This window comes from Poromitra crassiceps (genome assembly GCF_964638095.1).
Source record: "Poromitra crassiceps genome assembly, chromosome: 20".
NCBI classification, from domain to species: Eukaryota; Metazoa; Chordata; class Actinopteri; order Beryciformes; family Melamphaidae; genus Poromitra; species Poromitra crassiceps.
Window position 1 is genome coordinate 15520463 of NC_139637.1, and position 144179 is coordinate 15664641.

The 144179-nt window shown below is 44.2% G+C and overlaps 3 protein-coding genes across 3 annotated transcripts in view; 1 reads left to right on the forward strand and 2 right to left on the reverse strand.

The window, feature by feature from the left end:
* Positions 1-995, reverse strand: part of LOC310794896 (SRSF protein kinase 3) — a gene marked incomplete at both ends in the record, with an annotated part of 23829 nt that extends 22834 nt beyond the window's left edge. Inside the window, one exon of the mRNA XM_083656936.1 lies at positions 913-995. Within this exon, the coding sequence (XP_083513062.1) occupies positions 913-995 (83 nt within the window). The remainder of the gene's footprint in view (positions 1-912) is intronic.
* A 7656-nt stretch (positions 996-8651) lies between these two features.
* On the reverse strand, positions 8652-68474 carry plxnb1a (plexin b1a; the record flags this gene model as incomplete). Its single annotated transcript, XM_083656758.1, has 36 exons — positions 8652-8782; positions 10415-10489; positions 10719-10794; positions 14529-14593; positions 16396-16543; positions 17799-17959; positions 18320-18492; positions 19918-20002; positions 22100-22203; positions 22437-22611; positions 24898-25044; positions 25363-25429; positions 25518-25696; positions 27865-28082; positions 28849-28949; positions 29414-29562; positions 32054-32230; positions 33864-34109; positions 35554-35764; positions 36440-36613; positions 37322-37458; positions 38973-39078; positions 39199-39350; positions 40045-40214; positions 41266-41359; positions 43364-43486; positions 44118-44216; positions 46143-46251; positions 50111-50219; positions 50721-50877; positions 51810-51942; positions 52983-53083; positions 55869-55997; positions 61403-61585; positions 64707-64949; positions 67602-68474. 36 exons carry the CDS (start codon positions 68472-68474, stop codon positions 8678-8680), a joined length of 5754 nt encoding a protein of 1917 aa, XP_083512884.1. The 3' UTR covers positions 8652-8677.
* A 54797-nt stretch (positions 68475-123271) lies between these two features.
* Positions 123272-137796, forward strand: LOC310794762 (mitogen-activated protein kinase 14A). The gene is made up of 12 exons (XM_083656798.1): positions 123272-123476; positions 125268-125397; positions 127491-127549; positions 128772-128883; positions 130913-130942; positions 131585-131632; positions 132081-132195; positions 132647-132718; positions 134523-134602; positions 135654-135732; positions 136281-136454; positions 136825-137796. The coding sequence occupies exons 1-12, from the start codon at positions 123343-123345 to the stop codon at positions 136884-136886; spliced, it is 1095 nt and encodes a 364-aa protein (XP_083512924.1). The 5' UTR covers positions 123272-123342; the 3' UTR covers positions 136887-137796.
* The last annotated feature ends 6383 nt before the right edge of the window (positions 137797-144179 follow it).

A 144179-nucleotide genomic window follows, 5' to 3' on the forward strand; every position in this document is an offset into this window, starting at 1 on the left:
TGAAAGTAACTAGTAATATGTAGTATATTACATTTTGAAAGTAACTTTGCCCAACACTGCTGCAAACCAGGGCTACAATGAAGGGCCATCCGATGTGTGCTCCATCCAGCCCGACCACAACGTCCTTACTGGCCACCGCGCTATTTCAATGGCAGACTGTATGACGTTGTACTGTATATTACCATACGTTTGATATATTATGATTATTTTTGCTACAGAAACGTGATATTCTACGTATCCGTGGATTGTATAAAAGTACAATGCCTGCCAAGGTTTTCTCTGGCTGGATATAGGCCCCTCTTCACCTTCATAATGTATGTGTCCTCTGAATGGTTGAACCGCAAATGACCCCCCCCTCCTGTGTGTGTGTGTGTGTGTGTGTGTGTGTGTGTGTGTGTGCGCGTGTGTGTGCGCGCACGCTGTACATGTTCGGAAAACTTTCCACGTGTGACTTTCTACTGTTGCCAACACAGCGGTGTTAACACTCCCATAGTGAGACGCACCCGATGACAAGGCCGATACTGGCCAGCCAAGGGGGAGGACAAAAGAGGAGAAATGAGGTGTGTGTGTGTGTGTGTGTGTGTGTGTGTGTGTGTGTGTGTGTGTGCGCGCGCACACACGCGTGCGCTTGGCCTTTCAGATCAAGGGCCTGTCAGCTTCACGTGACGCGACTGTTCATATCTTCATCAGTCCTATCTGGGCCCCTTAACTATTCTAACTGTCATAATATGAACTATGCGTTGCCAGCGTAGCTTGCAGTGTGGCTACACATGTCACACAGTCAGGTGATCATGGGGAACGGAAAGGACGGAAAGGCGATGCGCTTCGTCACACGGGCTCTAGATGGCGGATTTTAACCAAGAGTCTTAACTGAGACTCCGTCCATGCCTCTGTACCCTGGCTGAAACACACCAGTCAGAGGTTCCAACAAATGCCATGGCGCAATGAAAGTGAGGGCCGGCGCGGGCCGGCTGAGGTGCGATCCCGGTGGGCATCGTGGGAAGTACAGCATCTGTGCTTTTTCTGTATTTTTCTCCCCAGTTGTACTTGGCCATTTCCCCCCAGCTGTCCCCGCTCCACCCCCTCTGTCGTCAATCTACTAGCTGTCTCTCATGTTGATGAGGCATGCTTTTGATTGTACTGTTTTATTGCATTGGTCTTTTAGATCATTTCTATTTGTCTTAAATTTTCTCCATTTTGAGTTGATGGTGGTCAAATGACAGAAATTTTTGTTTATGTATTTGTACTTGTGTATTTTGTACGACGTGAAACGTGCTTTTGCCTTCTTGGCCAGATCACCTTTGAAAAAGAGACCTCGGGCTCAATGGGTTTTTATTTTCTGGTTAAATAAAGGTTTGATTGATTGATTGATTGAATCTGGGGAGAGCCGTTACGATTGGCACATTCTTCCTCTGATACATGTGCAGTTGCCAGCTGCTTCTTTTCACCTGACAGTGGGAAGGTTCACCGGCAGGACGTAGCGTGCGGGAGGATCCAGCTACCCACCCCCCTCCCACACACACACACACACACACACACACACACACACACACACTGACCAGAGGAGGCGCTAGTGCAGTGACCTGGACTCATACCATAGCCCACCGGCTTCCCACCCGCAGACACGGCCAATTGCGCCAGTAGGAACCTCAGACCAAGACGGAAGCAGGGCCGCGGGAAGTACGGGTGCTGCAGCACCCCCTAGTGGCGAGCTGATTTTTTTTTTTTTTTTTTTACAAATGTAATTACAAATATTTTGCAGTGCACTATGTTCCTTTCTTGTTTGGGAATGTTTCGGGAAATTATTGCATTATTGATATACTGAAAATTGAGTCTAAATAGAATGATCAACAATAACAATCAAGGAAGTTACATGCTTGTAGGCTAGAGAAGAAGAAGAAGCATGCATGCGCGCACATGTTGTGTTGAACCAACCAACAACCAATACGAATTGTTTAATCTGGCAATAAAGAAACGTGAACTTGACATGCTATTTTAATAGCCTACTCAAAAATGCACCTCCCACTATACAGCAAAGAGAGGAGTCAATGTTTCTTGATATAATCATTGCCATTCACATCAGAATAATTAGTCTAGTCATTAAGTTTGCTGATAATATTTCTATCATGTTAACTCTGTGTCATGTTAACTGGTGTATTCAGAGCAAATAGGGAGATATAATGTAGAGCATTATCATCATTCTATATATCTCCCTCTTTGCTCTGAATGAGTGAGAAAAGGAGAAAATACTGAATAATTACATCACAACAGTATAATCCTAATGTTAATTTAAAATGAGATATTCCTCTAAATATGTCTAAAAAACGTAAAAAAACACGAATTTTCTCCCTTCCACCCAGCACCCCCTGCTTAAAGTGACTTCCAGCGGCCCTGGACGGATGTGCCGCTACCGCGAATTGGACCCAGGTGCCCCTAGCCTATATTAGCTTCTAAGCGACACATAATAGGTACACACAAAACTAGCAACACATAAATCTCTCTTTCTTAATGCAGACATGCCTTTATTAGGCAGTACGCCTTAGGCAGTTAGCCTACGGTGACATTGCAGTACATCTATTTTTTGGAATGAAACATTTATTATTGGTCTCTATCCAGATTTCCCTCTTCCCTGGGAGTGGGCACAGGTGTCTCTATCATCAGACCTTCTAATCCTGGTCCAGCCTTGAGCGCTGAAGCTGCTGCCAGTTGTTACTATTTTCCCCTTCCAGTGGGCTGTAATGAGATACTTCCCACAGGAGCAATAAGCATGTGTGTGTGTGTGTACGTGTGTGTGTGTGTGTGTGTGTGCACACTCTTGTGTTAAGTGACATCAATTGTACTGCACCTGCTTAGGAAAAACTGGAATAGTGGGTCAGTAGGGGATGAATAGCAGGCCGTCCTCACGAGCCAAACAACAACATTGGTTGATTTTCAAGGTGGTTTCAAAACGACCGATGAGAAGGAACGTGACCTCTTGCGGTCGTGTAAGTGCATGCGTGGCAGTGCATACGCCAGTGTGGAGACCTGTAGCCAGGAAGTAGCGGCGACCCCCGGTGGTCTTTAACGTAAGCGCAGTCTGATATTGAAATAGCTCGCTGACATGTATTATGGGTGAAGGGGGGGTTTAAAGTGTAATCAGGGACAGTGCACATTAATCAACATCAATATCAATGTAAATGTGCCAGGGTTAGCTATAATTTGCCCTTTTGTTTTTATTGTGATGTGCGTTGATCAATTTTGCCTCTGAAAATTCATATTCATTATTGGTGATATTACTTGAGAGATTTCTTAGAAAAAGACAGTATTTATTCATTCTCTTGGTTCCTTCTGTAGGCTCACACGTGCACACTGTCCCTCTGCCTGACCTTCAGTTCGGCCTGTCTGAACCCCCCCCCTCCTCCGCCCCCCTCTGCCCCTCCCCCACCGCACGTCCATCCAGGGTCTCTGAAGGTCTCCACTTACGTGACCTGCATTCGTCTGCTGTGACGCAGCTGCTAATTTAACACTCAAACACTAGTGACCCCGTGGGACTTCCTTTTAGCGACCACACATATAACTCTCAAGGTTGTTGACGGGTTTAACGAGATCCATTTTATCCCCCCTTCGGTCACCACTGACACACACGCGCGCGGACGCGCACACACGCACGTGCACGCGCACACACGCACGTGCACACACCTACGTCTCTCGTGCCAGATGGAGAGGAATGTGGTGGTGTTGAACTGTTTCTGTGGACAGAAGGATGCTGACCGTGCTTAATTATGTAACTTCATCCATGCATGTTATACTAGTCTCTTCCCAGACTCACATATTAGGTTGAATCGCTGCGCTCCGCATACTACATAAGTGAGTCTGTGCCCACTTCACGGCCACTGCTGGTTTTTGAAGGCGGGTTGAAATTAAATGAGTGACAGGTCGTAGCACCGATGAGAGAGCGGTTCGATGAGAGGCTGCGCCTCCCGTGTCGTCTGATCGCAAAGTCGTTACTGATTGGGGAAGACTGAATCCACCACTGGCCAATCACTGGCCAAGTGAACGGTTCCCTCCCATAACCAGCCGGCTCCAAGACCAAGGAGATCATTGTAGACTACAGGAGGGGGGGCACACACCCCCCAATCACCATCAACGGCACAGTGGTGGAAAGGGTGGACAGCTTCAAGTACCTGGGAGTCAACATCCACCAGGACCTGACTTGGGCCGGCCACACCGCCACTGTTGTCAAAAAGGCCCAACAGCGAATACATGGACTCAGGCGCCTGAAGAAATTTGGGCTAAGGCCAGAAATCCTCACGGACTTCTACAGAGGCACCATTGAAAGCCTGCTGACTGGCTGCTTCACCACCTGGTACGGGAACTGTACCACCATGGACCGCAGGGCGCTACGGAGAGTGAGACGCGCGGCCCAGCACGTAACAGGATGTGAGTTGCCAGATCTGCATGAACTGTATAAACAGCGGTGCCTCAGGAGGTCCCTGAAGATCATCAAAGACACAAACCATCCCCACAACAGCCTGTTCTCCCTGTTACCCTCAGGGAGAAGATACAGGGTTCCAAAAGCACGCACAAATCGCTTGAGGAACAGTTTCTTCCCACATTAGCTCATTACAGTGAACAATAATCATGTTAAAATGATATGAGAGTCATGATAAAATATACCGACATTTGGGCCACTTTATTGGTGATATTAAGTTGCTGTTAGGTTCATCCTATCAATTGGTTAGAGAGCGATACGGTCGATTTTACTTAAAGGTCCCAATTCGTGCAGCTGTAACCTCTTAAAAACGTGTGTCTCTGGTCCATAAAACATGATTCTGGATTAATTTGTCGAAAATATAGCAACCCCATTTGTTGTGACGGAGTTGTCCCTTCCTCATCTCGTTGCGTCCCAAGAATGGTCTGTTTCTATAATATATTCAGAACTAACAGTTCCCATTGGCCGCTGAGGGAGAGCCCGCCCCAGGCTCCCAGCGGCCAATCAGATTAGCGTCTGTGGACCAGCATGCTCGGTTGTGTCCACAACTAACGCTATCGCTAACTTAACGTTGCTACGCTAAAGAGGACATCTCAAAATGCCTAGACTTACCGAATGCACCTCCGCAGTTGCTGGATCACGTACAGTTGGCGTCGCTCCAGCTAGAAGTGTTAATTTTGTGGCTATAGACAAAATGGTGCAGGTAGCTTGTGTGAGAGAGACGCGCGCAGTATGCTTGAGGACCATCGTGACGTCCCGATACCCCGTCTGGGGGAACAGAGCATTTGGGGGTGTGGCTTGAAGGAGACTGCAGGGGGAAGCTGGATAGGGACAAATCCAACTGTGGCAGTTCTGAGCTTGTGACCACTCATTACAGGGAGGGATGACAGCAGTATATATGCATTTACAAGTAAAAACAGCTTTTGCACGGAATGGGACCTTTAAAGGGATATTTCCGATTTTGTGACGTGGGGCTGTATATGAGATACTCCTCGATGGCAGCTGCTGTGGGTAGGCCACTGACTGACTATCGATAAGTACCTCATACAGTACAACCCCACATAAAAAAAAAATCTGAAATATCTCTTTAAGAACAGCATGTATCTACAAGGAAATGGCAAACTAAACACTGGAACTCAGCTCTGCATACACAAGTAAGCGACACAAATGGCAAACAGCGGTGATGACATTTGTTTTTTTGAAACTGTACAAGGTCGTTTGCTTGCAACGTTGCAAATTACGTTCCCTTCTCATGACTTCACTTCTATAATGGATGCAAAATAAGTTGAAATAACAGTGAGAGTACCAGAGTCCTCAAGCAGTTCAGTTGAACTCTTCTCAACCCACAAACTTAAAAGGAGCAAAGGGGATTTTTTTTTTTTTTTTTGCTTGTTACATTTACCAAAAACAACATTGATTCTTTCTTTTTTCTCAACCAGGATAATAGGCATTGCATGACACCGGAACTATAACATTTGATTTGCGGGTCTAAGGGTATGTAACCAGTGATATTTGATATCGTTGCAAATAACATAACCCACAAGTTATGCAAGAAAATAAATAAATAAATAAAATTGGAAAAACCTAAACAAAAGACTTCCGTGGCATTATATAAAAAAAGCAAATGCAACAGGGGCGCACAGATACTCTATGACGACTGGTTAAATATGAGATGTGAGATTGTAAGTGTTGAGATACGTCCGAAAAAGGTGGGTGAGTTCAACAAGACCGGACACAGGTTTGCTCTGCTATTGGCAGCAGGTTTCTAACACCTTGCAAAGTCTGTCCTTAAAGCCCCGCCTCCAGTCAGTTTTGTAATTTTTAAGCTATTTCATATGTAGCCATGTTTTTTCCTGCTCTGCTAATTAGCCAAAGTGTTCGCCACTGTATTTTGTTGACAAATAACCTTATTTTGGGCTAAAACTCTTAAATCGGCTCACGTGCGAGAAAAGGGTGCTGACGTCAGATTTTATGGTTGTCAACGCTCACGTATCACCTGTCATATTAATAATATAGAATATTACAGTGAATACAATCTGCCGTTAGCTTGGCTTAGCTACGTTTGCTAACGTAGATCGTTCTGGCTCAAAACGCCACGATAGTCACTTTTAACCAGTTCAAGTTACGCTCTTTCAATTTATTTCGCTTATGCCCACCAGCTTTGATATCTGTTGGCTGGTTATGCTGATATTTATAACAATATGTGGCTTCTGGGTGAACGTTTAGCGGAGTGGAGGCAGCCATACTGTTTCCGGTCTGACCGGCTAGAAGGGAGACGAAGATCGTATTGAAGGTAGGAGTGAGGCTCGAGCCAAAACACACAGGATGCGGAAGCGCAGCGCAGAAGCAGCAGAGCGAGTTATCCTTTTTGGACAACAGTGCTCCAGCCATGTGGAACATCTTACCAATAGACAGACTTTGGTGCAAAAGATGAGACTGGTGACGTAGTTGATGATGGCGCGTGCAGTGTTTCATTTCCACTGTACAGCAGGACTGTACACAAGTGTAAACCTGACTGGAGGGGAGCTTTAAGCCTGGAGAGAGATGACTTTGCATCAATAACATTAAACGGGTCTTAAGGTGCGTTCACACCGACCTATTCAAGTTTTTCGCTGGCATCGAGTTTACATACAAAGTCAATGCAAACGAGCGATTGAGCGTATATTTGAAAAATCGCTGGGCGTCCGAGCGACAGAGACAGAGCGATAGGGCGAAAAATCTCGTCGCCCGAGATGAAATATCCCAACTCGAGCGAAATTTCGCAGGCCTCAGTCGCTCGCTGTTCAACGCTGATTGGCTGCCGTGTGAGAGTGAGTCAAGGATCACACTGGCTTGGAACAAACCGCTGGTTTATTGTGTGGCAACAAACCGCATTGACAGCTGATTGACAGGCTGACAGCTGACATGAAGTGAAGTCTGTACTACCGGTATTATAGAGCTCGCGTTAGGAGCACGCTGATAGGCTTAGCTTGTAAACAACTACGGTGGCTCCTAGTGGACAAACATCACGACATTGCGTAACGTTATAGCCCCCAGATGTTCGTCAATTGTTGTGCCTGTTGACGAGCGATTTAAACACAGTCAGCGACAGAGCGATTCCAAAGGGTTGAATCGAGCGACAGGGAGAAAAATAAATATCTCGGTGTGAACACAGCTTTAGCGCTAACATCATCTTTTTCCATTGGGTTACGACTGTTACAGTAATTAGCAGTGCTAGGCTGGCTTTTGTCTGGTTCAATGTATTTGGAGAATTGTCGTTGGTCATGGTTTGTGTCATTAGGACGGATCTTAGGTTTTACCCGCAGCTTTGTCAAACTGGCTTAGGTCATACTATATTTCACTCTGCTTTGCAAACTAGATCTCAACATCTGCGAGACATCATCTTGAAAACGGGACATTCACATCAACAATAGGTCACCATGAAAAAAGATCGCCGGGTTGAGAGTATTGGCTGCACTACATCCTCAACAATAAAATCATTACATAGAACACGTTTACAATACACTGCTTTTCAGTTTAAAACTACATGACGCAGCGGCTATTCATTAGAATGAAGCTAAAGACCGGGAGAACTCTACTGGGAAATAGAAAACATCACATATTGTCCAGCACAAGCTACTTTAAACTCTCGTAAGAGTAAGACTTGGAAGAGCGACTCAAGGGAGCAGAAGGGCAGAATGGACACCTCCGTCTCCGATGGAAGTCTATTCGGGTGTCCACAGCGCTTCTGTCTCCGTCGTCCCGGTAAGACTTTGACACACGCGGGTAGAAAAACTCCGTCTCGCATTAGAGTTCCAGTGCTTCTCCCTTTTCCTCTCTCGTCACCGTTTCTCCACCCAGCAAACGCAGACAATACTCCAGACGGTATCTATCCCTCGGCCCGAAGACTAGTAAGCATGGTTGTAAACTCGGCACTGGAATGTCCTGTGCGATCGAGATACAGCCGGAAGAAAAGCAAAGTTATCTCAATTCTGTTCGAGATGAGACAAGGGAAGACCCAACGACCCAAAGCTAGAGAAACGTCCTTCCTCTTAATGTGCTCGAACTCGCACAAAGTACAGCAGTGTCCCTTGCTATCCTTTCGCTTCACGGTCAAACATCCCTTTTTCCTTCAAGAAAATGTTCTCTTCTTTCGCCAAGAGTCAGGCTCTACCCCCGTAAAGTCCTTACTTCAAGGCCAGCGTTTGGACATATCCGTCCTCGGGGTCATAGGTCAGTGACCTTGTTCTCCACAGCAGCGGCGATCTGTTGGAGCCGGTAGCCCAGCTGCATCTTCTGGGCCGTGGGGTCTTCTTCCAGGGCTGTGATGATCTGTTGAGACAGAGAACGGAGTTGGATGGAGACTCGCATGGCAAAATGTACAACTAGAAATCAGAGATGCTCACAAGTAATTTTTTGCAAGTCCAAGTCAAGTCTCAAGTCTTTGGTCACAAGTCCAAGTCAAGCCTCAAGTCTTTGGTCACAAGTCCAAGTCAAGTCTCAAGTCCCTATGGATGAGCGTTCTATTATCTGCTGCATGTCATCTGGTCTGCTTAGAACACCTGTAAAACTAAGGAATTCAAAGCATGTACTGTATTATCCTCACTCCTTATCTATTAAAATACAGTAGCAGCAATAATTAGATATTACATTTAGTAGACATTTCCATAATGTTAACGCACCAAAAAAATTCAAAATAAAATAAAGAAAAATAAAGATTGTTCACAAGTCCCAAACCTTCAAGTCCAAGTTAAGTCTCAAGTCTTTGAGGACGAGTCTCAAGTCAAGTCTCAAGTCACTGTGTGTGTGACTTAAATCCGACTCAAGTCCAAGTCTCAAGTCCAAATCTCTGCTAGAAATACCGCATTGCGGTTGTATGCCTGCGCCAACAAGCAGTCTACACCCATGTCTGTCCAACCCACCCCTCGAATCCCGACTCTACGACCTTCGTATCCCTACCTACAGCCGCTTTTCCCCAGCCCCTCCCCCTTCCTTGGCCTCCACACCCCCTCCCAACAGCCACATCCCCCTAGCCACTCTCTCTAGCCACCCCACGAACTCCGACCCTCTACAACCTTCCAATCAATAGCTATGGCCCCTTTCCCTCACCACGCCCCTTTCCACCACCCACACCCCCTATCCACTCCCCCTACACACCCATTGAATCCCGACTCTACGACCTTCCTATCCCTAGCTATGGACCCTTTTACCTAGCCCCCCCCCCCCCCCCAAGTGACCTTGAACTTTGACCTTTGTCCACCAAAATCGAATCAGTTCATCCTTGAGTCCAAGTCGATAAGTTAAAATTTGAAGCAATTCCGTCAAGGTGTCCTTGGGACATTGTGTTAACGAGCGTGAAAATGGCGTTCATGAGGTCACGGTGACCTTGAACTTTGACCAGCAAAATCTAATCGGTTCATCCTTGAGTCCTAGTGGACGTTTGAGCCAAATTTGAAGCAATTCCATCAAGGCGTTCCTGAGATATCGCGTTAACGAGAATCGGACGGACAGACGACAACCCGAAAACATAATGCCTCTGGCCACGGCTTATGCCGGGCGGAGGCATAAACATGTGCGATCAGACATGACAGATTCAGATTTACAAAATGTAATACCATATGTACAGTATGGAGGTCCAGGTATGACATTAGATTGAAATCATTCAATCTTAATTCCCATATTGTATTGTGTTCACATTTTTTTTGCATAAAATTAAAATTAAATCTCAATGTATTAACGTTTTCTGTGATGATTTCAATTGGATAATGCCCAATCTGGACGTCCATACATATGTGCAGTTTTTTATTTTATCTTATTTTTAAAAGTAATATAGAGGGATTGAACAGTACGCCATGTCTCATGGATTTGATAGATTTTCTAAGCATGGTGAAGCATAATTTCCAGCACAGCACAACATATGATGCCAAATCATACTGCACGTTTATGAATTTGAATGATGCTTACCTGATCGTAGTATTTGTTGATGTACTTGTACAGCTCATGCAGGGCCACCAGATAGTTGACCTCTCCAGCATAATTCTATATAGGGAGAGTGGGATAGAGACAGAGAGCGGTGAGGGGTGGGTAACTGTTAAAAACCACATTAGTCTGCATTATTTTTTTCTTTCACCGGATTTAGTGTTCAACCCATTGACTGTATATAATATCGTTCAACCTCAAGTTTCTGCCCTTTTTTAAATCTTCTTCTTCTTCGTCTTTTTTTTTTTTTTTTGTGAACACAGGAAAAAAAGAAAAGTGGGCAACGTACACGGGAGAGTTCCGCCAGAGCCGAGTTCATCTCCTGGTCACTGGCGGAGATGGTCTGCCGGATGTCTGCATAGTACCTGGAGGGAGAGGAGAAGAGGAGAGGGAGAGGATGGGAGAGAGGAGAGAGAGGAGGAGAGGGAGGGAGAAACAAGGCAGACAGAGAGAGGCACAGAGAAAGCTGTCAATGTCGACATGGACATGGACAGTGAAATCTTTCCATTCTATTCAACCGTTTTATTATTTGAATACACAAAGCTACTGTAGGCAACTTTGTAGATTGGCGGCTCAAAATGGCAGCAAGGTGAGGTCAGGTCAACTGTTTACCAACCTGGCCGGTCTGTGATGCTTTATACTCGCGTGATAGGATGCGATACGTCCTGCTATTCCCATCAGTTCCTCTCCCCCCCAGAGCAGGTGTCCCGACCAACCAGAGGAGGCGCTAGTGCAGCGACCAGGACATAATACCCCTAATTCGGCTTCCTACCTGCGGACACAGCCAATCGTGCCTGTATGGACGCCCGACCAAGCCGGAGGTAACACGGGGGCTCGAACCTGCGACCCTCGTGTTGGTAGGCAGGGAATCTACCGCTGCTGCACTACCCGGACGCTTAAACACTTTGAGAATTGTCCTTTCACCAGAATTTAGGGTAAATTTGGGAAAATAAGTAGAATCTACAGCCTCTCAGTTAGTGTGGAGGGGACACTCCTCTGTCTTTAGTGTGGAGGGGACACTCCTCTCTCTTTAGTGTGGAGGGGACACTCCTCTTTCTTTAGTGTGGAGGGGACACTCCTCTGTCTTTAGTGTGGAGGGGACACTCCTCTCTTTAGTGTGGAGGGGACACTCCTCTCTCTTTAGTGTGGAGGGGACACTCCTCTCTCTTTAGTGTGGAGGGGACACTCCTCTCTCTTTAGTGTGGAGGGGACACTCCTCTGTCTTTAGTGTGGAGGGGACACTCCTCTCTCTTTAGTGTGGAGGGGACACTCCTCTGTCTTTAGTGTGGAGGGGACACTCCTCTAGTGTGGAGGGGACACTCCTCTCTCTTTAGTGTGGAGGGGACACTCCTCTGTCTTTAGTGTGGAGGGGACACTCCTCTCTCTTTAGTGTGGAGGGGACACGCCTCCCTCTTTAGTGTGGAGGGGACACGCCTCTCTCTTTAGTGTGGAGGGGACACTCCTCTGTCTTTAGTGTGGAGGGGACACTCCTCTCTCTTTAGTGTGGAGGGGACACTCCTCTCTCTTTAGTGTGGAGGGGACACTCCTCTGTCTTTAGTGTGGAGGGGACACTCCTCTCTCTTTAGTGTGGAGGGGACACGCCTCTCTCTTTAGTGTGGAGGGGACACGCCTCTCTCTTTAGTGTGGAGGGGACACTCCTCTGTCTTTAGTGTGGAGGGGACACTCCTCTCTCTTTAGTGTGGAGGGGACACGCCTCTCTTTTTAGTGTGGAGGGGACACTCCTCTCTCTTTAGTGTGGAGGGGACACTCCTCTCTCTTTAGTGTGGAGGGGACACTCCTCTCTCTTTAGTGTGGAGGGGACACTCCTCTCTCTTGCAGCTCAACTTTGTGACAGACTGATAAGACGGCTGCATTTTTACATTCAAAGCCAGTGTCATCTACAGTACAGTAGGGCTGGGTATTGGCAAGGACCTCACGATACGTATCACGTAGGGATGTCAACGGTTAACCGTTAATCGATTAACCGTCGCTAACGTCGTTGTTCGGTTATTGCTGTCGGTCTATCAGTTAATATTTAAAAAAAAAAAAAATTTTTTTTTTTTTTTTTTGGTCTATTTACTCAATGAGCTCATGCCCAAACAAGGCGTGTCTATTTAGATGCTGAAATGTTAATGCTTTTTGTGTTAGAAATTCTAACACAAAAAGAATTTGTGTTGAAATGTTGATGCTTTTTGTTAATGCTTGTTAATGGTTTTTGTGTTAGAAATTCTAACACAAAAAGCATTAACATTTCAGCATCTAAATAGACACGCCTTGTTTGGGCATGAGTTCATTGAGTAAATAGACAAAAAAATTTTTTTTTTTTTTTTTTTTTTTTTTTTAATATTAAAAAATTATGAATTAACCGATAGGTTAATCGATTATTAGCGTCGGTTAATCGAAAGTGAAATTAACCGAAAATTGACATCCCTAGTATCACGATACATGGGTCACGATACGATTGTATCACGATACATTGCGATACAATACATATTGCGATATATTGCAATACTTGACTGAAAAAAATAATAATTGTACTGAAAATTAAAGAATAGAGCTGAAAATACAACTCGCTGTGTACCACCCAGGTAGTTTAAGAATATATCATTTTATATTGATAACTTAATGCACAAATTGAGTCTAAACTACTGAATGTTGAGTGTGTTACTGAACGCACTGAAATAAAAGGTATTCTTATTGTGTCACTGAACAGATGGTTGTGCAAAAAATCGATATGGCGATATATCACGATATTTTTCTGAAATATCGATACAGTATTGCAGAAAAATATATTGCGATATATTGCTGTATCGATTTTATTGCACAGCCCTACAGTACAGGCACCACGTGCAGCAGCACTGTAAAGCGAGTGTCATCTACAGTACAGGCACCACGTGCAGCAGCACTGTAAAGCCAGTGTCATCTACAGTACAGGCACCATGTGCAGCAGCACTGTAAAGCCAGTGTCATCTACAGTACAGGCACCACGTGCAGCAGCACTGTAAAGCCAGTGTCATCTACAGTACAGGCACCACGTGCAGCAGCACTGTAAAGCCAGTGTCATCTACAGTACAGGCACCATGTGCAGCAGCACCGTAAAGCCAGTGCCATCTACAGTACAGGCACCACGTGCAGCAGCACTGTAAAGCCAGTGCCATCTACATTACAGGCACCACGCGTAGCAGCACTGTAAAGCCAGTGTCATCTACATTACAGGCACCACGTGCAGCAGCACTGTAAAGCCAGTGTCATCTACAGTAAAGGCACCACGTGCAGCAGCACTGTAAAGCCAGTGTCATCTACATTACAGGCACCACGTGCAGCAGCACTGTAAAGCCAGTGTAATCTACAGTACAGGCAGCACGTGCAGCCAGTGTTGGGCAAGTTACTTTCAAAATGTAATATACTACATATTACTGGTTACTTTCATTTGAAAGTAATAAGTTACTTTACAATATTACTTTCTGTGTAGAGTAACTCGTTACTTATTACACTACTTTTGCATTACTTTCACCAAAACAACAGCAGCAGCAGAATGACATCGCCACCCCGGAACCATCCCGAAAAATAATTTCAACCGCCTTGAAGTCAGTGTAAACAATCCAAAATTCTAAAATGTTATCCTTTTCTTTTGTTATTGTTATCTATAGTGGTTATTTGCATAAAATCACACAGTTTGATTAGGAAATGATTGTATCTTTTTTAAATATGTGCTTTGATTTAATAAAATGTAAGTCAATTTGTAACTTACTTGACAAAGTAACTGGCATAATATTACTGAAATCCTATAAGTAATAAGTTATATTACTGGGTTACTGCTAAAAGTAATATATTACATGTAATATGTTACTTTTGTAATGAGTTACCCCCAACACTGCGTGCAGCAGCACTGTTTAAAGCCAGTGTCATCTACAGTACAGGCACCACGTGCAGCAGCACCGTCTGCTCTCAGACCATCCATGCATGGAAGGCTTGCAGGCTTCGTCTGCCCTCTGTCTGGCACTAACAGATTGTCCCAGGCCTCAGCCTCTCCGTGCCCCTCGCTCTGCTTTGCCAGAATGTGTTTTATGCCCGGAGTCAGTGGCTGCCATATTCTCACCTCTCCACCATCTGTTTGTAGCGCGGGATATCTCTGGCGTACAGCAACTTGTTGATAGGAGAGTCCTGCGGACGGAGGACAGATGGAACAGTGCGTCCTCAGAAGGACATAAACCAGGTAGACATAAAGCAGGTGGACATAAACCAGGTGGACATAAACCAGGTGGACATAAACCAGGTGGACCATAAACCAGGTGGACCATAAACCATGGTGGGTCAGCACATGGTGAAAGTAGGAATGGGATCCTGCTATGGGAGGATTTAGCTTTCATTTGGGTTCACAAAGTCTCAAATACAGATTTGCAGATGAACGTCGATCAATGTCCAGGCAATAACTTTGTGGAGACTAACAGCATAGATGTTATATTACTATCGATGGGTCACCGCAGGCTCCACCAATTCTAACAAGTGGTAGCAGCAAGCCTCCTATATGGTCACCTCTCCCCTGAAGTGTTGTGAGAGGACTGTGCCTGGTGACGCAGGGTTAGTGCTGACCTAGCAAGCTAACTTGAAATAGAGATTGTGAGTTCCAAAACAAACTCCACACAAACCACACATATAAACACACGGCTGCCCCTTGTTAGCTCAATATAGCTGAAACTAAGATATTCTATTTAAAAAAAAAAAATTCTAACCACAGATTTAGCTAATACTGTACATCAACGAACTTCACATGTCGCTTTAGCTAATCGCTCCCTGCTAACATGAGTTCCTGTTGCCAAATCTTGCGAGAGTGTGTTGCTGAGATAGAGACAGGTCTTGAACAAGTTAAATTTTCTCCTGATCTGTTTGTCTGAAAAATGCCATTTTAGCGTCAGAATATCCTGAAGATATGTGGCTTCGGAGAATGGGCCGGACATTCTGTGACATTGTCACTGTTAGATCATGTTAATCCTTTCACTAAACAATACACTCTCATTGTCATCCTCTTACCTAGCCCCATAACGTGACGCCGCTTACTGTACTCCGAGATAATTCTCGTACAGCAGTCGGCGCCACACAGCGTTAGAATCCTCAATAGGTGGGCAAGGCTGTTCAAAAAGCTCTCCTACCCGTATCCAATCTCCGATTGCAGATCCGAAGATATGATCGTCCGCCTAGTGAAGCCAGTAAGTTCGTCGGGGCGGTTAAATGATACTGCTGCGTGAAACAACCGTTTAGAAGCAGTCTTTGCACAGCCTGCACTGAATTTACAGCAGGGTGTGTTTGATCTCACTATCATGGTGCACCATGATATATATGCGATATATAGTGCCAACATATGCGGCTGTCAGTGATCAACGCAAATCCAGCGCACCTGGGAAGCAAAACATGTCATGAAATACTCAAACTCCCAAGGTTCCTGTCGGCACTAGGAAGCTTCTCCTGTCCTCAATACGGCACAGGCTGTGCAAAGACTGCTTCTAAACGGTTGTTTCACGCAGCAGTATCATTTTAACAGCGCCGGCTAAATTACTGGCTTCACTAGGCGGACGATCATATCTTCGGATCTGCAATCGGAGGTGGGATACGGGTAGGAGAGCTTTTTGAACAGCCTTGCCCACCTATTGAGGATTCTAACGCTGTGTGGCGCCGACTGCTGTACAGTAAGTACAGTAAGTGGCGTCACATTATGGGGCTACCTCTTACCCAAACCACTTCCTTACAGTAGCCTACATTCCACCTTGTATTCCTATATTGAATTTAAACAATATTATAAGCAGGGTCATGTTACTGTACTGTAGACTGCATGCAATTTAATACTATAGAGCCAGAGTAGAACTCTTGGTTTGTTTTGTTTGATCATAGTGTAGCCTAAGAGTAGTCTGGTACTCCTATAATATAGTATGTGGTGTAAAGTGTAAAGTGTCCTGGTGCGATCAGCTCACCCGTCCCAGTTTGTGGTCAGCGATGGTGCAGGAATCCATGAAGGTCTGGGCAATGACGGACAGCACGGCGTCCACGTGGTCCGAGGCCTGGACGTCGAAGATGAACTGCGGGTTCTTCAGGATGTTGATCCAGAAGCGCAGTGGTAAACTGGTGGGGAAGACAAGGGAACCGATAAACAGGCAAGCCAGTCACTTCCTGGTTATATATTGAGAGCGCAAAAACAGAACCAGTGTCACACTCTGGTGGTACTTCCAGGTATTTTTGCGAGGAAAAGAGCCTCTGGTGAACCTCTTGTCTTTAGAGTGCACAGTATAAGGTTTCCACGGGTCCTTTGTGAATTTGAGAGGAAAAAAGTCAAAGCTTTGAAAGTTTTTAAAAACATTATTACAGTAGACCTGGGTCATTGAATAGCTTGAATGCATATGTTTTGTGCAAGAATAGAAATTATTTCTTTTAACTTAACGACACGTTAGTAAATAGTAGGGCTGTCCTAAAAACGATTTTTTCAAATTTGAAAATTCTATTGATGTTTCCCCACGAATATTCAAATATCTGCTGTGATGTCATCATGACTAAAAAAAAATCCACCAAAAATGTAATAAAGTCATTCACCAGAATACATATGAGTCTTTTCTGTATTTTCTTTTAATTGCAGTGAAAATTGCAGACTAATTACTAATTGCACTACTAGACAGTGACTTAAGTGTTGCATTACCGCCAACTACTGGATTGCTATATGATTGATTGATTGATTGATTGGTGATATTAAAGCTACATAGTAATCCTGATAATGCCGTATAGTCAATGGATTAATTCCTTATATATCCATGAATGAATCGATCTGTGGGACATGAGGAGTGATGATTAGTTTAGGTTAGGTTCATTCTAGGAAATATAAATATTGAACATTAATTTTTTTAATTTGAATGTCAGCATTATGAATGAATATTCGAATATCCGAGGACAGCCCTAGTAAATAGGCTACATTTTGCTGTCTGCAAACTATGCTGTGTTGAGTCCTTGAATGTCAGGGAAGTGGATAGATAGATTGATAGATAGATAGATAGATAGATAGATAGATAGATAGATAGATAGATAGATAGAGAGATAGATAGATAGTCCTTGAAAAGTCCTTCAATTGGATGTTTAAGAAGGTGTGAGAACCCTGGTGTAGCCTTTTTATGATTTTCTGAAACAAAACCCTGCCATGGACAGTCATCCAAATGTTCCGTACGGTCACGTTTGCGGTCGACACCGGAGGTTCTTCATCCTTGGGACCGAATCTCATATAAACTGCTGTCATATAGGCGGCCCAACGGTTGTTACCCTGCGACCCATTTCGTCTTCCAGCCCATAGTAGAGCAAACACTGTGCCCGGTGGTGCTGCTGGTGTGCCAGATACCTGTTGGTCTTCCAGATGTGAATGGTCTCCGGGTCTGTGATGTTGTGCTGCAGAGCTTGCTCGTCCAACATGTCAAAGAAGTACTTGACAGCCAGGGGGACGGGGCGGCTGGTGCTGAGGATCGCTGTGAACAGATCGTCCACAAACTTCTGCAGCGTGCCCTAAGACGGGGAAAAAACACACAGCCAGACTTTCACATCATTTGTCTATTTTGCAAATGCCAAGAACGGCTGTAGCCTGCCAACACCCCCCATACGCAATGTGTGCTTCTGTGTGTATGAGTGGATGATGCTGGGAGTTTGTTTTTCCTGCGTGCGCAGTGCATGTGATTTTGTTCAAAGGAGCGGCAGCCAAGGCAGGGAAGATCTTGGTTGGCTGAATCCGTCAGTCTGTGTAGCACATGCTTGAGATTACTTTGAATTTCCCGGCTTAGTGTTCACTGTCGAATGACTTAGATGCCGTGTGTTTAGAATGGAGAATGCCATGGTTTAGAGTAGTACCGTCCACATCCTCTCTGTTACCTTCATGGAGAGCAGTCGTGTGAGGTAGATCTCGGGGATGGCCTTGGCCCTCTCCCCCCCTCTCTCCCTCATACTGCCCCTCCTGTGCTTGGGCAGCTCGGCCTCCTCGCCGGCTTTCACCAGATGCCAAAGCCTCACGCCTCCCTCCTCCCCGTCGTCCAGCATAGGCGTCTCTGGTGGGGGCAGACCAGGGGCAGACACACAGTCAGATCAATCTCATATGAAGGTAAAACGAGTAGATATCCGCATAGTGGAACACCGCCCGATATATTTGTTTTTATAAATGTGACTTTTTTAATCACATTTTTATCCCCTATTACGGCATTACACCGGTTTTTTTGAAGGCGGGGGTAATCATTACACCCCCATTAGTGCTAATTTTAATTTATTTATCCTGGTTGCTGCTCCACCCTCTGCCGATCTGGGGAGAGCCGAAACTGGCTCCATGCTTCCTCCGAGACATGGGCAGTTAGCCAGCCGCTTCTTTTCGCCTGACAGGGGGAAGCTTCACCGGTAGGACATAGCACGTGGGAGGATCACGCTATTCCAACGAGTTCCCCTCCCTCCGAACAGGCGCCCCGAATGATCAGAGGAGGCACCACTTCAGCGACCAGGATATTGCATGTTTTGGTGAGGGGTTCCTATATGAAGGAAACCCCCACGGGGAGAACATGCAAACTCCACACAGAAAGGCCCTTTTGACCTCCCAATATTTATTGACTATAAGATGCATCTTGTAGTCAATATTGGGAGCTGTATGTATTTGTATGCGGCACCTAGCCTAAAAACAGGTTGGATGTGCAAACAACTGAACTTATCATAAAATCTCAACAGCTGTGAGGAGTATCAGCAAGCTAGTTGAGCTATTTCACTCATGTCCAGGTCATTTCAGTGCTTTGGAAATCTGATTTCTTTTTTGACTGCCAGCAAAAATTCTCAAAGTTAAACACTTAATAGTAGATTAGTAGATGTTGCATGAATTGTGTTTACATTCAATAGTGTTGCACATCTCCTCATCCAGTGTAAGCGATATACACAGTGCAACAGTGACATCTCCTGGTGAGTTAGGCTCTGTTCAACATCAATCTGGATGGGCCAACATTGGTTAATGGTTACATTTAGACATGCATCTGCAATATGCGCACGCATATATAGAGAGGCAAAGTGACCGCCTACTTCCTGCTTCAGCACTGTACCAGAGATTTTCATCCGCCATTTATTTTCCCATACACATTTCGTAAAATGCGTATAACAATAGTTTTACTGGTTCAAACCAAAGGGTACAGATATATTTAGAAACAGGAGAGATCGCATAACATTTCACTGGGACCAAAACGTAAAGAAACGGGTTTAAAGAAAATAATTTTCTCGATGTTTTTTTTTTAAAGTTTTGGTCCGAGTGAAATGTTCTATGGTCTCTCCCGATTATACCATTAGCTGAACCGTTTGGTTCAACGAAGTACAACTATTTTATAAGCATTTTACGAAATGTCTATGGGAAAATAAATGGCGGATGAAAATCTCTGGTACAGTGCTGAAGCAGGAAGTAGGCGGTCACTTTGCCTCTCTATAAGCCACATGAAGTGTATGAGACTCACTCTCTCCGGGCATGTAATCGTGGCTGTCGTGGAGGTGATGTTTGATGTTCCTGGGAACCAGGGCGACTGTGGCACCATCAGGGACCTGCACAGCAAGAATGTGTTACTGTGGCACCATCAGGGACCTGCACAGCAAGAATGTGTTACTGTGGCACCATCAGGGACCTGCACAGCAAGAATGTGTTACTGTGGCACCATCAGGGACCTGCACAGCAAGAATGTGTTACTGTGGCACCATCAGGGACCTGCACAGCAAGAATGTGTTACTGTGGCACCATCAGGGACCTGCACAGCAAGAATGTGTTACAACCGTCGACATATATAGCTCAATGGTCACAACCTCCACGAGAGAACTTCTGCTTTAACACATTCACTGCCAGCCGTTTTTTTTTTACTGTAGGTAGGTTCTGCCAGAGGGTTTTTTTGAGGATTCTGGCTCATCTTTCAAGACCCGAGGATTCTTTTCTGCTAAGATTTTGTGAACACACAATATCTCAAAAGAACTAATAGAATGTGTGCTTTCTCTGTCTAAAAGAGTTAGTTTGTAGAGTTAGTAGTTATGTAAGCATTAGCAGTTGAATACAGCATGGTTTCAGCGTCAGAAAAATTATTCTGAGATAAACGGCTTTTTGTGAAATTCGATAGAACAGTCACTTTAACCATTCATTTTTGGCATCAGTAAGACGTCAGACATGTAAACAATAGTTTTGAACAGTAATTTCCTCCATAACAGCAGGAAACCCCCCTCTGCTTCCAACTCCTCCCTCCGTGGGCGTTCTTCTTGGCTGCAGCGGCCATGTCACAAGCTTGTCACCAGTCTCACTGCTTTGCTGCTGCTGTCCTGTACCTGTCTGCGCGGCCGCTCTTTGAGGAAGTCTGGATGGACTCGCTCGCTTCTTGGAGTTTTGGTTGAGAGCTTTGATGAAGCTTTTGCGATTCTGGTCATATTTATGCTGCGTGTTTCAAAGTGTGTTCCACCCGTAATCTATTATGCAAATGTACAATCCCGCACCGCCAGCAATCAGCGCGAAAACGAAAGCGTTTTCGCCAATCCATTTTCATGAGAATGGCTTCGTCACACTGCTTTTTGCTTGCCTTCCTCTAGTCAGGAAAGCACTGTCGCCACTTAGTGGGTCGGTGGAATGGGTTGTACACCTTGTACACGTCCAATACTTATATAAGAGATGTAAAAGGGTTAGATCAACGTCCCACCGTCAAAAAAAAAAAATTGATTTTTTTGACGTATTAATACGTCATTGGCAGTGAACCGTTGGATTTTTTTTGACGGATTAATACGTCATTGGCAGTGAACGTGTTAAAAGCATTTAGTGCCGCAGAATTGCTTGGACTATTCTAAGCCTTAGCCTGATCTTACATTCTCAGGTTGGACTCGGCTCATTTAGACTGTCACTTAAACATTACGCCTGACTTGATTTTGACTTGATTTTTTATTTGCACTTTGTTTTTTTACAGAAACAGACAAAACGAGAACAACAAAACAATGTGGAGGTAGAGACATGAAACCCTAAATGGGCTTATGCTGGGTCTCTACCTCAGAAAATAATAAAATACTAATATTATATAATATAATTATATGTATATATATATATATATATATATATATATATATATATATATATATATATATATATATATATATATATGTATTGTAATAAAATCAGTAATATAATAATAACGAGAATACAAAGTACATAAGAGAAACAAGAGAGAGGAAACAAAATAAGAGTAGAACAAGAAAAAAGAAGAAAAAAGAAAACCTGAGAGCAAGCCAAATTAAAAATGGTGATGTGAGGTGTAAGTGTGATTTATTATTTTATTGTCATGGCAACGAGTCAGCCTAACTGCCAGAGCGAGAGGTTTAAATACTGTAGCTACCGGTATTTCATAGAGGATGAGGCAGATTTTGAAATGATAATATAAATATTGTATCGTTATCTCTATCAGCTCGTTTTCGAGGGGGGTCCCAAATCTTTGGTTTTTGGAAAGAACCCGAAGAAGAGAGTCTTTAGAGACAGAAACAAGAAGTACAACAACCAAGAAGTAGTAGAATCAGAAATATAAAAGTGTCTACAGCAAGTTTGACTTGGGGTCATATTTAAGTCTAAGACTGGGTCTATCTTTATGCAACTGGCCCCAGGATGTGTGTGTGTGATGCACGCACCTTGTAGTGTTGTAGTGTATTGAGGCGCTTCCAGGAACCTTGTACTACTGATGTCAGGTCCTCATCTGATAGGATGAGGTGACCTGCAACACCCGCACGCCACTCTGGAGGTCAAACAAACAAACATTATCATCCATTATCTTTCCTGGATACATATTTAGTGTCAGTATTAGCATTTTGCAGATAAGTGTTGCCATTATAATAGACCTCATACTTTTTCCTTTTGTAGTCCAAATGCAGGTAGTCCAGCTGCAGGATTAGTGCATGAAGATACTGTAGTGTCTTCTCTGGCTACCATTGTGGGAAATACACTCTATGCGTGAACTTGAAAACGTACCGAGGTGTAACGAGTCAATGTGCGGCCTCTGGGAGAAGGAGGTTCCCTTCCAGGTTTGTTCCAGAAGTTTCTCCTTCACCTGGGTGATGGTGTCACAGTCCAGGACCTTGGCTGGCACCGTCTGGGTGGTGGCAGCGCCGCTGCCCCCTACAGCCGGCGTCAGGACATTCAGGGTCTGGGTGGATGCATAGAAGAAGGGCTGGTTACTGGTACTAAATGTTTCAGTACTCACACACTGTGCCGAAGGGGAGTCTGTGTGCATGAATTGCACTTGAAGTAACCTGACGCTGCCAGATGGTTTGTTTTCACAAAACGTGTCATCGTGATCTCGTGATCTTGCGCGAATCCAGCTGCCTTGTCGCAAGGTTCAACTTAATGAAGCCTGCGTTAGTTCATTCAAGACATGATGTCATAGCTACGCCCCAGCTGTACCAGCTGACAGCCTCTGTTTGGTTCACCGTTCGTTTAACCAATTCTCCAATCACAGTCATTCTTACAACAAGGCGGTCCGTTTAAATAGGGCAGCCTCTCACTCACTGATCTGTTCCCCACCTTGCTGATCGTTGCGGCTGCTGGCAACGCTTGCCCCCTCCACCCCAGCCTCCACCTTTTAGATCAAATGCTATCATGTATTGTAGCTCTGGAGTTTGCATGGCTCAAAAAATGAACATGTTTCCATGTCTTGCTTTTAGGCTCCCTCTTTTACTTTCTATGGTTTAAATGTATCTGGAATATTTATTCCCATGGGGGATTCTGCTTGCTCTCCCTGCTCGGCGTAGCATGCTGCTGAGCCGAGTTCAGGGAGAATTAAATTAATTAAATATTAAATTAAATATTAAATTAATTCTAAGAGCGGAGCCTTCAACGCCAAACATAATTGTATGCATTATATTCATTTATGCAATAAATGGTTAATTCTATGACTTGAGTGTTCTTGAATGAAAAGAGCATTATACAAAATAGCGTCATGGTAATATATAGCGTCAGTTTCACTTTCTAATTCAAAATTCAAAACAGAACAACGGAACATTTTGTATAACATGTCCGTCTCAATTTGTTGCCTCAATTGTTTTCTCAATTCTCAAGGAGAAAAAATACAAGAAAAGAAAGGTCTGGTTGTTAGGGGCGCCTGTTCGGAGGGAGGGGAACTCGTTGGAATAGCGTGATCCTCCCACGTGCTATGTCCTACCGGTGAAGCCTACCCTGTCAGGTGAAAAGAAGCGGCTTGCTAACTGCCCATGTCTCGGAGGAAGCATGGAGCCAGTTTCGGCTCTCCCCAGATCGGCAGAGGGTGGAGCAGCAACCAGGATAAACAAATGAAAATTTTGCACTAACGGGATAAAAAAATCGGGGGAGGGGGGGAGAAAAGAAAGGAAAAAAGTGAAAGAAAAGAAAAGGTAAGCTTTGTTGTTGTTGAGAAAATCAGCATCCTTTTCAATCTGTACACTGTCTGGGATATTTCAGATTAGCGTCCTGGATCCTACAATCGTGACACATAATAGTCTCCTCTCAGTTTACGTCAAAACAAGGGAAACAAGCAGGAGATACGTGATTTTTCCTGACAGTGACACCAAACTGTATGCGTGTACAGTATGCAGCCTTGTCATACCACATCAGTGTGCGTTCTAACCAGTGTGCGGTACTCCACGTCCTCTCGTAGCGGCCGGGTGTCATTCAGAGTGTACTAACCAGTGTGCGGTACTCCACGTCCTCTCGTAGCAGCCGGGTGTCATTCAGAGTGTTCTAACCAGTGTGCGGTACTCCACGTCCTCTCCTAGCGGCCAAGTGTCGTTCAGAGTGTACTAACCAGTGTGCGGTACTCCACGTCCTCTCGTAGCTGCCGGGTGTCATTCAGAGTGTTCTAACCAGTGTGCGGTACTCCACGTCCTCTCCTAGCGGCCAAGTGTCGTTCAGAGTGTACTAACCAGTGTGCGGTACTCCACGTCCTCTCGTAGCGGCCAAGTGTCATTCAGAGTGTACTAACCAGTGTGCGGTACTCCACGTCCTCTCGTAGCTGCCGGGTGTCATTCAGAGTGTTCTAACCAGTGTGCGCTACTCCACGTCCTCTCGTAGCGGCCAAGTGTCATTCAGAGTGTACTAACCAGTGTGCGGTACTCCACGTCCTCTCGTAGCTGCCGGGTGTCGTTCAGAGTGTACTAACCAGTGTGCGATACTCCACGTCCTCTCGTAGCTGCCGGTTGTCGTTCAGAGTGTACTAACCAGTGTGCGGTACTCCACGTCCTCTTGTAGCTGCCGGTTGTCGTTCAGAGTGTACTAACCAGTGTGCGGTACTCCACGTCCTCTCGTAGCAGCCGGGTGTCATTCAGAGTGTACTGTACTAACCAGTGTGCGGTACTCCACGTCCTCTCGTAGCGGCTGGTTGTCGTTCAGAGTGTACTAACCAGTGTGCGGTACTCCACGTCCTCTCCTAGCGGCCGGGTGTCATTCAGAGTGTACTAACCAGTGTGCGGTACTCCACGTCCTCTCGTAGCAGCCGGTTGTCGTTCAGAGTGTACTTGGCTTTTCCTGTCACAGCGTCCACAGGTCCCTTGTCCACCTGGTGCTTTATGGCTCTGAACAGCATGTAGAAGGACTCCCCTGCTGATTCCTACCCAAGGAGAAATATGGCGGGTCAATCAACATGACTATCATTAGTGTGTATTACAATGATGCAAGCGAAATAATGAAATCAGTAAAACAATAACGCAGTAATATGATGCTGTCAATTTCAAGGTCAATGTCAAGGTCAAGGTGCACTTTATTTGTCTCCGGTGGGAGAAATTGATTTTGGAGTAGAAGACTAAAATGCTGCACTACATACATACAGACTAGTGATGCGCGGGCCGCAGTTATAACCGTGCTGACCGCGGATATCCCGCCCCGCGGGCGGGTGGGATCATAAAAATAAACATTCCGATCTACGTACCCTCAGAAAGGTGAACAGACAGATGGACATCCAGTTGGTCAGGAGCTTCTCAACCACTGACTCAGTTCTGAAAAAACAAGCAAACAAACATAATCAATGGATGAAGAAAGGCCCTTTCTGTTCAGCCAATACCCTGTACCAAAAAGACAGCTCACCTCCTGAGCATGAGTTTGGGGTTCTTGGCCACATACTGCTCAACCAGATGGTTGAGCAGCGTCTTCAGGATATCTGTGAAGTACTCCAGTTTGCCATGCAGAGCCACAGTCAGCAGGGAGGCCACGTAGGCCCGGTCCCTGGGGGAAAATGTCCGCTGGACCTCCAGGGTGTGAATAAACTGGAGGGACGACACAGACAAGATGTTGTGGGTCAAAAGTGTCAGAGGCAGCATCCGTATGTGTATATTTGGTGACAGACAACATAAGGCAGGGGTTCCCAACCTTTTTTGACCCTACTTTGACATCACAAAATTCAAAACATTCAAATTCAAATTCAAATTCAAATGTGACACCATCGACAATATCATCAGTGACATCGTCAGTGATGTCACATAGTATGCAAAAACAAGGAAATAATCCAAGTACATTGCTCTGTGACCACCGCACTCGTAAATAAATCCACAAATGCTAGAAACGGACAGTCCTTTAAGTCAGTTCTGGTGCAGCACGAAGTCCTTCATCACTTTTGTTAGTGGTAGGGAGTCGACTTGGTTCAGGCGATGTGTGCCCAGCGCTTGGCGGATCCGGATCCGACACACATGGGCCAGACTGCGAGGACATCTCTTGGCCTCCATAAAGACCCTGAACATCTCTGGATCTGCCCTCTCCTTCAGCTGTGCATGCTCCAAGGTCCCCAGGGCCATGTCGGCGCCGTGGTCCAGGAGCACCTGGACGAAGGCTGTGTCGCACCTGAGGCCCAGCACCACATCCAGCAGGCGTGAAGCCACGTCACAGGTCAGAATGCTGGCCTGGAGCAGCAGGCGGAAGCAGTCCAGGTTACCGTAGCCCGCGGCCAAGGAGAGAGGTGTGCAGCGTCTGGCATCAGCGAGGTCGACCTGGGCTCCCTGGGTGATCAGGTAGGCCACACAGGTAGCGTGACCCTGCCTGGCCGCAAGCCCCAGAGGGGTGCCCTGGGTGTTGTACGACGCAAACCTCGACTCATTGACACACCTTCTGAAGCGGTCTTCCTGCAGCAGGGTCCTCAGTCTGTCCAGGTCTCCTGTGTAGGCGGCATAGTGGAGCTCCCCGTAGTCATGCCATAAGCTCACGTAGTCACACCATAACAAAGCAGCCATTCCTTCAGGTCTATTACTGTACCACAGCGACGATGTGCGTGTACCCGGAACCGGGCCTTGTTATAGTAGCCATCATAGACTATGTCATGAGTGACAATCATAGACTATGTCATCAGTGATGTCACTCGATAATTGTGATGTCATCAGTGATTTATGACAGACACTGATGATGTAATAATTCCAACACACAAGAACACAATCAACTTCTGACACACATGAACACAATCAACATCCACAATACTATGACATCATCAGTAATGTCATAGACACACACGAACACAATCAACATCCACAATCCTATGACATCATCAGTGATGTCATAGATAGACATTGTGAAAAAACTGTTAAATTGCAATCAAATTTGTTTTAATGTGACGTTTCGGTCACCGACCTTTTTTCAAACCCGAAACGTCACATTAAAACAAATTTGATTGCAATTTAACAGTGTGCGGGACTCTTTTTTCAACTAATTGGAGTTTTTCTTCAATAGACATTGTGACGTCATCACTGATGTCATAGACATTGTGACGTCATCGAACACAGTCAACATCCACAATCCTATGACATCATCAGTGATCTCATAGATGTTATGATGTCCTCAGTGATGTCATAAATCCTTCCCTGCTGTGAGGAGATCAGGATCGCAGCCTTCAACAAGGCTTGGGAGGGGAAGAGGAGGATCGGGGTTTACAGAATGTGTGGAAACAGAGGATGGATAAATCCAGAAGGAGGCGGTAATGCAACGTAAAGGATGCCAACTGCCATAAAACACCACAGAGGAAGAAGAAGATGCCTTCAACAAGGGGATGGACAAGTGGAGCAAGGCAAGGTGTACTACATCAGTAAGGCCACGCTGAAGCTGGCCAACAAGGAGTACACGATGCAAGTACATGAATACAAGATTACGCGATGGCGCTCCATGCTAATAGCGCCATCGTGCCCTGCGGTGACAGCTAGAGCATCCCTCCATGCAGTGCAACTTCGTCCCCATCACCGAGCTGGAGAACAGAGACAAGGATGCCATCATTGATGTGATTGGAGTGTGTCAGAGTGGAGAGGAGGTTTCCCGTATCACCACTAAGACCAGCAGAGAAGCCCACATAAGATTACGCTTAGGGCACCCAAATGGCCAGCACTTTTCTCACTGTTGGTGAGAAAAGAGTTTACTACCCTGCTCCATTGAACAACCATAAATAACCCTGTTGCCTAACCTTGGTGAGAAAGAGTTTACTGTTGAGCAGGTTGGACAGCTGAACCAGCCCCTGCTCCACCGTCTGCCTTCGGCTCTCCGGCACATCCAAATCGCGTCTCAGCGGCGACTCCTGGTGGCCGGGGAAGAAGATGCGCTCGGCGTACGCCCGGTACTCCAGGAAGGGGATCCCTGAACCCCCCAGATCACTGGACATGTCCATCATCTCCGTCATCAGGTCTGGGGGAGGGAGAGGGGAGAGGCACCAAGTGTATTAGGATGAGTAGTAGTGAAGTAGCACACTCACTGGGCGAAAAGGGTCAAAATCCAGAAATATTACAATTGGATATCTCCGAGATTCTCTAGACCAGTGTTTCCCAAACTTTTTTTCTGATGATCAAGCTGAGCAAGTATCCGAAAGGCACGTTCATTTGTGCCCTAGTCCAGTAGGGTTCCCAAACTTTTCAACCCGCAACCCCCAAAATAACGGTGCCAGAGGCTCGCGACCCCCACTATCCCCCCGAGGTGGTTGAAGCATACTAACGTTAGTGCACAACATTTCGTAAAACAAAACAAACAATTACGGTTCAAATGTGCTCTTTTTCATCGTTTTTCAATTGTATTTCACACATTTTGTAGTAGTATTTTGTAGTCTTGAGGCCAATTTCACACGTTCTGGAAATCATCTCGCGACCCACCCAGTGGTGTCCCGCGACCCCCCTGGGGGTCCCGACCCCCACTTTGGGAACCACTGCCCTAGTCTACGGCTCTCCTCAGATCGGCAGAAGGGGTGGAGCAACAAACGGGGACAGCAGGGGCAATTGGCCGAGTACAATTGGAGGGGGACATCAGGGGGAAAAATGGGGGGGGGGGGGGGGGATCTCTAACCTCGTTTGCCCTGCAGCGCAATCTGTAAATGTATTTGTGTGCATTGGTAAGAGAGATTGGACTTATTTTGGGGCAGTGTGTGTGGGTGTCTCTTGACTGAAAAGCTGCGGTGCTGTACCTGTGAACTCCTTCTTACAGCGGTCTCTCACACTGGTCTCCAGGTTCTCCAGCTGGATCTGGACCTTCTTGTAGTCCCTCATGGCCTGTTTGCTCTTCCTCCTGAAAAAGACAGATGGGTAGAAACACAATTTGAGGTAAATCAGTGCAATCACTGGTACTGTATGCTTACTATTGCTCTTCACATGTTACTGGGAAATATAGTAAGATAGACAGTACTTAAAATTGTATCCCCAGGTACCCAACTTGTATTTGAATACCACACACAACAATGGGGGGGGGGGGGAGGAGACCAATTTAGTCTCAATTTAGTCAAAATTGGAACCAGAACCGAAATGTGTTTGAGTGGGGGAGGTGTGGCTGCAAAAACGGTTGTGACATCTTTTGTTATTGTTACTCTACTCATGGCATCTCGTTTCAACATCCGTCAGTTCATATTGGTATCAGATATGAGTTACGAGTTATGAGAAGAGATAGGAGTAGTCATCTAAAAATATGAAAATATTAATGTCTCCATATCTTTCGATGGTCATGCACTGCATGTGTATCGATCAGCACGTATTCACCTGTATATGAGCACTATGATGAGCACAATGAGAGCCACTATGGAGGCCCCCACCCCGACGCCCACCTGGGCCTCCAGAGGAAATGTGGACTGGTCCTGGCTGTCGTACTGCACTCTGCCCAGGGAGAAGTTCAGGTTCCCCATCTGAACCTGGATGGGACAAAGATGGACAGTTTAGGTGATCAGGGTTCCCAGAACTTCCCACACCTTCTCAAACATCAAATTCAAGGTCTTTTCAGCGGGAGACACACATGCAGATAGCGGAACATAGCCTAATTACTAACGTTAAGTAAAAAACAATACGAAAACAACTTCAATTTCTATTCTTGCACTAAATATATAAATCCAAGCATTTTCAATTACCCTTTCTATCTATTTTCAAACTAGAGTGACCGCACCACGGATTTATGCCTCCGCCATTAGTTCATTCTTGAGCCCAAATTGCCATTTGAGACAAATTGGAAGAAATTCCGTCAAGGCGCTCTTGAGATGTTGCGTTACAGAGCTTGGAAATTGGGTGTGTGAGATCACAGTGACCTTGAAATTTGACCTTTAACGATCAAAGTCTAATCAGTTTATCCTTGAATGCAAGTTAATGTTTGAGGCAAATTTGATGAAATTCCGTCAAGGCATTCCTGAGATATGGCGTTAACAAGCTTGAAAATGGCATTGGAGAGGTCACAGTGACCTTGACGTTTAATCACCAAAATGTAATCCGTTCATACTTGTGCCCAAGTTGACGTTTGAGCCAAATTGGAAGAAATTCCATCAAGCCGTTCTTGAGATATCGCTTTAATGAACTTGGGAATGGCATTTGTGAGGTCACAGTGACCTTGACCTTTGACCACGAAAATCTAATCAGTTCATCCTTGAGTCCAAGTCGATGTTTGAGGCAAATTTGATGAAACTCCGTCAAGGCATTCCTGAGATATCACGTTAACAAGCTTGAAAATAATATATCGCTTTAACAAACTTGGGAATGGCATTCGTGAGGTCACAGTGACCTTGACCTTTGACCTTTGGCCACCAACATCTAATCAGATCATCCTTGAGTCTAAGTCGATGTTTGAGGCAAATTTGATGAAATTCCGTCAAGGTGTTCCTCAGATATCGTGTTAACGAACATCGGACGGACGTACGGACGGACAACCCGGATCCATAATATCTCCGGCCTGGCTATCGCCAAATTGTTTTTCATTTATTCCATTAATACACAAGTTTAGGTTTTTAACTATCCATTCCACATAAAATTGAGCCGTTTTAGAATCAGTAAATAAGGGTATCTTGTTAAATAAAAGTCCTTGTTCTCCACTCCCCCCTTACCTGGCTGCCTAGGTGTGAAAAGCTTCTCCAACTTTGAGGGCCGTTATCTATGAATGTGGGTTTTAGGAGTGTGAACATTCAAATAAGCATGTCTCCCTTCCAGTGTTGGGCAAGTTACTTTTAATTAGTAACTTAGTTACAGTTACTAGTTACTGCTCTGAAAAGTAACTCAGTTACTTTAAGTTACTCGTTACTTTCCAGGTAACTTAGTTACTAGGAAAGTAACTTTTGAGTTACTTTTTTTTAAACTCTCAATTCTCTTATTAATGCACACACATTATTTTGGGGTTGCTGTAGCACAGTGTGGGACAAGACAACATTGAGGCATATTTATTATTGCCTTCAAAAAATAGCCAGTACACTTTTGGCACTGTATAATTAACAACTGTATCAGTAGTCTATAATATCCTGGCTGAACAACATAAACAGTGTGGTTACCGTTTGTAAAAGCGGAGTGACAGTGAGCAGTAGAGCCCAGCGCTGCCTGCAGATAGGGAGAGAGCAGAGCCTCAAAGCAGCCGCTCGTCGCGGCTGCCTTTAATTGCAGTTCATCTCCAAAAGGCAGCAGACTTGCAGGCATTTTTTCCCCATTTCATGACCAAACAACACGAAACACACCGTGAACACCCTCCAACGCGAGGGGAATCTGTGAGTGAGAGACGAGTGCTGTGCTTGCCTGGGTGCAGCAGGGCACTGGTGACAGACAGCCTGAGAGAAGCGAGGAGGAGAGGGCTCCATGCTGCTGACTCGCCGAGCGGTGTGAAGTGAACACCGCTACCGTACACAACACAGCTCGCGCAAAATGACCCGTTTCACTATCAGAATTTGGTCCAGTAACATTAGAAAGTATAGAAGTGCCGCACGATTAGCCTACTTCCTCATCAGACCGCCGTCAGACTCGCATTTTCCTCTCTACCCTCGCTGCTGTAGGTCCCGCACAGAATCGTGGAGTAACGAGTAACGAGCCTGTTTAAACCGCAATAATTGTAAGTACGTTACGTTACTGATGAAGTAATTCGTTACAGTACTCGTTACCGCAAAAAGTAACTTAGTTACTGTAACGCGTTACTTAATAACGCGTTAGTCCCAACACTGCTCCCTTCATTCTTTTTCAGATTACAATGGGACACATCATTTGAAAGTTTACAATCTGCACTTTCATAATCTGTAAAAAAACTGAAAAATTACCTCCGCCTAGAGGAGTGAGTATGGTATGCTTATCCCAATGCGATTCAATCAATGATCCGATTCGACACAACCACAATACAATGTAAAATCAAGTAATTTCAATGACAGCTTCTCAGTCACACTGACTCACTGTGAACTCAGGCAGGCTGTCCACACCCTCCTGCCTCCTGGTGGCCGTGACAGAGGGCTGCAGGGCGGGCGGCTCACAGTACAGGTGGTTGTGGGTCAGGGTCTTCACCGCACACACCCCCTCCCCGATCAGAGCCACCACCTCCTCCTTGTAGATGGCCAGGTCCAGGTTCTCTCCCTGGACACGAAACAGACAACATGACACGCAGTATTATTTGTCTTGAGTCAGGCTCTGAGTCAGGGATTTAAGTGTTGATTATTAACAATAATACAAATCCATATAGAGGCACTGCATGAAATAGGCCACGCCCATCACGGGGGAAAGTTCTCCATTCACTCCCATACACCAGCGTCATTTTTCTAGAATTAAACATAGCTAAAAGCTGTTGTGTGGTGGGCTGCGCAGACAACAAATGTAAAAAAATCGGCAATTAAAGTTTTTTTGTACTCCGAGCAAAATTGTTTTGGCGGTGGGCATCGCGCCAAAAACCCATTCAAAAATCCCATAGGCGAAAACAGTGAAGAACCGGGAGTGTTAGCATCAATGTTTTCTGGACTCATTCCTGCGGCTCTCTATTTAGCGTCTATATTACTGATAATATCATGCAGCATTTCTATTGGTTGTTATCCGACGTCGTCGTAGCTGTCATGCTAAATTTCTGACACTGTCAGAATTCGTCCAAGACTATCTTTGGTCACAAGACTGTGACAACGGCCATCTTTCAACCTCTCTCACTGCCTGACACAGGAACGATGCAGGACGTCTTCCACAGCTGCACTGTGCCTTTAAAGTCGAGCTGAACCCAAAAATGACTTTTGTTTTCTTTTAGTTCAAATACCTGGGTATGCAGTGCACCTATTTAATAATGTATGCAAAAAAATCACAAACATCTAATTTCTTTAGTTTTTCACACTTTTTCACATAAAAAGTTCATTTTTCAAGATTTCATTGATAACAGTAATGTACAGTTTGCTGACGTCACCTAGTACTATCAAATTTCTACCCCATTTCAACCAATCATATCACGACATGCAGCTGTCAATCAAATCTTCATTTCAGGATAATTTTCTCTTCCAAATGAAGTAGAAAATGGCGCCTAGTGCCTGTCATCTGGCAGAATTCCTATCCCATAAACTAACTACTAACTTGGCCAATTGTATGAAACATTAACAAAAAACAAAAACTATAATCTCTAAGAATGCAAAGAAATGTAACTGGCTCGTTAAAACGCGCATTCCAGGAATATCGTATTTACAGAAATAGCGATAATGGCGCGCGCTTGAGAGCGTGGTTGTCAGGGGTCGCCCCTCGGAGATTCCAGGCGGGCGGGAAGCACCCATGCATCGGATTGTCCGCTCGCTCCGCACGAAGCAGGTGGCTGCCTGGTACTCCGCGGATCTCACTTGCGTAGCATGACAACACGCTGAATCCCACTCGATTTGGGGGTGGAACACGCCATGATTGACCAATGCCAAAGCCAGTCGACAGAATTGTCAAATCAAATCATCGACACCGCATATGGTCTGCCTCTCAATTTGTTTTCAGTCTCCGACGCTTGTGCTAGTGCATTCCGTTCCGGTTCACCTCGACTTTAAGAAGTGATTAGCTCCTAAGGGCCCTGATGGCAAAAGTCCAGTCACCTAACCTTTACTCTTAAGCCGGGGCTTTGGATCAAGAATGTGAAGCTGTACACCAGCCCAGCGGCGGGTAAAAGGCCAACAGTTCAGCTCGGAGCAGAGGGAATAAAGAGCAGTCTTTGTAAAAACAGAAAAGTATAACTTATAGCAGACATTATATCCCCACCACCCACCTCGACGGAGATGATGCTGCCAGGTTTGTGGTGGTAGGGCTTGCCGGGGTGGTTCTGGTTCAGCGGGTAGAGCACAGGGTTGGGCTCGTAGCTGAAGGCCTCGCGGTGGCCCACGGTGCCAAAGTCAAAGTGGAGGCTGTCCAGCAGGAAGTGGACTTTGACCCGGGCCCTCCTGGCCTCTGGACCCACCGCCGGGGTCGGGCACAAGATCAGGGAGGAGCTGCTCACCGTGCAGCCAGACTCCACCTGGGCAAAGTGGATTTGTCAGCTGATATTTTCTTAAATAGGTGCAGAAAGCTGATCTGTGAAGCAAATATTGCACATTATGACAGGATTAAATAAAATAGAGAAGAAACATGTTGGAGAGTTTGAAGAATTTCCTCCTACGTAAACTGCAGTTAAAACGGCAGGGGATCTCTCTCCAAATTTGATCCAAATCCAAACTCATTTTATTGACCAAACTATGTGCTCTACATGCTGAGTTTCATTTAAGTCATTGTCACAAAGAAAACAGCTTGAAATACTTTTCTTTCAATTAAGGGTGGAAATAATGGCTAAGAGAGGTTACACGCTAAATTTGTAATATAATTTACTGTGTTTTCATTTGAGATGGCAGAGGGAAATTAGTATGCTGTTTTTCCAATGGGAAAACAAAGAATGTTATTACATGTATTTAAAAAAATATATACAGGTAAATTGACAAGGAATAAACTAACGATCTTTAATTCTTCAATAATTTTCACACACCGCTTGTGTTAATCGCTCAAAAAATGCATAGGTTGAAAAATTACAAACTAAATCCCAAATGGGCGGCTTTAGCTCAGGAGGTAGAGCGGGTCGGCCAATGACGCAAGGGTTGGCGGTTCGATCCCCGCTCCCTCCCAGCTGCTGTCGTTGTGTCCTTGGGCAAGACACTTAACCCTCCTTGCTCCCGATGGTGTGTAGGCACCCTGCGTGGCAGCCTGCCGCCATCGGTGTATGAATGGGTGAATGTAGACTATCTACTGATTGTAAAGCGCTTTGGATAAAAGCGCTATATAAATGCAGGCCATTTACCAAATGCATATTTCTATTCACCTTATGTTGCCCCGCCCACTTTTTCTCTTCCGTGTAAGACGCAATTGTATTACATCGATAAACTGTAAACTAGTTTACAGTATGAAAAGTTCATAGTTTCGATAAAATGAAACTATGAACATTCAGCAGCTGTACTGTGGCCAACTTCAGTTACATGCTCATATACTGTGTTACTGATGGCTGTACCCGGTCGGCATTTAACATTAGTTACAAAAGCACGTCGACAGTGTTTTCTCACTGCCAGGCAGTAGCCTACTGTAGGGGTTGAGAGATACTAGCTAGTCCGACCGGTCACACAGCCAGCGCTCCTCGCTGCTCATTAAAAATGTCCAAATAGGCGTTATTCTGATAAACATATTTGGAATGTTACGTTCTCATCCGAAAAAATATTAAAACTTTATAACAGTTTGTTTTTTTTTGCTTGAAAACAGCTTTTTGGCAAGTCTAAAAATGATAAAGGTAGGAGTAATCTACTTCCGGGTCTAAAACGGAAGAACGATTACAAAATGACGCAATGCAGAAGCGTCCTGATATGGGCAAATGATAAGGTGAATAAGAAAGTGCATTTCCCTCTACAGTATCTGTGCCGGAGAGGACATGCACACATACGTACCTGTTTAACGTCGCAGAGCGTGCCCTCGGGGCAGTCGGGCTCCGGGACCCTCCTCCGTCTCTTGGGCGGAGCCAGGGTTCCTCCACTCCTCCGCCCGGAGCTCCGTCTCTTCCTGGGAGGCAGAGTGTCGGGAGGACTGAGGGTGACTCGGATCCTTGGCTCCTGGACCACATCCAGGTTCTGACCGGACACTCTGATGGTCCTGCCTCCCCTGGGGAGAAGAGTGGAGGAGTGCAGAGAATACATTGGCATGATGGAATCAATACAACGAGATATGTGCAACATGAATAAAGTGTAGCAGGAACATCACTTCTCTATCTGTCTGGCTATCTGTCAGTTTCACAACTCACTTTAAGGAATACACTTAAGTTGTTGGTAGACTGGCCAGTTGGTCAGCTCTTCTAGAAAAGTGTTATACAGTACAAAAGGTGCCTTGTTGTTGTTGTTGTTGTTGTTACTAAGATTTCAATGGTAGCACACATTGCAATCACAATGCATGAGATTTTTTAGAAAAGCCATACAAATAAGGTTGCACTGTGATGTTCTTGTAAAGGAGGAGTGTAGTAATTAGGGCTGGGCGATATGGAGCAAAAATCATATCTTGGTATTTTTAGGCTGAATGCCAAGACACGATAGCCTACAGTATATGTGTGGTGGCCTGCAAAAACAGTCTCATATCACGAAATCCATAATCTTGATACAGGATATTGGCCAGCCATAGTAGGAATTGCTTTTTTAAACATTTTGTTGTCCTTTCTTACTTTATTAGACACCCAGTAACCATAGGAATATATCATAATTAATATATACATATAAAATACACATATAAAATAAATGAAAATCTATTTGAGCAACTTCAGATGACTCTCATGTGATTGACACACACCTGAGGAAGCTTTTGGACGGAGCAGCCGCAGTGATGTTGGGGTTGGGGGTGTAATGATACACCACCCCCTGCAGGTGGCGCTCTGCCCCACCAAACCGCACAGTGATGCCATGTTCCCCTGTCCTGTTGCTGCCTCCGGTCAGACAGCTGATCTGATCCTCCTGGATGTTTCGTCTGGAGGTGGGGGGGGGGAAATAACTTTAAACCACACAACAGTGAGAAGAAGGATCTTTATGGGAAAAGAGTAAAAAGATAAGCTTTTTTTTTTTAATGAGGATAGAGAAAATTTGGTTTATTGTCTTTCGTTTCTCTATTTTTGACAATTTTTTCCTACACATTTTCAATTACAAAACTCCATACTTTTCCAGTCCAAGATTTTGTCTGGTGTTCAATATGATTTACACAGACAGACATCTTACACCTACTAACTAGGTCATATCACTGTAGAATGAAGATTGTTCTTCACAGCGACAAATATCAGAATATGTGAGATGATTGGCAGGGTTCCTACATGCTTTCTATTTAAAAATTCCATATTTTCCCCAGACCCTATGTTCTTGACTGGATGTGATTTTGGTGGGCTTTTGATATAATTCATGCTGACAGCAGCTGGGAAATAATAGCATCCCTCTGTCTGAACATTATTCTTCACATCAACAAAAACCGTGGACTCAAAGTGGGTCTACAACAGCATAAAAGCTATAATTATGTGTATATCGGACCTGAACCACTACATTTTCATACTTTTCCAAATGATGGAAATGATTAAATTGATTTTAAATCATTTTCCAGACATTCCAGACCTGCATACTGGAGGAACCCTGTGATACTGAAGAGGTGTAAATCAGGAACATAACTCATGGTCATTTTGGAGATACCTACACAAGACATGGCACTCCTCCGATCAGGACACTGACTTCACTGGGGTGTCCCGTTCTCAGGCTCCGGCCTCTGATGCTGAGCGCCGAGCCCCCCGCCTTGGGCCCTCTCTGGGGGAAGATGCTGCTCAGGACGGGGTCCTGGGGATGGAGAGACATGGGGGAGGAGGGGAAAGAGGGTGGAAAAGATGGATAATCAATAATGCTATAGCGAGCCAGTGATAAATTGAGGAGATAAAGGAGCTTCGCTGACGCCAGCGCACTCTGGGACACACTGGACTGCTCACTGATAGCTGGCCTGCAGAATTCATTTAATTAATTTGTCTTTCACTTACGACAACTGGGCCAATTAATTAAGGTCCTTATCAAGCCTATAGACCTTTTGCTTTGATGTGAACCAGGGGACAAGTTGCTGCTTTATTGTATTGCATTGGTTCAGTTATGTTTCACTCAGCAACATTCCAAGCGGACCGTCACTTATCAACAGACGCGATGTGGGAGTTGTCAGTTCCTTCATTGGTCAGAAATGTGCTGTTGGAAAAAATACTTTCTGCTGGAGGAAACAGACAGGGACATTTCGGCATCAGCTGCATTTGTGGACTGTTTAACACAGATACTCAACCCAAGGCTCTAGAGCCACATGCGGCTCCTTTATGGGTAGTTGTGGCTCTTTTAAGTCCTATGCTTAAAATACATATATATAAATAAATAAATAAATAAATAAATAAATAAATACATACATACATACATACATACATACATACATACATACATACATACATACATACATACATAAATAAATAAATAAATACAAAAGATAAAGGGACGAAAGATGCAAAGATTATCTTTTTTGTCAATGTGGCTCCTGAGTAGGGCAAGGTTGCACTGGTTTAACCCATAATTCACAGCGCCTCCTGAGGCCGTGTCAGATGGCGGTGGATCGCCAATTTTCAAGAATGGAGCTATCCCCTTGGTTGTCAGCAGTGTTTGTAACTCATTACAAAAGTTACATATTACATGTGATATATTACTTTTAGCAGTAACTCAATAATATAACTTATTACCAATAGGATTTCAGTAATATTATACCAGTTACTTTGTCAAGTAACAGAAGTTACAAATTGAGTTACTTTTTTTAATCAAAGCATATAAATAAAGATACAATCGTTTCCTAATCAAATTATGTGTTTTTATGCAAATAACTACTATAGATGATAATAAGGGAAAATCATAACATTTAGACATTTGGACGGTTTACACTGACTTCAAGAGGTTGACATTATTTTTCAGGATGGTTCTGGGGCGGTGATGTCATTGTGCTACTGCCGTTATTTTGGTGAAAGTAATGCAAACATAGTGTAATAAGTAACAAGTTACTCTACACAGACAGTGATATTGTAAAGTAACATTACTTTCAAATGAGAGTAACTAGTATTATGTAGTATATTACATTTTGAAATTAACTTGCCCAACACTGGTTGTCAGAGACCTTAGCTTAGCTAAGGTGGAAACAACCCAGGGTTGGAAATAACTGGCTGCTCTACACAAAAGCCCTGGAGATGTCCCACTTTGGCTTGTTTCAGTGCCTCTGCAGTTGTAAGCTCCTGCAGTATCGAGGGTTGTTGACAGTTTGTCGTCGCCGTTGCTGCATTTACCTGGAAGCTGAAGGTCTGAGCTGACAGACCAAGTCCTCCTCCCCTCACTTTGACCGAGGCCTGGCCGCTCTTCTCTCCTCCACTGCGTGTGGTCTCACACACTATCCTAGAAGAGGAGGACACAGAATTGACACAATTGTAAAGAGATGGAAAAAAGGATGGAAAAGCATGAGTTACTTGCAGTCACACTCTTGCAGTTCGGGTGTATCGGGTGCCTTGCACTTGCCTTGAGGAGACTTCATATCTGCTGTGGATGACACTGCAGGGAACCCCGGCAACGGTGACCGAGTTGTGGATGTCTTCAGCTCTCTGGCCGAGGTTAGAGCCTGAGATGGTCACTACTGTCCCCCCCTCTACAGGACCGGATACCGGGTCCAACTGAAGCAGAGGACATTGATTTAAAAAATGGGCACCAGACTCAGGTCATTCTCCTCATTCCCTTTTTCCTCATTCAACGAAACCACAAAAAATCTCTCATAAAGTTTATATATATATATATATATACATATATTTCCCCCCCGATTATTTTATCCCATTTTTATCCCCCATTAGTGCTTTTTTTATTTTTTATCCTGGTTGCTGCTCCACCCTCTGCCGATCTGGGGAGAGCCGAAACTGGCTCCATGCCTCCCCCCGAGACATGGGCAGTAGCCAGCCGCTTCTTTTCACCTGACAGGTGAAGCTTCACCGGTAGGACATAGCAAGTGGGAAATCACGCTATTCCAACGAGTTCCCCTCCCTCCCAACAGGCGCCCCTAACGACCAGAGGAGGCACCACTTCAGCGACCAGGATATTGCATGTTTTGGTGTGGGGTCCCTTCCTATATAAGGAAACCCCCAGGGGGCACGGGGAGAACATGCAAACTCCACACAGAAAGGCCCTTTTTGACGACCCCACCCGGGCGGTGGGCACTCAAGGATATGCGGACGGGCAAACACTCCTTCAGCGCTCACAGCGTCCGAGGTGGGAATCGAACCCAGGACCTTCAAGCTGTGAGGCGACAGCGTTTACCACTGCGCCACCGTGCCCCCCCCTATCTCTCATAAAGTATAAAAAAAGAAGAGGTCTTACAAAGTGAATGACGGGTGCAGGGCAGGTGTGTTTGATCTCGTCGCCGCACGAGTCCTGATAGACGCAGCGAGAGCTGGCGCCGCCGTCACACCACACGCAGCCGTACTTGGGGTCGGCCGTGCGACAGCGGCTGCAGTCGGACCGCCCCACCGAACAGCTGAACAGAGTCACTGCAGCCAGGGGAGAGGAGGGGCGAGGGAGTCAGTGAGGAGAGCCACACTGGTGGACTGCAGCATACTAGTGTACCATTCGCTCCGCTGAGAAGGTGAATGGCTGCGATGAGTCTTCTCTCCAGGAAGCTCCCCAAGGTGAGCAGGAAAGATGGTGGCCATCCGTCGGGACAAAAACCTCACGCCACAAGAACGCTTTCTTCCCATCTGCAGCTTGGCCTCATCAGGCCCAGGACCCCCCTGGCCTCCGACACAGGCTCATGTCCCGCCCCCACAACCACTACACATTGCATTAACGTAAAGCCTCTAACATCGGACTCAATGTGTTACATTAACACACTTTCTTCTGGAGTATTATCTTATATATGAAGAGTTCATTTGCAAAAACAGGTATCTCCGTTTGGATTTTCCATCGTTTTATTTTATATATTGATGTATTTATACTGTAAATAATTTATTTTTGGGACTTTTTTATTATCAATCATAACTAAAACATATTAATCTGATCATTTTCACATAAATCACCTCAATAATGTTTTCTATGTGCACTCCAGGGAGTATCAATCATATTCATTTTAAGAATGGCATTTACCTGTTTTTGCAAATGAACTCTTCATATATATATATATATATATATATATATATATATATGTAAGAATATTTAAAGGATGTCTGTACTTTTTTTTAAGAGCAGGAATGTGTAAAATATGAACCACGGAATGTGCAAATGCTCACATTATGAGGTATAAGAATGTGTGCAATGTGCAAAGATAATACTCCAGAAGAAAGTGTGTTAATGTAACACATTGAGTATATATATATATATATACTTGCTCTTTTTCTTTCTTATTTTATCTTACTATGTTCTTCAGTGTTGTTATGCACCAACATACCAAAGTAAATTATTTCTATGTGTCAACATACTTGGCAATAAAGACAACTCTGATTCTGATCTGATTCGGGTCTCTAATAGTCAAAGAGACACACACACACACACACACACACACACACACACACACACGCACACACGCACACTAATAAGCATCCCCACCATACAGATCCTCAGCGCTGTCAATGAGGAAGTAGTTTTTCCGCCTCACGTTGATCATGGCTTGGTATTCCTCCATCGAGGCAGAATAGGCATACTGAAAGCAAAAACAGTAACAACAGCATAAACCACTTTGCTATTTTCAAAGATTCTACTCGACTACATGTGATGAGAAAAGATGATGCAAAGCCATGTTCAGAGCAGTCGTTATCTGTCATATTATCTGAGAGGCAATGAAACGCACTCGTGCAAACACATTATTGAGAAACAGCTGTTCATTGATTTTGAAATAGCATGTGCCGCTGGTTTACTGGTGTTGGTTTGTGGCTCTTCTTTTTCTCTTGATAGATTTTTTTTTGCGTCATTGTTAATCAGACCCGTGTCAAATGGTGTTTATTTAACAAATTTACCACGAGAGGGAGGGGGTTGTGGGCACATTTACCACTGGTACAGGGTTGTGGCACGAGGCGAAGCCGAGTGCTATAAACCCTCTACCAGTGGTAAATGTGCCAACAACCCCCGACCTCGAGTGGTAAATTTGTTTTCTACAACAGCTACCAAATAATATAAAAAATACACAATTGTAACATCCAATTCATTTATTTACAATCATTACTGGTTTCAGAATACATTTATCCTTCCGCCACAGAATATAGTTCCATACACAAGATCAATGATTGCACTAAACATTTAGTTGCCTTTGAGCCAAAAAACAACTAACCTATTCCTTAACGGGATTCACAGTTATTGATACATTGCCTGTAAAAGTACAGTTATTTAAACAGTTATCTAAAGCAGCCCGTTTTGGTGGTGGTGTGTTGATATCTGGTGACGGCAGAGGGCGTTTGTTTGTTTGACAGTCCCAGGTTCTGGGTCCGGGCGCTAGTCCGACCTCCCGCTAGTCGGACCTCCCGCTAGTCCGAACTCGTGACAACTCAAGCTCAGCCAGTTCTCTCTCCCCAATTTCACCATGTCGTTCTTTGTTCACTTCACCTTCATCTTCATCTAACCACTGCTCAAAACTCAATCCACCCAGTAAATCAAACGTTACTACGAAATCGGACATTTCCTTGTTACAGATCGGCCATTTCCTTGTTAAGAGATTTGTCGACTGACAGGCTAACAGTGGGCGGAGTCAGCACAGGGAGCGGAGTCAGCATCAGGGAGCGGAGTGATACTGCGGTTGGAGCCGAACTGTAGGTTGTTGTCCTATTTACCACTGTTGCTAGCCAATCAGAATCCAGTATTCACTCATGCTGTTGTAGAATAAGCATTTTGCTCTAACTGTGCGTTGCTTTATCGCAAAATAACTGGGATGTGGAGGCTAAATGACGTTACATCCGTTTTGTTAGCGTTCCATTTGCAGAAAACTGGAGCTGGTATTCTGGGAAGTTCACTGTTGCGAGTCACAGCTCTTGATCAGATTCAGTCACTAGCCAGGCTAGCCATTTTTAGCAATAACAGTTGATAACAAGGCATTTCGCGGCATTTTGCGCATACAAACACTGCAGCAACATGTCCACACAGATAGAAGTTAGGCATTGCTGTGTGTACCGCTGATTTAATGAGACACAAACAAGACAGAAGTGCCAAATAGCATTTACTACGATTATAACTACTGTTGTTGTGCGGAGCAGCCATCTTGGATTTTTGAGGTCGGGGCTGCTGAGGCTCCTACGAGTTTGGAATGGGAAATACCAGCTGTGGTGACGTCACCGTCCCAGCTCATGACCTTTGAACCGTAAGATTACCAGTTCCCAGTTATAAAGGAATGCACGATAATCCCCTTAGAGTACAAGATGGGTGGGGTTAAACTGCATCAGGATGACTCAGGTAAGTTGTCAATCATGGCAAATTAATACTAAGAGGTATCACTATCATATAAATAAATGACAATCCAAGTAAAAAAAAAAAGTCACACATACTTTACAGTAATGTCCTCTCCTATGTGGAAAACACCACCCACTCTAGGCAGAATAAACCAAATGCTACGAATTCTTTGAATACTATTCGACTCAGGTATGTAGGTAGAATTATTGCCAGATTTGAAACGTACATCCATCCTGGAGATATTACAGCAGCACATTGAGATATGTCTGACCTGGTGCAGCTGGCAGGTGATGAGGAAAGCCGACGGCTGGGCGGCGTGCGCCTCCACGACGGCGTCCACCACTACTGAGTGGTTCTCCACGTCCAACACACACTCATAGTCGAAATCCTTATCCTGAATGTGCACACACGTAGACACACACAGACATACACATAACATTAAGAACTGTATTTCAGTCATGTCATAGCTATCTACTAGTTTCATCATCAAAACCTCTTCACCTAATGATTCTCTTTCGGATATGACATTTGAAACTGCAGTAAGCTCTAGTAAGATAGAACATGCTTCTGATATTCCTATGATAGTCCTATAATCTTAAAGGGACAGCTCACCCTAAAATCCAAAACACATATATTCCCTCTCACCTGTAGTGCTATTTATCCATCTACGGTATATCGTTTTGTGTTGTAGTTGCCTGAGTTTTAGAGATATCGGCCGCAGAGTTTCTGCCTTCTCTCCTCTATCTCCAAAACTCAGGCAACTATCCCAAAACGATATAGATGGATAAATAGCACTACAGGTGAGAGGAAAAATATGTATTTTGGATTTTAGGGTGAGCTGTCCCTTTAAGGAGTTGAATTTGAGCTTTTACACCCTAGTAAAGTGGGGAAGAAAATAGTTTTGGTACCAATCCTCTCATCACATACTGTAGCTATCGGGTGACCAATTCAAACCAAAAAATCCCAAATCCAAAAAGTCGATGTAGTTCTTGTGGTACATTGAGCTTGTGGAGCAGTTACGTTACCTGAAAAAGGTTTAGGTGTTGTCCCACCAGAGTGATCTTCCTCTCCACATTGACTGGGAGGAGAGAGGTACCCTGAATTTTCTCCACACACGGACACTCCTGCTGACATATTATCACGCATTATGAGAAACATTACAAAATGTCAATACATACATAAAAAGGCAAAGGAAATAGGACCATCCTACATACACCCGCAGCCTGCATCGGAAACAGCTGTCACAGCTAACATCACCTTTAAGCAACAGCATAACAAAGCTACCAAAGAAATGACAGAAACTAGAGATCCTGAATATACAAGGGAAAAGTAAATAAAATGCAAAATGACAGAGGAAAAAAACAAAGACTAAGCAAAAAGTAGAGTGAAAAAATCCTGAGAGCTCACTGTAATAAAGACAAAAACACAATACTATAATGCAACATTTAACAAGTCATACATAAGGAGGGACATTGGCTTCGGAAATAAAGTGCGAGCAGGGATGGATTTTGTTTACTAGCTCATTCTGGGTTAGTGCAATATTATTTTCCCCAGCTGGAATCTGAATGTGGCTCATGGAATGATATGGAGAGGGTCATCGATAAGATCTGCCAGGTTAGAGCCCTAAAGTTCTTCCATCAATGCATAATGAGGGATTCGATATTGATTTTGTGTTGATCATTTGGCCTTTCTTGCTGACTGGAGAGAGATAACGTGCAACAGAGAGTACTGTATGCAATATCTCCACTGGGACAATACATCAGCAGTCTATGATGTATCTCACATCATCACCCTGTCAAGTATGAAGTGGTAGTAGAAGTCCCATCACCATTCACCTATTTCTACAACGGCTGCACCCGCAGTAGCTTCTCCACTCACCGGAAGTTTTGAGTCAGTCGACGAATCTGATTGGTAGCTTGCTGCAGAGTCACGGTTAGGGTCAATATCGGCGTCGGGAGAGCGCGTATGGGAGATAGACCTCTCGGTGCCACCTGCGATAGATGGGCCTGTCGCGGAGAGAGGCGGTGTCTCCATCTCTACCTCCGTCTCTCCCTCTGCCTTGTCCCACTCCTTCATCCAGACCACCGAGTCGCTCTCTTCGGTGCGAGCCAGAGGGATTCCCTCCTTATCGCCGGCTAAATCCGCCGACGTGGCCGACTCGCTGGAGGTGGTCGAGCTCACGCCAGAGGAGGAGCTCGCCGCTTCGCCGGACGGCCCTAGAAGACCGAGGTCGGAGTCGGCCTGGCCGCCGGGTAACGTGGTCAGGGGGAATTCCTCAAAGACGTCCAACGATTTATTCCCGGTTACCGGGTCATCCCCGCCTCTGGCATCTCCCCCACCGCCGCCATCGGCGGTCACCTCCACGTGCGCGGTGGTGCCCTGGGTGGAGACACTGACGGAGGAGGTGGTCCGGGGCAAAGGAGGGCGCGAGGTGGATGCAGCGGTGGGCTCTGGGGTGGTGAGGGGTGTCACCGAGAACGTCACTACAGAGACTGTGGAGGGCACAGCTGCTACGGTGGGGGCAGGAGGCTCTGTGGGTGGTGGCTGGGTGGTTGTTGTTGGTGTCACTGTTGTTGTTGTTGTTGTTGTTGTAACAGGCGGGGGGGCAGTGGGAGGTAAAGGGGTCAGTTTTCTGGTGGGTGGTGAGGTGGTGGGCGCTGGCGGTTTGAACTTGAGGATGGAATAGCAGCCAATGAGAGGGGAGGAGAGGGTGAGAGAGAGGCAGGGGGAGGACAAGGGGAGGGGCGAAAAGAAAATCAGGGTAAAACGGAAGGGTACGCAAATACATTAAAGTGACAGCAGCGCAAAACAGATTCATGCTCAAAACAATACTGAATAAAGAGGGGAAAACAGAAAAAACACAGCAAACAGAGAGCACAGACTAATATGCACGACATGGCACACGGTACAGTACAGTATGATCAATGTTCTTCAATGTTGTTCTTTAACCATATCCATACTCCAAACCTGCTGATCTGTCTGCATCTAAAGAACATATCTCACAACAACACGTCTGCTTCCCTCTATGTGGACTATGTTGGTGGACTCACATTCTGGTTGTAGATGGTGACCCCCCGCTCGCAGGTGTGCTTGTGTGTGCAGACGTGCTGGTGGACACACCAGTTACACCCCCAGCGGCTGCTAACACAGCCTTGGCACCTGGCAGAGCACAGAGCACACATCACCAACTGGCACCAGGCCAGACTACTGGTCTTTATTTAGAAACGGTTGGATATATTAACTTAAGGAAGAATGATTAAAATAGGTTATAATGAGGTCCTAATAAGAAAGCAAGAAAACCCTCACCAAAACTCACTGCAACATTCCTGTCTGTGTACCTAATAATAAGCTACAGTAATAGTGACCATATCATACTCCTATCATATCGGTTCAGGATTTTCTGTGGTATAATTTTTTTTAACCTATAGTAGTTGTATGATGTTAAAACGTTTTGTTGTAATATGTATATAGTATCCTTAATGTGTTATGTTCAAACTGTTTAAACTGTTCAACTATATTGAAAGTATAGCGTGATCCTCCCACGTGCTATGTCGTACCGGTGAAGCTTCCCCTGTCAGGTGAAAAGAAGCGGCTGGCTACTGCCCATGTCTCGGAGGAAGCATGGAGCCAGTTTCGGCTCTCCCCAGATTGGCAGAGGGTGGAGCAGCAACCAGGATAAATACATTTAAATTAGCACTAATGGGGGATAAAAATCGGGGGGAAATATATATATAAAAAAATATATATATATTGAAAGTATTTACAGTTCTAATATGATTTAACTGTTAAATGTTCATTAGGCTTCAGACAAACAATGACAGCTGTAAATTGATGAAGAAAAATTCTGTATGTGGTGGTTCTTATTTAGCATATTTTAACATTTTAAACCACTTAACTTTTTTATTTATTTATTTATTTCGGTCATGGGAAATTAAAACATTTCATAAAATAAAACGAAAAAGTACAAACAAGCAGCACAAGGCTGATAGACCGAAAAGGTGTAGGCTGAAGCTATAGCTTATAGCGCCTACCCTTCTTACTTAAACAAGCTATACAACAGAAAAATGATTAACGAATAATCAATTATAAACAAAAACAGAGACAATAATTCTCAAATTCAAATAATTACACAATTGACAATTACACTGCATATACATTGCATTACCCGAATATGCACATATACCGGTACACATATATATATATACATATATATACATAGGATATCTTAATAATTATTATCATTATAATCATTATTATAACCACAATAATCACTTTCATAATTATATTTCATTACAATATACAATACAATACAATATATACAATATACAACCGTCCAGAAATTAATATACACCATACACAGATTATATATAACTCAATATTGTTACTATAACTCTTCCTCCCTATACCTCATAATAATGCATTTTTTATATTTCTTTTTGAACTGGATCACACTTGAACATTGCTGTAGCTCCACATCCATACCGTTCCATAGCTTTACTCCACATACTGAGATACAGTATGATTTTAATGTCGTCCGAGCTCTTTGGGTTTTTAAATTTAACTCCCTCCTGAGGCAATAACCCCCCTCTCTATCAGAGAACATCGCCTGGATATTTCCAGGAAGTTGATTATTCCTGGCTTTATACATTATAATCGCAGTTTTATATTCTATAATTTCCATTAATTTTAAAAGATTTGAATCTAGAAAAAGTATGTTAGTATGATCACGATATCCAGCATAGTTTATTATCCTTATAGCTCTTTTTTGAAGGATGGTTATTGCATGAAGTGAAGTTTTATAGGTATTTCCCCAAATCTCTGAGCAATAATTTAAGTATGGTAAGACCAGGGAACAGTAGAGCATGCGGAGTGATTTCATGTCTAAAACCTGCTTTGCTTTGCTCAAAACTGAAATACTTCTAGATAGTTTACTATGTATATATTTAATATGTGATTTCCAGTTAATTTTATCATCTATTATCACCCCAAGAAATTTGTTTTCAAACACTCTTTCAATATCAACACCATCTATCTGTATATTTACTTGATTATCTATTTTATAATTACTAAATATCATAAATTTGGTCTTAGCTAAATTTAATGACAATTTATTTATATCAAACCACCTTTTTAATTTATACAATTCACAAGTGACCTGGTCCAATAGCTCCTGTAAATTTGCTCCAGAACAAAAAATATTTGTATCATCTGCAAATACCACCATTTTCAATATTTTAGATACCTCACACATATCATTTATATACAAAATGAACAGTTTAGGACCCAATACTGACCCCTGGGGGACTCCACAAGCAATGTTCAAGCATGATGATACAGACTCCCCCAACTTCACAAATTGTTTCCTGCTACTCAAATAACTTCTCACCCATTGTAATACTATTCCCCTAATCCCATATCTCTCCATTTTATTAATTAATATGTCATGATTAATAGTATCAAACGCTTTCCTAAGATCTATAAATATTCCAGCTACATACTTGTGTTCATCTATAGAATTTGTGATTCCCTCAACTGATTCCATTAATGCCATCACTGTTGATCTATTTGCTCTAAATCCATATTGGCTATCATTGAGTAGACTGTGCTTTTCAATAAATTTGTCTAATCTACTATTGAATAGTTTTTCTAAAATTTTGGAGAATTGTGGAAGTAAAGAAACAGGTCTATAATTTGTGAAGTTGTGTTTGTCCCCAGATTTAAACAATGGTATGACTTTGGCTATTTTCATATTGCTCGGAAATTTACCAGTTTGGAATGATAAGTTACAGATGTATGTAAGTGGTTTAGAAATCCCTCCAATTACCCTTTTGACTAATTTCATGTCAATATCATTACAGTCAGTGGACGTTTTATTATTACATTTATCAACAATTTCTATAATTTCCCTCTCCTCCACTGCTGTAAGAAACATTGAACATGAATTCATTCCAATGATGTTCTGGTTGCATTCCTTAGATGTCACAGGATCGGAAATATTTTTAGCCAAGTTTGGCCCCACATTTACAAAGAAATCATTAAAACTATTAACAACATCCTCCATATTATAATTATTAATATCCTTATCAATAAAATATTGAGGATAATTTGTATTTCCTGAATCATTTCTAATAATACCATTTAATATATTCCATATTCCTTTAATATTATTTTTACTGTTATCTAATAATTTACTATAATAATCCTTCCTACATCTCCTCATTATATTTGTTAGTTTATTTTTATATTTTTTATATTTATTTTCTGCTTCATTCGTTCTTTGTTTAATAAATTCTCTGTACAAGGTATTTTTCTTTTTACATGCATTTTGCAGTCCCTTAGTGATCCAACTTCACTCTTAGTTACCTATTGCATTTAAATAAATTGTGTAAAAAAAAAGGATACACGCGAGACAGAAAGATTGTCTTGCTCTTCTCATTAAAGACTAGAGAAGGATATTATACTCACTAAATTGCTCATTTAAAAGGCTACTTTCAAGTCAGGAATTCGCACTCCTCTGTTACACTTATTTCAAAGAGGTTCTGGACAACAGCTTCAGCTACTGTAAGTACATTTTCCTATGAGTAACTTTTTATTTTCTTTTTCCAAAGAATTTGGGAATCCTGAGTTTGTCAGAACAACAGATGGCACAGTAAATCTGTTGATGTAAGGCACAGAATTGTTGCGTTAATGACATTATTTAGAGGTTAAGAGTCCATTGCTAATAACAAAGAAACTGCTTTATTTCAGTAGATCAATTTAGAGTAATGTGTAATCCAAATTTATACTAAATACTAAATATGTTAAATACACTATTTTGTATTTGTATCTGTATGATGATGTAATGTTTACTCCTGTGCACCCCAGGAAGAGTAGTCGCTACCTTGGTAGTGGCTACTGTATATTAGTGTGTGTCTGTGTGTGTGTGTGTGTGTGTGTGTGTGTGTGTGTGTGTGTGTGTGTGTGTGTGTGTGTGTGTGTGTGTGCGCGCGCGCGCGCGCGCGTGCGTGCGTGTACTAACGGCCTGCGCCCAGAGAGCTGCTGGACCAAGCTGCAGTCGTAGAAGGTGAACTCTGTCTCTGCAACCGTCACGTTCAGGAACCTCAGGGACAGCGTCACCATCACAAAGTCTGCATCAAGACAAAGCATGATATGATAATGGTTAATCAGAATCTGAATCAGAATCAGAATCAGAATTATTTTATTTGCCAAGGTATGCTTTCACATGCTAGGAATTTGTCTTGGTGTGGTTGGTGCTCGTTAACATTGATAAGAACAAATATACAAGACATAAACAAATAAAATCTAAAGGATCTAAAGAGATTATAAAATATTATAAATGGATTCAGATTTTAACAGATATTGATCATATTATTGTATTATATTATAATGAATATGAATATGAAAATGAATAGTATTATGAATGACATGCCCTGCAGTAGAGAGATATAAAAAGCAATAGACAGGCATTAACCTTGCAACCTATTCTCTTGTCCAACTCACTTACCACTGAACACACACAAAAACACACTCAGGTATGGTTATTGTGATAGTGTGGACTTTGGACATTATAACCTAGTGATGGTTTGGACAGTAATCATTTTTTACTGGCCACATGGCCCGTCACTCACCATCTCCCTGGCCAATGGGAGGCAGGCTGCTGGCATCAGGTGTGGAGCATGTCACACCGGTGTTGGTGACCGAGGCGGGAGTTTCTGTGTCCTGGAAGAAGCAAGAGTAGGCCTCTGCTTCTCCTAGACTGGGGAGGCCTGCGACCGACACTGTGATCTGAGAGAGAGAGACAGAGAGAGAGAGGGAGAAAGAGAGAGAGATGGAGAGAGAGAGACAGAGAGATAGATGAAGAGAGAGAGAGAGGGAGAGATGAAGAGGGAGAGAGAGAGAGAGAGAGAGAGGGAGACAGAGAGACAGATGAAGAGAGAGAGAGAGAGAGAGAGAGGGAGACAGTGAGATAGATGAAGAGAGAGAGAGGGAGAGATGAAGAGAGAGAGAGAGGGAGACAGAGAGAGAGATGAAGAGAGAGAGAGAGAGAGAGAGAGAGAGGGAGAGATGAAGAGAGAGAGAGAGATGAAGAGAGAGAGGGAGACAGTGAGATAGATGAAGAGAGAGAGGGAGAGATGAAGAGAGAGAGGGAGACAGAGAGAGAGAGAGGGAGACAGAGAGATAGATGAAGAGAGAGAGAGAGGGAGACAGAGAGATAGATGAAGAGAGAGAGAGGGAGAGATGAAGAGAGAGAGGGAGACAGACAGAGAGAGAGAGAGAGGGAGACAGAGAGATAGATGAAGAGAGAGAGAGAGGGAGACAGAGAGATAGATGAAGAGAGAGAGAGAGAGAGAGAGGGAGATATGAAGAGAGAGAGAGAGAGAGAGAGAGAGAGGGAGAGATGAAGAGAGAGAGAGAGAGAGAGGGAGAGATGAAGAGAGAGAGTGAGAGGGAGAGATGAAGAGAGAGAGAGATGAAGAGAGAGAGAGAGAGAGAGAGAGAGAGAGAGAGAGAGAGAGAGAGAGAGAGAGAGAGAATGGAAGTGAAGAGACGGGCAGAAACGGATTGCAGTTTAAGTTCTACAAACAATTCCCAGCAGAACTTAAGCCTCCGGAAAGTCCAGGACGGAGTGGAGAAAGTCCAGATGGAAATCCTTCCGGTCTATTGATTCATACACACAGTTCTAATTCATCACAGCCATGCATCCTTCTTCACATTACATCAGTGCTCTCTCCTCGGCTGATGTTGTAGAGGCTGAGGTGCTGCACACCGAGGCACTGCTGCTTCGGCTCGAAGCTCCACAGCCAGTGGTCCTGCAGAGAGCCTCGCTGGCACTCCCAGCGCTGGCCACACCTGAGCGGACGAAAAGGCGAGAGACCCCGAATCAGAATCAGAATGATTTTATTTTGCCACGGTGTGTTTTTTCACATACTAGGAATTTGTCTTTGTGTGTGGTTGGTGCTGCTCATTAACATTGATAAGAACAAATATACAAGACATAAACAGATCAAATATAAAGGATCTAAAGAGATGATAAAATATTATAAAGGGATTCCGATTTGAACAGATCTAGAGAGTATTAACAGATATAAACAGTATTAACAGAGTATAAACAGATTTGTAAAAATATTGCGTGAGTGGAAACATACCAAACTTATAAAATATTATAAAAGGATTCAGATCTTAACAGATATAAACAGTATTAACAGAGTATAAACAGACTTGTCAGCTAGGTGAGGTGGCTTAAGTTTGCTGTTAATTAGAATATGTACAGGGTCAGGCCAGGCGTGCATCAGAGGTAGCAGCAGTAAGTGAGCTTTGTGGTGACATGGTTTGCAGATAAGTGACAGTCAGAGTAATAACATATGTACAGTGATAAGGTGCATGATATCACAGCAGTAATGAGATAACAGAGTAACACAATATGTACAGTGGAAAGGTGCCCACTAGTAGCAGCAGAGTAATGAGACTGAAACACAATCAATGTCCAGTTTTCCTGGTCTAATTTTAACGTTTCTCCAAGCGGGTTTTTGTGACAGGTTATGACCAAGAAATAGGCTACACTTAGACTGCTGGAACAAGTAGATTTGTTTTATAAGACAAACCCTGAAATGTACTGTATCAATGCTGTGTGTCTGTCAGGGCAACCAACGTTCAACTGATATGTTGCTACCTGGAAATTTTCCATAACCATTTAGCAACAATGTGATCATTTTGGATTGCATAATGTATTATAGTTATCTATTGGTTCTCCAGAAATATGTGTAAAGAGATAGACGACACACATGATGATGCATGAGAGCGTTGACACTAACACACACACACACACACCGTCACAGACACACACACACACACACACACACACACACACACACACACACACACAGACTCACCGTCCCTCCAGGACACACCAGCCACAGTAGGGGTCTCTAGCAGACAGACATGACTGGCAGTCGAGGTGATCTCCACACTCTGCCACGGGACGCTTCTCCACCTGAACACCACAAGAAATAAGCGAGTCACATACAAGACTGAGAGGTGGATTTGTTTGGCGACTTTTGTCTGGAACTGCTTGAGACAGGTTGGAGATGGTTGTGCAAACGTTTTTTTTTGGGTAGCGGTTGAGTTAAACCTCAGTGGGCTGAGCCCCAGTTTTTCCAGGTTCTTTTCAGAGCGGAAGATGCTAACTAGCTAGTAAAGAAGGAACTGAAGAAATAGCATCATCATATGGAGTAAGCGGGCTCTGTTTGTCTGATTCAATTTTTGTCCCACATTGGATGACGTCATCAGCGAGTGACACCACTGATGATGTCATAGGCATTGTGACATCATTATATCTTATGACATCACTGATGATGTCATAGAGTTTTACATGAGGCTAGAGCACTTACATTATATTTGGATGACCGTGTTGGCTTTCCATTGATCAGCTTCCAGCATCCCACACACAGACACTCTCTGTAGGGAGTGTGCCAACACAATGGAGGCCACTTTCTCTGATCAATACCATTGTTATTGTCTGACCTCACACCTCCTGCTGACTGTTGTACCACTCACAGCGGAGGGGCTCGTGACCTCCAACCCCCACGGCCAGCTGGCTCCTCTGTTCCCTTTCATAGCCTTTGCCTCTCTTTGGCTTTTATTATCCCCGTTCTCAGTAAGAGAGACACAGCTTGAGGAAGTAGCAAAAGCCTGACAAGTCTGACAAAACGATGAATGGCAAGACGATGAATTACAACTCGTGTTCCGTCGTCGTGTGTATGGAGACATCTGGGCGAGTGGCTGCGTTTGCAGAGTCACCAAAAGGGCTATGGGCCTTTATGTCCCGTGTGCATATGTGTGTATTGTGTAGGGACGGGGCCGATCCGATCCGATATCGGTAGCCGATATTGGCACCAATTCACGGATCAGATCGGATCGGAATCGTAAAAATGTTTGCAATTCCAGCGCGGGCCCCACAGAGGGCGGGCGCTGGCCGTAATTTGCCCACGTATAATAGTATCCTTCTTTGCCTTGTATTATTTTCCTAATTTTGTCTGCTTTTTGCAAGGTATATTTAAATTTTTTTTTTTAATTGGCCAGATCTTTGCCTATACTCTATATCAGTGATTCCCAACCTGTGGGCCGCGGCCCCCTGGTGGGCCGCGAAGGTATTGCAAGTGGGTCGCCAAATCATTTCCAAAAAAGTATGATTTTTGAAAAAAAAATTTTTTTTTTTTTTTTCAATTTTTTTTGTGAAAGATTTGGAAAAATCATACTTGAAAAAGTATGATTTTTGTTTCTTTGATGTTATTGCTTTTGCTTGAATTGAAGTTTCATCTTTACATCATCTTTATATTGGGTTTGTGTTTATTTGTAACCCTATCGATTTAATGGGCTTTCTTCTGATATTTGGATTTTGTTTGGATCTGATATTGGATGTCAAATTGTTATGAGAATGCATTTTTCCATTGTTGAAGGATACCGTTATTTATTAATAATTTGTTAATTAGCCTGTTACAGACAGCCCCTTGCTTGTCATTTCTGACATCTGTGTGGTGCTGATGGACAGCTCCTTGAATGATTGGTGTGTGTGTGTGTGTGTGTGTGTGTGTGTGTGTGTGTGTGTGTGTGTGTGTGTCTGTGTGTGTGTGTGTGTGTGTGCGTGCGTGTGTGTGTGTGTATGTGTGTGTGTGTGTGTGTGGACAGCTCCTTGAAAACTGTAATACTGAAGGTGTTGCAACATGTTACAGGTGCTGTGTTAGTGACTGTGGAGCTTCAAACATGTTTCTCCTGTATTCAGTTCAGTCCTTTATGTTCAATTTTCAATAAAAAAGTGCTCTGAGAATGCATTATATGGCCTTTGTATTTATGGGGTCGGAGGTGGGCCGCGAACATTTTTGAGACATAAAAGTGGGCCCTGAGTTGGAAAAGGTTGGGAACCACTGCTCTATATTCAAGAAAAATATTGGTATCGGCATAATATCGGTATCGGCAGATATCCAAATTCAGGTATCGGAATCGGATCGGAAGTGAAAAAAGTGGATCGGTGCATCCCTAGTATTGTGTGCTGCATGCTCATTCAGAACACGTGTGTCACATGACATGTGGCTTTCAACTTAGAACTGAACATTTAGGCCACTTCATAGAAAATACCAAGATATATATTAAAATACCAAGATATATATCGTGTATCGCCAATCAGCCTAACAAGACAGAGATATGATTTTTGTCCATATCACCCAGCGCTACATGTCACCCAGCGCTACATGGTACTATGTCATTTTATAACATTATCACACTTTAAATGTGACACTTGCACTACGTTTTTTTTATCCCAGATTTATTTCTTTTTATTCTACCATGGCCCTCGTGTAATTTATTTATTTATTTATTTATTTGTTTATTTGGACGGGACAGTGCAAAATCAATGAACACAAAAACCATGAAGCAGATACAGTCACCTGGAACATAATAAGAGTGTAAAAATTGCCGGATTTAGCACAAGGCTAATTTCCATCCGTTGTCCCCGAAAGACACAAAAAACAGAATATATAAAACGTAAAACATAAGTAACATAAGTAATCTGTTCATCTAGAATCGTTTTATCCCTTTAGGTAGTAGCCTTTTACATAGAATGTGTTTTTCTCACCTAAAGTTCCTTGTATTTACTTTAGTCTCGTCTGTCTAACTAAGTTGGCACTGCTTATTCTAGTGAGGTACAATTTTCGTCTTTGTTGTATGCAAGTACGACAAAAATGACAATAAATGAATCTTGAATCTTGAATCTTGTAACTTACAGCAGTGTCGGTCATGATGTAGATGTGTGCTCCAGTCTGGTCCAGCAGAAGGTCACTGTTGATGGGGGAGTTGGGCTGGATGGTTGTGGTAGCGTACATCTCCACCTGGCCATCTGGACCCAGAAACACCTGAAGACATAGAAAAACATCAGAGACTTCAGAGAACAAACACGCTGACAACAACAAACAATTCCAAATGTTCTGGCCGGGTGAAGTGAACTTTCTCCTCCATCATTTTGTCCTGATGGCCCTGAAGCCTCAACTCCGTCCAGTGGTAAGAGTAGATTTACAGAACAATTCCTAGGTCGGAATGTGTACTGTATATAGAGTATTTATTTTTTATTTTTTTGTTTCTGATGCTGCTTAATCAAAATGGGGGTTTATGACTCACTCACTCACTCATTCACTCACTCACTCACTCACTCACTCACTCACATAAACTTCTCATTCTTATTCTTCATCATCTTGTGGCTTTCCGGCAGACTGGTCAATAATGACACTGATGACATCACTGATGATGTCATAGTGGCAGGGGTGCTCTTTCTGTTGCAGCCCGATCGCACGCACGTACAATGGCGCATGGCTGTGGCCGAACATAATTCTGCTCACTCACTCTACTCAAACACACACACACACACACACACACACACACACACACACACACACACACACACACACACACACACACACACATGATGATGATGATGATGATGATGATGATGACGATTCACGATGACACATATACAAAGAAACAGTGACAGGGATACGTAGTGCTACTGGGCATCTTCTGTGTTACGGGTCTACTACAGAACAGAAAATAAATCAGTGTTGCGAGAGCTGGAGAAGAGAGCTGGAGGGGAAAAAAAAAGGGGGCATATCTTCTCCGGCATGCAACTCGATCGCAAATCAAATCAAGCCCCGCGCGCAGCATCACAGTGAAAGTGGCCACGAATGTGATTACCGCCCAGTCAAATCTAATATGACGGACAGGAAGACACCTCCGGCTTAAAGTGATTCCCAGGCCCTCAAACTCTCATGTTACCTCTTGCCAATGAGATTAGCAGAGGAGTTCCACGCCTCTTTTCCATAAGCTGCTCACTTGATCACTGTGTGTGCAGAGAGCGGACAATCGCTTTGGCCTGTTAAGAGGGAGCCACTCAGCAGCAGCCCATCAGAATACAGGAAGTTGCTCCGTAAAGGCTCGGCCGCTCGGAATCACGTGTTTGTGATTTTGCGCGTCATGGTTACAGAAGGAGATGTCATGCTGTAAGGGCTGGGTATAGAGACACTGCGTAGCGCGTCATCATTCAGAAGCCACGCCCAAGACGTGGGGAAAACGGAAACCCCCCCTCCAATCCTGGCGTTCTCCGGCTATGTCACGTGCATGGTCGGTTCTCGCACAAAAATATTGTATATACGGAAGATGAACACTCCAACTTACTTCATTGACAGCAACATCCACATTTTTCTTCTCGCCAATTCTCAAATGGCTTCCTTGTTTTCCTCGGGAGTACAAAAAAACTTGAACTGGCTGGTGTGTGGTGTGGAAATGAACGGAGCTTTCCCCCTGTGATGGGCGTGGCCTATTTCATAGAGACACTGCAAAACGCGTCATCATTCAGAAGCCACGCCCAAGACGGGGGAAAATACAAGGAAGCACTGCCTGAAGACTGCAGCTAGCAAAATAAACCGCGGCTAACCGGGGCGAACGGAGGAACTCTCATCAGATATAAATAGTTTTGTGGGGTTTTACAGGGATTCGGACAGTTTTCTTTTTAGATAATGTCAAAAGATTATTTCAGTACACTTCCTCCAACGGAGAGGGAAAGGTACATCGAGAAAATGAACTCAGTTGACCTGGAGCAGTGTCCCTTTTCATTGCCCAAACAACGCTGGATAAACGATCCCACACAGTGGCCTGAAGTGAAATACTATGACATGAGCTTTTAGGCATGTTTAAATGAATGAAAATAACGCTGGTGTAACATCAGACAGATGGCATCAGACGCGCTGGCGTTCTCCTACAGTATGTCACGTAGTTGCACACAAAGATCATATATATGGAAGATGAACACTCCAACTTACTTCCTTGACAGCTAAATCCACATTTTCTTCTCGCGAATGCTCAATGGCTTCCTTGTTTTGCTCGGGAGTACAAAAAAACTTGAATTGGCGATTTTTTTTACATTTGTTGTGTGCGCAGCCCCACAACACAACAGCTTTTAGCTATGTTTAATTCAAGGAAAATGACTCTGGTGAATGGGACTGAACAGAGCGATTTCCCCCGTGATGGGCATGGCCTATTTCATGCAGTGTCTCTATGCAGTGTCTCTATGGTTTAACAAATTGCGATACCAGTAATACCACACTACCCTTAAAGTGATACCGATACATTATTCAACACCTTTTTTTTCTACTTTTTTCTACTTTCTTTTTTTCTACTACCCATGATATGAATTGAACATTTCCGTGGCATCTGGGCCCGCTGAACTGCCAACTCCGCTCCACTTCAGCACCACAGACTGAATGAGTTGTAGTTGCTGCTGCGGTAGTGGGCCAATCACACGTCGCATTAAATCAAAGCTGCTGCGGTAGTGGTAGTGTCCTCTAGAGAGAGAGTGGCGTCAGCGGAGGACCAAAATGCGTGACTCATTAGCCAATGAACAGCCAGGAAGGGGAAAATAAAGCTGATAATGTACAATTTGATTACAAAAAAAAAAAAAAACTTACCAAAAAAAAAAAACTTTCAAGATACAAGATACAAGATGTTTACAAATCATCATCATCGTCATCAACATCGTCATCATCATTGTCATCAACATCATTCAAAGTGTCATTCAAAGTACAACACAAACCATTTTGTCCATTTTGCTGCAACTCGACAGTGCTGCTTAATCCAGGACCTTACTTCCTTGAACTCTTGAGAGTAAAAAAAACTGGTCCATTGGAGTGAACACTTGCAGTGATGGGAAAACCATCTAGATTTGTGTACAAAAAGGATCAAATGCAGGTATGGTTTGGCTGGACTGGATGTCACATTGTGACATCTGATGGATACAAGAGCTGTGCAGAGTTAGGAGGCAATGAAGTCCAAAGTGAGGTTTCCATGTGTGTCACCCACGTATAAGCCCTGAAACAATGAGGTCTGTCCCACGGGTGTGTGGGAGAGTGAGGGAGAGAAACACAGATGCACGCGTGCGCACACACACACACACACACACACAGACACACACACACACACACACACACACACACGCACGCACAGAAACACATGCGCACACATGCGCTCACGCACGCACACACACACACACACACACACACGAACGCACAGAAACACACGTGCGCGCACGCACGCACACACACACACACACGCACAGAAACACACGCGCACACACACGAACGCACGCACAGAAACACACGCGCACGCACGCATGCAAACACACACACACAAAAGCACGCACAGAAACACACGCGCACACACACACACCCACACACAGAAACGGAGTCCTGTATCTGGACACAGTGGAATGTGTCCTGCGGTGAAGTGATAATCCTGTTATAATAGTTTTCTTCAGCTGGCTGCACGGAGCGCCACTTTGATCTGCTACCTAAACGTTCTGTGTCTGGGGCACGCACTACCAGACGATGACCAACTCTACAGACACCTCACAACAGAGGTACGTTCTGTGCCTGGGGCACGCACTACCAGACGATGACCAACTCTACACACACCTCACAGCAGAGGTACGTTCTGTGTCTGGGGCACGCACTACCAGACGATGACCAACTCTACACACACCTCACAGCAGAGGTACGTTCTGTGTCTGGGGCACGCACTACCAGACGATGACCAACTCTACAGACACCTCACAGCAGAGGTACGTTCTGTGTCTGGGGCACGCACTGCCAGACGACGACCAACTCTACAGACACCTCACAGCAGAGGTACATTCTGTGTCTGGGGCACGCACTACCAGACGACGACCAACTCTACAAACACCTCACAGCAGAGGTATGTCTACAATCCCCTTATCTGCATGCCTTCATGAAACTACAAGCTATTCCTGCTACAGTATCTAGCTTGTGGGATTTTGGGCAGTTTATATATACAGTAGTACTAGGCAGCCCTCCCCTCCCACCAATCAAAACAAGGTGAGATGGTTCAAAAATCTACCCTGACATCTCTTAGCAACAGGATATGTCCATGTGATTAAAGACAAATAGTGAAGGACCTCCACTATTGCCCACAAAGCCGGCCAGGTTATCGCTGCCTTAAGGTATTTGCTCAGAAATGCATCGAGTCCTGGCCTCCAACAACCACACGCTGTAGACATGGAGCCATGGAGATCTGCTCGTCGACTGTGTATGTTGGACCAGACACCAGACAGGAGGCTGGAATGACTGGAATACTCCAAGTTCCAGGCATAACAATGTAGTAATATATGGGTGCTGGCAATGGCCCTGGCCAAAATATCCTTGAAATTGGTAACAAATGTTGAAACTGGTGCGAGGAGTGTTTGGTTTGCTTGCAATTGTCTCTTAGCAGGGGCAAACAGCACCGTCAACCTTTATGAGGCACTGACCTGCAGTGTGGGTTAGCATACTTTCTGGGGGATGAAGTTTATTTTGGAGTTGTGTGTTTCGTCTCGTTGTGTGTTTCGTCTACTACCCATTTTGTAAAACGACTCACTTAATATCACTGAAAGTAGTGAATCCTGACAGTATTCTATTTATTTTTAATCTACCAACTATCCTTTAAAAAGTTCCATCATTTGCTATTTGTTTGCTGTTTTGCTACCAAAACAGTTTGTATGAGCAGGTATTTCAGTTTTCAAATGGTCCTATCTCATTGTAGAACAACAGAAAAGGTACCAAAAGTTAAAATTGGGACAGTGGCTCAGTCAAAATGGGCACCTATAACAGCAAGAAGGAATTTGCAGGTTTGATTCCTGGCTCTGGTTGAATCGGAGGCTCTGAAGCCCCCAGTGAGCCTAAAGCTGAATAAGCGTAGTGTTTCCCCTACAGGCCAACAGCGCCTCCGCCAGGCCAGAAGAAAAAATGATTTTTTTGTTTGTTTTGAATATTTTTCCTGCTCTCCCCAAAATTATATAAACTTTTATGGCATATTATTACAATACAACAATACTGGTGTTTACAGTGTTTGACAGTAATAGAAGATGCCAAATCATTCAAAACAATAAGCATTTTGCTTTTAGGAGCATCGTGCCAGCGCTGTTCCAAACGTGTGTGTGTCGTTGCCTGGGAAACGCACATCCCATAATACTAATAATAAATAATAACTGTTCACATCGCATCGCATCCCATAATAGTATGATGATACTTGGGATGCCGTTGCCAACATAGATGCGAACAGGTTAGCTAAAAGTTCAGCGTCTCCAGCGAGGGCCCCAGCCGTTGTGGTCGGGGTACGTTTCGAAATCCCTCCAGGCCTGAAAATGTTTCTAGGGGAAAAAACACTGAAGCGATTAAAAAAAAAAACCTGGAATGAATGAAAAGCATTGTGTGACGTGTACCTTGTGAAGTCTGCCCCTGGAGTCTCCGAGGAAGGCGATGCTGTGTCCGTCTCTGACGCTGACGGCCACGGCGGTGAGGCGGGCGGCCGGGCTGTGCAGCACTGCCTCCGCCTGCAGCACCGCCCGGCTGGCCATGGGGCTGGGGGTGTGGTCGGAGCCGCACGGGTACGCCTTCAGGGTGTTCTGCGACACATGGCACCCAGCATGAGAGCTCAATAGGTGACTTGTCCTCTGATCAATGTCCTTACATGCCATTGGTTGATTTTTTTTTTTAATTGATTTGTTAATTCATTGCATGAGTAATTGCCAGCCGCGACAGCGTGTGGCTGGTATTGTTGTCACCTTGCGAGAGTGTGTGTGTGAGTGTGTGTGTGTGTGTGTGTGTGTGTTTTATATGCCAGATTTTGTCAACGCATGTCTATAGTTCACATCACAATGAAGGCCGAAGATGTGTGTGTGTGGTCCAAGCAAGAGCCTAATATCAACTAACTTTCTCTTTACCTGATCTTACTACTGACACGTCCAACACTAATGCTTCTGATTGCCGATTTAATAATTGAATATTCACGTCTGTCGAAGCAGAGGTCCGCTCTTTCCGGCCATTGACTGAGGGCCGCCATCAAATCCTCATAGTAATTCCTCATAAGAGGATTGCACCACAGATTAAAAAGTGGTCTCATACTGAGACTGCAGACTCGCTGTTTTGGTTCGGCCAAAACAACCACTCCAGATCCCCCCCTTTTCCATTAAGTCAAGCGGTAGGTCCAGATAATTGGCCCTGGAGGAGGAAAGAGAGTGGGACGTCGTTTTGATTCCGCTCAGAGCGTATTTGTTTTCATAAAGAAAGGCTTATTGTCTTTCGAGGGGGAACTCTCTGCGCTGTTACATATCTTTCTTCTCCTCACTTACACGCTCCACTCTGTCTCAGCTCCTCTCTCTCTCTCTGTCTCTCTGTCTCTCTCTGTCTCTCTCTCTCTCTATGTCTCTCTATGTCTCTGTCTCTCTCTCTCTCTCTGTCTCAGCTCCTCTCTCTCTTTCTCTGTCTCTCTGTCTCTCTCTCTCTCTCTGTCTCTCTCTCTCTCTGTCTCTCTCTCTCTCTCTGTGTCTCTCTGTCTCTCTCTCTCTCTGTGTCTCTCTGTCTCAGCTCCTCTCTCTCTCTCTGTGTCTCTCTCTGTCTCTCTCTCTCTCTGTGTCTCTCTCTGTCTCTCTCTCTGTGTCTCTGTGTCTCTCTGTCTCTCTCTCTCTCTGTCTCTCTGTCTCAGCTCCTCTCTCTCTTTCTGTGTCTCTCTGTCTCTCTGTCTCTCTCTCTCTCTCTCTCTCTCTGTGTCTCTCTGTCTCTCTGTGTCTCTCTCTCTCTCTCTGTCTCTCTCTCTCTCTCTCTCTCTCTCTCTCTGTCTCCCTCTCTCTCTGTCCTCTTCAAACGAGCCCCTATCCTTCCTTGTCAGAGCTCATTAAGTGTCAGCGGCGCTGATTCCGGGGTCAGTTTGTTTTATTGATCCCTAACGATCCCATTAAAAGGTGGTGAGGGCGGGGCCCTGGCGGCACCGGGGGGGGGAGGAGTTCACTGGAGGGCTGCAGCTGGGCAGAACCGCTCCCGGGGCATCTGGGAGCGCCCGGGCAGCTCACCAAGGGCCTCATTAAAAACGCTCTGTCTCACTATCTCCCCGTTTCTCTACACAACCACTCTGCCCTTCACTCTGACCAATCGAGCCACGCAAGCCATTAGAGTCAATAAGGTTGAGGTAAAGGACGACCTCACTAGCTTCCCTCAAACATGGAGTTTGTCTGCCAGCAAAATACATACTGCTGTGTATACTGTAGATCTACTGTGTAAGGGCAGGACCCATACGGTACGCCATTCACCTTATGTAGAAGAGACCGTCTGGCTTGAGAGAGACTAACAGGAAGTGTAAATACAGTGGGAAGTCCCGATTGTATTTACACTTCCTGTGACTCATAAACCTAGTCTGACTCATGATGTGAGTCAAACTAAGTTTGACCAGGTGAGTCAGACTAGTTTGAGCAGGTAAAACAGCCGGCGTTTTGAACAGGAAGTCGTGATACAATGATGGGCGGGGCTACATACGGTGAATACATAAAGCAGAAGAAATACAAGCAGAAGTGTTACAATATGTATTGTAGGGTGCAAGCATGTGTGTGCACGCCATTATGCAATTATCATCTTAAATTCTTTCTTTCTTTCATTCTTTCTTTCTTATTTTTTTTACATCCCAGCCCCCCTTTTCTCCCCAACTGTACTGCTGTCCTGGTCGTTGCTCCACCCCCTCTGACGATCTGGGGAGAGTTGTAGACTAGCACATGCTTCCTCCGACACATGTGCAGTCGCAAGCCGCTTCTTTTCACCTGACAGCGAGGAGTTTCACCGGCAGGACGTATAGCGAGTGGGAGGCTCATGCTATTCCACCCAGTTCACCCCCCCCCCCCCCCCCCGAACACGCGCCCCCGACCAGAGGAGGCGCTAGTGCAGCGACAAGGACTCATACCCAACTGGCTTCCCACCCACAGACACGGCCAATTGTGTCTGTAGGAACGTCTGACGAAGCCAGAACTACTGCTGCCAGGAATTGAACCTCGGTATCTCGACACTATCCAGACGCCCCAAACATTCCGCTTTCCATCAAGCAGATACAATGTTCATCTTCAATGTTTACAATGTTTCTGTTGAGTGATTTAGTCACATGCAGAACAATAGAGAGGCAAAGTGAACGTCACTTCCTGGTTCAGCACTGTACCAGAGATTTTCATCCATCATTTATTTTCCCATAGACATTTCGTAAAATGCTTATAAAAATAGTTGTATTCGTCAAACCAAGCAGTTCAGCTAACGCTATAATCGGGAGAGACCATAGCACATTTCACTTGGACCAAAACTAAAAAACAACAACATAGAAAAAACCTGCATTTTTTCCAACGTTTTGGTCCGAGTGAAATGTTAAGCGATCGCTCCTGTTTCTAAATATATCTGAACCGTTTGGTTTGAACCCAAGTCAAACTATTTTTACAAGCATTTGACGAAATGTCTATGGGAAAATAAATGGCGGTTGAAAATCTCTGGTACAGCGCTGAAGCAGGAAGCGACGTTCCACTTTGGCTCTCTGTAAGCTGTCACGAGCTGCTACCACAGTGTCAATGTGGCATTCCTCCGGCAGGCGATATGATTACAGTACGCCTCAACATCAAGGTCGCAGGATAACACAATGTTCTACCCAACAGAAGAACCCCTACGCAAAGCCTGAGATTTGGACCACAACAGCTTCTTCTGCGCGAGCCGTCCATTCCTTACCGTGGGCAGGTTGGCACAGCTGGACTTGACCTCGTACTCGATGTACGCCGCCTCTCCCCCTCCCTCCACCCGCCCGTCCTGGGTGTAGCAGAGGTCACGGGTGGAGTCGATGCGCCTGTCCAGCTCGTCCAGCGGGTAGACGCACAGAGCCGAGGCCTCCGACGGGTTGTTGTTTGTGGAGCTGATGCGGGCGGAGAAGACCCCCAGCAGAGCCTCGCCCTGCCGGCCGCCGCCCTGCCCCACCTGTCACAACACAGACAGAAGAACAAGACAAGAAAGGAAAGCAAACGGAGACGTAAGCCTTGATGTGAACTCATTCCTGGAAACAAGATGTTTTGCTCAGGTTAGAGAGAGGCAAAGTGGAACGTCACTTCCTGCTTCAGCACTGTACCGGAGATTTTCATCCGCCATTTATTTTCCCATAGACATTTTGTGAAATGCTTATAAAATGAGTTTTACTGGTTCAAACCAAACGGTACAGATATATTTAGAAACAGGAGATATCGCATAACATTTCACTCGGACCAAAATGTAAAAAGATGCGGGTTTGAAGAAAATATTTTTTCTGTGTTGTTTTTTGAAGTTTGGGTCCGAGTGAAATGTTCTACAATATGGTCTCTCCCGATTATAGCGTTAGCTGAACCGTTTGGTTTGAACCAGTAGAACTCTTGTTATAAGCATTTTACAAAATGTCTATGGGAAAATAAATGGCGGATGAAGATCTCTGGTACAGTGCTGAAGCAGGAAGTAGGCGGTCACTTTGCCTCTCTATTCCTGAAATGGTGACTAATTCAAGTATAAGCTCAGCTACTAAATCAGTCAACTTGATTGTGAATTGTGATTCAGGCAAGTATTTCTACGCGGATGCTTCAGGCTAAAACATATACATCACGTCTCTCAAGCGATGTGTCATGGATGCAGGTTTTTGACCAAAGACTAAATCCAACCAAAGACTACACCAGGTGCTTTCAGTACACAAGGGTTCCCACACCTTCTTCAACATCAACTTCAAGGACTTTTCAACGACCGATTCCCTCAAATCCAAGGGCCCAACACACTAGTTTGAGACATGGATCAAGGTTCATTAACTCATTGAGTGCCAGCCACTTTTGGAAAACGGATGCTCCCAGTGCCAGAGTTTCAGAGCATTTTCAGTGATTTCTCAAGGCCCACAGAATATTGTGTGATATTACTATGTAAACACCAAACATGCCCAAAGAACGATGAGACTCTCTTCTATCGTCAGCAAAAAAAAGTTTATTGATATCATTTTCCGTTCTTTAGTTATGAGCCGGAGAAGATAGGTTGATTTCACCAAAAAGAGACGTTTCAAATTAGAAGCTGAGATAATTAGCCTTTTGTGAAATGAAGCATTTCAAGCACATGACTGACTCTGAAGCTAATATTTTCTGATGTAGTCACACCTCAAAAATAATTTCCTTCAATAAAACAGTGAAAACAAAGGAATTTTGTTTGGCAAAATAATATTTTTTAGCTGCAACCAGCAGCGCTGGCCCCTGCGTGCGCTGCTGGTTGCAGCTTCTTGCTGGTCTTGATTTACTGCTGGTGGGCATCAGATATTCTAGCTTGCGTTTGCCAATCCTGTCCTGCTGTCTGGGTCTGTCTGGGTCAGTGTTGTATGCTGCCCTGCGTGCCCCACCCCGCTCAACTGCAAACCCCACCTCTGTGGGAGTGTCTCTGGTGGCTCTCTGCTGCGTTTGCTCTGTACTGAAAAGTGCGCTACATCCAGCTTTTTTACAGCGTTCCGCGTGTATTTGTCACTGGCTCCCATGCTTCCAGTTGAGAATAATAACAACTCCACAACTAATCATGCGGATGGGCTATCGCAGCGGACACGGAGGGGCTCACTTGTGGCAGCAGATTGGCTGCTGCAGGCACAGCTAACGTTATGCTTCATGCATATCGATGCATACGGATGCGATTTCCGTTTCCCCATGACTTCTTCTCTGTTTTTTCCTCGCCTTTCTGTAATCTGGAGAGCACTGTCGCCACCTAATGGGTCTGTAAAATAGCTTTTACACATTCAACATCCACCATACTTTCACAGGAGATGGATCAGGCTTTGATCCACGTCCCACCGTCAAAAAACGCAATTGACGACTTTAGTCGTCATTGGCACTCTACGTTACTATTTGAATTGACGACTATAGTCGTCATTGGCACTCAATGAGTTAACACTGAGAATTAGTATGGGAACTTGCAGGCTTTAGAGAAACTCACAGACAACAATTAAAACGAGAGCGAGAGGATTGCATGTGTGAACATTTCTCAATTGTGCTGCACCTGTTATACATTTAGTAAAAAAAAATAAAAAAAATAAAAAAAATATATATATATATATCCACCTTATTTTTGTGAGGCTCCCGCTGTAAAATAATTCTGGGAGCAATATCCGGTCTAGAACGTGAGCAGCTGTGTTTACGCTGGCTTGACGCTGCCGGGATAGTACTCTGCACTGCAGCCCATGACTGCAGCGCGTGCCTCCTCGCATCGCATTTCCTTGTCGAACTCCGACGTTAAAAGTTTGCTCGTCACAAAATAACACTCGTTTTGGGAATGTAGCCTAATGATGTTATCTATCACATCCGCTAACCTGTTGCTCGTTGAACAAGTCGGCATTTATCAGCTCAGCTGCACCGTTTACAGACGGGTACATTAAGAACGGGCTGTGTTGTGTCAAGCTAGACGTAACAGGGGAAGAGGACAGCAGAAGGAAGCAGCACCCATGGTGCATCATGGCCGCCAAAAACCGCTGCGAACCCTGGTACACCTTCAACTAATCAGTGAAATCATCTTAAGTAGTGTGTGTTTGGCTCTTGGCTCTCCATGCCACATGGTTTGATCCCGCTGACATGCGTAGACAAAACAAAGTACCTGGGCCGCCTGGAGAAGGTTGTAGCTCCTGGATGAAGACGAATCGGAGGAGGACGAACGGCAGACAAGGGGAACCTCCACATAGGAGTAGTAGGAGGTGTCGTCCAGGCACACGCGGGCGGCGTAGGTCCGGTACTCCCTCGACACCGCCTTGATGTCGCGGCGGTAAAACAGGAAGTAGACGTAGGTGCGCCGGGCAAACGCCGCCACGAAATGATGGTCGTACTCCGAGAGCCGGCCGGCCACCGCCAGCTTGGCCGTCTCCTCGTAGGAGAACACCGGCTCGGCCGAGAGGTGGCGGGTGGAGATGGGCGGGTGGCTGGCGGTGTAGCCCCGCCCCACGTACATCACCGTGCGCTCCCCGGCGCGAGGCCCCACCACCAGCCCCACGGTGGACACGGACGGGTCGTTGGCCGCGACGTACTGCGTGTCCACGGGCCTCTCGGTGGAGAAGAGCACCTCGCCGACGGACGCCAGGCTGCGCTTCTGGCAGGTCCCCTGGTGGACGCTGCCGCAGGTGATCAGCTCGGACGCCCCCGGGTCGACCAGCAGCAGCTTGTTGTGGTTGCTGGTCCTCTGGGCCAGGGGACAGTTGGACTCGGTGACCGGCGGGAGGCAGTCTTTGCTGTCGTTCACAGGGCCGGTCCTCTCCTCCTGCTCCAGACGGAGGCCGTCCAATCCGTCCAGCTGGAAGAGGCTGTCCCTGGCCCCGACGTACACCGTCCCCACGGAGGGGTCCGGGTGGAGGACCAGGTGCTGGAAGACGGTGTCATTGCGGGAGAAACGGGGGTAGGACCGACTTAGGGCAGTGGCAGTGATGATCAGGGGGAGGAGGCAGAGCAGGGCGGAGTTCAGGGCGTTCCCCTGTGGCATGGCAAATATTCTAGGGAGAAAACCAGAGGAGGGTTAGCCACGGGGAGACCAAGACTAGCAGATGTTCAAGGTTGTTCCGCATCAATGTTCAGCAACAATAATATTCCCAGGTTGATTTTGGGTATGAAAGGGTTAACGCAGGTTGCCCGACTAGGCTTGGCGGACCAGGGTCGGACAGGGGTTCATTTCAGTTGAATGGCACTACCCGGGTTCCTATTTGTTAAGCTAATAGCCTATGCTAACTGTTATGCATCTGTCCTGGGTTGGGAACCAGGTCCTATCTGAATTGGCATGACCAGGGATTAACCCGTGTTGACTGACTTGGGTTGAACATGGGTCAAGTAACCCTGATCCATCCCTGGCCATTGGTATGAAAGTGGTATAAGACTAGAAGCCGCCTCCATTCTTGGGTATAGTACAAGATCTTCAGAATCAGAATCAGAATCAGAATCACTTTTATTGCCACAGTATACAAGTTACATACGAGGAATTTGTCTTAGTGTCTGTATGCAGCGTAGCGGTCACATCAATATACAGAGATAAGAAGTAGGATGATAACTAAAGACAATCGCAAAGTTGCAAGTGCAATCAAATCGAGTAAATATATACAATATGTACATGAGTGGTGAAGTGTTCTGTGGATGATAAATATGAATTTACGTTGGATTTACATGAGATTTACAGACTGAGTTAAATAGACGTTAATTAGACAGTGGATTTACATTAATTTACAGTCGGAGTTAAATAAGAGTTTACATTGAATGTACATGAAATTTACAAGTTAAATAGGCATTAATGTGCAGGGAATTTACATGAATTTACAGTCCCAGTTAGACAGGCATTAAATTAGATATGAGTTCCAGTTTTATGGGGGGGGGGGGGGCGGAGTTCAGTTGAGTTTAGGAGGAGGTAGTGAGTTTGTGTGTGGGGGGGGGGGAGTTCAGTTGAGTTTAGGAGGAGGTAGTGAGTTTGTGTGTGTGTGTGTGTGGGGGGGGGGGGTTGTTGGTGAGGCCCTTGGCGGAAGGGGTTTCCGGGCCTTCTTGGTGAGGCTGATGGCGGTTGGGTTGAAGGCTGGCACCATCTTAGGTCTTAAGATAGCAAGTGAATGCACTTACACGTGCTCAATTAAAATGTGCTCTTCAAATCATTACATGCTCAAACTGATATTCACCTCGACCTTAAAGGAACACTCCGCCCATTTTCAACCAGCTTTGTATCATTAGAACATCAGTAGTATATCAGAAACTGTTTTGAAGTCTGTCATTTAATTTGACATCACTGGTCCACACTAACTCAAATGAATAACTCATTAACTCAAATCAACTCTCAATAACTGTCAAACTATTCATCATTCATCTAGTTTGACAGTTATTGAGAGTTTATCTGAGTTAATGAGTTATTCATTTGAGTTAGTGTGGACCAGTGATGTCACTGGTCCACACTTTAACACTCAATAACTGTCAAATTAAATGACAGACTTCAAAACAGTTTACAGTTTTCTGATATACTACTGATGTTCTAATGATACAAAGCTGGTTGAAAATGGGCGGAGTGTTCCTTTAATAATGTGCAATAAAAAACTTTTGGGAGTATAACAGCTCACCATCTGTGTCCGACTGTATGTTAAGCTGAAGATGTCCTCCTCCTCATCGCCTGGAATCATATCCCATTCCTGTTCTCTCTGTCTGTAAATATTAACAACACAGAAGATGATTAATATACGGTAAGGTAAAGGTAAAGTCCCAACGATTGTCACACACCTGAGTGTGCGAAATTTGTTGTCCGCATTTGACCCATCCCCTGGGGGAGCAGTGAGCGGCAGCAGCAGCGCTGCGCTCGGGAATCATATGGTGATCTAACCCCCCAATTCCAACCCTTTGATGCTGAGTGCCAAGCAGGGAGGCAACGGGTCCCATTTTTTTATAGTCTTTGGTATGACTCGGCCGGGGATCGAACTCACAACCTCCCAATCTCAGGGCGGACACTCAAACCACAAGGCCACTGAACCGGTATACTGTATGGATATTAGGGCTGTGAATCTTCACTGGCCTCACGATTCGATTCGATTACGATTCAGAGGGCTACGATTCGATTACGATTATCGATGCATCTCGATGCATCTTAAATCGATGCATCACTTTTTTCCGCAATACATGACTTATTTTTTCTCACTTTCTTTTTTCTCACTGTGTGGCTACTTTTTAAATTAAAGTGCATTTGGAATCGCATTGTATTATGATACATAATTAAAATAAACAACTGCATGTACTTCCATTATATTTTATTTGATTATTAAAATTAAAAAAAAAAAATAATAATAATAATAATAATCGATTTTTGACATTTGTGAATCGATGCAGAATCGTGCACGTCCGCATCGCGATGCATCTTATAATCGACACCCCTAATGTATATGTACACATACTGTAAGAGAGAGAGTGAGAGAGAGAGAGAGAGAGAGAGAGAGAGAGAGAGAGAGAGAATGGTTCAATAAACAGATGCAACTGAGCCTTTCAAATCACATTATTCATCAATACGTGACTGCTCCTAGTGTATGATCACTCACATAATGCTGATCATTTTGCCACTTTGTATGCATTCATTGGAAACCAAACACCTGCAACCTGGTTATTCCCTCGAACTGGAACGTTCAAAACACCAACTCCCACTTCCCATTTGGACAGCCATCACTCAGCACCTCAGAGGGAAGTGGTCTGTGGACACTGGCTGCTCCTCCATTAAGAGCTGGAATCCCATTCATTATTGAACTGGTTCCCCTGACCCTTCACTGACCCCGGTGGGAAAGGTCACGACGGGGGAAAACATACAACTGTGTACTGCTACAGTACTACTGTACTTCATAGTGTACGCAGCATGCCATGTGACATTAAAGGCTTAAAGTGAGGCTGCAGGGGAGGGGGGGGGGGGGGCACGGTGACGCAGTGGTAAGCTCTGTCGCCTCACAGCTAGAAGGTCCTGTGTTCGATTCCCACCTGGGACGCTGTGAGCGCTGAAGGAGTGCCTGCCCGTCCGCATGTCCTGAAGTGCCCACCGCCCGGGTCGTCAAAAATGGCCTTTCTGTGTGGAGTTTGCATGTTCTCCCCGTGCCCCCTGGGGGTTTCTATATAGGAACCCCTCACCAAAACATGCAATATCCTGGTCGCTGAAGTGGTGCCTCCTCTGGTCGTTATAAATATTTTTACTTGGTCAAACCAAACGGTTCAGCTATATTTAGAAACAGGAGTGACCACATAACCTTTAACTCGGACCAAAACGTAAAGAAATTGCGGATTTAAAGAAAACGTTTTTTCGATGTTGTTTTTGGTCCGATTGGTTAAACATTCTATGGTCTCTCCCGATTCTAAATATAGCTGAACCGTTTGGTTTGATTAAGTAAAAATATTTTTATAAGCATTTTCACGAAATGTCTATGGGGAAATAAATGGCGGATGAAAATCTCTGGTACAGTGCTGAAGCAGGAAGTGACGCGCCATTTTGGCTCTCTATAGGTTGAGGCCACGTCTCGTCAGAGACGCTGGTTTAGCTGGCTCAGCCTGGCTGGGGGCGTGGTCAGGGTGGGGTAAAAACCCCCGTTCTATCCATTCAGCAAAGTTAGAATTTAGCTGATAGCCCAGCCCAGTCAGACACGATCGGGGATTTAACCACCGCAGTAAACGCACATCTGAGCAGACGTCTTGTGTTCTGCTCTAGAACCCCCAAACATGTAGTTTAGAGCCGCAGCACCGTCTTTTGGTGAGTCAGCCCATTGAGATATATCGGCGGTTTTACCCCACTCGCGCAACAGCTGTTTAACATTTTGTGGGCGTCCCCAAACATGCGGACTGTCTCTATAGAGTGAATGAAATATTGGCAGTGCCAGGCCCGCTCACCTAACTGTCCACACCCCCGGGTTGCAATCAGAGAAAAGAGGCACAGAAAGGGAGGAGACCATGTGTGTGTGTGTGTGTTTTGTGTGTGTGTGTGTGTGTGTGTGCGTGCGTGTGCGTGCGTGCATGTGTGTGTATAGCCAGGGGCCATCCAGGAGCAGGTGCATGTGTCTTAGTGTGTGTCTGGTAAGTGGCTGAGTGTGTCTCAGGCCTCCTCATTACTTATTCATGAGGGGAATAAGGAGTCTATACCAGTGCTGACCACACCCACTGTCAAAGGCTCTAAGAAGGAGAGTGTGTGTGAGAGAGGAGGGGTAGCCATTGCACTCTGTTGAACAAGGGCAAAAAAATCTGTGCAATGCCAGAGAGAAATGTTCAAGTCTATGAAAAATATATCAAACAAACCAATTCCTTGTGCCTGTATGTTTTATTGAGTCAAACCTGCAATGCATCTTGTACACTAGCCCATACATACCTGCCAACACTAGGTTGTAAAAAAGAGGGATATTATCTAGGGCAGAGGTTCTCAAATGTTTTTCAGCCAAGGACCCCTTACAAGATAGAAAATATACCGGGGACCCCCTCATTCTGATTTGTGATTTTGGGCTAAGCTTAATTGTTTCCACGGTAACGTGCTTGACTTTTAATTTGATAGGTTTGTTATTAGAATGTAATCCATGAACCATTTTAGATTTAAAGCATAAACTATTTTCGTTGAACTATGAAGATTTTGCAAAAAAAAAAATATTTTTATTTTTATTACATTACATTTACATTACGTCATTTAGCAGACGCTTTTGTTTTGTCCAAAGCGACTTACAATATCACAATTTGTCAACAGTCCAGAAAACCACTATGCAACACAATCAATGACAGCCAAGATATTTTGATAGACTAGCACCATGTAGGAAGTAGTTTGAGAAGGAATAAGTAACATGTAGCATTTTCTTTTTAATATATATATATATATATATATATATATATATATATATATATATATATATATATATATATATTCTTTTTTAACTTGAAAACTTTTCGCGGACCCCCTGGCAAAGTGCCAGGGGGTCCGAACCACTGATCTAGGGTATCGGCAAATGCCCCCTTCCTTCCCGACAAGCTAGTATGACATGGTACCTATAGAGAGCCAAAGTGGAACGTCACTTCTTGCTTCAGCACTGTATCAGAGATTTTCACCCGCCATTTATTTTCCCATAGACATTTCGTAAAATGCTTATAAAAATAGTTTTACTTGTTCAAACCAAACGGTTCAGATATATTTAGAAACAGGAGAGATTGCATAACATTTCACTCTGACCAAAACGTAAAAAAATGTGGGTTTAAAGAGAATAACATCTTCTGATGCAAAATATAGCTGAACCGTTTGGTTTGACCAAGTAACAGTATTTAAAAAGTACATTTGACAAAATGTCTATGGGAAAATAAATGGCGGATAAAAATCTCTGGTACAGTGCTGAAGCAGGAAGTAGGCGGTCACTTTGCCTCTCTATGGATGCCTTAGGGTCATCTTGTTTGTTGTGATACCAGAGTATATTATTCACCTTAGCTGTAAAACTGATTTGTATCACAGGGGACTATTGTTGCCAAGAAACTCATTCTGCAGGAATGGAAGGTCCCCCTCTCCTCCTTCTTTTGAGCCGACATGATCTTCGTTATACGAATGGAGAGACTCAGGTTCCTGCGGACCAACTTACTTGGAAAGTTTTCGGTTATCTGGGACCCGTTTTTGGCCTACCTTGATGAGGTTATAGGGGCGATCGCCCGGCTGGTTCTTCATGGACCCCTTGCGTGGGATCTCATGTATGACATCTCTTGGAAGCACAAGACACCTCTAGCAGCTGCTAGCACCATGTTGTAACATTGAAATGTTGATTTATCTCTCTCTCTCTCTCTCTCTCTCTCTCTCGCTCTCTCTCTCTCTCTCTCTTTCTTTCTTTCTCTGTTTGTTTTTGGATGTTCTGAAAACTGAAAATAAAATATTGAGGAAAAAAAATCCTTTGTATCACTATAAGGAGAAATTACCACATGGGAGCACAGCAGGAGAAAGAGTTACAAAATATCGAGACTCCCACAAAAATCAAGAGACTTGGCAGAGCTGCATGCTAGCTACACAACACAACACAACACAACACAACACAACAGCCAGCGAGCAAAGCAGCAATGCAGACGTTGGCTCTCCGTGAAGCCCAGAGCTTGACAGCAGACTGGCGGTTTTTGGGCAGAGCTGAACGGTTACTATGCAAACATTGAGAGTGGAGGAAACAGAAACAAACACGGTACACATCAGCTGAGCCACGCTGCAGACCGCTTCTCTCTCATCAGCCTAATGAGCAGTTTTCTGTCTGGATACTCCATTCAACCTCTCTCTCTTACACTGCAAAAATATCCATCTTAAAGGGATAGTTTGGATTATTTGATGTGGGGTTGCATGAGTTACTTATCAATAGTATTAGTTAGTGTCCTCTAGAGAGAGAGTGGCGTCAGCGGAGGACCAAAATGCATGACTCATTAGCCAATGAACAGCCAGGAAGGGGTCTCGCGCTACTTTTGAATGCTAAAATAAAGCTGATAATGTACAATTTGATAAAAAAAAACGTTCAAAGTACAACACAAACTGTCCATTTTGCTGCAACTTGACAGTGCTGCTTAATCCAGGACCTTACTTCCTGGAACTCTCGAGAATAAAAAACTGGTCCATTGGAGTGAATGGAGATTCTTCTATATACACGGCTCTGGTATTAGTAATAGTAATAGACCCTCCCAATTAGGGCTGCACGATATTGGAAAAAAACTGACATTGCAATATATTTTGTTTCTGCGACATATATCGTGATATAAAAAAATACAGGACTTTTCACCAAATGACTAGAATAGCTCATCGAGTCTTGCCCCTTTAAGAAGGTAGTGGGTAACCTGCGTGGTAGTAAGTGTTTTTCGCTGCAGTCAGACTGATTGGTGGTACGATGCTAGTGTGCTAAGTGCTATGTATCAAACAGCAAAAAAAGTTACAGCATGATGTGTTTGAGTTCATTTGCCTTATTACTTGACAATGTGACTATTGCGCATGCGCACATTGCGATGACGATGCTGAAACGATATATTGTGCAGCCCCACTCCCTATCCCTATTCACCTTATGTAGCCACGCCCATTTGACCCGGTTGTGTGGTCATGTGACGACTTCCGGCACAAAAAAAAAAAAAAAAATGGATGGCTGCTCCAATATAATCTAACTCTGAATTAACTAATAATTTAGCCAATTGTATGTAACATACCAAATAAAAGCAAACGGCAATGTCTAAGAATGCAACGCCATGTAACTGGCTCGTTAACTCTCGCATTCCAGGGAATTACGTTAATGTCTGCGGGTCTTATACACGTAAATGGCTCGCGCTGCGTCGGAGGAGAGAAAACCATCTTTCTTTGTTGGAGTCCAGGTATGTTTTACAAGAAAGTGCTCGTCATTGTCGACGACGATAATGTTATCTGACCTGTCTAACAGTGGATACTCCGCTTGCTGGCTGTGTACCGAGCTCAAAGTATTAGGCTGTTTTACCCCCTGCACTGTCCGCTACAAAAACAACTATCTTCTTCATGACGTTCATTTGTATTTTGCGCCGTGACCGCCGGAAGTGTTAACACGACCCGGAAAAATTTGGCCCACCCCCACGTCTGAACATGCGCACTGTATTATCGCTGTTTGAGTCAGAAACGTGTTGTTGTAGTACATTGCCGTACATTGCAGTACATTGCAGTACATTGGTTTGGTTCCGTGCTGGGACTACTCTACTTCTCCAAACTGGGAGCGTGCCAACCGGCATCCACTGTAGGTAATACACTGACGATAAGTAGCTCATACAATCGCACATCACATGATTAGTTTAGTATTGAGTAGGGGTGGGGGGGGAAATCGATACACCATAGTATCGCGATATTTTGCCTGACGATATTGTATCGATATTTGGACGCCAAGTATCGATATAAAAAAAAAGAAAAAGAAAAATGCAAGCCATGCCATGCCAGGCCACCGGGCATCTGCCTGAAGCGCCCAATGTTGCAATCCGCGCCTGCAGTGGCGTATTGAGTCCAGAGAAGCTTAATAATGTAGCCTACGTGTGGGGCAAAAACAAAACAAAACACTGCATGTTTTACTTCGGTGAGGTCAAGGAAAAGGTCGGAAAAGGAGTTAGACAATATATCGAAATATCGCAATATTCAATATATCGCAATACTAGCATATCGCAATATCGCAATACTGTCGTATCGTGACTCAAGTGTCGTTTTAGTATCGTATCGTGGGCATCTGGTGATTCCCACCCCTAGTATTGAGTGTTAAAATCTTGATTTCCTTTAAACAAATGAAGAAATATTCCAGTGGGATGACATCATTCCACGTGTTTCTAAAGCAGACTGCACTGGAAACAAACAAACAACAAACAAACCCTCCTACATTCGATTTCACTGGAAAACTAGATCATTTTAAGACTCGAGACCAGACTAAATGACTTGTAAAGATGGACATTTTCTACAGTGTAGCAAACAGCCTAACCCAGCTGCAATAGAGAAGCCTGGGGGACAATGTTGGACAAATTCTCACCGCTGGTCTGTGCAGGCGTCCTCACCTGCTCTTTGACCGGCCGACATGCCGCGCCGCGGTCAACATATTTATAGCCTACAGCGACCCCATCGCCATGGGAACATATTTATAGCCGACGGCGACCCCATCGCCATGGGAACTTCCTCTGGCTAACCAGCAACGATGGGCTACCGTGAGATCGCACTAGATGGCTGCCCGCGGCGTGGGACTATGGAGACGGAGGGGGAAAAAATAGATGCCACTTTGTGTTGCGATGTAGACGGAAATAGGGGAAGTCCAATTTGCGCTGTTTCTCTTGACATCTATTATGGCCTTTTGAGGTTTGTATACGATCTTCACCTCATCCATCATCTAAATAGCCACTCTTTAGCTTAGATTGCTCTTTCTATAGTCCATCCATCTGATTTGGAATCCAATCGGGAGAGTCTCGGAGGCCATTTGGGTGAATTAAGTTGTTCTACATTAAACACCGGCGTGTATCCAAGCAATAAAACGTGTTAGACACACATTCTGCAAAGTTCTGTGCAACCAAGTGTGCAGCTACAAGGTTTTGAGTTGCTTGCGTGAAGATATTACAACATGCCGCACAATTAATGCAAGAGTTGTACCCTGAGTCGTTCGTGCATGTTCGTTCCTTTTACCCATTCAGCAGATCGCTTGCGGTCAGGTGCTCGGCCAAACCGAGTAGAACTGGCCTTTGCCCCAGTCCGCTAATGCTGAAACCACAACCCCTACTTCCACTACTACTACTGTGGAAGTGTTTTGTAACGACATGAATACCACCACCACCACCACCACCACAGCACCCCGCTGAGGAGCAGAAGGGGGGTTCTCCCATGCCGTTAGCCAACAATCTCCAGAGTTCATCAGCGTGTCTGGTATGCGGCGTGCTGGGCCCTGGTGCGGTCCAACAACCTATAAATAACCCATGCTAGACCACGGGCTTGTCAGCAGAACTGCTGGGGAGGGGGGGTGGGTCAGCACATAAATGCAGGATAATGTGGTTATTATATAGGTGGGGTCTTGGACTTGGGACTTGGACTTGAGTCGCACTTACTGTAAGTCTCACCCACAGTGACTTGAGACTTGACTTGAGACTCGTCCTCAAAGACTTGAGACTTGACTTGGACTTGAAGGTTTGGGACTTGTGAACAATCTTTTTTCTTTTTCTTTGCTGCATTAACATTAAGGAAATATCTACTAATGTCATCTCTAATCTAAGCTGCTACTGTATTAAGTGATTTAAGAGGTAAATATAATTTGAAACAGCCGTGTGCTCGCACTACTCTTAAGAGCATGTGTATTACAGTCTATGGGGTGACTCTTTGGAACAGACTGGATGACAGGATCAAAGAAAGCTCTAGTATCTCTATTTTCAAATCTAATTTAAAAAAATATTTAATCAAGAAATACATTGAATCTTGAGTTACTAGGATTCTTGCTGTTTTTTGGCAATGTCCTTTTTTCTTCCTGGTAGAGAATTACTGTGTTATTGGTGGGTGTATGTACCTGGTCTGATGTGTATTCTGTACATTAATATACATATATGTATGATATACATATATGTATAAAAATTATTGTATGTGTAATGAGGTTATTATGCATATAATGTATAATATATGGTGTACATGATGTAAATTATATTGTAATATACATTATGTAAAGAATTGTTCTATACATTGGATGGATTCTTGGATGCATTGGTTCAACACAGGTTGATATCAAAACATTGGGTTTTTGGGGTAATGTTGGATTGTATTATTGGGAATGGGTATTGATAGGGATTTGTAGGTGGATTTATGAGGTATGTGTATGGGTAAGTTTGTGTACGTTCGTGTATATACATGCATATATATGTATGTATGTGTATGCATGAGCATGTGGGGAGGAGCGTGAGAGGTGGGATATGCATATAATATAGGGATGTATGATTTTGTTTATGAATGATTGGGGGGTTGGACTCAATAAGCCTAGGCTTCTTCCTGCCCCTTTTCAAACAGTTCACCTTTTTTTATGTTTGCGTTTATGTATTTTCCTTTTGATGAAGTCTATTAGACTGTTATGTTTACTGTTTTTTCACTTTATGTATTGTTTTAACTGTTTGAAATAAATCGTTTCAATCAATCAATCAATCAATCAATCAATCAATCAATCAATCAATCAATCAATCAATCAATCTAATAGATAAGGAGTGAGGATAATATTAATTCCTTAGTTTTAGCTATGCAGTGTTCTAAGCAGACCGGATTGCATCCAGCAGATGATAGAACGCTCATCCATAAGAAACTTGAGACTTGACTTGGACTTGTGACCAAAGACTTGAGACTTGACTTGGACTTGCAAAAAATGACTTGTGAGCATCTCTGGGTGGGGATAGCATCTCTTAAGGCAGGACGACCCAAATCATCCCAACGGTAGGGGTGTCCCCGCGCCGACAAGTATATTTATAGACTTCTACGAGCGTAAACGTCTCCGAATGTGGTCTGATCAGTGAACTCTTGCCCCGGTTCATCCCTCTCTCTCTCTGTGTCCATGTGTGTTAATCATTGAGAGTGTCTGCTGTGCATGTTCAATACTAAGGCTCGTTAACGAGCCGTGACAGCCCACTGAACGCTAAACAGCCCATAAAGTATGTGGGGTCAGCAGCCGAGGGACAGGGGGCTGCCGGTTCTTACAGAGAGGGGCGATGGCGGCAAGGGGCCCGGGGGGCCATGACGGAGCCCTGCCCAGCATTGTTCTGTTCTGGTGGGTCGGCTGGCTGGCGTCTCGCCCCCCCTACCCCCCCCTTTCCCCGGGGGCCTCAGACTCTGCAACTGGAGCATCTCTGGACGGCGTCCAGGCAGTACAGTAGAGAGCAGAGCAGCAGCAGTGTGTCTGGTGGGGAGCGGCGAGGAGCCTCCCATGAGCATACGCAGGCTACCATTAAGTAGATAAAGGAGAGACGGATGACTGAGTTGGGATGACTTCATGACATTTCTAGTTGATTTGAAAAGTGCAGTCGAGAGGGCGAGCACACACACACACACTCGCGCGCGCGTGTGTGTGTGTGTGTGTGTGTGTGTGTGTGTGTGTGTGTGTTAGGGGTGCTCCGATCCGGCTAAGCCACGATCCGATCCGATTCCGATTCCTGGGGTCACGATCCGATTCCAGAATCGATTCTCGATTCCAACGATTCTCGATTCCAGAATCTAGAATCGATTCTCAATTATGTAGTTTTATATTGCAATAACACACAAAGGTAAATCTAAGACAAAAAATGACAAATGTATTAATGCTGAACTTCAAATTCAACTTCTGAAGTATTACAGTCAGGGCCTAAATTCATTTTGCAAACTAGGAGGGAATTCCCCCCTTATGTTCTTCAGATAAGATGGATTTATAGGCTGGGGGGGGATCTGTAGACTTTGAGAAGGATTTATAGGTTTTGGGGGGAATACATTAACCAGAGTTCTTAAGTGCAAGAGGTGGTGGCACCGTGGCAGTACAGTACACAAATGACATGAACATTTGGACACTTATTAATAATATATAATAATTATAAAAAATAAATAAATTACAATACAAAGAAGAATCGATTCTTGGGAGTTTGGAATCGATCCAGGAATCGTGGCATTAAGAATCGCGATCCAAAAGATCGCGATTTTTTGGAGCACCCCTAGTGTGTGTGTGTGCGTGTGTTTGTGTGAGGGGTGGAGGCAAATGACACAAGAAAAGGTATAACAAGGCTAAGTCGGAAACCTAGCATATGGCTCATATAGCGTTCACGAGCATCGGCACTCAAATCGATCGGCACGCAAATTGGAGTGGACAAAGCCAGATATAGGGCCTGCTTGCGCTGGCCAAAAAGTAACTAAGGAAGGCCAAATATTCCAAAAGGCACACCTGTGACCTGTCCACAACTATCCAAGGAAATACCAGTGTATTATTGACACTTTGGCTTGTGTGAGGCTATAAAAAGCGTATTATTGTGCTTGCTCAAAGCAAAGAACGATCTAATTCTTTGTACTTTTTTCGTACATATTTGTACATACTTATTCAAACTTATGTCTGATTCTATTTCCAAATGATTGTATCTGTACCTTACAGCCTTAGCAATGAGATACATCATGGTAACTTGTGTGAGCAGCAACCCACTCCTGGTTGAGCCATGTGAACTCTGAGACTTGACTAGTGTCAAAGTGAATGGATGATGTATTGTGGTTATTACAGTTATGCCCCCCCCCCCCCCCCCACCATGAAAATGTCTAACTTGGCAGGATGACAATAAACAAGCTACTTGTGAGTCCATGTGGCTTTCGTTGACACACTGGTTTGCTTGTAAGTGGGCAGTGGGAACGTCAACGGACCAAAGAAAATCAACTGGAGGTGTGATCGCATCCTACTTCCAATCCATAAATCAGACACCCACACAGGGTTCCTACACCTTTTCGATAAAAAAAAAACCCATACTTTTTCCAGATCTTCATTTGTTTTGAAGATTTTGTCTGGTGTCCAATATGATGTACAATATGATGTACGCTAGGTCTGGGTGCGATATGACTTCAAATCCCATGATGCGCAGCGCACAATCCGCCTGCTCTAATGGCACAATTGCTCAACTTCGCATCACTGATGATGACATCACTGTGTCACTTATGATGTCCCCATGCCTATACGACATCACTGATGACGTCACAATGCCTATGACGTAATCCGTGCCTGTGACATCATCGGTGATGTCATAAGAGATTTTGGTCAATAATGCCTCTGATGACATCACTGATGAGGTCATAGATATTGTGACATCATCAGTGGGACAAGAATTTAAACAAACTTGCTCCCTTCTATATAGAAAAAAGAAAGTATATATATATACAGTACACTATATGTGTGTGTGTGTGTGTGTGTGTGTGTGTGTGTGTGTGTGTGTGTGTGTGTGTGTGTGTGACTGTGTGTATCTACTTAGATAGAGAGATCAGTGATAGCGCTAATATTATGAGATGCGGATGTACACATGCTTGGCCCGTCTCCATTTCCGTCGGCCTGCGTAGGTCAATGGCGGAGGCTTTCTCCTGGGTTCACAGGGAGGCACAGAGGGTCTCTCTCTTCCCCCTGAAGGGGCTCTCTGTCTGGCCGCTGCCGAGGGGAATAGTGTGCCTTTCACTGCTCTCTGGCCGAGGGGCTGCACTGAGCGGACACAGGATGAAAGACACTTCCCTTGGAAAGAGAGCCGTTTGACGCGCGCGCACGCGCACACACACACATACACGCACACACACACACACACACACGCACACACACACACACACGCACACACACACACACACACACACACACACACACACACACACACACACACACATACACGCACACACACATACACGCACACACACATACACGCACACACACACACACATACACACACACACACACACAGATGAAAGAGACCCTACACTGTTTTATGAGCGGACCCTTTCAGCCTACAGACAGTAGTAGCGCACCCTGGTAGAAGAAGCAGGTGTTATTAGCTTAGCTGGCTGCTACAGGATGACACTGTAAGTGTTTCACACTCACGGACTGACCGACTACAGTATCTGTTAATATTCAAATCATAGATATTTCACACTCTGTTCTGTATGTGATCATTCAGCCTTCCAGCACATTTTTGCAAATCAAATGTCATGTCCTCAGACAGACAGACAGACAGACAGACAGGTGGACAGATAGACAGGTGGATAGACAGACAGGTGGACAGACAGACAGGTGGACAGACAGACAGACAGACAGACAGACAGACAGACAGGTGGACAGACAGACAGACAGACAGGTGGACAGACAGACAGACAGACAGACAGACAGACAGGTGGACAGACAGACAGACAGACAGACAGACAGACAGACAGACAGACAGACAGACAGGTGGACAGACAGACAGACAGACAGACAGACAGACAGACAGACAGACAGACGGACAGACAGGTGGACAGACATGTGGACAGACATGTGGACAGACAGACAGACAGGTGGACAGTAGGGGTGGGGGGGGGAAATCGATACACCATAGTATCGCGATATTTTGCCTGAGGATATTGTATCGATATTTGGACGCCAAGTATCGATAAAAAAAAAAAGTGCAAGCCATGCCATGCCAGGCCACCGGGCATCTGCCCGAAGCGCCCGATGTTGCACTCTGCGCCTGCAGTGGCGTATTGAGTCCAGAGAAGCTTAATAATGTAGCCTACGTGTGGGGCAAAAACAAAACAAAACAAAAAAACACTGCATGTTTTACTTCCGGTGAGGTCAAGGAAAAGGTATCGAATATCGAAATATCGCAATATTCAATATATCGCAATACTAGCATATCGCAATATTGCAATACTATCGTATCGTGACTCAAGTATCGTTTTAGTATCGTATCGTGGGCATCTGGTGATTCCCACCCCTTGTGGACAGACAGACAGACAGGTGGACAGACACACAGACAGACAGGTGGACAGACAGACAGGTGGACAGACAGACAGGTAGCTAGGCAGAGTGATGAAAGGACAGACAGAGCAGCACTGTCATGGATGGATGAAGGAGTGGAACTGATGGTGCTGTAACTCTCTCTGCCTTCAACAGGCACAAGGATCAAAGAGCTGTCAGGAGGAAATGTGGGGGGGAGAGAGAGAGAGAGAGAGAGGGAGAGAGAGAGAGAGAGAGAGAGAGAGAGAGAGAGAGGAAGAGCGACAGAGAGAGAGAGAGAGAGAGAGAGAGAGAGAGAGAGAATGATTGACAAGAGCAGCTGAAGCCCCATTTAAGTGTGTAACAGGGACAGGCAGAGGGGCTGTGGGATGTAAACGGCCCATGTGAACTATGTCCACTTTATAAGCACCATCATCTATAAATCCAAGAAAGTATATTTAAATATAGTTCAACAAAAACACATGGTCTGTGCAGCATCATTTGCCTCCAATAGACTCCACTGTCAACCAGAACTGCAGCAGGGCCCCATGGTCAGTTGAAATAATAGTAGTGGGTTACACAGAATGTGTGTGTGTGTTTGTGCGTGTGTGCATGTGTGTGTGTGTCTGTGCGTGTGTGCGTGTGTGTGTGTGTGTGTGTGTGTGCGCGCAGATAAGTAGACTGTGTCTGTGTGAGTGCAAAGAGATGTGTGCTTTCACGAGAGTGTGGAGGGTGTGTGTGTGTGTTTGAGTGTGTGTGTGTGTGTGTGTGTGTGTGTGTGTGTGTGTGTGTGTGTGTAGTGTTAAGTGGCTGGTGGTCAGATCCTTAGAGAGAGCCTCTGCTGGCTGGTTTGGACCACAACAGTCCGGCCAGCAGCCAACAAATCCTGCCACAATGACAGCTCAGCTCACTGGCCTCCCGCGGGAGAACGAGTGTGTGTGTGTGTGTGTGTGTGTGTGTGTGGTGTGTGTGTGTGTGTGTGTGTGTGTGTGTGTGTGTGTGTGTGTGTGTGTGTGTGTGTGTGTGTGTGTGTGTGTGTGTGTGTGTGCGTGCGCTCGTGTGCGTGTTAGCCACACCGAAGAGGAGAACATGAGAAAGAAATAGGGAATGGATGACAAAGCAAAGGGACTGCACTTTGCACTTGCAAAAAAAATGTAAGTTGTAAGTTTACATCCACAAAGTAACTCAGTTGTTGCCAGTTAAGTTAAGTTAAGTTGTTTACATTAAGACAATTGAGTAACCATGTTGCCATGCCTACGCCAGTTTACCAGTCAGTCTGACTGGGTGGAAGCAGCATGGTGGACTTGAGCTTAATTTATACTTATTATAAAGTGTCGCTCAGCACATGGTCGCAGACGAAAAAGAAAGTGTCGCTCATGGTGTTGCATTTATACTTCAGAGGACGTTCGCCTCGGTTCAACGGTCACGTGACACTCGAACGCTATAAGCAGACAGCCAAGAGAAGAGAGGGAACGCACAGTGAACCCACCTCGGAGGCAAGATGTAACGTACTTGGCTGCAGCCGCATATAGACGACACACAACCTCCACACAACTCACCTCCTCTCTCTGGGAAATTGGTCACTATGTTCTTTGTGATTTTCACGAAGTCATACATCAAGGACAGGCTGATAAAAATAGCAGGGACACGTTCATTCATTTCAATCGAGCGAAAACTAGCGGGTGGACCCCAACCAAAATAAGGAAGTCAAGCGCGTGCCGTCTATATAGCCAATCAAGACTTGTGCGATACTATGACGTAGTCAGCGACACTAGACATTTCACCAGGTAGCCAGGTATTTCTGTGGATTATGCAATGAAGCAGCCTGCATGTGGATGGCTGTAAACAGCCTTTTTCCCCTCTAGTCCACAATAGAAAGCGTCGGCAGCCAGACTCTCCCAGCCCCTCTGCTGCCAGACTAGTTACCAGTAGATTCTACCTGTGCTGTGGTGTCCCACCAACAGAGAGAACAGCTCACCAGCAAAAAAGCAAGAAAGAAAAGTTTTGGTTTATTGGCTTTGACTGAGCACTAGGCTACTTCTAATACAGGGGGAAGAAATAATGATCCTTATCCGCTAGCGGCCATGATGCCTCTGGGTGCTTCTTCTGGTGTGATCCTCCCAGCCTTGTTGCTGACAGCTTGACACCCGTCTGGGCGAACGGAGCAAATCACTAATCAGGTCCAGCTTGGCAAAAATCTCGTAGATAAATATCCCTTTAAGAGCGCAGTGCATTCATGGGTAATCACCTACTGTGGCTAATAGCCGCTAGTTAGTTATGTTACATGGCAGTAAAACGCCACTGAATGACCAAATTGATATAACCTTTAACCATTTCGGGCAAAACCGTTTCCATGCGGACCCATCAGCGTTGGTTAGTTGTTTATAACGTGGCTGGCTATATTTCTAATGTTCTCTATCTATCTCTGATACACTGAAAATACTGGGAGGCGGGCCATAAGATCTCTGTCGATGATTTGATTCGACAGTCCTGGGCACTGGCGTTGGCGTTGGCCAATCCTGGCGTGTTCCACCCCCAAATCGATTGTGTTCTGGCGCAAAGCGAGTGGCTTCTAGGACTAATGTTATTTTAGAGCGCAGTAAATACAATATTCCTGGAACGCGAGTTTAACCAAACAGTTACATGTCCTCTGCATTCTACATCAAATAAAGACATTACTGTTTGTTTTTATTTGGTATGTTACACTTATTGGCCAAGTTCTGTTCAATTCAGCCAGGGTACAATTGGGAGTATAGGCGGCCATCTTTTCAAATCAAGTAGAATACCGTTTTAGGAAATGGAAAGCTGCAACAATAAGTCACGCGGGGCATTAAAAAATAAGGTGGATAGAGTACCGCAGGGATGACGTATTTTTGTAGGCTTAACCAGAAATCGCCGCCATGTTGGTTCTTCAGGGGAAAAGGCTATGGGGGTTTTAGAATCGAGATTTCACTTAAATGCATCAAATAAGGTCTGTGTGGTTTAACAAAAGTTTATGAACCTGCGGCCTTTGTGTCAGCAGCACGATAATCTTCACAAACGCGAATCACTTTGATGCCTTTTGAAACGTTTTCTAAAAATCGTGCTTCTAAAAAAAAAGCGCATTTACGTTTCAAAAGTCATAAAACATCAACATGAAGCAGAGTCTGCTTAATAAAGCATAGTCTGCTTAATAAAGCAGACTATGCTTTGGGGCATGATTGACAGGTGGCCTGTCCAGTGATCGTGCAGCTCGCCGATCACAGACCAATAGCAGGCTGGCGCTACGGCTCTGTCTGGTCAAAGATGGCGACGCTCACCACGCCAAACTTCAGGCTTCAAAATGGGTGTCCACAAACCAATGAGTGACGTCGCAGTGGCTACATAATCACTTTCAATGGATTCAAAGTGTAATAATTAATTTTTATTAATCAATTAATTAATCAATTTTGTTTTTATTCGTTTACTTTTAGCATGAAGCGTCTATTAAATAAAGCAGCTCTGTGCCGTTTCATTTCCAAAGCGCTTTTCCCAAACTACGCAACGGAAAAAACGACACACGTGCTGGCGTCGACCGTGTCTCCTAGAAGACAAAGGCACGCTTGAGAAGAAGCTTCCTCTCTGTGGCTAGATTGGCGTTGTTGTTCGGCCATATGCTGCGGACGAAGCATCACGTCATGACGGGAGGGCGCGCTGCTAAATGATGCTCATTGTGCGGGCCCTGCTACGACAGAATGCTAAGGAGGTTGGCGCGGTGGGACGAGCGTGCGTATTCATTTGTTTGTGGACGGTCTGCATACATTACCACCCACGGCTTGTACAGCCATGCTACACACACACACACACACACACACACACACACACACACACACACACACACACACACGTCCGCACACACTGCACACACACACACACACACACACAACCGCCTTCTTTCACATCACTCAATAGGCTGAGAAAGTCCTTTGTTGCCGTCCGTTGTCGTGACGACGTGCCTGGGCCCGGGTGAATAGACAGCGGAGGTCTAGCTCTCCCAATTGGTAGGCATTTTAATCGGCTTGTCACACTGTCTGTGGGCTACCACCACTTGTGCGCTCCCCCGGTCTCTCCCTCTCTCTCTCTCTCTCTCTCTCTCTCCCTCTCCCTCTCTCCCTCTCTCTCTCCCTCTTTCTCTCTCTCTCCCTCTCTCTCTCTCTCTCTCTCTCTCTCTCTCCGAGGGGGGAGGCACGCATGCGAGAACAGCCCTTCTTTTAACAAGCACATGCCCAAAGAAAAACCATCTCCGCATCACTTTATGATTCAGAGAGAGAGAGAGCTGTGAGAAACGTCCACCATGATCTTCTCGCCCTGCATCCATCAACGGTAAAGTCTTAAAAGAGGTACCGAAATCGTGCAGTGCTGCCGGTATCCAGCCACAAGTGAAATCATAATATTGAACCACACTATTATCGTAAAGACCTGAACTGCGGGGGGTGGGGGGGTGGTGTTCAAGGTAGATATTAATTCCTGCCCAGCCTCCAGTTTAATAAGTCAAGTTTATGAGAAATATAACTCCTCGAAAGCCCAGAATAAGCCCTGAGAAACCTCCGGCTATTAGATTGTACAGGAACGTACCAATGGGAATAGGAATCTGAGAATATTATGCTTTGTTTTATTCATGAATGAGTTCATGTGTGACCTTTGGCGAACCTTAAAACTCATAACACGGCGAGCAGAGTCAGGCCTGAGTAGCTTCTCTCTCTCTCTCTCTCTCTCTCTCATACTCTTCTCATCGACTCTCTCTCTCTCTCTCTCTCTCCCTCCCTCCCTCCACCCGTGCCTGGTATCTCAGGCGCCTATCTGGATGCCATGCATTTTCTAAATGTTTAGTCAGGGATTCTTTGCGGCTGTTGCCCGCGCGCGGGCGGCGCTGACCCGTGAGCGGTGTTGTTCCCGAGTCAGAACATCGCAGCGTCGGATCGGGAAGCTAATAGCAGCAAAGTAGCTGATACGAGCGGCTGCGTTATCGGAGAAACCTCTAACAGATGCAGCGATCTCCAATTGGCTCCGGGCCATCCAAGATCTGCGGTAGATTAAACAAAGATAAAGAAGAAACTTAATTGATTTAAACGTAACTAAACTTAACGTAACTTAAATCAATTCAACCTCTTAATAAACAGTACAGATGAAGATTGCCGCCCACTGTAGCATGTTATTTGGTTCAAGGACGTGATCGTTGAAGAAGACTTTTGGTGATCATCATCTAAACAGTAAAAGCCACGTTCTCTCTACGCAGAACACACTTTATCCAAAGGTCTAAAAACGCTATAATATGTACTCTGAGGGAAAGTCAGCTCCGTTCTCCGTGGGCTTAGAGATTCGTTTCTTTATTCGCTCTGTTGATTTTGCCTTCAGCGTGACCGACGGAGACTAGTGCCGATTGGTGCTTCCAGTCAGCGGGGCGGGGAGCGGTGACCTGAACTTGCCACCCGATTGGCCGTCGGAGAGAAGAGCTGGTGTGGGGTCAGCTAGCTCTGCTCACCCGCTGTCTGCTCTCTCTTTCTACCAGTCTGTCTGACTCACACACCCAGGCCATTTTGAGTTGTCCATTTGTTTTTGTCCAGTTGGGTTTTTGTCATCTTGATCTACCGTCTCTTTGGTGGGGAGACGCCTATATTCACCTTATGTTCCAACACAGGTGTCGGCCAGTTACTTCCTATTGTGTTTACACTTCCTGTGACGGTACAGTACTGGTGACCTGGTAAAAGCGTTTTGAACAGGAAGTCATAACACAACTGGGTCAAGAGGGGCGGGGCTACATAAGGTGAATAAAAGCCTCTTCGGGGTTTTTTTTAATGCGAATTGCACAACCATGTGCTTTTCGCTTATCCTGTGTTTTCTTTTTTATACATGCAAATAAATACACTATAAACTCCGTTATGAACGAGCAATGAGACAGCGGGCCGGCCGGTAATCCACAGGAAAGACTGTGTGTGTGCGCAAAGAGACTGCATACTTTCATCCCAGACGCGTTTGATCCTCAGCCAGAGCGCCCATGCGGACATAATCCCACTGAGTGGCTAAAAAGCGGGCAGTGACAGGCGTGTCTAAAAAGCAGGCAGTGACAGGCGTGTCTAAAAAGCGGGGCAGTGACAGGCGTGTCTAATTCACATTTCATTCTGGATCCCACTTTACAGTCGTCCTCTCGCCCATTGGGCGGCTCCTGGTGGGCACTTCCTGGTCACAGTGTGCTCCCTATATAAGGCTATAAGTAATGGTTGGTTAAACAGCTTATAAACAATGTAGGGAGGGGTTTGTGGACACCTGAAGCTTGGCGCTGGAAAGGGCAATCTAAATAGAAAGAAATCCATATCATTGATTGAACTGTATTGATTGGGAAACGTGCCATAGGGTGTATTTGGTTATTGATATAATGTGGGAGTGGAAACACCTCATGTAGACAACATCATATAACAGTGAAACTCATTGATCCCTTATGAAACAGAAGAACAATACATTTTCAAAGTATAGGGTACTATACAAATATCACAGCAAAACTACAAGTCATAATAGGAATATTATGGGTGAAAATGAGATACGAAGTGACTATATAGTCACTATTGAGGACAACAAACTTGGAATATTACAGTGATTTTTTCTTCTTTAGACAAAACAAAGGAAACTAGAAGGGCAAACCTCTGCCATGGCCACAGGGGTTCCCAACCTTTTTTGTGCCAAGGACCAGTAGATACATGGAAAAAAAAGTCGCGGACCGGTTGTCAATTTTAATGGTTTTAGTTACATATATATTTACTCACCAGGTGGCGACAAAGGGTAAATAACAGCCTTTTGTGTTGTACTGTATGTAGCCTATACAGTATTTATGTTTTTGTTTTCACTACAAACATAAATAAACGTCAACTTGAAACTATGTTTCAACTACCACACGCAGCCTATAATATTATAGCCTATGTTTATTTAAAAAAAGAAAGTGTTTTACTATTTTACCAAATGCGTTGCGGCCCGGTACCGGTCCGCGGCCCGGTGGTTGGGGATCACTGTGCTATGATATGCCAATGTTGTGATCGGATCGGATCCGGATCCACGCCAAAATGTAATGGGTTCTTCCTTGGCCCATGTTACACCCTTACACCAAGTTTCATGGAAATCTGCCCAGTAATTTTTCCATAATCAGACAGACAGACAGACAGACACACAGACAGACAGACAGACAGACAGACAGACAGACAGACAGACAGACAGACAGACACACAGACAGACAGACAGACAGGCAGACAGACAGACAGACAGACAGACAGACAGACAGACAGACAGACAGACAGGCAGACAGACAGACAGACAGACAGACAGACAGACAGACAGACAGACAGACAGACAGACAGGTAGACAGACAGACAGACAGACAGACAGACAGACAGACAGACAGACACACAGACAGACAGACACACAGACAGACAGACAGACAGACAGACAGACAGACAGACAGACAGACAGACAGGAAGACAGACAGACAGACAGACAGACAGACAGACAGACAGACAGGTAGACAGACAAAAGGCACCGAAAACATAACCTCCTTAGCGCAGGTCATTAATTTCTTTTGGACAGATTGGCAGGAGGAGTATTCATGGTTCTGTGGGTGAAACATGCAGATTTATTTTCTTTTTCTGTTATAGGACACGTCCAATGGAAATCATAATTGTTGGGAGACAGGCTGTGTCCCAGCAGTGAGACAGGCTGTGTCCCAGCAGTGAGACAGGCTGTGTCCCAGCAGTGAGACAGGCTCTGTGTCCCCAGCAGTGAGACAGGCTGTGTGTCCCCAGCAGTGAGACAGGCTGTGTTCCAGCAGTGTCGTCCCCTCTCCAGTGTGCTGCCTGTAACAGGATCAGAATAACATAGTTGCACTGCTGAGGGAAATACCACACAGGGGAGCGACTGGTGAAAGGACACTAATGAACACTTAATGAACTCCAGTGAGCAGACAAACGGCCACAACACCTCCTCCTCGCCTACAAAACACTGCCGTCATAATGTTCTGCCACAAATTCCTGTGTCTTCTCCCTTCAGAATGTCCCCTGATCTCCCAAGAAAAGCTCTGTAGTGTGATCCGCTCTGTTGGAGAAAACCTCATCGGCTGGATTTGGCGAGCGGGCAGGTGGGAGCAAATAGGCCTACATCCTGGCCTTCTGTCAACGAGCCGTGTGACGGACAGCTTCATTAGAAAGAAAATGGACGCCCCTGGAGACACGCCCCCCCCCCCGCACCCCTCGGCACTCTGGGATGGGGAGAGAGGGGGGGGGGGGGGGCGATCCTAGTGGCTCTCTCTTAAGAGTGGGAGGTCTTCAATTGTCAAGCGCTTAATAGAGTGTGCGCGCTCTCTCTCCATCTCGGCTCGGGGGGAACACGCACGGGGGGCAAGTTGTCCGACCTGCCCGCGCACACACATACACACACACACACACACACACACACACACACACACACACACACACACACACACACACACACACACACACACACACACACGTGTGCACACACACACACACGTGCTCGACGCAGACATGATCCTAGGATCTAAACCTCTGGCAGAAAATCAAACATGATTGATGGGCGGAGCCTGGCTGGCGGTGAAAATCCCAGGTGTGCGATTGTGACCCGTGGACAAAGGAATCATTGGGGAAAGGTTAAGCGCACGATAAGACCTTGAGCGCCGCGCGCGCGCGCGCGCGGGGGGGGTGTTTAAGGCACACCCGGACGTCATTAATCACATGGGGCATCGCTCTTTCTATCCACGAGTTTCCTGGTGAGACCGTGGGCGCTTCCATGACACCCTCCCTCCCTGTGTCCAGCTGCCGGTTGCCTGTTTCCGCCCAGGACCGTTCATAGCGGAAGAGACTGAAAATAAACATAATAATTGTTGTGACTTTGTACCTACCTATGTCTTGTAATGGAGCCCCCCCCAGCACAATAATTTCACACGTGCATAATTGTACAACGGAGTGACAATATCTTGAATCTTGAAAGAGAGAGACCGCTAAAGCTACATTCAATGACCAAATAATAAGAGTTCCGGTTTGGACGTTTAGCCTTCAAAACAAAAGCGGCCGCTATGCAACCATATACTATTTTTAGCCATTTCGGCTAAAATAAGCCCGTACAGTACGAGTGAATTGACATTCACCTCGTTTTTGTAAAATATCGCCGCTATGCAACCACACAACGTTACTATTTTTAGCCATTTCGGATCAAATAAGCCAAACGTTCCCACTCTTTGACAGCGGCGCGCACCTCCTTGCTAGTGAAGAAAATGTAAACAGGAAGTCGACAACCGGCAACCGCTGAGAATCATGGGAAACGTAGGTCCAGGAAGAAGGTGAATACAGACGTCGGCTCTTTTCACCCGCTGATCGCCACTGACATCGGCTCTAGTAGTCATATTGGCTGCATGCGATAACTTCCACATGAGGACAATCTAATGCGGGGCTTTAACTCCCTATGCCAATGTCGATTATCTCGCACAAACTTCGCTCTTTTGCTTGCTAGCCGCGGGTTAAAAGAGTCAAATATTAGAATGGTATATGTGTTATATAAAACTATGATGCTGCCACCACCACCCACTGGGTGTGGCTATAAAGAAATGTCTCCGACAGGCAGTAAGAGGTCTTTGTTTGAGAAGGGGGGCGCAGGCATGGACCCAACACTAATATGCCTAATGGCTTAGGGAACCCCACCGCTTCCTTAATGAAGCTGGCTCTCTGAAGTCTGGAGAGCGGAGAGGAAACAGAGGAGAGAGAGAGAGAGACACAGACAGAGATGAGTGAGAGACACACACACACAGACAGAGATGAGTGAGAGAGAGAGAGACAGACAGAGATGAGTGAGAGAGAGACACAGACAGAGATGAGTGAGAGAGAGAGACACACACAGACAGAGATGAGTGAGAGAGAGACACAGACAGAGATGAGTGAGAGAGAGAGACACACACAGACAGAGATGAGTGAGAGAGAGACACAGACAGAGATGAGTGAGAGAGAGAGAGACAGACAGAGATGAGTGAGAGAGAGACACAGACAGAGATGAGTGAGAGAGAGAGAGACAGACAGAGATGAGTGAGAGAGAGACACAGACAGAGATGAGTGAGAGAGAGAGAGACAGACAGAGATGAGTGAGAGAGAGACACAGACAGAGATGAGTGAGAGAGAGACACACACAGACAGAGATGAGTGAGAGAGACACAGACAGAGATGAGTGAGAGAGAGAGACAGACAGAGATGAGTGAGAGAGAGAGACAGACAGAGATGAGAGAGAGAGAGACAGACAGAGATGAGTGAGAGAGAGACACAGACAGAGATGAGTGAGAGAGAGAGACACACACAGACAGAGATGAGTGAGAGAGAGACACAGACAGAGATGAGTGAGAGAGAGAGACACACACAGACAGAGATGAGTGAGAGAGAGACACAGACAGAGATGAGTGAGAGAGAGAGAGACAGACAGAGATGAGTGAGAGAGAGACACAGACAGAGATGAGTGAGAGAGAGAGAGACAGACAGAGATGAGTGAGAGAGAGACACAGACAGAGATGAGTGAGAGAGAGAGAGACAGACAGAGATGAGTGAGAGAGAGACACAGACAGAGATGAGTGAGAGAGAGACACACACAGACAGAGATGAGTGAGAGAGACACAGACAGAGATGAGTGAGAGAGAGAGACAGACAGAGATGAGTGAGAGAGAGAGACAGACAGAGATGAGTGAGAGAGAGACACAGACAGAGATGAGTGAGAGAGAGACACAGACAGAGATGAGTGAGAGAGAGAGACAGACAGAGATGAGTGAGAGAGAGACACAGACAGAGATGAGTGAGAGAGAGAGACACACACAGACAGAGATGAGTGAGAGAGAGACACAGACAGAGATGAGTGAGAGAGAGAGAGACAGAGACAGAGATGAGTGAGAGAGAGAGACACACAGACAGAGATGAGTCAGAGAGAGAGAGACACAGACAGAGAGAGACAGAGAGTGAGCTGGGGGAGAGAAGCAAGAAATATAATTTAACTCTGTTCTTGCAGAAGCCGGAGGGGGGGGGGGGGGGGGGGGGGGGGATGGAAGGACTGGAGAAGGGCCAGGCAGCCAATCAGGATCTCCCCTGAGGTCTCAGGACACCTGGGATCATCAATGATTGATCAAACTGGAGGGTTTAACCAAGGGGGAGACAGAGGGAGCGAGGAGGCAAAAAACTACAAAGAATGAGTCTGTGTGTGTGTGTGTGTGTGTGTGTGTGTGTGTGTGTGTGTGTGTGTGTGTGTGTGTGTGTGTGTGTGTGTGTGTGTATGTTGAATGTAGCTTTGTCTCCCGCATACAACTAACACCGTGTGTGGGTGTGCCATGCGCCACGACCGACCAATCGTGTAACTTCATCACTCACTCACTGACTCACTCACTCACTCAGCGACATTCGGGTTTCTAGAGCTGCCTGCCGCGTAGCTAAAAAAGCGTGGAAGTGAATGAAAAATACACAAAATAAATAAAATAAATAAAATAAATAAAATAAATAAAATAAATAAAAATAAAATAACAAAAAATAAAAATAAAAATAAAGTAAAAATAAAATAAAATAAAATAAAATAAAATAAAATAAAATAAAATAAAATAAAATAAAATAAAATAAAAATAAAGCCTTAGAAAGAAAACGGATAGAGCAGCGGTCTGAAAAAACCACCCTGAAAAACCACCCAGAACAAAAGAGTGCAGCAGCAGCAGCAGCAGCAGCCAGACGGAGTGGTCGTGTATCCCGGCCCATCGCCATCAAAGCCAAACCACTGCTGCCCCGGAGACCCCCCCCCCCCTCCTCACCCAGCTACAGCCCTGCAGAGACCCCCCCCCCCCCCTCCCCCCGCTGTAGACCCACATGGTTTTGGCTGTGCTCAGACCGGCGAAAGACAAACAGAAGCTCAAACAAATCCACATGGACTGGAACATAATGCCTAGGTACACACACACACTCACACACACACACACACACACACACACACACACACACACACACACACACACACACTACCCTTCACGGTGACAAAATGCACTGCAAACGTTACCTTGGCAATGACAGGGACTCTGTTTGAGTTTAGTATGTTTCAATGAGCTGGCGTGATTTCACCTGGACTCTATAATATTGAGTTTGACTGCGGTACAACCTGTTTCTTTTTTTGTCCTCGTGAAAACGGAGACGCGGACGCACATTTGTCTTGGACGCGGGTCTTAAAGCAGCTTGTCTTTCTTCGAGGCCTGCCTGCCTGCCTGCCTGCCTGGCTGCCTGCCTCTCTGCCTGCCTGCCTGCCTGCCTGGGCATTGTTGCAGGATCTGAGAATAGAAAGAGTTGAATCTGCTCCGTATGTCAGGAGCAGCTTAGGAATGCATTATTAATGAGGACAGTCTGACTGATGGGTGGGATTCATTACTGTAGCTTCAAAGCAGAGTGTCTTTCTTCTTCTGGACCAACTGCAAACCGCCTCCACACTTTTCTTCTTCTCAAGGCTATTATCAGAAGTCCACTACACTGCAACAAAAACACTGTCAGACTTGTCAAGTTATTCTTTTGTTTTCGAATCCAGACTTTTCAAGCTCATTTGAGGATGTCTGTGTGTGTGTGGGCGTGTCAGGAGGAGAATGCAACTTGCTACAGGACATTTACTACTGAAGTGAAATAGACCCTCTTCACGGGGGCCATTTTGTGTCAAAAAGGCAGGGTAAACACAGGCGCAAGCAAGACACTAATGAGAGTTTTCAACTTCCAATCGTGGAAATTGGAATCACATCCATCTTGTCGTCGTACACTTGAGGCAAGCCTTTTCCCCCCCTTCATCTCGCAAAAAACGGGGGTACGAACAATAGCTGATGACCAGTGTTGGGCAAGTTACTTTCAAAATGTAATATACTACATATTACTAGTTACTTTTATTTGAAAGTAATAAGTTACTTTACAATATTTCTGTGTAGAGTAACTTGTTACTTATTACACTACTTTTGCCAAAACAACAGCAGCAGCAGAATGATATTGCCGCCCTGGAAAAATAATTTCAACCGCAATTTCAAAATCAGTGTAAAAAAATCTAAAATTCTAAATGTTATTATCTTCCTTTGTTATTGTCATCTATAGTGGTTATTTGCATAAAAACACACAGTTTGATTAGGAAATGATTGTATCTTTTTTAAATGTGCTTTGATTGAATCAAATGTAACTCAATTTGTAACTTGAGTTACTTGACAAAGTAACTGGTATAATATTACTGAAATCCTATAAGTAATAAGTTATATTACTGAGATACTGCTTAAAGTAATATATTACATGTAATATGTTACTTTTGTAATGAGTTACCCCCACCACTGCTGATGACTGGATGATCACCATGTGAATGTGGCAGATCCTCCATACAGCTCGTTCATCACTCACGTCACACACACACACGCACGCACTCTCACACACACACACACACACACACACACACACGCGCACACACACACACGCACACACAAGCGCACACACGCGCACACACACACACATCCTCGTTCACCCTCACCATGGGTTGTTGTTCATTTCAATTAGAGGACTCAGCGTGTGACACTGGGCCACACGAGCCCCGCCCCCTATTGATTGGCTCAACCTATAGAAACGCATGTGTCAAGGTCAACTGGGGTCAAACTGTGCACCAAGGATGCAAAGAGGAGGACAGGCGGGCGGGACAGACGGACACGGCCTATAAGAAGGTGCCTCTGTAAGACGAGGGGGGACGCTGCAATCCATTTAGGAGAAGCCCATAGGGGTGGTGTGCTTCAGCAGCTGGACAAACAGACCTGATCTGAACTACTGTTGGACTGATGGAGACCACTGATGGTCCTGGAGCGCACACACACCCCCACACACACACACACACACACACACACACACACACACACACACACACACACACGCACACACCCATAACAACACCTCTGGCCTGCATGGGTGTGTGCTGGAGGATCATGTGTGTGTGTGCGTGTGTGCATGTGTGTGTGTGTGTGTGTGTGTGTGTGCGTGCGTGTGTGCGTGCACCCAGAGAGGCCCAGAGCCTGGAGGCAGCAGCAGCCTGTTGCTGCCACAAAGAGGCCATTTACACCTGGCGCTAACATGCGTTTTCTGTGATCTGATTGCAATCTGATTGCAATCAGATTGCAGAAATGGGTGTCCTCTCAATCCGCATAACGTTGCTGTATGCAGATTGAGAGGACACATTGCATTTACACTTGTGTTCAATGTGTACACAATGCATCCCTGACCACCTCCGGAGGTGGTTTGGCCGATCAGATTGCAATCCTTCTTCAATGCGTTTTGGGGGTGTTTTACACCCGGCATTCCAAGTGATAAAACACAATCCGATTGCAATCTGATCACAGAAAACGCATGTTAGCGCCAGGTGTAAATGGCCTCAAAGAAGCAGTGCCAGCAGCTACTGTCCGTCTGCAGCATGAGGGCCCAAAACACGATTGGTTCCCACACCTTCTTCAACGTCCAATTCAAGATGGATCAATGTTAATTATGGTTTTTTATCATGAGAACTAGCAGGTTTTTACTGAAGCTTGAATGTGAAGTGGCGGAAGTGACGTCAGTTGTGATGTCATCAGTGATGTCACTCGAGCAACTGTGATGTAGTGTATGAGCCGATGGCACACGGTTGCACAATGAGATGACGCACAGTTGCAGAGGGACACAGTTGTTGCTGTTGTTTTTTGTTGTTTTTTCAATGAAGAAAGCTTTATTAAACTAAACACGGAATGTAGTCAAACCTTTTGAGGGTGATAAATAAAAAAAAGGTTTTGGGAAAAACTTCTGAATAATTGAATAACAGGCTCTCGAAAAACACTTTGTACTAACCTATACAGATCTATGGGTCCTACAGGAGTCGTTACTCTTCCTACACTGTAGCAAAGGGACAACTATCTTATTTGTCTCAAAGTGCCGTTTGAGAAGAGGCCATTGTTGTATCAGTGCATTCGATTGGAACGGTGCTTTGTGGTCACGGCCGGGTTCTGCTCTCACCGCGCTCACACAGAGGGAGGGCCCCTCACTGTGTCCCAGCTGCCAGCCCTCAGAGGAACTGAGAAGAACCAGACAACCAAAACACCAACCAGTCCGTTCATTAGTGTGCAGTACATCTATCTAACCCAGGCAACTTCTGACAAAACAAAACAATTAAGCAACAAACAAACAAACAGACAAACAAACAAGAAAACCATTATTAGATCATTGGATCGTCTGCCAAGTTAAACTGGTCTGGCTTAATTTTTTCAACAAGCGGACATGGTTTCGTTGGCCAGGTTTGTTTTTAAAGTCCTCCTCTGTTGCTTGTAGGGATGGGCATTTCTAGCAAGAACACTAGTCGAAATCCGCTGGGCCAGTCCACTTTTTGTGGAAAATTCGCCCCCCCCCTAAACAAAAAAGATTGTGAGTCAAATTTGACATGGTCTCCCCTGATTCTAAGTATAGTTGAATCGCTTGGTTTGACCAAGTAAAACAATTTTGATACGCATTTTACCCAAGGTCTATGGAAAAATGAATGGCGGATGAAATCCCATGGACAGGGAGAGGGAGTGACTTTGGCACTCATCATTACTGAGTAAGATAGTCAGCAGCTCCTACTTTCGTATTCATCTAAGGCAGTCTCAAGCCCCCCCCGTATGGGCTAACCTCGTGTCACGGGGACACAGTTGCTGTGATGTCACTCGGGCAGTCGTGATGTCATGAGTGATGTCACTCGAACAACTCTGAATACTATAATCGGAGAGCCAATGGCACACAGTTGCCCAACTGTGATGTCGACTGGAGAGCTCGCAGAGTTGCTCGTGGTGCACAGTTGCCCAACTGTGATCTCACTCGAGCAGTTGTGTGATGTCATCAGTGATGTCACTCGAGCAACTGTTTTTCTTTTTCTTTGTCCAGCCATGTGGCTATCCTACACTACTACTACCATAGTGGAACTGGGTAGCTGGAACTAACTGGAAACAGCTACGAGACAGCGGCTGGTTAGAACAGCAAATACAAACACTTTCATGAAGTAGCTTTACAGTATAGCAGCAATAAGTGATAGAGAGACAGGATGTTGTTCAACAACTCACTGCTGCCAGATGGAGAGTCCGAAAGAAACAGAGACAGAGATGTCCCGCATAGATGTATTGACTCTGCTCGGATCGATGGCTTCCTCCTGTTGTCAGACTGTGTGGTCAGCTGGGCTGTAACACACTGTACTGTCCTCTCCCTCCTCAGCAACACTCACTAAAGGGGACAATAAATATGATTTTCATATCACAAATAAATTTCAATAAATTGTATGTTTACATAGCGGCAAATCATAACAAGAAGTTATCTCAAGGCATTTAAACAGACTGCATTATGATCAATAGCAATGACTCAACTATTACTTGGCCAAGTGCTGAGATTTATAGCGTTCAAAACTTTTTTTCCTTTTTTTCCCCCCCTATGGTTGGTGCCAGATGGTTTGTTTTCACATAACCAACTGGCAAACCTTTGAAAATGGGCAGACACTTTTTCAAAAAGCTACCTGGCAGGTGATTGGACGGGCCCTCTGTCTATCACGTCGATTGCAGGCTCGCTCTCGCTGGCGTCACACACCTAAAGCCCGCCCCTAGCTGCCTCATATATACGTAGGACGCTCATTGGTGTTAACGACCGGTGCTTCTGATTCAATTTCAAACCAATCGTGATCTCATGATCTCATGACCTCGCGTGAATCCAGCTGCCTCGCTAGGTTACACACGACATATTTCAGATACAGAAAAGCTTGTCCTCAAGCCAAGAAAGCAAATACCACGGCACTATTATCTTTCCAGTGTTTTGCATGGTGATATTATCTCATAGACATTTCTGATTCATCTCTGCTTAAATTTTGCTAGCCATACGTCTATTGTGCAAATGTGACTATGTTCTTTGTGTCAATTACCAAGCCACTGTGAGCTGTGACAGAGAGTAGAGACCCGTCAATGTTGCAATTCCTTGAGCGGTGATGGAGCTGATGATGTCCCATGCTGCCTAATAAGAAAGAGTCAAATCAATCTGCCAGTGGGGTGAGATCGTTTTGATCGTTTTGAATGCAAATTAAAAAAAATTTTTTTATATATATATCCCCCCCCCCCCCCCCGATTTTTTTATCCCATTTTTTATCCCCCATTAGTGCTAACGTAATTTATTTATCTTGGTTGCTGCTCCACCCTCTGCCGATCTGGGGAGAGCCGAAACTGGCTCCATGCTTCCTCCGAGACATGGGCAGTTAGCCAGCTGCTTCTTTTCACCTGACAGAGGAAGCTTCACCGGTAGGACATAGCACGTGGGAGGTTCACGCTATTCCAACCAGTTCCCCTCCCTCTGAACAGGCGCCCCTAAACGACCAGAGGAGGAACCACATTAGCAACCAGGATATTGCATGTTTTGGTGAAGGGGGTTCCTATTCATAGCTTTCAAGGGGCGTTACGTGCTGCAGGGAACGCCCACCTGGCGGTCAAAAAACAAACTTGTTCATTCGCTGCCAGCCAAGTCGACTACGGTAGTTTCTCACGCAGTGTTTGTTCAGCCATTTGTACACACGTCTTTGCGGCCAACATTTCCTCAAAGGTAAGCTCAAGTAACGTTACAATAATGATTAAAATACCCCGTTAACGTTACTTGAGCTTACCTTTGAGGAAATGTTGGCCGCAAAGACGTGTGTACTTTGATGGTAGCCATTTGCCCTCCCCAGCGACTGAACCACGTCTAATCGCACAAATCCACAACCTCCTCCTGTCTGAGTTTTCTTTCTCCGACGGCATTCTGTAAAAGCACAAGCCAGGCGTGTCTCCTCGTCGGTTAGTGCAACCGATAGCACAACAGGTAATCGGCATTTTGGCTGAACAAACACAGCGTGAGAAACTAGTGACTCGGCGGCAGTGGAATGAACAAGTTTTTTTTTGACCGCCAGGTGGGCGTTCCCGGCAGCACGTAACGCCCCTTGAAAGCTATGAATATGAAGGAAACGCCTGGGAGGCACGGGGAGAACATGCAAACTCCACACAGAAAGGCCCCTTTTTGACGACCCCACCCGGGCGGTGGGCACTCGAGGACATGCGGACGGGCACGCATTCCTTCAGCACTCACAGCGTCCCAGGTGGGAATCGAACCCAGGACCTTCGAGCTGTGAGGCGACAGCGCTTACCACTGCACCACCGTACCCCCGTATTGAATGCAAATTAACTTGTTTGAGGTTTTCTTCAATCAAGACACGTTAGCTTGTAACTGAGGTGGGCCGCCAAATTTCAAATTGCTGTCATATTATTTTATTTTTTTCTGTGTGTGAAACAGCTAATAAAATCAGCTAATCTAGTGGTCACTGATCACTGTTAAAAGAAACGGTCAAAAGAAAACTCAATACACTACATGGCATGTTAAGATGGAATTTTGCGCAGAGCCATTAGAGCAGCACAGGTGCTTGGCTTTGATGCACATGTGCATAAAAGCCATTTTCCACAGAGAGGCTGCAGGAGGCCTCATCATTCAGCGGCCATGTTTTCATTGCGTCTCTCGCAGCCAACTGGATCCCAGTCAGACAGCAGGCAGACTTCTCAAAACAAAACCATCTAAATGACTTCCTCCTCTTCTCACTGCAGCTGCTGGACTCGGAGCGAGCAGGCAGAAGAACTGTAGTTTCCTCTGCTACACTGAGCTTGGAGGGACAAGGACCAAGGTCCTTCACCTAATTATACCGTTCAGCACAGAAAGCCGTTGCTCTCCTCTCCTCCTCCTCATTTGAGAAAACAGCAAGTGAGCAGCCGGTCACGGAGGCTGCGAACGGTTTGGCAGGGGAGCAAGCATCTGTCTGTCTGTAGAACGGGGTAATTTAAAGCCACTCTTAAGGTTCAATACAGACCTTCCGGAGAAATGGCTCAGTGAATGAGATGGGCATTTCCTGTTGAGCTGCTGTCGAGCAGGAACTTGAAGTGGAACCTTTTTTAGCGCAACTCAACAGCACACGTCGATAAGTGGAGGAGTATCACGTTCACATCACCTTGGATGGCTAGCAGTAGCGGAGCGTACACCGGGGCAGAGGGTGCGCCCGCCCCGGGGACCACTCGTCAGGGGGGCCCATCAAAAAAAAAAAAAAAATTTTTTTTTTTTTTTTGCAGGCCAGGCCAGGCCACCGGGCCTGGCTGGCAACCTGTGTTTTTCTTTTTCTTCTTCAGAACAAGCTTGTCTGTAAAGTGGCTTCACTGTAGGCTTTCTTGGCTCAATGAGTGACAAATTGTGTTTTCGGATATAGGGGCTATCAGCTATTTTACAGTTGTGACTTAAAATTACTATTTAATAAAGTCAGTGGTGTGAGTGTGAGAGGAATTCAATCAATAGACAATAACATTGGTGTGTTTAAAATGAGATATTCCACTAAATATGGCTAAAACCGATTCAAACATGCAAAAAAGGCAAATTTTTCTTCGCGGCCTGGCCTGGCCTTCAAAAAAAAAAAAAAAAAAAAAATTTGATGGGGCCATCCTAAGAGCTTCGCCCCCTCTGGGCTGATAGGGTCGCTCCGCCCCTGACGGCTAGCCTAGCACACATTTCAACGTAATACGGCCTAGGCTTTCTGACAAGGAATCAAGAGGACGCGATCAAACACAGTTTTGGGGGTTTGCTCTCCATACGAAGAATACCCATGTATGTATTTAAATAGATTATTGCAATGGTATAACTCTAAGATTGTAAAAGAGAGTGTATGGTAGCTGAAGCACGTAAAACCATGTTTCGTTAGTTATAACACTGGAAATGACCTGAGCTATAGAGTTTTTAAGAGTATATATTATCTAGGCCTAATCTACTGTATGCGTATGCAATCCTACTGTGTGTACTTTAATAACACCATCAGGTGTCCTTAGCTATTGATTACTTGTGACTGATTCTTTAGCTCTCAGTTGTCTTCATCATTACTATCATTATTATGAAATGCATCTACTCCAATACAAACATGCTATCATATTCCCATGTACCGGTATTTGGGTATTTTTTAAAATGACTTATTATTCTACATATGAAAAATGGAAAAGAAATAACTGAGGCCAATTACTTCGACTGGACTGTGTTGTTGAGGGTGGCAAATCACCAACATTTTTCCTAAATTTGGAGCATTATTTACCCCCCTTGCCGACAACCTAGTTCGCACCAATGGATGCCGTAGGTCTTCTAGTTTCAGATGATATCAGTATCTTCACTCTAGCTTTAAAACTGATCCTGCTACAGCCTCTAAAAGAAGAAAAAGTGGGGGCGGAGACAAAATCTGGATTTTGAAAAGCCCCCTCTGTCCCTATGGAAATTTCGTCCCTTGGTTGAGATATTTAGTATTTCATTCTGTCAGCACCATTTTACGCTGGTTCATCAGCAGCATCTATCTAGGAGAAAATGCAGGAAATGGTCTGAAAGTGAATGCAGTTCCAAGCAAAGTAATGAGAACCCAAACCCACATGTCCAAACCACTGCTCTGCCTTTAGTACAGTGATGTATCGACCACCAGGCAACAGACACGCCCTGAAGGTATTATGGTTTAATCTTCAACCTCAGTACTTTCCCTCAGCTTTTCATTCAGATTTAAGAGGATTTTACTTCCACGGACATTACAACCTAAAATACTGAGGAAGCTGCTTCTGCGGTATAAACACTGCAAGAAGAATCCTCTTAAAACGAACAGTAGAAAGACACAGTAAATTTGAAGAAATGGACAAGAAGCTAAACAGATGGATATAATCCAAAAGCATAATGGTGACTGCAAAATTGCGGTCAGAAGTGGCATGAGGCACGCAGGAAAAAGCCTACATATGGAGAAAACAAATATGTATTATTATTCATAGACAAATTGACAAATTAGTCATTTGCTTTGTCCAAAAATACTCATTGCTCCACAAATGCCAATGTTACCGACTGTATAAAACAGACAAAACCAACGCGAGACGCAGCACGGTTTAGAAACCATGAAGGACCTAATCAAGGCAAGGGGGATGCTTCCGTCTTCTCCCATCTCATCCCCTTGTCTTCAGTAGCCTTAAGGGATTAAACCCATCCGCTATCTGTCATGATCTGAACTGACTCTCCACAAATCCCCTTTCCTGCTGATCAACCTGACAATCACATGAACCCCCCCCCCCCCCCCCCCCATCTAACCGCCAAGCCCCCTGCAGACCAATGTGAGAAGCAAAGCTGACTTTAGCAATAGATCCGGGGTCCTCTCGCTGCATGGACAAACAGTTAAACCCCAACCCCCATTAACCGGATTGACAGCAGAATAAAGCTCTTTCGTCCTTTTTCTTTGATCAATCAATTCCTAGAAAGCTATCTTGACAATTGTGCAAATGATATTGATCAGTCATCGACCACTGGCTGTTGTTGAGCCCTTGTTAGTGCGGAATAACTCGTTCAAGCCCGAATGCTATCTTAACAAACACATGCGTCCTCGACAGTGAAACATTCAAACAAAACAAAAATGCAAACGGCGTCAATAGGTTTACTTGACATGACCGTGGCTAATGCTATCATGTTCCGGTTGGTGCCACGGCTAACATTTCAGAACATTAGTGCCGGTTGCCAGTTAGCGCCACCAGCTCAGAGAGCACAAACTGCACAGACAAATCCATTGGCATGTCCTCTAGAAAGGGAATGCTAGCACCTGTGAGTCAGGCAGATCGCTAGCATAGCTCGACGGGGCGCAAAGGCAACTGTCCAGGGGCCGGTGGCTGGGGAGAGGCAAGAGGCTGCAGATTGGGGGGGAGGGAAAGGGTGGCTGGGGAGGTTGAGGGGGTGCTAATAGGCGACTGCGGGGCCACATGTAACTGTCCAGCAGCCAAAGCTTCGGGCCAAGGAGCAAGAGCACAGCGGTAGACACAGACAGACGTGAAATGGATAGAACGGACATTCCCATTGGTTGAGGCCACGTCTCGTCATAGACGCTGGTTTAGCTGGCTCAGCCTGGCTGGGGGCGTGGTCAGGGTGGGGTAAAAACCCCCATTCTATCCATTCAGCAAAGTTAGAATTTAGCTGATAGCCCAGCCCAGGCAGACGCGATCGGGGATTTAACCCCCAAACATGTAGTTTAGAGCCGCAGCACCGTCTTTTGGTGAGTCAGCCCATGAGATACTGTATATGGGCGGTTTTACCCCACTCGCGCGCCAGCCGTTTAACATTTTGTGGGCGTTCCCAGACATGCTCTATTGAAATCGCCATTTTCGAGCGGCTAATATTTGGTTTGGACATACCGATCAATGGTCTGATAAACGTGCTAACTAGGACATCGTGAACGTCCGATCAAGGTCAAATACATTTAATTCCAATCTGCAATCTGATCCATTAAGCGGCCCATCACAAGATCGCCGATCGGAATGGGCTCTAGTGGTACTGTGGTACTAACAGTAGTTATTATGGCTCCTGTATCACGTTTGATACGTTGTAGAGGAGAGGCATTGTTTCACTGAACCTTCCTATATGGAAGCTGAAGGTTAGGAACACTCACTTTCTGAAAGTATAATGCAAGTTCACACATGAAATGTACTCACTTCAGCAAAAGCTATATATCAACATGTTCTTTCTGCATGTTATCTTCTATCCATTCTAGTTCTAGCCTATTGGGGAGCAGTGTTGGGGGGTAACTCATTACAAAAGTAACTTTATTACATGTAATATATTACTTTTAGCAGTAACTCAGTAATATAACATTACTTATGGGATGTCAGTAATATTATACTTTGTTACTTTGTCAAGTAACTCAAGTTACAAATTGAGTTGAAAAATGTTTAATCAAAGCACATATTTAAATCATTTCCTAATGAAACTGTGTTTTTATGCAAATAACCACTATAGATGACAATAACAAAGGAAAAAGATAACATTTAGAATGTTGGATTGTTTACACTGACTTCAAGACGGTGGAAATTATTTTTCGGGATGGTTCCGGGGCGGCGATGTCATTCTGCTGCTGCTGTTATTAACAGTGAAAGTAATGCAAAAGTAGTGTAATAAGTAATGAGTTACTCTAACACAGACAGTAATATTGTAAAGTAACTTATTACCTTTAAATGAAAGTAACTAGTAATATGTAGTATATTACAATTTGAAAGTAACTTTGCCCAACACTGTTGGGGACAGGGCAGGGCAGGGCAGGGCTGGGGCCTGAGTGGGGCAGCTGTGGCGGGGGGGGTTAAGGTTTTGGCTGAGGGGGGCAGCAGTCTGGGGCTGGGGCCTGGAGAGCCTCTCCAGGGAGCTGGGGAAGGGGACAGGCCAAGGCCGAGGCCTGGTGGCAAGGCTTTTAGGCAACTGTCCTGGGGCTTAGAGCGAGCTGCTCCAGACGGCACAATAAAAACCACACCCTCTGCTTTCAGGACGACATGTTTTCTCAGCATTATGTGAAAAAGGAGCCTATTCATCTGACCTGATATAAGAAGATTAGCTTTTCAAAAAGGATTACACCGTGAGGGTTAAAGGGACAGCTCACCCTAAAATCCAAAAGACATATTTTTTTTTCTCTCACCTGTAGTGCTATGCTATTTATCCATCTATATCGTTTTGTGTTAGTTGCCTGAGTTAAATAGTTAAATAAATAATCCAACTAAATAAATAACTAAATAACTAAATAAATGGAGGAAAGGGACTTTTTTGATTTGTGGCTCTTGCAAAGATTTTTTTTATTTTTGTCAATGTGGCTCCTGAGTTAGGGCAAGGTTTGCGTGCCACTGGTCTAAACACTTTATGGAAGTCTATGCTTGCGTGTATTTGGCATTTGCCTGGCACAATAGGGTAAAAATTGAATTGTCCCAATGGGGAAGCTTGTCTTCGAATCCAACTTGTTTCCAGTAAACTCATCGACATCTGGCATGCAAGAAAATCCTTTCCATTCCCCACACTGCTGTATGGTTGAGTCCATTTCCCACACTGCTGTATGGTTGAGCGGGTAAGGAAGGAGATGGATGGAGATGATTTCCATGGAAGTACAGTGAGTGGACAGAAGCTTATCGCTCATGAAAAGGGGTATTTATTAGACTGCCAATCTGACTGCCGGCCAAACACCCTCAGGCGCTTATGGAGGCCTAGGATCCAATCCCCCATGGAGATGATAGCAAGCATATCTGACCCGGGGACAGCAAAGATATCTGACCCAGGGTCAGCAAGCATCTCTGACCCGGGGTCAACTCTCTGAAAGCCTTTCCAGAGGCACTTGTAAAATGATAGAAATGACCACATTTTCAAGTTGGCTCCAATGAAAGGATCTGAAAAAGGGCTCTGGAGCCAAAGAATGTGCCTGGAAGACAGAGAGGAGAGACGAGGGGTTTTCTACAGTGCCATTCATGTTCCATATCTTCCCAGCGATGCCTGTGGCCCCAGCAAGTGTCCTCCTCTAAACCTCCACTCCCCACTACAACACAAACTCCCACACTCAACACACGCACTGCGCACACACACACACACACACAGGCACACACTGACACACACACACTGGCACACACAGACACACACACACACACACACATGCAGGAATGTGCCATGAGGGACCGCCAGCTGTTGTTGCATTGACTGATAGGGGAACGCCCTAAATACCTCCATCATAGAAATCTGGCACTAGTGGACATGCATATATTCTCGTGCAGACGGAGACACACACCTACCGAAGATCAAGGTGTCCAGCCTCTTTACTCACAAGTTTCATAAAGATAAGATATTATATTGATTCTTTGTACAATGATACACTTTTATTTCTAAGCTCTTCTAGACATTTAAATGAAAAATAGTCTATTATTTTATATATATATATATATATATATATATATATATATATATATATATATATATATATATATATATATATATATATATATATATTATTTTATATATATATATTATTTTATATATATATATTATAATATAATATATAATATATATATATATTATATATATATATAATTTTATATACTGTATATATATTATTTTATATATATATATTATAATATAATATATAATATATATATATTATATGGTGTGACGACAGCGAGAAGGGAGCCTGTGATAGATAGATGGTTCATCCAATCACCTGCCAGTGCCAGGGTATTTTTCAAAAGCGCCTGCAGTTTTCCAAGGAAGAGATCCTGATGGTTCAGTGTAACAAAGCATCTGGCAGCGTCAGGTTACGTCTATTCATCACCATGGATTTACAAGGCATATCTTAAAAGTGACATGTATGATTTATCGATGTTTTCACTTTGCATCGATACCATACAATATCAATTGAAAAAGCCTATAGGGGTGTGAGGATACATCATCACTCATCATCACACCCCTACTCCAGTCTTTACACAGTCTATCTGTTCCCCACACACCTATGTCCTATACCTCCAGGTTACAGAGGTTGGGGTCATCAATCAGGTATATAGTCCTACTGGACACATCCAACATAGTGATTCTTTCGAGTGAGTGACCCATCCCGGGCAATTCTTTCCACTCGTCATGATGACCAGACACACCATGAATGCAGCTGACGAAACCTCTGGGCAAAAACCTCAAAAATACATGTCTCATTCCTGCCTGTTGGCAAGGGTTCACTTGGCATCTGATTTCAAAAGGGTTAACTTTGACCCCGCTTTCCCCCACTCCTCTTCGGTTCTCACGCTGATGAAAGGCGCACGACATTTGACATCTCTAAATCCTGAGGCCCTGTCCGCACTGCTGCGTGCATGCTTAAGGCCCTGTCCACACTGCTGCGTGCATGCTTAAGGCCCTGTCCACACTGCTGCGTGCATGCTTAAGGCCCTGTCCACACTGCTGCGTGCATGCTTAAGGCCCTGTCTGCACTGCTGCGTGCATGCTTAAGGCCCTGTCCACACTGCTGCGTGCATGCTTAAGGCCCTGTCCACACTGCTGCGTGCATGCTTAAGGCCCTGTCCACACTGCTGCGTGCATGCTTAAGGCCCTGTCCACACTGCTGCGTGCATGCTTAAGACCCTGTCCACACTGCTGCGTGCATGCTTAAGGCCCTGTCCGCACTGCTGCGTGCATGCTTAGCGCTCTTACTTTTACGACGCGGCGTAAGAGGGCTTGCAAATTGGCGTTTCAGATGCAGAGCAGTAGCGCTTTGCAATGACCAGCTGCAGCCGAGAACGATGGAGGCCTTTCACCCTTTCTTCTGTCAGTGTCGCTTGTAAGAGAGGCTTTGAGCGCAGACTGGTAACCTAACCACTTCCTGTATTGTGATTGTTGTTAGCCAATCGGAATAATCATGGCACAAGCGGTGTTGAATGTGCTAACAATGTAGCAAATAACAGTCAAAGTCAAGCTTGAGAAAGTAGTTTTTTACCGAGGGGGGCTTCTGAAAAATGAAGCGGAAGTGCCTTAAACCTGTATTCTTTCTACTGGCCAGTAGGGGGGCGATTCCACTGGCTGCAAAAAGAAGGCAGCTTGCATGGAAGTCAATGGGGAAATTACCCTAATGACCTCAGATGATGTCCCACTGTGACATCATCAGTGATCAGTGATGTCACAAAAACAAAGTGGGAGTCTGCTCCAGGACACGTGGTCCAGCATCCCTGAAGTACGCCATCAAGGACCAGCCAGGGCGAGGCCGCGCAGTGGCCGAGCTGCGTATGAGAGCTACAGGGCCAGCTGGGCGAGCTGCAGGGCAGGCGAGGCCGCGCAGCGGGCGAGCCTAGGAAAAGAGTGCGCGTAGCGCCCGAGATGCTTAGTTATATAAAAGGGAGCAAGTGGGCTCTGTTTCACGGGCAAGATCTGTTTCAATTTTGACACCGAGGATGTCATAGGCATTGTGACATCAACAGTGATGGCATAGGCATTGTGACATCATCAGTGACAGTGATGTATTCAGTAATGCGAAGTTGAGCAACTGTGCGCTGCGCATGCCAATAGCGCAGGCGAGGCCGCGCAGCAGCTGAGCTGCGGGCGAGGCCACGCAGCGGCCGAGCTGCGTGCGGTGAGCCCGCCCAGCGGCCAGCGGGCCAATAGCAGGTAGCACCGCAGATCTGTGGGAAACCCTTGGTCTCGTGCCAGCTGCTTCTGGCTCCAAATAACCAAGATGGCGACGGTCAAAATACGCGATTCCACAAACCAATGGGTGATGTAATGGTAAATGGTAAATGGCCTGCATTTATATAGCACTTTTATCCAAAGTGCTTTACAGTCAGTAGGTACATTCACCCATTCACACACGCAGGGTGCTGGCACACCATCAGGAGCAATTTGGGGTTGAGTATCTTGCGCAAGGACACTTCGACATGCAGACTGGAGGAGCCGGGAATCGAACCACCGACCTCTTTCATCCAAAGTGATTAGTGACGACCCGCTCTACCTCCTGCTGAGCTACAGCCGCCCCGTGACGTCATGGAGGCTACGTCCATATTTGTATATACAGTACAGTCTATGCAAATAACACTAAAAATCCAATACTGGAAACATAGCTTACCCTGCGTACCTGGAGAAAGTAAGATCACAATTCACAACTGATTTACCAGACATTACAAAGACTACAGAGATAAAGTAAGTCTATCAACCGTCTATTAAGCAAAAGCAGTGAGCGACTGTTGTGCACTGCTGCCGTCTGTGTCGGTAACACCATCTCCACGCATCCTGGTCCATTCATCCCCCTCACTACGGCACGGTCAAGTGTGGGTAATGTGATATTGTGCTCGCGGCGTGGGCCCTTAGCAAGCAGATGGCCCCCGGCTATTCAAAAGTGCCTGGGTTTTTGGGACCGGGAGGGAGCAAAACCACAAACCAGAGAAGAGGTTCAAGGCTCGGCTACGGAGAAGCACAAGAATCTTTCAGAAAGCGTTTGCGTATCAAAATCGGCTGTGTAAACATTTGTGCCTCTTCAAGCATATTTGAAGGGAAACCTTCTACTGTACACTGCACACTGCAATACTGTACACTGCAAACTGTACACTGCAAACTGTACACTGCATAGTGTACACTGCAAACTGACACTGCATTCTGTACACTGCAAACTGTACACTGCAAACTGTACACTGCATAGTGTACACTGCAAACTGTACACTGCAAACTGTACACTGCCTACTGTACACTGCTAACTGTACACTGCATACTGTACACTGCAAATTGTACACTGCATACTGTACACTGCATGTACACTGCATCCTGTACACTGCATCCTGTACACTGCTAACTGTACACTGCATCCTGTACACTGCATCCTGTACACTGCAAACTGTACACTGCATTCTGTACACTGCAAACTGTACACTGCATACTGTACACTGCATACTGTACACTGCAAACTGTACACTGCATACTGTACACTGCAAACTGTACACTGCATACTGTACACTGCAAACTGTACACTGCATACTGTACACTGCATACTGTAAACTGTACACTGCAAACCGTACACTGCAAACCATACACTGCATACTGTAAACTGTATGCTGTACACTGTATACTGTACACTGCATGCATACTGTACACTGCATACTGTACACTGCACACTGCATACTGTATACTGTACACTGCATACTGTACTGCATACTGTACACTGCATACTTTACACTACATACTGTACACTGCATACTGTACTGCACTGTACACTGTACACTGCATACTGTACACTGCATACTGCACACTGCAAACTGTACATTGTGATTTCTAGCTGTTTAAGAGGGATGGAACCAGCCGAACCAAAAAACTATCTTGCAGTTTCACGAAGAAAGAAAGTGACCCTTTCTTTAACACAAAACCATGACCACGCCCCCAAATCAAAGAGCATTTGTTGCTGGTGCAGATTCACATATTTATTTTTCAGGTGCAAAACAGTGATGGAGGGAGAGGGGGGGGGGGGCGGTTGCCTCACCTAGTCTGAACAGCTGAACTCACAGCACATGACTCTCTGTAAACAGGACCGACACTCCAGGACCGAGGCATTTCAGCCCCACTCGCCACAGGCTGGGCCAGCAGAGGGCTAGAGGGTGTGGCTCTGTGCTCAGTCAGACAGACAGACAGACAGTGGTGCCTCCACTTTTCCACAGTGTTCTCCTGATGGGTTTCATAGATACTATATTACTATAGATGGGTCACCGCAGGCTCCGCCAATTCTAACAAATGGTAGCAGCGAGTCTCCTAAATGGGCGTGGTCAACCATTGACCCAGACCTGGCGAAAGTCTCCGAAGTGGGCGTGTCCGTGGAAAACCATGTGCAAAAAACCATGTGACAAAATGACAGGAAGTGAGTTGAAGTTGGGCCGTCTCGCTTGAATCCCATCGTCTTTGTGTGTTTTTTGTTGCCATACAATATGGCACAATGCCACACCTCATTGGCCACGGTTGTGATTTAATGCCAATCACCTTTGATTAACCCATTGATACCCGATGCAGCATTTGCGTGTGTATCCCTCATTTGTGTGTGTATCCCTTTAAGACGTGACGCGGTTCGCGGTCTTAAAGGGATACACGCACAAATGCTGCATCAGGTATCAATGGGTTAAAATCACCTGTGTCTGCGATCCGCGACCCAATATACTATGAATTTCCCTAGAGATTTGGCATTTTCCTGATTCCTCCTCCTCAACAAGTGCTCCCTATCCTCTCCTTAAAACACATCCTCGGGCTGCCTATAAGCGAGGACTGGCCGCCCGCCCCGGTCCCTAAATCAAACACGCCTACACTTTACTCACGTGTCAGTTACTCTGTGTAACAAGATGAGATTCCAGACTGAGATCGTCATCATTTCCTGTGATATAGTAGTAGTTTGAATGTTACGCTGGACTACTTTTTCCCCTCTGATTTCCCCCCTCAATTGTACTTGGCCAATTCCCCCCTGCTGCCCCGGTCGCTGCCCCCTCTGTCGATCTGGGGGAGCGCCGTAGACACACACGTTTCCTCCGATACATGGTGTGCCGTTTCCAGACGCTTCTTTTCACCTGGCGGCGGGGAGCTTCTCCGGCAGGATGTAGCACGTGGGAGGATCACGCTATTCCCACCAGTTCCCTTCTGCCCCCGAACAGGCGCCCCGACCGACCAGAGGAGGCGCTAGTGCAGCGACCAGGACTGCTGAACTACTTTTTGAAAGTGGTTTTAGTTTGGCGAGCTAACTTTTTGGAGAGTCGTTAAATTGTAGTTTAAGTACATGTACTTTTCATTGTGATGGAGCTAGTAGTTTGGTAAAATACTGTTTTAAAGTAGTTTCCCCAACACTGCTTTTCCAGTCCAAACGCAGGACATAATAACTGGATCCCTATGGAGCAATTTTGTCCAAAAAATAGCATTGCTGACAATCACCCAGGAATGGCGCCTCTTACTGACCGAATCGCAAAGCTGCACCTCTAAAACGAACTTGGAACAGGAGACGCTGGTCAAGTTCACTGGACAGTCAGAAGACATTTCTGTTTTGGGAAATGAAGCAATAACTAGGAGAGGCTGTGTTTGTCCAGCAGAGCGCTGTAGCAGGTGAACAAGGCATTTGACATTTGCCTCAGACAACTCACAGACATTCCTATATCAGGTGACAAGTGTGTGTGTGTGCGTGTGTGTGTGTGTGTGTGTGTGTGTGTGTGTGTGTGTGTGTGTGTGTGTGTGTGTGTGTGTGTGTGTGTGTTTGTGTGTGCGTGCGTGTGTGTGTGTGTGTGTTCGGAAACTGGAGCCCACTCACTGCTTGTGCTTCGTGTTCACAATAGTGACATAGCTGCTGTACATAGCTACTCATTGAAGTGTGGGTAATCAAGTGTGTGTGTGTGTGTGTGTGTGTGTGTGTGTGTGTGTGTGTGTGTGTGTGTGTGTGTGTGTGTGTGTGTGTGTGTGTGTGTGTGTGTGTGTGTGTGTGTGTGTGTGTGTGTGTGAGAGAGAGAGAGCGAGAGAGATCGAGAGAGAGAGTTGGGGCAACTCTGATAATAAGGCATTATATTAGCTATATTTCTGTTTTATATTCAACTTCAACTTCATCCATGAGAATAACTGACATAACGGATCACTTAGCTAGCCAACACAGTCTCAGACTGGTTCACAAGTGACAATAAAACCGTGTAAAAGGGTTTTTTTTCTCCCCCAATCGCAAACATAATTAGACACTAAAACTAAAAGCTCAATTGGCAAACTATAGGCTATGTTTCTTCTTCTACCAGAATACAGCTTATTCATCTGTTTAGGCTGAATCTTTGCGGTACAAAATTCAGAGTAGGATCTGGGTCTGAGTGCGCAGAAATGGATGCTTGTGAAAATGTGATTGACTTTTGCTTACATTGGTGGGAGTTTGATGAACACCGACTGGAGGTCACACAGTCATAAAGTTACAGTTAGTTTACCCATCTTTTTTTTACACTACATCCCTCATAAAACGTAGATGCCCATTCAGTTCACTTACCTGCCCGTGAGAGAGTCAGCTGCGCATGGTGTGGAGCAGAAAGTGTGATCAGGTCAGGTCCAGGCAGGGCAGGCACCGTTACTTTCCCAGGCTCATAATCCCGACGACGCTGTCTGTGACAAGTTTCAACGGTGCTGCAACTACAAACTAACTCCGACCAAAGAGTCTTGTCTGTCTGCTCCAGCCAGCGCTCACAGGAGAGACAAGGTCGAGACGAGTCTACTGTCCGCACCAACTGAGAGGCGTCAACAACACTGAGCTACTCTCCACTGCGGACAGCTGCGTCAAGTACACGGTGTTACACAGACAGAGTCACACCGTGACCGGACGTTGGAATAATTCCCTTCAAAATAAAGGTTCAGACGTGCCGTTGTTGAAGAAAAACGGGTGTCATCCACGAAAACATGATGGTAATGGTAAAGTTTCTGTAGGCAGCTATCCAATAGCCTTTGCCACCTAGATTGAGACTCAAGCATATTCCATGCCCATAGTGTGCAACCCATTTACCTGCCTGGCAGCCATCTTAAAAATCATTTTTTTATTTTGCCTTTGTTTTGACCTGTAGGCTAATCATGTAATCTAGGCCTAAATAGCTATTTGCATGTAAGCCGATTCACTTCGAAAACGACTGGAGAGGCGACTTTTTTGGCCGTGATAGCTGTGAAGGGCCTATTTGTAGAGCCATGGTGCAGGTGTACAGCAAAACAGCTGGCCTCCTGGTTGGCTTAGTGGTAGGATGAGTTGCAGGTTCAGATTCAGAACAGGTTCGGAACAGGTTCAAATCTGGTAGGGTTGAATCCTAACTGCTAGACCACCAGGGGGTCCTTTTGCTTATTCTAGTGAAAATAATATACGACTCTAATTCTATAATTGTAAAGCTGTCTGTCTGTCTGTCTGTCTGTCTGTCTGTCTGTCTGTCTCCCAGTGAGCACAAAACGTTTTTTGAACGTTGATTTTTGGTTGAAAACTGGGTGATATCAGGTCTGAACGTCTAAGACGTAATTTCACCCTCTTTTCAACCAGCTAAAACGCGGTTACAAAATCAACGTTGATATCGCAACGTTGACGTCTCCTCTTCAACATAGGTGAAAAAACACAATTAGTCAAACATATTGATAATTCGTTAGTTGTAGCTTGAAAGAGAGACAATATTGACAGTGTGTGAATTGGTATTTCTCAAATTCTTTGTGTAACAGAGTTGAAATGTGGTCTACACAAACACTACATTTCAACACGTTTAATGTCTCATGAAATATCATAAAATATCATTAATATGTAGGCTAACTATCGGCTATGCCCTGTCAGTAAGAAGCTTCGATATTGTGGTTAATACTGTAACGTAAACACAGTAAAATAAGGACTAGAGTTCCTGCAGTTAGTAGGCAAACACATGCACATGTAGCCTACTTAGAAACAAGATGATCCTGCAGCATGTATAGGTACAACACACTTCAATTTCAGCTGATTGATTAGCTCAGTTGGTATTGGGCAGGTGCATAATGCTGTAATGCCATAGATCGCAAGTTCAAAGCCCACATGGGATGATGCTTTTTTAAAATTTTATCCTGGTGAAACCGTGGTGAAATAAGGTCTAAATGTGGACATTTATTCAATGTCTGCAAATAGTGGGTGACTAAACTTTCACTTTTGAACCAGTTTTGGACGTTTTTCACCGTTGAGCCTAAACGTTTTTTAAATGTCTTTTTAACTGAAAAATGCTCACTGGGCTGTCTGTTTGTTTGTTTGTTTGTTTGTTTGGCAAAGTTTCTGTGTAGCTTTTGCCACCTATTGAGACTAGCGGTAGGGTGATTGGTACTACCTGATACATCTGTCCCACCACCTCTAGAAGCACAGGTTCTAAACTGCCAGCGTGAATCTTAATTACTAGACCACCAGGTGGTCCTTTTGCTTATTCTAGTGAAAATAATATAGGCTACGACTATAATTCTATAATTGTAAAGCTGTCTGTCTGTCTGTCTGTCTGTCTGTCTGTTTGTTTGTTTGTTTGTTTGTTTGGCAAAGTTTCTGTGTAGCTTTTGCCACCTATTGAGACTTAAGCATATTCCATGCCCATAACTGCCGGGCATCTTAAAAATCATTTTTTATTGTGCCTTTGTTTGATCTATTTGAAATTAGACATGGTGCAGGTGGACAGAGGATCAGGTGGATCTTCTGGTCGGCCTATAGCAGTAGGACGTTAGTTGTTTCCCAGGTCTCAGCAACCATAGAGGCACAGGTTCTCATGGCAGCATTGAATCCTAACCACACCATTTGCTTATTGTAGTAAAAATAATATCTTACTACTATGATTGTAAAGCTGTCATTTCAATTGGACGTGTAATGTAAATATTTGTATGTAAGTCTATTCACTTCGAAAACGAGAGGAGGGGCAACTTTTACATGGCATGGCTGTGATGGGTTCATTTAATAGCCTATTTGAAATGTAGAGCAATGGGTGGACAGAGAAATAAGTGAACATATATCATACATAACATATATATATATATATATATATATATATATATATATATATATATAGGCATAGGCGTAGGCGTATATATAGTGATATATATAGCCTATAGGCTATATAAAATAGTTAAATAGATTGAAAGTATTATGGCATGGTAGCCTATTTCTTGATGCAAGAATTGTTCTATAGGTGGTTAAATTGATCATTTAAAAAATATTACATGGTTTTACCAGGGGGGCATTCTAGTTGGCAGAATTGTTCCTAATGGCTATTGAATATGAGATTAATTCCTTATGCCAATTTCAGCCGCAATAAGGCATCACTGAAATGCTCTCTGTTTAATTGCCACTTTAGATTAGGCTACATCGGCTACTAAAGATGCCAAAGTGTCAAACACAAAAGCTGTCTGCAGTCAGACAAGTTGGTGTCTTGTCTTCTCATCTCGAGTTTTGTATCTTGTAGCCTACTACTCAAAACGAAAAACATATTGCAGCATCCTCAATATAGGTATTATTTCGAAGGATTTGACCGGATGTATGACTTGTTACACTAGCTAGCTTGACACTACTCTGTAGTCTGCCCTGAACCTTGACGTGACCTGATCATTCATTCAGGTCATTATAGGAGTACGGTCGGTATCACTGGTATTTCTCAAATAGGCTACCTACCAAAGAAAGAAAGAAAGAAAGAAAGAAAGAAAGAAAGAAAGAAAGAAAGAAAGAAAGAAAGAAAGAAAGAAAGAAAGAAAGAAAGAAAGAAAGAAAGAAAGTCCGATTATCACAGCTCTGTTGGAATTTATTCTCTGTATTCACTGTTCACCAATAGAATTTATTCTATACAGTAAAAACTATTCATAAGATCTCACAGTTGGTCTCCTCTTTCAGTATAATGTATGATCGCCCTCTGCTGGATGATATTGGTATTGGAGACCTGAGGGTGCCATGGTTGTGGTAGACTGAAGTTGGGGCAAAATGTGATGTTCCTGCTGACTATCAACCTCTTAAGCCTGTGTGTTTATGTCTGTCTGTATCTGTTTATCTCCCCGATTGGTTGGCCAATCAATCTGAAACTGTACATTGGCCTTAAGCATTGGCTTAGGCAGGGACTGATGCACGTATGTGGTGCGTACATTCCTGCCGGTGGGTATGGACTAATAGAATAGAATAGAATAGAATAGAATAGAATAGAATAGAATAGAATAGAATAGAATAGAATAGAATAGAATAGAATAGAATATAACTTGAATTGCCACATGAACACAGTGGTATTTGGTTTCGGACAGCCAAGAGGAGCTCTCATATACAAAAATGTCAAATGATCACTTTTGAATCTATGTATTAAAAAAAAGCAGAAAACTTGATTAACATAAATGTATAGTTATGGGCTTTAGTCTTTCTAGCAAGTTTCATGTAGCCTATATAAAAATAATACAGTAAGATTTCCATAACATCCTTCATCAGCAACCAAGTATGATTGTCAATGCAAAAAAAAAAAAAATCTAAACTAACATTAACTTGTACCACTGTTCCTTCAGAAGTTGTAGTTATCATAGACTGTGTTACATAGTGGATTGCTCTATTGCTGACAAAAATTTGTTATTGTAAGTCGCTTTGGATAAAAGCGTCTGCCAAATTACATAATGGGTGGGGCGGCTTTAGCTCAGGAGGTAGAGCGGGTTGGCCAACGACGCAAAGGTTGGCGGCTCGATCCCCACTCCCTCCCAGCTGCTGTCCTGCTTTGGATAAAAGCGCTATATAAAATGCAGGCCAGGCCATTTACATAATGTAATGTAATGACAGCTCTAGAAAGAAGTCTCATAACTACCACATGTGCAGGTAATGCACTTGCATTGGGGTCCGCAATAGTTTAGGTCCGCTCCTCTTGATCTGACCACTATTGTATCATAAAACTCTATGATACAGTAGCCACTAAGCTTTAACAGTAAGTGATAAGTATATAGCCTATGTACTCAATGATCAGATGCTTTAACAGTAAATAGCTGGTCATGGAATGGAATGACACAACATGAAAATTCCCCCACAGAACTCTATGAACAGCAACATCAGCAATGTGATGTTCTGTCCTATGTGCGGGTTGTGTTGAAACACAATGTCCCTGTAGATCAGTGGTTCCCAACCTTTTTGGTCTTATGTACCCATTGAGCTGTTTTGCCATGCCAAAGTACCCCCTCACTCATGTGTGTCGATGATTTTCTGAAATTTGTTTAATTAAAATGATATTAAACTTTTAGTAGGCCTATCTAACACATCTGATTATTAAATGAAAATCCTTTGAATTACCCCCTTTAATACAATTCTAACTGTTTTCAATTGGAAAAAGTCGTCAGTTTTACTAAGATGGGGCTATGAAATTACTTGGAAATGACGTTTTAATCATTTTGTAAATAAATTGTAATCCCCAATCTTTCCAAGTACCCCCTGCAAGCTGCTCAAGTACCCCTAGGGGTACATGTACCCCTGGTTGGGAAACACTGCTGTAGATCACAACGAGTTCAACTCAGGCTTTTCAGCTCTTCCCACTGGCTTGAGTCGACTTATAAGGAATCACCTGAGCTGTGGAGAGGTCAGGAGGGACTCTGCAGCCAGCTGCCTGGAGGGGTGGAGTTTATTAGACAAATCCTGTGACAACAAATATACTGGAGGAATGCTGGATTCAAAACATAAGCTATTCCCTAAAGGCAAATTCTTTTTGAAGTCCCTTTTTAATATTGACTGGAAAAAGGCTTGGCTGAACCCATATAGAGGTGAAAAATAAATAAATCAAACGTTTGATTCCGTCTAATGGAAATTAGCATTATAGCCCCCCTATCTCCATTTGAGAAAAAAAGCAAGTGAGTTGTTCTGAATTAAAAAAAAAAAAAAAAATCTGCATGAAGTTCCACATAGTTGTTTAGCACATCGTGCCAGTAAATTCTGCCTAAATTCTAAATTCTCCATGAACCAGTTTGGCTTTGAATATCACTTCCTTGTGTTTGTCTCAGTTTTTGGATACTCATCTTATTGTTCTGTGTCTGGCACCAGAATACACACTCAAGCAAACCATCAAAAGTTGGCCTAGTTGTGAATTCTGTTTGACCAAGGTCTTTCCTTCCTGGAATCCCTGTAGGATCAAATGTCAAAAACTGGGGAGAGCAACTCAAAAGGCATTGCTCTGTGCCACCATGTGTCCATTCTGATAGACTGCCTGAGTGACACAGTGAACACAGAATGACCTGCAGTCTGGTCTGAAATAAACCTAAAGGCCAAATCAGCTTTCTCTAATGAAGAAATCACTATTCAATTCAGAGAATGTCTTATTTGTCTGTGTGATACTCTCATTGGTAACATGATCATTAGCCTAACTAATTTTAACTATAGTGTTAACATGAATTAAACACGAATGAAACCATTACAAATTAGGTAATCCTAAATGCACACGAACAACTAATTAATGTTAACAGACATGTTTGTTACTAATAAGTGATGTTGTTACTAACATGAAATATGGACAGTGACATTAACAAGGATGAGTTCTTACAACAAAGAAGTAGGCCTATAGCATATGTAGGCTAATGTCGGTACTTTTTTTTTTTTTTTTTTTTTTAGTTTATTTGTCAGGGACATACAAAAAACATTAAACCCCATAGGGGAAGAGATGCTTTGTAACAGATTTAACCATAGGCTACTTTCCATCTGGAGTCCCTGGGGAGGTGGATACAAAGGCCATTCAGAGTAAAAAAAAAACACACACACGCAATAAAATACATAAAGTGTAAAAAACAGGGAAAGGGCACAGGTTAGTATAAAATAGATAATAGTAGCCTACAAAAAAATTAAATACATAGGACATCACTGCCGATCTTTCGGAAAAGACTAAAGACACACCTTTTCATGCTCCATCTGGGCCCTTCTTGAACTAACTTCTTTCTCTCTCTTCATTAAAAATAAATAAAAAATAAAAATACTAACTTAACTTTACCACTATTCCTTGACTGTGTTGCATAGTTGATTGCTCTATTGCTGACAAAAATGTGTTATTGTAAGTCACTTTGGATAAAAGCATCTGCCAAATGACGTAATGTAATGTAATGTAGCCTACATGCAAAGATCTATATGGATGCCAACAATAAAACACCACCCACACCCACACACACACACACACACACACACACACACACACACACACACACACACACACACACACACACTGATGTTTGTTGTTCAAATGTAGCTACTATAACACGTAGGCCTTAGTGTTGCATGAGATAGTGATTTAGCCTATTTATTTGTTTGTTTGTTTGTTTGTTTGTTTGTTTATGTAGCCTATCTCCTTTGGTCGGCTATCGCTCTAGTAGTTTGTGCTCAGTAGGCTATAGTGACCAGTAGGCCTAGCCTACTTTATGGAATTTCATTGTCTCATCCGATCATCACTAATTAAGGCTTATATGGAATAAATGTAGGCTATGTGGTATTGTAAGTGTTTGTTGTTTTTCTTCCTTAAGAGAAGTTCAGTCATCAAGCCTTATTTCGTATTGAGCTGCGAGCATTAGGCCTCATTGGTGCCTGGCCAATCCCAGCGCTTGACTGCTGCCTAGGCGGGCACAGGGCGTGGTTTTGCCGGAACCGCGGTGGGTTCCATATATTGTAGCTACTGTCAATGGGAAAATCACAAAACGTAAGCAGCACATGAGCGATTCTGAAGAGAAAGAAGAGAGAGAGAAAGAGACAGCAAAGCTTCAAAACATATCAACTTTATGAGCTAGCAGCAGCTAGCAGCAGCGCTAACTAGCGCCACTAGGCTACTAGTCTGGGCACCTTCCACCCCGCTTTTTGTCATGGGGGCGTAAACCCCGGACCCAGAATTAACACCGGATGGCAATGCGCCTTACAACGTCTTTGTTGCCGTTAGCTTGACGCGGTGATGTTACCTAAACTAGAGTCTGATCAAAACAAAGCTAGCGTTACATAAAACAAAACGTTTATGCAATATGGCATCTCCGCCACCACCGCCTGACACACCGGTCAAAACGGTGAGAGAGGATTCTGATACTTGGGTCAAATTGTCAAGTTAACGTGAAAGTTGACGAGCTAGAAACGCTGCCATCCGGTCTAGGGCGGGCTCTAGGCGGGAACCAGTAGGGTGACAAAATCAATTGTGGGCGGGAGCCAGGCTCTTTCTCGCCGAGAAGAGCCTGGTGACGCGAGGTTACTAGGCTACTAGCGTTAGCAGCGAGCAGCCAGTGTGGGCGGGGCCGCGGCTAGGCCACCTGCAGGAGGCCGCTATCCAGTGACACTGATAGCGGATTCAGACCGAGTTCAGCCTCTAACATGCCTGTGCTATGCTGTGCTGGGCGGTGGGGTAAGTGCATTAGGTAAATGCACTAAGCTTGTGCATTTCATTTGAATGACTGGTTCAGATAATGTTAAAATGTGAGCTGGTTGTTACGTTAACCCGTCTGACAGCCTACGATACTTTACAAACAAAACTATCAAACTAGCGTCAGCTAATGGGGATCCGTTTCAATAAACAAATAAACTATCAGTGAATCCTATTGGACACGGTTTCTAATCACCAGACCCATGGGATTCATTTGTTAACTCACTATTACTTTAAACGAAATATATTACCGTTATATCATTTTTACATAGAAAGATAGCAATCGTATGTAGCCTACAATGAGTTTTTTGTGACCCCATTTATTTGTGTATGTAGCCTATGTCTATCTAATTTTTAATTCATTTGTTTTAATTGATCTCCTACGGTATGCGGACTTTGTTTAGCCTATGTGTTCGGATTATTCCGCAACAGCACCTGCCTCAAGCTGCATGGCTACACTAGGCTACAACTATTATTTCAGGGTTTACGACAGATTTTAACAACTACCGGCCCTATGTGTAACAGAAAATTTGACAGCTTCTCCATGTGACGCTGGGGGGCAGGCAGTGAAGCGAAGGAGGAGGAGGAGGAGGGGGGCGTTTCCCTTTTGCTGCCGCCTCACCTGTCAGGTCGAAACTTCACGTCCCTGAAAAGGTTGTATGAGTTAAAACACCGCTCAGAGTTTGAAACGCAACGACACAATGGAGTCGCCAGTGAAGGATTCCCCTGTCAGAGCCGGTTATCACAGAGCGGAGATCCAGAAAACGACGTGGGATGTCCCGGAGAGGTACACGGCGCTGCGGGCGGTCGGCTCCGGTGCTTACGGCACAGTGTGGTGAGTTTATACCCGGGGAGGGGGCACCGCACAGCGGACATCGTTCCTATCCTGACTGAGTGTGGAAGGACCCATTCGTTCTGTAACATTGTAATCTGTCTGCATTAACCCTTCACACTACTTGTAGGCTACACAGCAAAATGAATGGTATTTAAGGCCTGGCTGGACGCTTAATGTAATCACTAATCCTATAATAAATTGTAATGCTGATAATACAACCTGTTGTGTTGTGTAGAAGGATACAGGGCATAGGCTACAACATCACAGCCCAATGCCAAACTATAAGTCTCTATAGGAATATTATACCCATATGGCTATGTGCAAAGAAAATGTTATTATATTATTATTTATAATGTTGTTAAGCAATATTACAGTGATTTTCTTTTGGGCTACATGTTTTGTCATTGCTAAAAGGAATTTGGGCCAATCAATAGCCTAAATGTCTTGAACGTGATCCCAAATGGTTTTCTGTCTGCACTGTTATGTAGGCCGCTAAGTCTGCATACCAGTGCCAGAGTGCTGCATGTAGTCCAAGGAGTAGGTGCCTCTGACATCTGCTAACAGAAGCACTATTGTGTGCCTGAGGCTAGACAGCAAGTCAATGCAGGTCCGCAGATAAGACAGGAATCTCCTCTAAGTTAGAGACCCAACCTACTGGAGGAGCAGACACTCTCAGACACAGTATCTGATGACAATCCATCAGGGAGAATAGAATAGAATAGAATAGAATAGAATAGAATAGAATAGAATAGAATATTAGGTCAATTTGATAAATTATTAGCTGCAGTTCAACAGTGTGTACAGCGTATCAGCTCAGAGATCAGTCCTGAATGCTGCCTTCATGTGACTTGTATTTAAGACTTCCAAATCTCTATTTCTAACTCTATTCCTTCAGAAAGTCTTAGCTGTCATAGACTGTATTGCATAGTTGATTTCTCTTTTGTTGACAAAATGTGTAATTGTAAGTCGCTTTGGATAAAAGCATCTGCTAAATGATGCAATGTCATGTCAAATCTTTCAGATTTCTGTCAAGTTTTGCTTGATCTTTACCCGAACCTAGGCTAAGCTAAGGCAACTGCCACACCTTGTCTTGTCCAATTGACATCCATAAAACACAACAGAGTCAGATAGAGAATACATGTTGTCTACAACCTCTCTACATGTCAGATCAATCAATGCTTGATAGAATAGGCATATCATTTCCCCATATAAACAGTTTATATACATGGGGAAAATATGCTAAACAATTGGGGTTATTTTCTGTGCTGGTGTGTTTGTTCATCACTCCCCTTGGTGGAACGCCACTGGAGGGAATGGAATGTTGTGGAATGTTTAAAGCTATTTCTCTCACTTTTTTACTTTTAGACAAATAAGCTATCTCAGTCATTCAAAAAGATATAAATAGGGGAAAGTTTCTAGATTATGGAAATGTCAAAAAATGAAAATGTCAGATTTTTACTATGTGAAAGGTTTTTGCAGGCCACCACACTAACCAGAGAGAGGGGCAAAGTGCTGAGTTATCCTATGCAGTTGTAGTGATTGTTTAAATAATTTTATGAAATTAAAATATGCTTATGGAGCAGTAAGGAAAATGTAGTCAAAATCCACTTCTAGGTGCAACTACTGTATGTCATGAGCATAAGCTGCCTACAACCAATGTTGTCCTCAAAACATGCACATTTTGTTGAAATGTCCCTCCTACAGTAACTATAATGTAGGCGCAATAATAACCCATTTGGTGACGTGCTCACTGTGTGTGGCACCTCTCATACTGTTCCTTGTGCCTCTTAGCTCTGCCATCGATCAGCAGACCAAGGACAAGGTGGCCATCAAGAAGCTGTATCGGCCTTTCCAGTCCCTCATCCACACCAAGCGGGCGTACAGGGAGCTCAGACTGCTTCGCCACATACAGAACGACAATGTAAGTACCCAGAGCTTCCACTGAGCTTCCACTGAGCTTTCTATAACATCATGTATGACTTTTTTGATGGATGCTGTTAAAGTAATAATAAGTCAAGTTAATGCCATGAATCCATACATTTTGAGTTTCGGTATCGGCCGATATTGGCCTTGTTGACTGCAATCGGCCTATCGGCAAATAAGATGGCGTTCACCGATTGTGGTGGCCGATATTTAGCCAATCTATTGTGTCGCGTCATTTCTGCCTGGGTAATTAAATTTGTGTAATTAAATTTGTATGATTGGATGTGTGCTCACTCAAAGATAGTGTGATGAAGGGCTGAAAGATTTTAAAACAGTTCAGTTATTTGATAAGATTTTTTCCCCCATGTCACAAAAGGGGGTTATAAAAATAATAATTAAAAAATCGGTGTTCGCCATCGCCCAAATTGTTATTTTAAACATCGGTATCGGCCCAGATCAGTGCATCTCTACATGTGAGCATTTTTCAACCAGGCAGACCAATCAGAAATATTAACTATGAACAAAGTCTGTAAATGTTGCTGTAAATGTGTTATAAATGCAATATATTGACAATGTTCTGTAATAATGCTTAAAGTATCCTGGTGGCTCCACAATCTAAGAGAGACATGGGTTTTGAATCTTGCTCACAATTTGTGTTGCAAATTATTCTCCCCTCTCTTTTCCAGTGAGCGCTTAAAACATCTTAAAACTTGAGCCAAATCACGTCAGTCTTTAAGATGTCTTGATATCTATTTGTATCGATTTGTATCGTATTAGGTGTTCTTTCAGGGATGAGCATAATGTGTGATCCATGTGACAGACGTCTATAATCTCTTTCAGATTGATGTTCCTGTCGAGCCGTGTGTGTTGTGTGTTGTGGGAACCCTCATGGTTCAGTGTTTTCACTGAAAACCACTGAGGGCTGACCTGACACCCACATGTCTTTCATCAGACCAATCTATCGCAGGCTTTCTTTTTAAAAACCAAACTATTTTTTTCCTCTTAGCCTGGGAGTGGGACCCATTTTGGATCCCAACCTGTAGTTTCAAGTGACAATCTGTGACATTTTCATCAAATTAAATGTCATTATTTGCTCTTCTTTCATTGATTGCTATACCACAATAGTGATCCAACCTATATGCAGTTCATGAAATCATTTCCATTTTGCTATTCTGTCTGTTAGCTCTTTCCTGGGACAAATCCTCTGGCAAGAAGAACTGGGTAATAGCTTCGGCAGTGATACTGTAGTGATACTGTAGTGATACTGTAGTGATACTGTAGTGATACTGTAGCCGCCGTGGCTGAACAGACAGAGGGAAGAGAAACTCAAACATGACCATTTAAAGAAACACTTATCTGCAGGAACTCTAGTGATGCTCTAGTCTAGAGCAGAGGTTTTTCCCCCCCGGGCGCTGCTCATATGCAACCAGGAATTGAGTGAGCGGGTGCCTTTTTCCAAGCTTTGTCTGGGGGGAGGCCCACAGTCTCAGACTTTGAAAACCCCTGCTCTAGAGTTAGCCTTTATTTATCCCCGTGGGGAAATTCATCCTCTGCATTTGACCCATCCTCTACTAGGAACCTTCCTGGAACTAGGAGCAGTGGGGCAGCCGCAGTGCAGCGCCCGGGGATCAACTCCAGTTCGATTGCCATTGCCTTGGTCAGGGGCACTGACAGGAGTATTAACCCTTAACATGCATGTTTTTGATGGTGGGAGGAAACCCACACGAACACGCAACGAACACGGGGAGAACATGCAAACTCCACGCAGAAAGGACGTGGGACGGACGGGGGTTCGAACCCGGGACCTTCTTGCTGTGAGGCAACAGTGCCAACCACTGAGCCACCGTTCCAGAACACAAACATGACATCTATATAAGATGTGACCCTTAACCGTGTGCACTGTCCCTGACCCTGCCCTCTGACCTCTCCATGTGCATGGCGACTAAAGGTGTGTGTGTGTGTGTGTGTGTGTGCATGTGTGTGTAGACACGTTCTGGTAGACTCGCAACAGGGCGGCGTGCGTTGGTTAACCGACGACAAACCTGGCGTCTCACCCTCCTCTTCCTCTCCTCCATCTTGCTTTCCCTCCAGGTGATCCACCTCCTGGACGTCTTCACACCTGATTCCTCGCTGGAGAAATTCCAAACCTTGTGAGTGCAGGAGTCAGGAGCCGCATTCCTCTGCCAGTGACGTTGTCGCAGCTTGTTGAGAGTTCTGTGCGCGTGTGTGTGTGTGCGCGTGCGTGCGTGTGTGTGTGTGTGCGTATGTGTGTGCGTGCGTGTGTGTGTGCGCTTGCGTGTGTGTGTGTGCGTGCGTGCGTGTGTGTGCGTGCGTGTGTGTGTGTGCGTGCGTGCGTGTGCGTGCGTGTGTGTGCGTGCGTGCGTGAAAAGCTATGAGAGAGAGGACGTGTGAGAGCAAGCTTATTCATGTTTGTTTTGGTTGGTGTGTGTGATTATTTTTTTGGGCCATATAATGTACTGTAATGCAGTGGTTCTCAAAGTGGCGTCTTGAGGGGTTCCAGGGGGTGTCCCCATCAAAAAGGGGAATAATTAATGTTCACTATAATTCCATCCATAAGTAACACAATGACAGAATGTATGACTATTTTGGTCATGGGTTTCATACACCTTCTGTAATATAACATCTAAAAGCAAAAAGAATCGTATCAGATGGGGGTCCCTGATCTAATTTGTGTCAGTTTAGGGGTCCTTGACGAGAACAAGATTGAGAGCCATTGCGTGTAATGAACAATTTGTCGTCTACATGCAATCAAATAGACTCTCATTCCTCGACTACAAAAGCACAGATTCATTGCATGTCAACATTTGTGAACCCAAATATGTTGCATAAACATTTGTAGATATATACGTGTATATCAAGTATGTTACACATCATAGAGTCAGTCTGCTATTGAAATATTGCAGCGGCCAGTAAGGGTGTTGTGGTCTCTGTGGTCGGTGTCACCATTTATTCTCTCTCTCTCTCTCTCTCTCTCTCTCTCTCTCTCTCTCTCTCTCTGTCTCTCTCTCTCTCTCTCTCTCTCTCTCTCTCTCTGTCTCTCTCTCTCTCTCTCTCTGTCTCTCTCTCTCTCTCTCTCTCTCTCTCTCTGTCTCTCTCTCTCTCTCTCTCTCTCTGTCTCTCTCTCTCTCTCTCTCTCTCTCTCTCTCTGTCTCTCTCTCTCTCTCTCTCTCTCTGTCTCTCTCTCTCTCTCTCTGTGTCTCTCTCTCTCTCTCTCTCTCTCTCTCTCTCTGTCTCTCTCTCTCTCTCTCTCTCTCTCTGTCTCTCTCTCTCTCTCTCTCTCTCTCTCTCTCTTTCTCTCTCTCTCTCTCCCTCTCTCCCTCTCTCCCTCCCTCTCTCTCTCTCTCTCTCTAGTTATATGGTAATGCCCTTCGTAGCCCAGGACCTGAGCCACATTATGAAGAGGCGGAGACTAACCGATCGCATCATCACATACCTGTTCTACCAGCTCCTCAGAGGACTCAAGGTGCGTTGCTGTGCTGGCTGGCTCACAGCTGGCGTGTTGTTTTAGGCCGTATTCATTTATTAGCAAAGGGAGTTAGTGCCCGGAATCAATTTCAGGCAGAGATTTGTTTTTCTCTCTCTCTCTCTCATTCTCTTCTCTCATCTATGCAGTACGCTGTTTCTTTTCTTTTTCTAGGTTACATCTTCGTCTCTCTCTTGTCATTTCATCCTCTCTTTTTTAGGCAGATGCTATTTATATAGACCCCCCAATTAAGAACATTATTAGAATGTATTTTATAGGCTGTTTCAAATTTTAAATATACCGGTAACTAAATGTTTCTAGAACACAGTCTAAAATTAAGTTTACAAAATTGGAGGAATTCACCCTTGCTTCACATGGGGGGGATTTATAGACTCGGGGGGGGGGGGGTAGAGTTTCGGGAGAGATAGTCTGACTGGGTGGAAGCAGCATGGTGGACTTAGCTCTCTCATTGGTGCCGACCATTTCAGTCGGAGCCGTATGGAAATCCCATTCCGCTCCCTGCAAGCTCTGCAATTGGCTCCGACGCGCTCCGACTGCGGCTGCGACCATATTTGGATTTCCTTTCCACGCCCCCCCCCCCCCCCCCCCCGTGTCGAATCTGTGGATCTCAGATGCCTGCGCCGCTGCCTTTGAAACAATAACAACAGCAGCGCTATCCGCTAGCTCGTTGCTACACGCTGAAAACGATTGATGTGGATTATGCATATATGAAACCATGCACACAGAACACATTTTTGTGGTGGGACGCCAAAGCCTGCCGGCGTGCAGCTCCCCAAAAATCTGACCTCCCGTCGGGTCGACGCAGCAGAAGAGAACAGCGCCGTTTTAACTTGACTTCCTGTTGCAGTGTTTGCTAATGCGATAGTTGGCAGGAAGTAAGCCCGGTTTCATGTTGTTTCCCCGAGCTACACAATTCCGTGAAAACCGTCTATAATGTTTAAGTTAGTTAGTTTAAGTTATCCTTTATTTATCCCCTTGGGGAAATTCATCCTCTGCATTTGATCCATCCTCTACTAGGAACCTTCCTAGAACTAGGAGCAGTGGGCAGCCACTGTGCAGCGCCCGGGGACCAACTCCAGTTATTTTGCCAGTACCTTGGTCAGGGGCACTGACAGGAGTATTAACCCTAACATACATGTCTTTCTTGATTGTGGGAGGAAACCGGAGCACCCGGAGAAAACCCACACGGACACGGGGAGAACATGCAAACTCCACACAGAAAGGACCTGGGACGGACCGGGGTTCGAACCCGGGACCTTCTTGTTGTGAGGCAACAGTGTTAACCACTGAGCCACCGTGCCGTCCCTGTAGATGTAGAATGTAGAATGTAGAATGTAGATCGAGCGATACCAGGAGAGAGTGAAATCTATGGCCAAGTATATGCACTACATTCATTCTCTCCTTGGGCTAACTTCTAGTCATTGAAATCCTAGTGAAATCACACAGTGACTCATTTTGACGCCCTCGTCAGGCCGACGTTCCAGTACGTTCCAGTACGACAACGTTCCGACTCGAGGCTACCTTGAAGCATTATTCTTGCTTAATGTGTTTGTTCTACTGTTTATCTCTATTCATGCCACTCTGAAAGTCAATGTATAACCAAAAGTGCTCAGCGGAAACAAAAGAGAAGGCACGTTTCAGAGCGTAAAAAACGCAAATAATTGCTCGTAGTTGCCTCTTTCGCTGGCTGTAAACCCCTTCGACCCCGAGAGGTTTTTCCCCTCCTAACACTGTGTGTCGATGTCACCTAACACTAGGCTACTTAATGACGGCTGGAAAACACACAAAACCAGTCATGGGTTGAGACTTTGTGGTGCAAGTGTTTCTGCTCTATTTTAAATCCATGTAGTACCACTCATAGCGCTATAATCCTCTTGATCATAGTAGCCTATGTTGCGCTGCCCACTCTGTAGGCGCATACTGTATATGTATTTATATATAATTGTCTCCACATTTGATATGTTGTCGTTTTTTACCTTATTGTCAACCTCTTTTTGCATTTCTGCAGTATATTCATTCTGCGGGGATCGTGCATCGGGTTGGTATTCAATCGTTTTTACTTTCATTAAAGGAACACTCCACCCATTTTCAACCAGCTTTGTATCATTAGAACATCAGTAGTATATCAGAAAACTGTAAACGGTTTTGAAGTCTGTCATTTAATTTGACAGTTATTGAGTGTTAAAGTGTGGACCAGTGACATCACTGGTCCACACTAACTCAAATGAATAACTCATTAACTCAAATCAACTCTCAATAACTGTCAAACTATTCATCATTCATCTAGTTTGAAATCTCAACTCAAATCAACTCTCAATAACTGTCAAACTATTCATCATTCATCTAGTTTGACAGTTATTGAGAGTTGATTTGAGTTAATGAGTTATTAATTTGAGTTAGTGTGGACCAGTGATGTCACTGGTCCACACTTTAACACTCAATAACTGTCAAATTAAATGACAGACTTCAAAACAGTTTACAGTTTTCTGATATACTACTGATGTTCTAATGATACAAAGCTGGTTGAAAATGGGCAGAGTGTTCCTTTAAGCTTTGTGGGCTTCTTGGCTCATTCATATAATATGTGTTTTATCATATTTTCTTTGCAACAAGTCCTAGTTGGCTGTTGTTGTTTTTTAAACCCGTGTGGTGTTGAAACGTCTCTTATGGCTCGTTTTAGGATCTGAAGCCTGGCAACCTCGCTGTGAATGAGAACTGTGAATTAAAGGTAAGTTAGTCAAGAGGATGCATTAATATATATATATATATATATATATATATATATATATATATATACCGTAAAACTTCAAATAAAGGCCCAGGCGTTTATTATGCTAAATTGATTCGGACCCCCTGCGGTTATTGGAGACTCCGCGGCTATTGGGGACTCGGCTCCTATTGGAAGTTTTATGGTATATATATATATACAGTATATATAATATTATTATATTATGCTGAGGTCAAGATGATGAGTAGCACCTTTTCAGCACCATAGCTATGACAACACATGATGCTTTCCTTTTTAGGCGTGAACTCTTCTCCAGAGTGACTTACAATGAGAAAAGGAGAGGGGGAAGTCTTACTTCCTAGATTGTCATAATGTTACAGGTGGACTGAAAGACAGAGCACAGTGCTTCCCGCTCGCTGTTGTAAACTGAAGCGGTGTCTGTCCTCAGATCCTGGACTTTGGCCTGGCCAGGCAGACGGAGAGTGAAATGACTGGTTACGTTGTGACGCGCTGGTACAGAGCGCCGGAGGTCATCTTCAACTGGATGCACTACAGTCAGACAGGTGAGATGCTGCTACCATCCCCCCCACATCAGAACAGCATAGTGTGGCAAAATATTACTCTGCGATATTAAAAAAATATATATGAAAGATTTCACCAATTGGCTTGCCGGTATTCTCCCTTGTGCCTCTCTGTCTCTCTCTCTCTCTCCCTCTCTCTGTGTGTGTGTGTGTGTGTGTGTGTGTGTGTGTGTGTGTGTGTGTGTGTGTGTGTGTGCGTGCGTGTGTGTGTGTGTGTGTGTGTTTGTTTCTCTCTCCCTCTCTGTGTGTGTGTGTGTGTGTGTGTGTGTGTGTGTGTGTGTGTGTGTGTGTGTGTGTGTGTGTGCGTGTGTGTGTGTTTGTGTGTGTGTGTGTGTGTGTGTGTGTGTGTGTGTGTGTGTGTGTGTGTGCGTGTGCGTGCGTGTGTGTGTGTGTGTTTGTTTCTCTCTCTCTCTGTCTCTCTCATCCCTCATAGTGGACGTCTGGTCAGCTGCCTGTATCCTGGCTGAGATGATCACTGGTCAGGTTGTTTTCCCTGGACATGACAGTATCCTCACGCATTCAATGCTTTGCCGTGTATAGACCTTGTAGAACATAAGCTTCACTGCAGGGTCATATATACAATATTCACAGTCTCAGGCTTTTTAACATGTTAAAAAGAGCAAGCCTTACTGTCCCAAGGAAATGCTGAAATAAAAGGTAGAACCTCTAAGCTCACATCAGAGTCAGATGTTGGAATTGTACAAGAACTTCACATGGGGGGGTTATAGAGAGGCAAAGTGACCGCCTACCTACTTCCTGCTTCTGCACTGTACCAGAGATTTTCATCCGCCATTTATTTTCCCATAGACATTTCATAAAATGCTTATAAAAAATAGTTTAACTTGTTCAAACCAAACAGTTCAGCTATATTTAGAAACAGGAGAGGCCACATAACATTTCAGTCGGACCAAAACGTAAAAGATTTGCGGATTTAAAGAAAATATTTTTTAGATGTAGTTTTTTAAAGTTTTGGTCTGAGTGAAATGTTCTGTGGTCTCTCCCGATTCTAAATATAGGTGAACCGTTTGGTTTGACGAAGTAAAACAATTTTTATAAGCATTTTATGAAATGTCCATGGGAAAATAAATGGCGGATGAAAATCTCTGGTACAGTGCTGAAGCAGGAAGTAGGCGGTCACTTTGCCTCTCTATAGACTGGGGGGGGGGGGGGGGGGGGGGGTAGAGTTTCGGGAGAGATGATCCAGGGGTCTGGTGACCACAGGAGTCTTTGAGGGGCTTCATCGGGGGCCCCGACAAATTGATGGAAAAATGGTACTAGAAACTAGAAATAACCGATCGCCTCTCGGTTGTATGCCTCCGCCAACAACTCAGGTTGCAGTTTACATCCATGTCTGTCCAGACGAATAACTAATTATTTTATTAAGTGTGTTAAGTGTTGGACTACCAGAGGAACAGGAGGCCCCCCGGTCCTGCTTGTTCAGTTCAGTTCAGTTCAGTTTATAGCCACTTATCATACACACAAGCATGTCTCAAACGGCTTTACATAGCACCATCACAATCATTATACTACATCATATCTACACACATACATCATCTCAGTAGATACTATAATTAAGTTAGATAGATTAAGATAGATTTAGATAGATTAAGTTAGGTCAGTCTCAGTAGATACTATACATCATATACAATACGAATACATATTTGACATTTTAGATACATTGCAGTACTACACAAACACAGCATATCTTTAGACATCCTCCCCCGGGGAGAGGAAGTGAAGAGCGTCATGCAAGTATCAATATAAGTCATGTGAGTATTATGACAACTTAAAGGTCTGTGGTGTCTGCACAAGTAAATGACAGCACTTCCAGTAGAATGACCCAATCATTTATTCATTATGATGATTATGATGTCACAGACAGTGAAAGTTGACCGTTGAACTTTTGGATATAAAATGTCATCATTTCATCATTTTATAATATGCAATAAGACATTTGTGTGAACGTTTGTCATAATTAGCATATTGAGTTATGGCCAAAAACGTCATGACTGAGATAACGCATTAACAAGCATTAAAACGGACGGACAGACGGACAATCCAAAAATATAATGCCTTGGCTGTCGCTGGCAGAGGCATACAAAATTAAAATACAAAATGTACCAAATGTACTAACTGAATATCTGTACTGGCATTAACTGAAAACCCACACACATCTGAGAATATTAATAGAATCATGAATGAATGGACTTTCCGACAATAGTAACAGCTACTACAAATCTATCTGGTGGATGTTGTTGTATACCTGTCCTGTGTGTGCATCACATGACCTCTTTAACGAGCCTGCTCAGGTATCGACCAGCTGAAGAAGATCCTCAGGCTGACAGGAACACCACCGTCTTCCCTGGTTGAGAAGATGCAGAGCAAAGATGTAAGTCGAGTTCATCTTTGGTCGGCCTTCACTTGATTAGGCATCCCCCTATAAAACTAGCCTCAACAGAGACTATAAGCATGATTATCAATGCTTGATCTCAGATTCGCAGGGGCAAAATCCACTTCATGCTCCCTTTATATAGTGACCCTACTTTTGTTTTCCATACAAATATTGCGTAGTTTTCAATATGAAGGTTTTTGTGTCCTGCCCGCGCCTGCAACTTATCTCAAAAACTACTGGAAATTACAGGTACAGACATTATCCCCCCCCCAAAAAACAAACAAACAAACAAACAAAAACAAAAAACAAAAACCACTGCAATATTTAAGAACACAAACAGTCCGGCATGACGGACAACAACCGTAGCTTTAAGGCAAGTACTGTTGTTGTTTTTGTTGTTGTTGTTTTTGTTGTTGTTGTTGTTGTTGTTGTTTGTGATTGCTACATGTGCAGTATGGAAAGGTAGGGTCGCTGTAGCCTGGTAATACAATCCTGTAACCGGCCAATCAGGCACACCGCTGGCAAAATAGTAATGGCGTCTCCCAAAGCAACGAGCGGTAACATCAACATTAGTAGAGTAAACGCAGCCATGAGTGCAGTTATTACAGAAATAGACCCAACAATTACGAACAAGAACAAGAACAAGATTATGCACCAGCTTAGTTTCTTGGCAGAAAAGACATCTTCGCCGTTCTTCTGACTGGATTTGGATTGGATTTGGTGATGCTGATTGGCTGAAGGAGTTGTCTGTCAAGGGAAGTACTCCCACCTCCTGAAATCACTGTGACCAGACTGATAGGTAGAGTGAAACAGAATGTGAAATCATGCTAATCCAGATGTTTTTTACCAGGCTAGCCTCGCTATGAAGGGAGCACTCAGTGGATTTTGCCCCCCCGCAAATCTGAGACTAAGGATTGAGAATCATGCTTAGTCAATCATCAATCACACTCCCCACTGTCTCACCCATCCTTTGTACCCGTTTCATCTGCTTTTATTTATTTAACCCTCTTGCTTTGGAATAACTTAATTAAATGATGCTGTTTTCCAGGCGCAGTCATATGTGCAAGGTCTCCCTGTGCAGAAGAAGAAAAACTTCAGGGAAGTGTTTGCCTCCATGGAGGAAAAGGGTGAGCTGCACTGCCTCCTGCTGGTTGTGAAATTCATCTACATTTTTTGACAGAAATAATTTTCTCTTTGTGTCTGAATGACCAATTCAGAGTAGATGCATACCGTGGAGGGGGTGTTTAAACATCCTTGCCCCATTCCTGTATTATAAATCAAAGGTGGAGCCAAGCTTAACTTCTCTTTTGATATTTTCTTGGCCTGGTTCGGTGGTAGCAATGGTGGCAAAATTATTTTTTTCCCTGCCATAAACTGTGTAACACTGTGTAAATTTGTTGATCAAAACACATAAAAGTAACATACTGTATAATGCCCTCTATTGGCCGCCAGTAGGAATTGCAACAACAAAGTGAGATGGAGAGTGAGTTTTGAAAGCCAGAAGTCTCAGTAGCAGGTGAAGTCAATTAGCCAAGTCAAAATTGCTAAGTCAAAATTAGCTAAGTCAAAATTGCATTGTTATTGATCAACAACAACCTTATCAACTCCCACATAATTACAGTCATTTACTGCCCATTTGTTCCTGCTGCCGTGTTGTCTGTGTTCCTGCCTCCAGCTGTGGACCTGCTGGAGGGCATGATGCTGCTGGACCCAGAGACGCGGCTGACAGCTAAACAGGGACTGTTGCACCCGTACCTGGCCGAGTATCACGACCCGGACAGCGAGCCGGACTCCGACCCGTACGACGACTCCTTCGAGAGCCTGGAGCTGGCTGTGGGGGAGTGGAAGAGTAAGTATGGCTGTGGGCGAGAGTTACACTGCAGTCACGAGATGGATTTCACCAGATCTCATTCAAAAATCTGTTCGCTGCCTTTGTGAGGGTCAAACCTTTATGATTCATGATTTATTTATTTACTGTAATAGGGACAGTCCATAAATGATTATTTAAAATCAAATGTTAAAATTACAGATTTAGCCGCTAAGCTAATTTTTTATGTTGTCCCTTTCGGGTGATGTCACAGTTAAAATACATGTCACAGTATTGCAATGTTAGAATATGACTTAATTTTGTTCTCCACATAAGTTGTGTGTGTACACCATTGTTTCAATATATTCACATCACATTTTGTATCGTTAAATGACCTCCTTTATCCAATCAGGTCTCATCCACATGGAGATCATGACCTTCGACCCTGCCAACCCCAGCCAGACAGCGATGTAGGTGACACTGTGATGTGCTGGCGCCTCCTAGTGTTTGGTTATAGTAAATGCCTTAAGGTCAACAACAGTGTCAACCTCAGGAAAAACAAAGAGGCCGCCCTCTGGAAATATTTAGATTTTATGTGGCGGTAATATTCTCATTTGAAAGCAAATGGGAAGTGGGAATTTGTTGCAAATTAAATGAATTCACGTGGATGGCAGCTTCAGTGGCCTGGCCTGTATCAGCCAGCAGAAAAAAACATAACCATAGGAGGCTCACAGAAGGAGTTATGCTAGTAGTGTTGCTGGTTTTGCTCCACAATATTGAGGCACCGGTTTACATCAGCTTTTTAAGTACAGTAGCCCTGTGTGACAAAATGATCACAGAAAAACACTTGAGGGTAATGATCACTGGATACTGTGGTTTCCTTTATGTGTATAGGCTATGTGTGTGTTTTGTGTTTTTCTGCCATTAGCCTACTTATAACACTATTTGTGGACATACCTACCCAGCTGGTGCAGACTGTTGGCTCATTCATAGATTTTAGCCTTATTTGTTACAACATAATGGATAGTAGTTGCTCATTGCAAATGTTAGCAGAGTATTCCAGATGTAAATGCTCAGAATAGAGGCTAATTAATCAATTCAGATAGATGATGTCGCCGTGCAATGGCAACATGTTCGATAGATTGTATCCGTTTTACACTACATGTTATTGTGTTGTTGTTGTTTTGTGTATATCATGATGCTTCAAGTGTTTATAATGGAACAAGCATTTCATTTTACTTTCGGACGGGTTTGTAAAGATGCAGGAATTTCCGTTTATTCTTGTGATTTATCAAGTGATACAAAAGCCAGACATTTTTAAGTTGTGCCCAATCCCCCATGGTGGTTGGAAAAAAACGTTTGTTTTCCAAAAATAAAAGTGTGATAGTTTGTTTGAATGATTTATTGTACCTGCTCATTGTTAAGTCTGTTACCTCACTGATAGTGAGGAGAAACACGTGACGTTACTGTTAAGGGCATTTCTTCTGACATGCTATTGTGCGATTTGAGCAAAAGGGGGCGCCGCAGATGCCAAAAATGTTGGTTCAATGATCGTGAAACTTGGCAGATATACCGAGGGACATATTTGGACCATGTGCCAGAACCACTGGCACTTTTTTGTGATGTCATTGCAGTTTGGAAAAGGTTTGGACCCCTGTAGTGGCCACACTGGTGCTTAGATGTGATATTGGCATTGTTTGATTGACAGGGTGTTGCAGCTGTGGATGTGATGCTTATGGACTTGTGTACTTGTGCGGTCGACATTGTATGTTGTGCATTGTGTGCTGAGCCTATTTCCGTATTGTCAACTCTGTAGTAGTATCCTATGCCCTTTTGATGCAATTTTCCCCCTCACCATATCTACTATACTGATCCCCCCATATTATACATGTCACCAGGGCAGCTGTGGCTACATCACCCGTAGCTTACCACCACTGGTACGAATGGTGCGAATGAATAATGATTCCTGTGAAGCGCTTTGGGTGTCTAGAAAAGCGCTATATAAATCCAATCATTATTATTATTTATGTACAGTATATCGCCTAAAATTGCATGTGATTTTAGACTAGACTGGGAAACTATAATGGTCTCTCCCATCCGTTATAGCAGGGACAGTCAACTTGCTTTGCCCGGGGGCCACCTTCGTGAAATGATAGAAGGCCAGGGGCCAGTTAATAAACAAACAATATACATTTTTCTGTAGCGGATTGTAGGTTTTTGGGGTGTCAGCCAGAGTTTAGTCTGACAATGTTGTGCACACCAGATAGTTAGGTTAAGTTAGTTAGGTAAATACAGTACATACATAAGTGCCTGGGTAGCAAGCAGACGGCGGTATTTGACAATTTAGCAGCTAAATCATAGATTATTGAAAGATATTCCATATTCCAGACTGAAATGCTATAACAGAAGTGGAGTATTGGCAAGAATGACATGAACATTTGGACACTTATTCAGCGGGTATCTTGCATGTTGCGTTCAGGTGCACTGTAAAAATGTTTTTTTTTTTGCAATTCCATCAGGGGCCGCATGTGGCCCGCGGGCCGCAAGTTGAGTATCACTGCGTTATATAGTCTCCAATTCGAAATACATGTGCTTCTGCTGCACAGACAGGTGTGAGTTTCATGTCACACTTTGCATGCTGAAGTGTTACACGGCACCACCCACTGGTGTCGACTCATTCTAGGTGACAACTCAAACTCTCACGATGTTGTTTGACGTTGAAGACTATTACCGTAAATTCCGCACTATAAGGCGCACCGGAGTATAAGCCGCAGCAGCAAAATTGCCTGTTTGTTACATATATAAGCCGCACCGGACTATAAGCCGCAGGTGTTTTAATATTATTATTATTATTATTTTTTTTAATTGTGTTTTAATGTTTAATTACCATATGTAAGGGTTCATGCACAGAGGGGATTGTCGGGAAAGAGATGGCTGTTTGAGGAAGCTCCCATTTATTAACATTTCAACAAAACAACATAACACAACACCACCTGTGTTTTTTTTTACAGTGCACACAGTGTCCGTGGTGTGGTGAAAAGAGGGCAAGAGAGGAAATTAAAACAGAAGTGGATTTATAGTTAGAAAGAGTGCTAAAAAAGAGATTTTTTTTTTTTTTGAAAAAATCCATAGATAAGCCGCACCGTTATATAAGCCGCAGGGCCAAAAAACGGGGAAAAAGCCGCGGCTTATAGTCCGGAATTTACGGTAAAAATGTTTTTTTTTATCTGAGCCTTATGTTCACACCACTTTTTGACACAAAGTGACACTCTTGCATATAATTTAAGGTTAATTCAAATGAAAGCAACACCCACTGCAAGGACAACACAGTTTATAGTATTTCAATGCACTGTGGTCCATGAATTTACTTATTTTATTTGACAGATGTTAAAATACATAACGAATAGAAGCCTGATACACCAGTGTACAATTGTCGAGGAATTGATGACAGTGGATCAGTCAGTAAATATCTACAAAATGTGGCATCATAAATTATTGCAGAATGATTAATCTGCCAGTAGCAGAGACATGCGTTTAGAGAAGATACAGTTCTGTGTCATGTGATAGATATGTACAGTAATACTAAATGGGTTGCATTTGACTATAAATATATCAGTGACATTCTGAGGGTTAAGTCCTGTTATAGGTTTGTCCTTGATAATTCCTTATTTTTGGCTGTTATTTTGTTCACTCTTTGTTTATCACTCTGTGGGCACAGCCAGGCCCAGACTTAGCCTAGGTAAACCCAGCCCCCACGTGACCTGCTCTCTCAGTTCCCAGTCACTAGTGACTGAGAACAGGTCTGAGAGCAGGTCACGTGGGGGATGGGTTTACCCAGGCTAGCCCAGACTGACCATAGGGAGCATAGGGAGTTTTCCCAGTGGCCTGGCCTGCTAAATGGCCTGCAGGTGCATTAAAAAATCACCACAATGCAGGAAATGAAGTGTTTGTATTCCCGTAAATGCCCTCGACAAAACGTTTACACCCCCCGCCCCCTCCATTGTCATTGCGTAATTTGCACTCTGGTAGCAGTGCACAGAAATTCACCAGAATGCAGGAAATGTCTTTGTAACTAAGATGTTTCTGGTGGGGGAGCCCCAGACCCCTGCTTAAAAAGTGCCCCCCTACAGAAAAAACACATGAGGTTCACATGTGTCCATATGTTTCACCACGTGTCCAGAAAGAATAGATGGTTACAAAAAAGTTTATTTATTGCTATGCGGGAAATTGATTGTGTTAAAGGAGGCTTACCCTTTGTGGAAGTTGCAACAAACAATGCACAAAACTAGAAGAACCAGAAGTGTCAGGAATATTATAGGCTTTGCCTAACTGGAAAAGGGGAGCAAATTAAACTCATTCAAATATGTATGTAATGGACCGTAGAAGTAGATATGCAAAAGAGGTATGAATCCATTAAAATATACTCGCTGTGACCTGGCGCGCTTTTAGCTTTAACTGTTAATTTCTTTAACGGGGCATGTGAGTTCTGTGTCATGTGAGAAATGTCCAAATTTCAGCAATAGCTATTTAATACTAAATTGGCTGCCTTTGACAATAAATATATCTCAGTGACATTCTTAGGGTTAAGTCCTGTTTATATGTTTTATAGGTTTGTCATTGATCATTCTTTTGGTTGTAGATGTTATTTTGTTGCATCACTCAGTGGCACAGCAGTCCTTGGTCTGCAGAGCTCCATACATCAGTTATATTTCTGTCATCTTTCACCACAGTGAAAAGGCTCACGCCATCAGCCCGCGCGTGCAGAGGAAATGCTTCTGCAGACGTGTCGGCTTGTTGCAGCCAGACACGAGCGTTATGGTCACGAAAAAGAAACCGCTTAAAGCCATGAGCAGTTTGAGCTTCAGTTTGTTTGTTCCTTTCTTTCCTGAGCAAACTTTTCTCAAACCGATATAATAATCTTTCCTTTGTTATTATTATGCATAGGCTATTGCTTAGCCTAATCTAAAATAATAAACTATCAACATTTGGGGGTTAGAAAACATTGCAACATTATTTCATTAACAAAGTTAAGTTATCAAGTATAAAATATTAGTAAGAATATATGGTGCCAAAAAAAATCAATTAACCAGTCACAAGAAACAATGCCCAAAATTATCTATATACATAAAAGAACAAACAAATATCAGAAGTGTCAGGACTAATATAGGCTTTGGTTAATACCTAACTGGAAGGGGAAACTCATTTAAATATTTATGGAATGTAGCCTACTTAGTCATGCAAAAGAGATATGAATGATTATATTTGACCTAGTATGACCAATAGATCAACAGCAGCTTATAGGACAGGATGTACAATGTTAAAATGAGGAGGAGCAGCAGTAGTGACAGTGACTAGAGAGGGAGGTAGTGTTCACTCCTCACATTGAAGCAGACATGGCTTTGACCTGTATCTCTCTGCTTCTCCTCTGTGGACTCATTGGTAAGTGAGCAAAGTCTTCATGAGAACACTCTTAGTTTAGCTAGCTGTTACCTGTGATGATGATGAGGATGAATGATAATAATGATGATGATATGAAAGTTGTAGTTAGTGACATAAAAATATTCTTGAGTAATGAAATTTAAATCACGTTTAAAGTGACAACCAACGTCTAATGTTATTGATCTTCTTTCCGCATTATGTTTCAATGAATTTACAGTCTACAGTTTATATGTTTCTGATTGTGTTCTATTGTGAGATCTACATGAAGCAGGTCAAATAAAGGGACTGTATCTGTAACTATGTACCTCATGTTGTTGTTGCAGGAATTCACAGCATAACTACAGTGAGGAAAGTATCAGTGAAGGCAGGAGGCTCCATCACTATTCCTTGTCTCTATGATGTCAAGTACATAAACCATGTGAAGTACTTGTGTCAAGTGAATACTGCTATTTGGTGCCGTTATGCGATAACAACAAAGCAACAAAATCCTCCAGGAAGGTTTTCTATCTCTGATGACACCATTGACAGTAAATATAACACCAAGCAAAGAATCTTCACTGTGACCATTAATAACCTGGTGGTACAGGACACCTATTACTGGGGGTGTGCTGTGGAGATTGACTATCAACTAGATGTTAAAAAACAATTTAGCCTGGATGTCTCAGCAGGTAAGACCACCTTATAATGGACTTGATATCAAAGTGCACCTATCTGTAAAACTATAACACATACAGTTAGTGCATTTTCAGTTTGTTTTTTATTTATACTGTTTCTTCCTCTGCCTTTGTTTGTAAGATAAGCCCAGACTCTATGTGGACCAACAGGAGATAACAGGATTTGAAGGAGGAAGCGTGACTGTCAGTTGCCACTATACTGATTCAAATGATGAAATGAGGTGGTGTAGACTGGGCCGTACCTGTGTACATCAGTCTGGATTCTATTTAAATAAAGCTAGAGTGACAATCAAGGCGAGTGCCTCTGTTTTCACTGTGACTATGAGTGAACTGAAGATAGAGAGCACTGGTTGGTATGTGTGTGCTAATAGAGAACTAGATATGCCAGTGCATGTTAGTGTTCATAAAGCAACCTCAGCTACTACAACGACAAAGATCCACACCACAACTATGATCCACACCACAACTATGATCCACACCACAACTATGATGCCCACCACAAGTAAGAACATTTCATATTGTCACATAATTGTTTATATGACGCCTGATACAAATGAAGCCATTAACCAGACACACCCAAATGTAACATCCTATGAAAGGAGGTACTGTAGTTTACGCTCTTGGTTAAGCTCTTGCTATGCTTATTTATTTGCTCTTTTATTTGACTTGATTTTATATTTTAGGACTTTTATTCTTTTATTCTTTTATTATCTTAAATTTTACCTCTGAAGTTTGGTTGAGGTTTTTCTCTTTTTACTATTCGACCTCAAAGAGGTAACAATGTTTGAAATCTTTTTACAGTATATGTACAGTACACTTTTGCACAACCCTCGACACATGTGATGCTGACTGAGGGATTTTTAGTATTTTACTTTGCCTATTTTGTTATCTTGAAAATGTCTGGGTTGAATAAATAGTGCAACGGAGCTTTGCAACTATTATTTCATTTCATTTTCATTTCAAATTTTTATTTATTATTAACCCCTTGAGATGTATCATCTCGTTTTCGAGAGGGTCCCTATTATGTCTTACCTCTGTTGAAATTAGTGCAATTATGGAGTGTCTCTGTGTTACTTTGTTTGTTGACTGTTTGTATGTGGTCTGTTTGTTAAGCCGAGATGTGGCTATATGCACTTTTTGCCCAAGAGAAATTTCCCCCAGGGGACAATAAAGTTGATCTCATCTCATCTCATAACATAAGTTAAACTTTGAAATAGTTCCAATAAAGTATAGAAACCATCCTTGTAATTTACTTTGGAAATCTGGGGTTTGCTGATCATTCAAAATGTAGATAAAAATCGCCCGATAACCTATATGAGGATTTTCACATTGTATTTTCACACTACTCACACTTTATAGAGACGCTTCCAACCACTCACCAACATTTCTCTTTCCTCACAGGTACTGAGCCATCTAGTGGTCAGCCCACGAACTCCAGTGCAGCTGGAAACAACCTGCCAGTCCCACACCAGAGGTCAGTCCCCTTTACTTTACTTACTTCTCACAACACCATGGATTCAAATCGGATTCACATTTGCTCTCCACCCCCTGTAAATCCTGTCCCTCTCCACTGTAACTTTCTGATCAAGCAGACATGCCATAATGATGATTTCTTAAAGAGACATACATTTTCTTACAACCAAACTTAGCCCAT

Coding starts and splice junctions, on each gene's coding strand:
- LOC310794762 (XM_083656798.1), top strand. CDS start 123,343: ATGGAGTCGCCAGTGAAGGATTCCCCTGTCAGAGCCGGTTATCACAGA. Junction 127,550..128,771: donor CTGGAGAAATTCCAAACCTT/GTGAGTGCAGGA, acceptor CTCTCTCTCTAG/TTATATGGTAATGCCCTTCG. Junction 135,733..136,280: donor TGCCTCCATGGAGGAAAAGG/GTGAGCTGCACT, acceptor TCCTGCCTCCAG/CTGTGGACCTGCTGGAGGGC.